The sequence below is a fragment of the Equus caballus genome, chromosome 24 (assembly GCF_041296265.1).
Source record: "Equus caballus isolate H_3958 breed thoroughbred chromosome 24, TB-T2T, whole genome shotgun sequence".
Lineage (NCBI taxonomy): Eukaryota > Metazoa > Chordata > Mammalia > Perissodactyla > Equidae > Equus > Equus caballus.
The window spans coordinates 33,732,450-33,861,379 of NC_091707.1; the positions used below are offsets into that span (position 1 = coordinate 33,732,450).

A 128,930-nucleotide genomic window follows, 5' to 3' on the forward strand; every position below is an offset into this window, starting at 1 on the left:
GTTGGATTTTGTGATATCATCCTGCCCTACACCTAAGAATTCTCTATGGCATTTTGTGTGCGTGTGTGAGGAAGACTAACCCTGAGCCCACATCCATGCCAATCTTCCTCTGTCTTGTATGTGGGACGCCTCCACAGCACAGCCCATGAGTGGAGTAGGTCTGCACACGGGATCTGAACCTGCAAACCCCAGGCCGCCGAAGCAGAGCGGGCAGGACTTTAACTACTCAGTCACGGGGCCGACTCATACAGCATTTTTTTTTTTTTAATTAGGAAATCAAAAAAACTCCTGTTTTTGAAAAATGTGTGATAACTCCAGCCATGTCCAAATCAGGCTCTGGAGAGGACTTGCTCTAAGCACACACGCTAATTATTAGTTCCCCACGCATAGATCCGTTTAGTCTTTTCAAAGTCCGAGACGAAGACACATAATGCAACATTGCACCAGTTCAGTGTTTTCTTCCAAATAAACGTCCAGACCTCATCTCATGGGGGAGACATCATAAGGCAGTTTCATAGGACCCAGCTTTGATCTTTATGATGTAGTAAAGGTGTAGTTGGCCTTTCTGGGGCTGAGAGTCATGTTCTTCCACAAGACTATCAAATTACTACTGATTTTCCGTTGTATATTCTTTCAGGGCCTTACTTTCTTTTTACTCGTTAACGTCAATGGTTTGAGGGAGAGGGCTGACAGTGAAGGTGAAAATGATGTCAATGTCACTGGGACTTGATGTGTCTTTCCTTCCATAGACCAGTCCTCTTATCCGGAAAGATGTCACTGCCGGGGGAGGACAGGGAGAGGAAAACCTCCCTGTGCGCACACTGAGGAGCCATGCTCGTTGGGCTTTGCTCCTTTGCTCCCATCTGTCTACAGTCGTGCTGTTTCTTTCACTCTGAGCATCTGCACTCCAAGAAGGCATGAACTTTTTCTTTCACTTCCTCTCTTCTATGGGTGATGACCTGACATCACTCAGAGGAGGCTGAAGGTCACTGAATATAAACAGTCACTCCCATCTGGCTTAGGCAGAAAGGTAGGGGGGTTGGCTAGGCGCGCAGGGGTCTGGAGGTAGGAGATGCCACCCACGGTGCCAAGGTCTCAGGGGCGACATGTGTGAGGGCTCTGGGTCTCTGCGCCTTTACAGACGGGAGGGCACGGTGAGGACACATTTCCTCTGGAGTCGCCCCTAACCATCACCACTCTAGGAGGATGGAGGGTGGGAGGAGAGTTGGCAGTGGCAGTTGTAATGGGGAAGAAGGACATTCGGGGTGGGCTGAGGGCTGGGTCTGCTCACCGGAGTGTCTGTGAGCAGAAAGGAGAAGCCAGGCTGCCGTGTGGCAAAAAGCCCAGGGGTCAAACTGTGCGGCCTTAGAGAAAGTGGCAGCGGGCTCAGGCCGCAGCCCCGGGAGAGGGCGGGCCTCCTGCAGGGACCGACCCCAGGGCTTCAGGGCGCCCGTAGTGGCCAGGCGGGCTAGTGGGCGGGCGTAGAGGCCCCCAGTGCCTTAATTCTCTGCCCATCCTTCTCCGCAGAAAAACGAAAGGGGCTTGCGAGATCATTTCCTCGCTCCCTCGGTCGTGAAGCGTCCAGGGATGCAAATGTGCCGGAATCCTCGCTCTCTCGGTTCGGGGAAAAAGCGCTCAGGACTGAGGAAGATGGTTCAGCACGGGCTCCGCGGGCTCGGGGGCCTTCGGCGCGGCCCCCGCCGCCGTGTCCGTGCCCCCGCGCGGCGGCTTCAGTGCCGGGCGGCAGCCGGCGGCGGGGCGCGGGGATGCTCTTACATAAGCGCCCGCCGCGTCCTCGCTCGCGCGCTCCTGCCCCGCGGGCCGGCAGAGCCGGGGGCCGCGGCTGCGGCCAGGGGAGCGCGCGGAGCCCCGGGAGGCGGGCGCGACCGGCGGCGGGGGCGGTGAAGGTCAGTGGGTGTGAAGCGCCGGATCCACACCCCCTCCTCCCCTGTCCCCTCCTTCCCTTCCTCTCCGTCCCCCTCTGACGTCTGGAGCTGGCAGCTCGGCAGGTTCCGCATTCCCGACCCCTCCCCGCCGCCCAGGGGCCGCTATATAGCCGGGGCTGATGCAACCCGTCCCGCCGCCCGCCACAGCCTGCGGGAGGGACGCTCGGCGGCCGCGACGGGGGGCGCTGGCGGCGGCGGCGGCGGCGGGGCTGGCGCCGCGGCGGCTCCGCGGCCGGCACGGGCCTGGGCACCGGGCGGAGCTCGGCGGCCGGGCGGCAGCGGCGCTGAGCGGGCACGGCGCCTGCAGCCGGGCCCCGGCCCCGGGGGCGCCGCCTCCGCCCGCGGCTTCTGCACGGTGGGTGCGAGGGCGCGCGGGGGGCGCCGGCAGGGCGGGCGGCGGGGCGGGCACCTGGGACCGCCGCCCCCGCGCGGGCGGAGCGCACCGAGCCCCGGAACCCGCGGCCCCGGGCCCCCGAGCCGGCGCGGCGCAGGGCGCTGCAGCCCGGGCCCCTCCCGCGAGGCGCCTGGGAGCCGGTGGCTTCCTCTTGGTTCCCGCCCTGGGACGGGAGGCTCCGTCCGCTGCTGGGGCAGCCGGGGCGCTCTCTCCGCCTCCCTCCCGCGCTCTCCTCCCCCGTCCGTTTGCAGGGAGGTGCTCTCCTCGCGCGGCGGGGAAGGCGGGTGAGTGGGGAGAAAACTGCCCAGGGGAGACGGGCCGTGGGGGTGGAGATGGAAGGGGAAAGGCCAGGGAGGTGCAGGGGCTGGTGGTGGAGGGATGACAGGGACCTGCTGGCAAGTCGTGCCCGCCCCCACCCCCCTCGCAGGGAGGAAGCGCGGCTCCCTGAGGACGTGGAGAAGGGTCCTGAGAAGGCTGGGCTCTCGAACCAGTGAGGAGGACTTCGCTTAAGGCCATTGCTTCCGGGGTCAGGGCTGGGACGGGGCTTCGGGGTGGTCTCGGTCCGCTGTAGGCTCCCGCTGCTCCCAGGCCAGGTTACATAAGGAGGCGAGCCGGCTCCTCTAGGTAACCAGCCCCTCCTCTCCTGCCCAGCGCAGTTTAGAAGGCTCTCTTCTGCCCCTCCCCTCAAAGGAGGCTGAGGGATCGGGCCTTTCTGCCTGGAGCCGGGACCCTAGGGGTGGCCGACTCAGGCTTTGCAGGGTCAGTGGGAGAAGGTGGGGAGACCAGGAGGCCTTGGCCCTTCTGCAGGAATGGAGAGGACAGCTATGCGGCTGGACCTGGAGAGGCTGGTGGAAGGGGAATCAGCCGACCCTTTGGGTCAGCTCTAATTGCAAGGTTGTCTGACCCTTGCCCAGGGCGCCGCCCTCCTTCCTGGCATCCAGGCCATTGAGCTACGGCCTGGCCACATGTGCTCAGGGCAGAGGTGCTCAGGTCTGTCTCTCAAAAAAGGACTTGCAGACGGTGGAGGTGTGCCTACCCAGGTTAAGTCTTGGTGGACTCTCCGTAGGGTCTTAGTTTGGGGAGCATCAGAAACTGAAGCTTTGAATCATGGTTGGGTGCCTGCTTGTCCTCTGAGGCCTTGCAATGAATTGTGTTCACATATTGTCTCCCTTCCCCCCAAACCTCCCTTCCCTGAGGGTTTTTAGAAACACCTCCCATTGCTGTCATCCTCCCCGCAAATCTGGCTGGAGCTGGCCGGAGGCCTTATCTCCCTTTGCAGGTTTCTAGGGGAGCGGTCCACCAGCGATCAGGTGTGAGCTTGGCTCTGATTTTATGTAACCCTGAGGAACAGGGAAGAGAAGCAGGATCTATTCTCATGCCTCTGGCCGGTTAAGGTTCTGCCTCTTCAAACAGGGAGGACGGTTTCTCAAAGAGTCTTCTGTTCCCCCTCTGCTTTGGCTTTGGTTCAGAGCTGCAGGAAGCTCCAGAATCTTCCTGAAGAGCTGGGTGCTGTGAGATCGGAAGGGCTGCTGACTTTTCTTCTCGGTTGGTTGCAGCCACCTCCAAGGAGATGTGTCAATAGGTGGTAACAGTGTCCACTGGGGAAGAATTTGGACAAGGATTCTTGCTCACTCGCTGCCTAGCTCTTGCAGCCACCAGCGTCTGTTGTCGTCTCCCTGACCTGCTTGCAGGTTGTGTGGGCATCTTTTCCAGCCCGCAGAACCCGTGGCGGGCTGAGAAGTCTAGGCCCTCCAGGCCCTTTTGTCGTGGGGCTGCTGGGCTGGCTCTCGCACCAGGGTCTCTGTTTCCAGCTCTGCTCTGGAAGACGGGGCCAGCGCAGACTCTAGGCTGGCCTGCTCTGTATTCATTCAGCCCCAGCTCAACTTGAGCAGCCAGAGCCAGGACTGAGGGCAAGCTACATTCTTTTCGGCTGCAGGATGCAGTTTGCTTTCTTTCCATGCGAATGAATTATGTTTGAAACTGAAATGGGAGGAAGAGAAAAATAGAGTGTGTGTGTACGGGTGTGCGTGTGTGCATACCTCTGTAGGCAGGGGGAGAGCAGCAGGCACATTATTTTTCCATTTTCCTTTAATTAAGGCTCTGTGGAGGTGTGTTTGAAAACAGAGGGTCTCCTATGCCTTTGAGGAGGGTGAGAACACTGTTTTGGCTGCGTCCCGGGCCATATGCAGCGTATGGTGGCCAATGAAACTGGGCCTGGCTCATTCTGTTGCTTGTCTTGGCAGTCGGTTCCGTGGCTTGTGTTACCAGCTCTGGAACTCACGGGCTGCCAAGCTCCGTGTGCCTGTGTGTGTGTGTGTGTGTGCGTGTGTGCACGCGCTCTTGTGCGTGTGTGTGGTTTGGCCTCTCGAAGCTCCGCAGAGACAAATGCCTCAATGACCCAGGGCTGGAATTTTCAGCCTGTGTTTCTTTATACTCATTGCTGGCTGTGGGAGGGCTGGCCAGAGCCCACCGATCTAGGCTTTTTTTAGTCTGTTTTCTCGCTGCAGCCTATGGGATTCCAGTGTGGAGCTCCATTTCCAAAGCTTTAGCTGGCCAGTGGCATTTTTTTTTAAAAGGCCAAAGGATTTGTCACACACTATGTGTATGTCTTGTGTTATGTATCATACTGTGAATCCTGACACCAAGGAACTGAGATGAGGTGAGGCGGGAAGAGAGGACGGATGGCTTGTGCGGTGGCCGTACCCTCCCAGCTTCTTCTCTGCTGTGTTTGCAGACAGGGCCTTGTCAAATGCATTTGTCTGGTCTCCAGGGAACACCCTTTCCTGGGAGAGGTTCCAGTTTCTTCTATGGCTGGGATGGCTATGCAGGGATCATGTGTGCCCGTGTACCCTGCTGGCGGCTTCCTGTGACCTCCTAGCACCCCTCATTTTCTTGTTATGAAGATCTGAGAAGTGACTCCTAAGCATGCAGGCATAGAGTGATTGAAGGACACAGAAGATGCTGGCCCTCGGCTTTTGGAGGCAGGGGAGGAAACCCAGCTGGTGGTGCCTTGTTGCCAGTGATGTGCGCGGCCGTGTTCTGGCCTGCAGGACAGAGGAGACCTTAGGAGAAACTGAGGCAAAGGGCAGGTGCCAGGCCTCAGATCTGCACCTTTGTCCCGAGCCCTGATCTGGCCCCCTTTGTTTCTGTTCTGCAGTGACTGCCTGGGTGCTGAATGGTCCTGCCCCCTTGGGGTTCAGAGCTGGAAAGTGGGGGAGAGCAGAGGATCCTCTGGCTGTAGGAAAGGGAGATCAGTGTTAGGTGGGAACGGTGCAAAAGGGACCTCCGGGGGTCACCTGGCACTGGTGTCCCTCCAGGAAGGAAGGGCCTCGTGTCTACGCTGCATTCATGTTCACTGGGTGCAGGCGCTGTTCCAGGTACTTTCCAAATATTCACTCATTTAATCCTTTCTACAGTCTTACAAGGCAAATAACATTATTATTCCCACTTTACAGCTGAGCAAAGTGAGGCACAGAGAGATTAGGGAACTTGCCCAAGGTCACACAGCTAGTAAGGGGTAGAGCTAGGATTCACACTCAGGCGATCTGGCTCTAAGGTCATCTCCTAACCGACTCCTAACCCCCCTCACTCCCTGCCTTCAGAGCTGGGACAACCCCCTGGAGAGGGACCTTAGCTGCTTGCCCTTCTTCTCAATCTTGGTGCTTTCTGCATCTGTTTGCTCCTCGCCTTCTTGGATCTCCTGGCCTTTTGGAAGCTGGTTAACCTACATCATTTCAGATTCCAGGAGAGAGAACATCCCAGAACACTGCTTACCTCCAAGGACAGATTTGGTGTTTAATTCTCCAGGATTCACGACAGTTAGTACGATGCTTGGTGATCACTGGCCTCACCCCTTTTTGCCCCCTGCTCCCCACTGTGTCCTCCGCCTTTCCTCCTGGGAATCCTCCCAGGCTCCCAAGACCCCCCGCCCCCTCATGCTGATGCTCAGGTGCCAGCTGCCTGCTCTTGACTTCCCACCGCACTGCTCCTGGGGCCTCACCCTGCCGACTCCCTTGCTCTCTGACCTGCCCTCGCTCACCTCCACTTGCTCTCAGCCCTGAGCCTCGCAGCCTTGGGCTGTGTGCACTCACATGCACACCCATCCCTGGCTCCTGATGCCGGCCCAGGCCTGCCGTTTGCCTGGAGGGGAGCCGCCTTCTCAAAGAGCCCCAGGAATGTTGGGGCTCCCGAACCTTTGGTTTCTGTGGACAGAAAGTTCGTGGTACGGATCCCAACCTTCTCTTAACCTGTCTTTTTTTTTTTTTTTTTTTAATTTATCTTTGCCATTCTAGATGAAGATGCACGTTATTGGGTACTTTCTGATAAGAGTAGCCCTTTACAAGTTTGTGCCATCAAAGCAAGCCTGGTTTTTTATTTATAGATACTCCCATTAAAAAAAATTAAAAATTATGGTATCTTACAAATTTATATACAGTAAACAAAAGAAGAAATGAGAGGGAAAAACTCAAGTCACCTTTTCTTCTTTCAGCTGAAAGGATTCTTCATGTTAATATCTCCCAATAGGGCCCATTTTCTGGACTTGAAGTGTCTTGTGGCTTTTCTTCTGCTGGGACAAGGCAGCGCCCCAAACTCTCTCCTACGAGTCCCTGAGGAAGTCAGAATAGAGAGACACAGATATCTTTTCTCTTCTTTTCTTTTTTTTTTTGGAGGAAGATTAGCCCTGAGCTAACTACTGCCAATCCTCCTCTTTTTGCTGAGGAAGACTGGCCCTGAGCTAACATCCATGCCCATCTTCCTCTATTTTATACCTGGGACGCCTACCACAGCATGGCTTTTGCCAAGCAGTGCCATGTCTGCACCTGTGATCGGAACTGGCGAATCGCGGGCCGATGAGAAGCGGAGCGTGCGAACTTACCCGCTGCACCACCAGGCCGGCCCCAGATCTTTTCTTTAGCTTCTTTCCCCTTGGATCCATCTGGTCCCTGTTTCTTTCAAGCCCACTTTTAGGAAGCTGCATCAGACCACCCAAAATGTTAGGCTCAACAACAGCTTAGGGTCCACTGTGACCTCCTGAACGCTTTCTATCTTATCCATTCCTTGCTTGTCAGTCTCATCTTGGATCTCTGCTTTACCCAGTTTTCCTTCCTTGGCTAGTTTCCAGGTTGTTCCTGGTCAGTGCCCCAAATTGCCAAAGTCTTTTTGGATTCTAGTCCTATCTTTTGAGGCACAAGCCTCATTTGCCATTTTGGTTTTCTGCCAATGTATAGAGCTTGCTCTTTATTTGTGCATCCTAGTTACTAATGGAGATATGGAGGGTGTTTATCTTCCTTTTGGACCTCCTGGTCCCTGAAGGGGAAAATCTCTGGGTTCTTCCCCTAAAGTTTTTAGCGTGTAGTTTTCCTTTTCCTACTAAATTGTTTCCATATGGAACAACCAGTCTGGGAGATGATTTCACCTCTTGTCATCTTTCCTATGTCCTCCTTGAAGTGGGTAAATTCCTCCTGGCTGTTATTGGTTTTCTGCCACTGCCCCCCCTCCGCTTTTTATAGATCCCTAAATCACTTGAAATTGTTTTGTTTTTCAAATCACCAAAGTTGCCTTTCAGTGGTCGATCATCAGCCAGCTCTTTGCAGTTAATGAGGATCCAATTAGGAAAGGCAGCCGCTCCAGCTCCTCCATCTTCGGCCCCCTGCCCCCAGAACGGTTTAGGATGACTTCTCGCTCGTGAATGTCAGCTGTTGTGGTTGTCTCCTAGGAATGGCATGTGTTAAGGACTTTGTGGTTTGTGTCTGAGCAGTTAGGGGCACCCTTGCAGGGGAAGGAAAGAGAGGGAGATTTTTTGCTCCTGCACAGAAAGCCTGGTGCCTGATCCCCTGAGTGAGGCTTGCCGTTGGAATGACATAGAACTCACGGGAGCAGGAATGGCAAGAATTTATGGGGCTGCTGCTCTCAGGGGGTGGTTACCCCTCTAGGGGCTTCCACAGTAGCGGGGAATTCATTATATTTTGGGATCATTTGTTAGTGTCTCATTTATACCATCTGTATGAAAATAAACAGAAGCTGCCAGCAGAGCCTATCATTCCCGGAACAGAGTGGGGTCTGGCTTCCATCTCTCAGAGATGGCTTAGGCAAGGAAACATACAGAAGCTTCTGGAATATTTTTCTTGGGGTCTACTGTGGGAACGATAGATAACGAGCATCTAAATTTCCAGAGAGAGGCCCTTACCTCACTCACTGAATTTTGTTCCACCATGAATTTATCATTTGTTCGTTCTTTCATTCATTCATTTATTAATTCAACAAGTATTTGGTGATTACCTTTCTGTGCCAGAAATGATGCTAGGCACTGGAGTCGCATGGAGCAACAACCAGCCTTTGAAATCACCCCTGCACCTGCTGAGTGGCTGTATGGCACATTTTGCCACACAGGAATGGGTCCTTATGGTACAGGGGCGTTCTGGGGCTTCTGGCCAAGGAGGGGATTTTGCTCTGTTTTTTGTTTTTTGTTTTTTTTTGAGGAAGATTAGCCCTAAGCTAACATCTGCTTCCAATCCTCCTCTTTCTGCTGAGGAACACTGGCCCTGAGCTAACATCCATGCCCATCTTCCTCTACTTTATATGTGGGACGCCTACCACAGCATGGCTTGCCAAGTGGTGCCATGTCCGCACCCGGGATCCAAACTGGCGAACCCCGGACCGCCGAAGCAGGATGTGTTGCACTTAACCGCTGTGCCACCGGGCCGGCCTCTTGCTCTGTATTTTTGCTTTGCTCCATACCTTGGGTGTGGGCCCCCATCCTCTGTGAGGGGTTTGTGTCCAGCTGAGCACCCAGCACAGAGCATTCTTCAGCCTCCCAGCTCCAATCTGTTTTGATTAGCTCAGTTGAGCATTCTTCTTGGGGTCACTGACTCCTGGTGACATCAGTTCAGGTCTAGAATAGGGGATGTTTTAGAGTTTCCTCCTCTTCTGAGAAGGAGACGTGAGTTTCCTTTGTCACTTTGGCTCAGGTAGCCTGAAATCAACCCCCTCTGCCTGCTGAGTGTCCACAGGGTTGGGCCCAGGCACCATTTTGCCGCACAGGAATGAGTCCTTACCCTGGGCCCTTTCTCGTTCTTTCTGGAGGAGGCCCCGGGAGACCTGCAGCTCATGCGCCGTGCCCCGGAGCAGCCTCCTGGTGTGCGGCCTGCGGCCCTGTCTGCGTTGCAGGCCTGGCTCCGGGGGACGGAGAGGGTGCTCTCTTGCTGACTGGACTCCAGTCCAGCTCGGGTTTAGGGAGGGTCACAGCGCATTGACCAACCACACGGGAGAGGTCTCGGGCCATTTCTATGTCTGGGCTCCCACCCAGGCTGCCGTGGGGTTATTCAGGGAACTTCCTCCTGTTGGAGGCAGGGTGGAGGGTCGCTGTGCAAGAGAATGATCCTCCACTCTGGGCTAGTGTCTGAAAGGCCACCGTTTGAGGGTGGACTTCATTCCTTCTGCATTGACATCTCTTGGACCCCAGGAGGGGAAACAAAAAGGGCAGGGTGAGAAAGCTTTGGTTCCAAAATCCAGGGACCCGGAATCCCGTCCTGGCTCTGGCCCTCTCTGGCTGTGTGAGCTTGGGCAAGTCTTTTACCTCTCTGAGCTTCAGTTTCCTCATGTGCAAAATGAGGATGTGGTTTAGATGAGTACAGGGACTTCTCCAGCTCTAAGACTATAACTTGATGTGAATGAGTCTCAGATCCTTTTCTGAGATGGCCCGGGGGACACAGCTTGCTAAAGATGGGGAGAAAGGATGTGAGTGGAAAGGAGGGGCTGAGGGGCCAGGTGTGGGAGGTGGAGCTGGTGGAACACAGATGAAAGAGCCTGGGGTACCAGTTGTAAACTTGAGTGCAAGGTAGGGAGCTATGGGCAATGGCTTCATGGGCAGATGCGGCCGGTGTGCTAAGGGTGAAATGGCAGATCCACGGTACGCTCCTGTGCACCTTTGTTTAAGGAAAGTGATGTCCCGTGGAAGTCTTTGTGGTTTGAGGGTGCAAGCCACTCACACGCTTTACCCTCAGAGTGCGGGGCCTGTTGGGAAAGAGACACAGGGCTGGCTAGAGAACCACATTCCACCTTTGAAAGTGAAACGGAGATGGACACTGTGGCTTGTGCTTATGGCCAAAATGGGCTCCCTAAAATGCCCCTCTCTTGAAATCTAGACCTGAGAGCCTGAATGGGGGGAGGAGGTTGTGGATCACTCTTCGGGGCCACTCTCATGGGAGGCAGAGCGCCAAGACAGTGTGGCCACATGGGTACATAAACTTGGCTCAACAGAAGCGTGGTCAGAGGATGTCCTGTCTCCCCTCTCTCGCCAAATACATCCCTCTCCATGGGAATAGAGGGGTGGAGAATGGAAGGATAGGCCAAAGCTTCTCCCCCGGGATTTCGAAGACAGTTGAGGTTCTGATTTATGGCCCTCTGCAGGCAGGTGGGAAGGGACAGAAATGATTTCCTTTACAGGACTGGAATCCAGGAGCAGCTTTGTACTAACGTGCTACTTACAAGGCTGCTTAGAAGCCAAGACTGTGCACATCTGAGCTCCAGATTCTCAGTGCCGTGGGCTCATAGTAGGTGGTCCACATCGGATGGATGGATGGATGGTAGGAGCCCTGCAAGGGACCAGATAAGTCTGGCTTTATTGGCAGACAAGCTTTCTTCCCTGCCATCTGTGCCTTGAAAGGACCATTTCTTACCCATGAGCTTCCCCCAGCAAAGAGAAGGAAGAAATAAGAATTCCCCTGCTGTTGACCTGTCTCATTTATGTCTTTCTTTCATGCCTGAATCTGTCTTCCCTTGCAAACCTTCAGGGTTTGACAGAGCCAGAATATGTGTTTGCTTTGAGAATGAAGAGACTGTGGGGGACTTTTCTGGTACTGGGCTCCACTGGGAAACACATGCTAATTAATTCCATCTCCTTTGCCTAAGTGTCTTCCTCATAGACGCACACACACTGTCACCTTTAACTTCGATTTGCTTCATTCGTATTCAGGGCGTCTTAACAAGTAGGCAGAATGGGATGCGTGATTGGAGGGGAGGCACCATGCCAGACCAAAAATAGCTCCCTCTCAAACAGGTGCAGAGGGGCCTGAGATTCCACCGTTGCAGTCTGTTCCCTTCCGAGGCAGTATGTTGCCGTGTAAATCCCAGCTCCTTCAGGTTTTACTGTGTACGTTCTTGAGCGATTTATCTTTCTTTCTTTTTTTTTTTGAGGAAGATCAGCCCTGAGCTAACATCTGCCAATCCTTCTCTTTTTTGCTGAGTAAGACTGGCCCTGAGCTAACATCCAGGCCCTTCTTCCTCTACTTTATATGTGGGACGCCTGCCATAGTATGGCTTGATGAGTGGGGCCATGTCCGCACCGGGGATCCGAACCGGTGAACCTCAGGCCGCCAGAAGCGGAACACTCGCACTTAACTGCTGTGCCACCAGGCTGGCCCCGCAAGTTATCTTTCAAAGCCTTGGCTGCTTCCTCTGCTGAATGGGCTCTGCCCCCATCTTAGTGTGCTAATAGAAGGATTATGGCAGTGCCGAGCAGAGAGCAAGTGCTCAATGGATGTGCCTATGGTTGGGTTAAGCATTGCCTTAAGGGCCAAGGATAACCTTGGTGGGAATTAGTTGATGGAGTTTCTCTCTATCACAGAATGGACTGAAGGGCAGGAAGAGCAGCTGCATGGGGAAAGGATTCGGGGGGGACATTAGCAAAAGAAAGGTTGAGGTCCTGGCAAGACACGGGGGCTTTAGCCGCTCATGGAACCTCTCAACCTGGCTGACCCCCTTGTCCTTCTTCTTTTGCCCACTCCAGGCTGGACCGCCGCTCCTCCTGCTATGATGCCTGGGCAGATTCCGGACCCTTCCGTGACTGCGGGCTCTCTGCCAGGGCTCGGCCCCCTGACTGGACTCCCCAGCTCAGCTCTGACGGTGGAGGAGCTGAAATACGCCGACATCCGCAACATCGGGGCCATGATAGCTCCCTTGCACTTCCTGGAGGTGAAACTGGGCAAGAGGCCCCAACCCGTGAAAAGTGAGGTGAGCGAGCCGTGTTCCCCCAGACAGAATCCAAGGGTAGGACGCCTGGGTAGAGCCCAGGTCTAGCCCTACACGCAGCGTGTGACCTCAGCGTTGCCATTCAACGTGGGGTCTGAGGACCAGCGGCATCCGTGACACCCTGCAGCTTGTTAGAAATGCAGAATCTCGGGCCCCACCCCAGAACTTCTGAATCAGAATGTGCATTTTAACAAGCTCCCCCAGGAATTCATGGACACGGTAAAGTTCTAGAAGCCCTGGGCTAGGGCAGGATGCTGCACCTGTCTCTGGGTCTTCAAGGAGCGAGGGAAGAGTGACTAATAATAACAATAATGAATAATAATATATTGGCAATCTCTCTGGGGTGTTGGGAGAATCAAGGGAGTTTGTGGAAATGTGCACATGCTTTGAAAGTATACAAGAGCATGCCAGTCCTGGGTTATCTTGAAAAATTATTGTCATTTGTCACATCATTGCCTCTACCCCTCTTGGCCCCAGGCTGGAGCTGAGCATGGCAACTTGGAGGAAGGGTGGTGTGGCCTCCTTTCGCAAGCAGCTGCCAGAGCTGGGCATGGCTCAGTCACCCAGCATCATCTGCCTTAGGTGATGCTTGCGGAGGACCCACATGGGACCACTCCCTGCTCAGGTCCTGCAACTGCAGCTCTCATGAGTCTTACTTGCAGAAGAGCAGCTTTTCCCTGGGGACTGGTGGGAAACACAAGTTCCCAGTGTGGGTGAGCATCAGTGCTGTGCATGCCCCCAGCCACTTCCCCAGCGCCGGTCATTTGTCCAAAGGCCTGCCCCAGTGAGGTCCCCAGCAGGGCCATTTTTTCAGAGGCCTAACAGAATAGCTGCCGCCCTGGAAGGGAGAAGGACAGGTGGTGAGAGGTGGAGAGGTGGCTGGGGGGTGGGGTTGGGGCCAGGACGTGGGAAGCAGCTGGGCTTCCTCTCATCATTTCATGAGAGGGAGCATTCATAGATGTGCCTCGACGTGGAGTCATCCTTTAGGATGGGACTTGGAGGGCTGGACTTTCCAGGGAGAGGGCCTCTTGGGTGGAGAGAGGTGTCTGGGTACTGACAGAGGAGAGTGGGTATATATGCAGCTCCTGCTCTTCCCTCACTCTCCCTGTGAGAATCGTAAAAACTGCGAAGAAGCGCTGGTGGGGCTTTGCCAGGGGTGGCAAACTGGCGGTTTGTGGGCTGGATCTGGCTCTCAGGTGTGTTTTGTTTGGTCTGCACAGTGTTTTAAAAGAAACTTGAACCAACATTTCACTGCAACATTTGGATTTCAATCTTTGATGAAAACACTGGAAGATCTGGTCACACTGTGCCCTGTTCTGGCATGGCCACAGCTGCATGGAATGGAGAGACCTCTGCACTCTCTCCTGGCTCCAGTTTGCCATAGGCCCTGCACGCCCTCTTATTCTTGATTTTGCTCACACTGTTGGTTTTGCTTTTGATACCCACAGCTGCCTTCATTTACTGTAACCGCTTGGCCCCTGCAGTAGACATTGGCTCTGGAAACACCTGGATTAGGTGCACGGCAGATGCCCACTAAAGACTGTTGATTACAAGATGAGAGTGGGCAGTAATTAGATTCCTCTGAATTGATTTTGTAAATCAACGTGCTGTTGATAGCAATTCCTGGCTTATTTCTTGTCCTGTTTTCTTTATGGAGGGCCTTGTCTTTGATCCTTTGCTATTCACCTTCCCAGACCTGTAACTTAAAAGCATCCATTTCTGGGTCGGTCCCCAGTGGCGCTGAGGCCGGGGGACTGATGAAGAGCGGGGTGCCTGGCCCAGCGGGGATTTGCCTAGGGGGTTGAGTTACCGCCTCTTCCCTCAGCAAAAGGTGCTGGAGGAGCTTGCTTTCTTTTTTTGGGGAAAAGGCATTTATTTGAGTGGAATATTTTTACATTTCACAGCCTCTCCCAAATTGGTGGCATATGCCCTGTACTTGACAGTGACGTTCTGTCTTCACAGGCACCCACAAACACGCACCATCCAGGCTGTGAAAATAACAAGCTGTTTTTAGGGCGCATTTGCATGTCGTCTCCCTCGCTGTCAGACTGCAGCGCTGTGGGGGCGATGAGGCAGAGGCAGCAGCGTAGGTTGCGCTGGCTTGGAGTAAGGTCAGCTCTGCCTGGGGAACTGACCTCCACAGGCTTCCTACGTCGAATTCAAGGTGGGAGGCAGGGGGCTTATTCTTAGAGCTACTAAAAATAAAACAGGTGGAGAGAAACTTGCAGCTGGAGAACCTTATGTCCTGAAGACTTATTTGCATATGGTGAACTGCCTTTGGTGGATTTTCACATCAGCATTTTAGACTAGTAAAAGTTTCTTGAATAATAATGATACTAGCTCACTTTTTTGGTGAGGTAGATTAGCCCTGAGCTAACATCTGTTGCTAATATTTTTTGCTTGAGGAAGACTGTCTCTGAGCTAACGTCTGAGCCAATCCTCCTCTGTTTTGTATGTGGGATGCCACCACAGCATGGCTTGATGAGTGGTGTGTAGGTTCACACCCAGGATCCAAACCCATGAATCCCCGGCCATGGAAGCGGAGAGTGCAAAGTTAACCACTGCGCCACTGGGCCGGGCCCTAGGTCACATTTAAGCATTTCAGTATGTACCAGGCCCTGTGCTAATAATTGCTTAACCATATGATCTCGTTTATTCCTTACCTGATCCTGGTGACCGGGTTCTCCCCATTTTAGAGGAGAGGAATTTGAGGTCCAGGGAGGAGGAGGTCAAGTCGATCAGGGTCACGCCGCTGGAATGTGGCAGAGGTCAGGCCTGCCTGGCGATGCCCCTGCTGCTGCTGTGACAGTGGTGTCCCAGTTGCCCTGGGCCACGCCTTAGGCTTTGTGCTGGGCGCTCTTTGTGAAGTATCTCATTGGACTTGTCCAAGAACCCTTTGGTGTAATTATTGTTACTGTTGTTTGTGTGCCCACATTATGGATGAGGTCAACAAGGCTTAGAGGGGTCCAAGGTCAGGCAGCTGGGAAGCAGCCCAGGCAGGCGGACTTTTGAGCTGAAACTTTAACCTTATGCTCTGTGGCCTCCTGTGCTCTTTCCGTCCCTTCCAGGCTTCTAATCAACACTCTGTCGGGCCAGGAGGCCAGATGAAGCTGGCCCGAGAACGCTCCATCATTTTGATGACCTGGCCCAGTTAGCCCTGAGCCCTGCAGTTCTGCAGCCTCGTTGTCTCCTGGGCCCCAGAGAGAGTGGGCTGAACCGCTGTGCAGGCAGGCCTGTCCCAGCTGGCTCTTGGGCTGTCCGCCTTGTAGAGGCCGGCAGTTTCCTGGGCCATGTCCAAACGCACGAAGCTGTTTGGTAAGAGAAAATTGGAGGAATTAAGTTAAATGACAGGTTTTGTAAATGATAAAGTGCTCTGTGCTGATGTTGTTATTATTATCTGGTTGACACATAATGTTACACTGTTTTGGTGCCAACTGCTTGCCTGCAGTCCGTTTGTCCAGCTGATATTTGCTAAGCACCTGCTGTGTGCCAGGCCCTGTGCCAGATGCGGGGAACTGACCCATAAACAAAGTAGACAAAGCCCCGCTTCTCTTGGGCCTATATATTGTAGTGGGGGCGTCCAGAAATAAAAATCAGCAAATTAATGGACAATGTGAAAGGTCAGATAGTGGTCAGTGTTGTGAGGGAAAATGAAGCAGACCGAGCGGATGGAGAGTGGCCAGACTGCTCGTGTTGCCGGTTGGCTAGGGAATCTGGGCCTGTTATGCTCGGGGTTAGAGCCCATGCTGCTTTCTTGCCTCTTTGTTCTTCTTTCTTCTGTAATGTTTCCCTTTGATAGCTTTGCTCTCTGGCTGTGTCCAGGGCTTCTCTTCCTTCCCCTTAAGCTGGACTCCTCCACCAACCAGTCCCTATTGGCCTGAAGATCTTGGCCATTCCGGGTGATCTCCCTCTGAGTGGGGTGCTGTGGCTGCAGTGGCCCCACGCTGCGTCTGGGCCCGGAACGCATTTCCACTAGGGGTGGGGGGCGGGGGTGGGAGGAGCAGAGCCCCTCCCTTGCGCACACATATACACGCACGCACACACACACACACCAAGCACTCACTTAACAACCTGTTAGATGAGACCCCTCACCCTCTGCTGCTCTTCAGGGCTCTAGAGGGACTCAGGAGTTCAAGGGAGGTTGGCCTGGATGACCTTTTAAGAAAGAGGTTGCAACTGTCATTCCAGGGGCTGGAGTCAGCCTCCAGATGAATCTCGTTTGGCCCTCACAGTGTGGTTTTCTTTTTTTTTTTTTTTTCTTTTTTTTTTAATTGAATGAGTTGCTATATTTAAAAGCCAGGAAATGTGGACTTTCTGGCTTCTTTGAAAAAACCAGAATATCTGGCCATTCTGGGCCCACACCCTTAGATGCAATGAGAAGCTGGAGCTGAGTGGCAGATGCTCGCTGGATGAGCCTGCAGTCTTTAGTCCACCAGGCCTCGGCTACTCCCGCTGCCTCACACCCCGCCGCCTCACACCCCGCCCCCTTCACGCTCTCTGTGTCACCAGCCTGCTTGTGAGTTTGCATCCTGTGTTCAGGTCCCAAGGACAGGGACTGCATCTTCCATGTCTTTTTACTTCCACTAGACCGTGTTCAGTGCCTTGCACAGACTGTATGTTTAACGTAGGCTGGTTGGTTTGAACATTAATTAGCTGTGTCAACTTGGCAAGTCACTTAAACCTTCTGTCCCTTCATTTCTCCAGCTCCTAATTCTTACCTCCAAACACTCTCCTTTTGTTGTTCTGTTTCTGAACTTAAGCGACTTCAGGCAGAAGAAAAGAGGACACAATGGAAATCAAACCAACCATTCCCAAACTTGGCTGATCATCAGAATGGCTTGGAAAAGTTCTTACAAATACAGATTTCCAGACCCAAGCTCGGGCCCGTGGCATCAGAATCTCTGATCTGTCTGTCTAGTAGGCTCAGAGGTAACTGGGCTGCATTTGGGACCCTGACTGTTTATATGGCTCCTTGGGCTCTTCTGATTGTTGTCAGGGAGCGTTTCCGAGGGCTCACCTTGCGGGATCCGTGTGTGCCTTCCATCCTGGACGGCCTTCCAGCACACATTCCACATGGTGACTGGCCTGTGTCCTCGTCATCTTCAGAGCAGGAGAGGAGACTTAGCTGTTTGTGGATTTCACCTTGCTTATTTCCCAGCCTCCCCAGGAACCCTGCAGAAGGTGTAGAGAGAGGATTTTCACCTTTCGATGAAGTGTGTGGATTTGAACGCATGGACTGTGGGGTGTCCTTGGAAGGTGTGCTCACTCGCAGCCATAGGTACTCACCCCCAAGTTTCTTCGCCAAAAAGACTAAAATGTTCACTCATGTCTAGCCTGAGCATAAAAAGTTGCCCCAAACCAGCTGTCAAGCGGGGTTAATGTTGGCGTAAGCACGCTTATGTTTTTAGTGATTTGAAACATAAAAGCAGCCCACTGACATTTTTTTGCGAGCCTTGCATAATTGGTTTTTAATTTGTGGCTCTTTGGAGTAGCGTTGGCCTTCTTCCCCCTGACTCAGACGCTCTTTCTGTCTCATTTTTGCTTGGCAGAGATATCCAATCTGTCCCTTCTTGGAACAGAATCTCCCAACTCATCTTTGAGATCCTGACTTTCCCCTGTAGTTCCGTCACTTTGTTAGCACATTTTCGAAAGCTGTTAGCTTTTGTCTTTAATAGTTTAATTTGAGGGAAATGAGTGATAGCTAAAAGCAGCTGTGCCTGTGTTTAACATTGGCCCCTGTAGTGTTGAGTCTCGTTTGATACCACACCCTGAGGCCTCACAAGCGTTCTGAGGTTCTTCTTTAACATCATTGGCTAGTTACATCCACTCTGTCCTACATGGAGTCCCTTGGAGAGGTGGTGGTGGGGACATGGCTGGATCTGTCTGTTCTTAGCGGAAATCAGACACTTCTGAAAAGTTCACAGAGTCCTGTGCTGTCTTCTTAGATTCTCCATCTTAAGATGGAGATGAGTGGGCCAGCCTGATGGTGCAGTGGTTAAGTTCACACTCCGTTTAGGTGGGCCGGGGTTTGCTGATTCGGATCCCGGGCACAGACCTACCCACTGCTTATCAAGCCATGCTGTGGCAGGTGTCCCACGTATAAAGTAGGGAGAGATGGGTCACAGATGTTAGCTCAGGGCCAGTCTTCCTCAGCAAAAGGAGGAGGATTGGCGGCGGATGTTAGCTCAGAGCTAATCTTCCTCAAAAAAAAAAAAAAGATGGAGATGAGTGTTGCTGTGCTAATTAAATGAACTAATGTAGGTAAAGTGCTTTACTTAGTAAGAGACACAACAAATGTAAGCTACGATGGTGATACTTTACAATGTGTCGATTATGCAGGTTAGTTCTTATGATTGATTAAAAAACTGTCCCTTGGGCTTTTATTTGCTTGAGAGTATTTTTCCCTGGGAGGTAGTGAGTGGCCTGAGTGTTTGAAGGTACTCAGGTGTGGTGTGAACAGTGTACCGTCCTGATCCTAAACAGACAGGCTGCTTCTGCGGCCGGGGAAGTTCTCTTAGCTTGGGTTCAAGCTTCTGGGTTCACATCTGGCTCCATCGCCCACTCCTTATGCGACATTGGCCAAGTCAGCTGGTCTTTTTGAGCATCAGTTTCCTCATCTATCAAAGGAGGAAACTAAACCTCGTATGATTTCATCATGAAGATTAAATGAGGCATTGTGTGTAAAGATGACTTGCATACAGTGCAATCTGTAAATTGTCTGTGTTAGGCACTGAGCCCATTTGTAGTGACCCACACTGCAAGTTCGGACAGCGCTGGCCTTTCCAGTGCATTGCACTCATGACCTGGGTTTCAGGGAAGCAAGCAGGCCTTCCTGTTTCTGGTTGTTTATGCAGTGTAGATGTAGCCAGAGTTTAGCTTCCATCACCGACTGTAAATGAGAAGGCTCTTCAACCCTGTTTTCCCCTAAGTTGCCTAACGTGACCCCTTATCTTGTTTCCTGTGGTGTGAAGGTCATTGTTGGATTCCCAGGAACCATCAGTTTTTTAGCAGCCCTATGAAGTGGCCTCTTCTAACAGTACCAGTCGTCTTATTTTGGTGTCCCCAGATTTACTGGCAACATGGACTCAGAGTTGGGAAACTGAGCCCTCTCACAGGTGAGGCCCCTCTGGCTGAACAACTCTGCGCCCAGCCAAGTCTGTCTCCTCTCTACTGTACCCAAAAGACGCCAGACAACTTGGCCTGAGGTTGGAGCTCAGAGACCTAGAAGGACATTCGAGCAGATTCGGGCAGGCTGTGGAGGTGCTGGGAGTGAAGTCCTGGGTCCCCTCTGGGTTTACTGCCCCCTCGAGGCTGTGCACCTCCTGCCCTATGCTGGGGCTCACTGACTGTGAATCTGCTCTTCGGCTGCAGGGTCCCCCTTTACTAAGCATAGTGCGTGTGCATGTTCTGAGTGACAAACTCCTCCATGATTTGCCTCCCTAGCCCTTCTCCCTCCAACCACCACCAATAAGAAACCGTGGCTGTTTGGAAGCCACATTGCAGAGCAGGACTGCTGTGCTGCAACGGATCAGCTCTGAAGAGGTTACTAGACGTTTGAGCTTCGATTTCCTCCCTTGTGAAATGAGGGGGATAGACCTTATCTTACAACATATACAAAAATTAACTAAAATGGATCAAAGACCTAATGTAAGAGCTAAAACTACAAAACTCTTAGAAGAAAACAGCTATAAATCTTTGTGACCTTGGATTAGATATGACACCAAAAACACAAGCAATAAAAAAAAAATAGATAAGGGTCTGGCCCCGTGGCCGAGTGGTTAAGTTTGTGTGCTCCGCTGCAGGCGGCCCCGTGTTTCATTGGTTCGAATCCTGGGCGTGGACATGGCACTGCTCATCAAACCACGCTGAGGCAGCATCCCACATACCACAACTAGAAGGACCCACAACGAAGAAGATACAACTATGTACCGGGGGGCTTTGGGGAGAAAAATGAAAAAATAAAATCTTTAAAAAAAAATAGATAAATTGGACATCATCAAAATTAAAAACTTTGTGCTTCCAGGGACACAAAGTAAAAAAAATCCACAGAATGAGAGAAAATTTTTGCAAATTATAGATCTCTTAAGAGATTTGTATCTAGAATATATAAAGCACTATTACCACTCAATAATAAAAAGGCAAATGGTCCAATTACAAATGGGCAAAGCATCTCAACGCATGTTTCTGCAAAGAAGGTATATGAATGGCTGATGAGCTCATGAAAAGATGCTCAGCATCATTAACCATCAAAGGAATGCAAATCAAAACCACAGTGAGATACCACTTCAAACCCACTGGGATAACTATCATAAAAAAGGCAGACGATAACAAGTGTTAGTGAGGATGTGGAGACGTAATTCTTGTAAACTGCTTGTAAATGTGAAATGGTTCGGACACTGTGGAAACAGCCTAGCAGCTCCTCAAAAGGTTAAAGAGAGAGTTACCATATGACCCAGCAATCCCACTCCTAGGTATGCACCCGACAGGAAGGAGAACATATCCACACAAGAACTTGTCCGTGAATGTTCATAGCAGTATTGTTTATAATATCTCAAAAGTGGAAAGTACCTATGTCCATTAGTGGATGAATGGAGAAATAAAATAAAATGTTTCCATACAATGGCATATTATTTGGCCATAAAAGGGAATGAAGTACTGATACTTGCTACTGCACGGTGAACCTTGAAAACATTATGTTAAGTGAAAGAAGCCAGTCACAAAGGACCACATATTGCATGATCCCATTGGTATAATCTGTCCAGAACAGGCACAGCCACAGAAACGGAAAGGAGAACCAGTTCCCTGGTGCCTAGGGCTGGGGGAGATGGGAGAAGCGGGGGGCGATGGCTGAGGGATATGAGATTTCTTTTAGGGGTGATGAAAATGCTCTAAAATTGATTGTGCTGATAGTTGCACAACTTCATGAATATACTAAAAAGCTGTTGAATTGTACACTTTAAGTGGGTAAATTCTATGGTATGTGTGAATTATATCTCGATAAAGCTGTTTTAAAAATGGGGAAGAATAATACCTACCTCACAGAGGCATGGGGAGGATTAAAAGGGATAATGTACATAAATCGCCCAGCATGCATCAGTGCTCCACAATTAGCAGGTATGGTTATCAAAACTCCATTTTAGACTAGCGGCAGTAGAAAAGCCTGGATCTGGTTAGGGGCATTTTCTCCTCTTTCCTTTTTAATGCTAGTGGCCTTCCAGAAGCAATGAGAGCAATCTGGCAGGATTTTGTATGGACCTTGGGAGGAAATATGGAGTAATCCTGGCTATTTATTAGAATCCCCTGGAGAGTGTTTGAAAGAATACTGACATGCAGCCCAGAGATTCTGATTCAGTTGGTTTGGGTGGGGCCGGCAGGTGGTTCTAGCCTGTAGCCATTGGCTAAAACCCATGGTACAGTACAAACCGGCCCAGGTCTTTGAAGGAGTGAGGACATCTGGATTCGGGACAGAAGGCTCACGTGAGCAATGCACTTTATGGTTTGCAAACTGCTTTTGTAGACATTCTTTCCTTTGATCTGTTCGACAACCCTGCATGGTAGGTGTTCTCAGTACCATTAGTCATTAGGAAACAGGCTCAAAGAGATGAAGTCACTTGACAGGGTCTCGTTTTTAAAGCATAATTTTATCTATTCTATTTTTTAAAAAAAGCAAGATGCACACACATGCTCATACCTGTTAGTTATCAAACCTGACACCTTGGTGAGCGCTGCCAAGGTGAAGTCTGGTGCCAGGTTAATCTATTTTGCATAGACTTCAGAACAAAGCTCTGCCTGCCGCTTCTGTTTAACTGATGAGCATCCTGAGGGTGCAAGGCAAGCTGATAAAACATTATTTACATCTATGTGTGTGTATGTATATACACACACACATGCACATACACACCGTTTGTAGCTACTGATCTATGTGTGCAAGAAAAACATAAACAGGAATAATTTGGATCCCAAGGCTGCGGAAACCTGCACCCACCCCCATAACCTCTGAGTTAAAGGTTTCGCATCAACCACAACACATCTTATTGTTCTCACTGAGTGACTATAAGAAGTATATGATACAATCGTGAGCCCCTTAATAAAATACCACCTTTGTCCATTTAGTATATTGTGGTTTCATTTGAACGAGAGACTTCTGCTGCTGAAACCAGTCTGAAATCTGCTGATTTACGTTGGTGCTACTCAGGTGGGGTCCACAGACCAGCAGCACCAACGTCCGAGAGCATCTTGGAAGTGCAGATGCTTGGGTCTCACCCTAACCCTGTAGACTAGACTCTGTAGAGGGTGGAGCCCGAAAATCTGTGATGTGATAAGCCCCCCAGGGGATCCTGATGCTCTCTGCGTGTTTAGATGACCTGAACGTCCCTTCCACCTCTGACTGGCAATGGTTTCTGTCTGAGAATGGCTACAAGGGTCTAAAACCACGTTTTTCTCCAAACCTATCTCAGGCTCCTGAAGCTACGCCACACGCCATCAGATGTTCATTCAAGTGTGTGGTACCTGAATCTGTGTAAGGCAGGGTTGCTCTCTGAGTCAGCAAACACCTTGGCATCTCCAAACCAGTCATTTTTAGGTTTTATGATCCGTCCTGCTGCCAGCCTTCACCCCTTAAGAGACTTCCCAATTGATTAAGCTACTGAGCTTGTCAGTATGCTGGCTCCTTAAAGTTTCAGAAGGGAGATCAGAAAAACTGTTCTGAAGCCAAAGGAGCGCTCATTTGCTGTATCTGGCCTGGAATTCTTAGCAGCTCTGGTCTGGGTCCTGGGATGGAGGGAGCTTACCCCGTCTGCCTGGGTGCTGCAAAGCCCCTCCTTACTCCCCCTCTGAACTCTAATTGCATCCATTTCCTTCCTTATATCACTCACGGTGAAACCCTTCCATCCTCTGGGCCAGGTGTCCCTGGTTGTGAGTTCTTTTGGCCATGTCACCTGGGTTGGATTTTTCTTCGCTGGCTTTCAGTCCCCTGGAAGGAAAAGTCGCCATTCTGCTCTGCGATTTGTCTGTTATCTGTGCCTTGTGCCTGAAAGAAATTGGCTGAAATCCATGTTTCAGCTGCACACCCTGCATACAGATGGAACAGAACTGCGTTGGTGGAGAATAATTAAGCCAGGGACCTTGTTTTTCACCTTCATGATGAAAGACAATGAGTTCCAAGGATTTAATAGGATGATGGCACTTGAAATCTTCTGCTTTGGCCGCCTTGGGACTTTCACAACAGCCCTGTTCATAAGTACTCCTTGCAACAACTACATTTTCATTTCATTGTAGGTAGCCATTTTGCAGGAGCTCCGTCTCTGTTTGGTTTTTTGCCCCAGTGTAATCAGGGTACAATACACTGCTTGCTGTTGTTAAAGTCTGTTTCAACCTTAGCATTAACTCTTTGTGAAAAGAAGAAAATGGATCTTTCCCTGACAGATATATTCTGCTTCTTCCCAGTCTTTTGTGGGTGGGGAGAGTCTCATGGGGGCCACTATTTCTCTCCTTTTTTTTTTGAGGACAGTTAGCCCTGAGCTAACATCTGCTGCCAATCCTCCTCTTTTTGCTGAGGAAGACTGGCCCTGAGCTAATATCTGTGCCCATCTTCCTCTACTTTATATGTGAGACACCTGCCACAGCATGGCTTGCCAAGCGGTGCCATGTCTGCACCCGGGATCCGAACCAGCCAACCCCCGGCCACCGAAGCAGAATGTGCGCACTTAACTGCTGTGCCATCCGGCCGGCCCTGTTTCTCTCCTTTTCTCATCTTTTGAAGTAGTCATCATATGGGCAAGAATATGGTTTGATTGCCTAGTATGAAACCAAACCTCATTAAACCATAAATATGAAACGGGCCTGGAATAGACATATTTCAACAAAAGCCATCATTCTTCAAATAGCTCTTCTCCAGCAAAAGGATTTCCCAGCAATCACCGTCCGTTTTCCTCTTCAATGTTAGGTTTTCTGCCCGCGCCAAGGTGATTTTTCTTGTCTCCTGGCCTCTATCTCACTTTTGTAGTAACAGTGCTTGCTGTTTCCTTAGCAGGACCGTCTGCAGATGGGTGTCACCCTGCCCAGCCAGCTTTTTCAGGCTTTGTTCCAAATACAATGCTGTCTTTTCTTAGCAGTGGAAATGGGCTGTTCTCCACGGCTTTCTGAGAGAAGAGCCCTTCCCTGCTCTGTTCCTATAACCCAGCCCCATGCCTCAGTGGCCTATTGTCTTATGCAGTCTCTTACCCCAGGAGAAGGTTTTTCCTGAGGATGGGGGTTTGGGAGGGCCGGGATCAGGGAAATGCTTTGTCTTGCTGAGATGTGAGGCGACAGAGAAGTCGGTTCTGGTGGATCTGCCTGTGGGCCCTGATGCCAATGATGAGAGCAGTGTCAGGCCTTCCCTGGTTCTTTCCAGAAAGCAGTGGTGTTCTGGTCAGCCCTGCCACCGTCTGACCCAGCGCCCTGGGCAGACTTCCTCTCCTTCCCTGAGCTGGAGTTTCCTGGCCTGCAAATGCAGTGGGGGTCTAGGATCTCTAGGTCTTCTCGGTTCCAGAACCTCAGGACGGAGCTTAGTTTGCAGCCCCACTGCTCCCCGCCATTTCCAGCGTATGCCAAGTGCGCTGAGCATCGCTTACCCGCCTGCACCCTCAGCCAGGAGAGCTGACTGCATCATCCTGGCAGGGGGAGCCGTGGCCTCTGCCAGCTCTTGTTCAGAGCCTTCACCTGATGGGTGACTGGGCCGGTTTGGTGCTTTGAGCGAGGACGGCATCGAGTGTGCAGGTCTGTTTGAGGTGAATGTGTTTGATCATAGCCTGGCGTGGCGGGTGGTTGGGGTGAAGTGGAAGGGGACCGGGACTGGGAGCCGGGAGTCCTGGGTTCTTATTCAGATTGCCAGCTCTGTGGATCAGGCCTTCCTTTAGCAAACATCTATTGAGTGTTCCTGATGGCTGCAAACCCTACAAGGTGCTGGGCACACAAAAGTCAACAAGACACGGACTTTGCCCCTGTGGAACTCCCAGTTTCATGGAGGCACAAACTGAGGAGAGAATACAGCACAATAGGGGCCAGGATACGCTCAAAGTCCTATGGGAGCCCAGAGCAGAGGGTACCTCCCCAGCCTGGAGGGGATGAGAATCAGGGAGGACTTCCTGTAGGAGGTGAGGCTTGAGCTGAATGTACAGAATGAGAGTAAGCCAAGGCGACAGCAGGAGCAAAGGCATGAGCCAGGGAAGCGTGGGGTATACAGAGGCTCAGTGTTGCAGGAACATGGAGAGGAGGGGAGGGAGAGACGGGAGGTGAGACCAGAGGAGTGGGGCCAAGTCCCAGGAAACCTTGCTTGACACATTAAGGGGCTTGGGCTTTATCCTGAAGGTAAGGAGGAGCCTCCTAAGGCCAGTAACTGTCATGTTTGCATTTTAGAAAGCTCTCTCGGACGGTTGGGATGGAGGATGGTCGTGCAGGGTTAGGAGGCCTCCTAGGAGGCGGTGCAGGAAAAGGGGCTGGAAAGTGGCAGGGGGATGGAGAGTGGGGCGCAAATCTCGGCAGGATTTAGGATGTCGAATGGGATGGTCTGGATGGTCAATATTGGAGCCAAGGAGAGCGACAGGTGGGGTAGGGCCTGAGTTTCTAACTCTAGTGAGTGGGCGGGCACCACGGGGAATAGAGATGAAGAAATTGATTGAGGATGAAGACTCTGAGGGGCTGGACATCCAGCTTGAATGTCCAGCCGGCAGTTGGGTGTTTTGGTCTGAAAATGAAGATTTGGCTGGCACTAGAGTATAGGTGGTGGTTGAAACCACATGAGTAGGTGAAACCGATGATCCACACATAGTGTGTATGGAGCAAGAGAAGCAGCAGGCCAAGGGTAGGGGCCCGGGAGACATCGGCCTGAAAAGGACAGGCAGGGGGCCCTGGACAAGAGGCAGAGGAGCAGAGGTCAGGGAAGTAGGAGGACAGACAAGGGCAGGGTGGTGCATCCAGGGCAGAGAGAAGTCCAAAGAGAGGGAGCTGTGCAGCCAGGTGGAGCCGGGAGGCCCCGGAGGGGGCCAGCCCAAGAGTGTCCTTTGGACTCGCTTGTGAGGACCCAGCCCCTCCCCTCAAGTGTGAGCCTGGCTGCAATCTGCTTCCTTCCTGGGCCTATTCCTCATCTGTAAAATCTAGGGATTGGCCTGGGCGCTTGTCAAGAGCCCCTTGCGTCTTGTGAGTGAGTCTGTGAAGTGATGTTTTCTGAAACTTCTTAAAAGCCAGGAGATGTCCTTCCCACAACCCCTCCTTCTCCCCTAAGTCAGGCCAACACTGCCCCTGAAGGTTGGGGGACTGAAAACCTGGGCAAGTCAGAGCTAGACGGGACTGTGGGGACATCTCAGTCCAGCCCACGTTTGGAATAGACTCGAATCCCTGTCTTTTCCCAACTTGGTGACCTTGGGCAGACACTTGACCTTGTTTGTCACCTGTAAAAGGAGGCCCCTGATACCCACCTTGAGGAGGTGTTTGAAGGTTAGAAAGAAGAGTGGGAGCTATTGTGTTCATTAAAGATGAGCCACTGGATGGGAGAGGAGACATGAACGGATTGACCTGAGGTCACAGAGTAGGGCATCGCCGGGAGTGGAACCAGGCGTCTGATGACCAACCCTGCTGGGGTCTGTCGCTTGCCAGAGGTCATAAATTAGCAACCCATGGGCCAGACCAGCCCACAGATGTGTTTTGTTTGGCTCACACAACGTTCTTTTCAAAATGGAATTTGTTGCCAACATTAAAAATTGGGAGATTTTACTTAAAAACTCTTTATTTTCAGCTCGTCTTGAAAAGTTGGGAGGTTTGGCAACACCGAACCTGCACAGCATTGGGTCTACTTGGGGTGTCACCTCTGGGGGCCACAGCCCCATCCAGCCCTCTCCCCTCACTAACGGTTCCTTGTTGGGCCCCTGGAGGTGACTTGAGTTTGCAACTCCAGCCTTGGACTGACCATTTGTCTTGAATTTTCTCTTACAGCCCTGCCCACTGTTCACTGAAACTGTGCAATACTTCACAGCTGAGGTCCAGACCTTGACCATTTGGAGTGAGAGGGCCTGGCTAGAGAAGATGGGAGAGAGAGGAGGGCAGAGTTTCCAAGAGCGAAGCCCCCAGGGGCAGATGCTAATAGGGGGGTCTGGCCCCTTCGGGGTGCAGGGGGTCAGCAAGGGTGTCGGGCGAGGGCCCCTGGGGTTTCCTCATTCCTCCCTGCGGGGGTGGGAGGAGGCAGAGGGCACCGTGGGCTCAGCCAGGCTGGCCAGCTGGCCGAGGTCTTGCCCTTGGACTGCCCTACTTTGTTGATGCTTAGGGGGGCAGGGGAGTGGGGAGGGACCGCAGCCCCTGGCTCAGTGTAGCCGTGTTTATGTGGGGGAATGTCTGGTATGTTTGGTATTTGGGTGTTTACTTCCCAGGGTGCTCGTGGGTCCCTGGTGTTGAAATGTGGCTCCTCCACGCAGGAGGGGAGAGACCCTAGTGGGCCGTCCGGGGCTAGATTCAGAGGCTGCAGGCTTTACTCTGTGCCTGCTCATTGACAGCTCGCATGCTCCCCCTCTCCCCAGGTCTCCTTTTGTGCCAGATTCTGCCCGTGCTGGAGGCTGGGTGTGCCCCGGAAAGCACTCACCTGGGAAGGCAGGCTGGGAAGCTGGCGTTTACAGAACCCTTCCTGCCTCCCAGCCTCGGTGCTGACTGGTCCTTATTACAACCCTTGCCGCAGGGCCCAACGTCTTCCTTGTACAAGTGAGGAATGGAGGCTCAGAGAGGCCGAGTGACTTGCCCAGGAGCACACAGCGGCTCCGTAGCAGAGCTGCTGGGGACCCAAGCCTCTTAGACCCCAAAGCCCACGCTGACAACTCTGATGCCATGAGTCTCACATAAGCCTGCTTCTTTCTGCCTGTGCCACAGTTCTTAGTAGAGACAAGCCTTTCAGACCGTCACTACTCTGGTTTATTTGGGGTTTTTTCCCTTTATTTCTGCCTGTTGACTGCCTTATTGCTCTTTTCTCTGTTGCTTTGTCCATGTGAGAGTTTCTAAATTTTCAGTGCCTCAGGTTAAAAAGTGTCATTGCTGGGGCCGGCTTGGTGGCGCAGCAGTTAAGTGCGCACATTCCCCTTCTCAGTGGCCTGAGGTTCGCAGGTTCGGATCCCGGGTGTGGACATGGCACTGCTTGGCAAAAGCCATGCTGTGGTAGGCATCCCATATATAAAGTAGAGAAAGATGGGCATGGATGTTAGCTCAGGGCTAGTCTTCCTCAGCAAAAAGAGGAGGATTGGCAGCAGTTAGCTCAGGGCTAATCTTCCTCAGAAAAAAAAAAAAGTGTCATTGCTCTGTCTCAGCCTATCTGTTTGTGGGTCCCACAAGATATATTTTTGGAAATGCTCGTGAAATGTCAGAATTCAAAATCACATCTGGGCGACTGTTGCCACCATATGAAAGCCACATGGCCTGCAGAGGGGCCTGAGAAACACGGCCAGGGTTCAGGCTGCGGACCTTTCCTTTAAACCGTGCAGCTTTCGTGTTACACATTGGTGTTAATTATGCAATAAATAGTTTTTATTTACAAAGACCTTAGTGAGAAAAAACAAAACGGTCGTCGCCCTGAGAGTCAGAAGCTTCTGCTGTGGCTTTACAGCCCCATCACTAGGATGGAGCCAAAAGGGCGGGGCCCTGTCACCACACGTAGGGGTGCACACGGACCACCTGCCCTTCATTGAGCTGGAGGGGCCGAAAGGCCTGGGTTTGAAGCTGCCACTGACCTTCCAGGCAGCCTTTTCATCTTTTGTTTCCTTGCCCGTAAAAGTGGGGAGGACAAGAAGACCGCCTGGATGGTTCACTGAGACCCTTTAACAGCCAGGACTCCTAATCCAGGGGACTTGATACTTACCAAGGTGACCCACTTCTGTTTGCTCCAGGGCCCTGCTGCATCCAGGCTCTGCCACTTTCCCAACTGTTCTAGAAGCATGGCTCCTGGCAGCAGTGATTCTCCCCTGAGTCACTGGGGACCACCTTCTGCTCCTTCATTCTCACCTGACATCGCCCAACTTCACGAGGTGGGACCCTGGTGTCCTGGGCATCTTTCAGTGGCAAGAGGCAGACACCTTCCCAAAGTCCCTCCAGGGCAGAGGAGGAATTTTCAGGATAGAGTCAGGGGTGTGCATCATGGACCCCAAGGACAGGAAGCATAGTCAGGCCCCTCCAGGGGTGGAATCTGGAGGACCGAGATTCTACCTCGGTAAGTGCTTTCTGTCTGTCCACTTGCTCTGTCTGTCCATTGGTCTCTGTCCGTGTCTCAATGCGTTTGTCTCTCTCCACCCATCTTTGTCTCTCCGTTTCTCTCTTCCTCTCTGTCTCTGTCTGGAGCTCCCTCTGTCTCTCAGGGCCTGGACAGGGTGAGGCAAGCCAGAGGCCCAGGGCATGGCATTTAAGGTGGCACTCCCTCTCGGGTGCCAGCCCTGCCCCTTCATGAGCCCCAGAGTGAGCGCCTCCTTAAATGTGTGTCCTGGGCACCTCTCTTGCTCCAGGCCCAGCTTTTCTCTCTGTCACCCGCTCCCTCTCTTTGTCTCTCTGACTCCCTCCTGTAGCTGAGTGTGTGTTTCTCTCTAGCCACATGGTCTCTGCTCATCTCTGCACATTGGCCGCCCGATCTTTCTGCTCCTCTGGGCACATGGCTGAAGCCGGTTACTCCCCGAGTCCAGCAGTCCAATTTCAAGTTTCGAGGAGGTGAATACAGCCCAGCTCTGGTCAGCCCTTCACACCAGAGGTTGGGGTCCCCCAGCCCTCAGCAGGGGCTTAAGAATAGGCTCCATGAGGAGGGACTGCGTGCGCAATGTGAGGGGCCTCTGGGCTGTGGCTCCCAGAGTCTGTCCCTCCCATGTGAAGTGTGGCACGGGGGTACCCCTCACTGCCAGAACACAGACAGCTTTGCCCAGGCCTCCCTGGGAATTTGGGAAAAACAGAACCAGAACTAAGTTTAAGAACAGGCCCCCATCTCATGGTTTTTTAAATATATGAAGCAAGCGTCAAGCTGCTTCCTCCTTACGCGTCCTGGTTCTCCCAGCTGTATCTGCAGAAAGGAACCATCATGTCCCGTTCTGGGGTCCGATTTCTGATGCCTGGACTGTGTGTGAGGAAGCAGCCTCCGCTGCCGCTCGCCCGCTGGGGGCCAAGTGTTTTAGGGATCTGGGGAGCATCGCGGAGGAGGAGCAACAGCCTTGACCTTGCGGATGAAAGAAGGGTTGGGGAGAGTCTCCAGTCGGTCTCAGTCAGGGGGCACAGCCCACGCAGGCACGGGCGGAAACTCCCAGAGTTAGCCCGCGGGGACAGAGAAGGCCGAGGGGCACCAGCCAGCTCCTGTCTGATTTCTGGCAGGACCTCAGCAGCTGCTTTCCGTGTCTCCTCTGGATGGCTCTTAAGTCACAGTAGGACCATTTGGGGGAAATGCAGCACAGTGTCGATGAGGAAGGCGTGGTGATGGGGCTTTGGGGCCATTTCTTGCCTTGTTGGGAGATGTCAGCCCAGGCGGGGCCTGGGTGCAGGAAAGGCCTGGGGACGGGCTTGGAGACTGGTGGTGGCTGCGGGATGGGGGGCGGGGGAAGGCGGGGGTGCTTTAGGTTAAGTGCACAGCCTGGATTCTTTCCGGCCCTGCGCAGGATTCCTGCAGACCTGCCACAGCCGTCGGGGGCCTGCGCCTGAGTCTAAGACTCTGTCTTTGGCCAGTGTGCTTCTGGGGAAGGCAGCACTCAATCCCCAAGCTTTGCTGGCTTCCTGCAGACAGAGAGAAGAGGCCATTCCTGGCGGAGAAGGCTCCTTGCGAGCACTGGGGAAAAGGTTATGCAGAACAAACGTAGGCGATAAATCACTTTTATGCTGTAATTATAGAATGCCAGCCTGTGGCATCTTTCTCCAGGATCTTTTGTTCCATTCATTCATTTGACTAACATTTGCCAAGCCCCTACTAAGTGCCATGTTCTATGCCAGGTGCTGAGGAATCTCAGGTCCCCTATCCTCCAGACTAGCAGGGAACACAGGTACCTACATAAACAGATAATTACGGTGGGATGTGACAGAGTGTCTTACAAAGTGCTGTAGCAGCACAGAAAAAGCACTTAATTCTATCTAGGGAGTCAAAGGAGGCTTCCTGGAGGAGGTGACATTGACTCTTGAAGCTCAAGTAATAGTTTAGCAAGTGGGAAAGGAAGGTCACGTCAGGAAGGCCTGGCTGGCTTGGACTAGGGTGAGGCGTTTGGAGGAGAGGGTGATGGTTGGAGGGGATGGACGTGGCTGGTGAGGGAGGGTGAGCAGCCTGACCCAGTTGATCTCTTACACTTCCAGCTTGAACCTCTTTGCATCTGCTGCTAGAGTGGCTTCCCTTTGCCCCCTGATTTTATGTAGGATGAGGCCCTGCGCAGGGCTCGGGGTGGGGCGCTGGGTCTTGGCGGACAGAGGTGTGTCTCCCAGGAAACAGCAGCTCTGCCAGAACCCCTGGGGCTGCTCCAGGGGAGGGGCTTGAGGCCCTGCGGGCCCGGCAGTGCCAGGTTGCACACATCACCTTGGCAGTTTGTGGGCAAACCCTCTTGGCCGAGGGGAGATTGCACTGCCAGCCACTTCCTCCAGTTCCTTCCCTCTGCCTGTCGTCACGGTTACCTCGGCCTTGTTGGGGGTGAGGTTGAGGTTGGGGGGAATCAATTTTGTCCAGGTTTCTATTTTCCCAGATGCGGGTCAGCCAGAGGAGCTGTCACTTCTGGTTCTGTTTCAAAGGAGGCCAAGGGGCAGGGAGGTGCTTGGGTGTGGCGGTGTTGACAAGGCACCTCTCCAGCCAGCCTCCCAGGCAGGGTGGGGGTGGGTCAGGGAGAAGCTCAGAGGTGGTGGGGAAGGAGAAAAGGCTGCCCTGCCAGGGCCTGTGCCGATGGCCGTGAGTGCTGGTCTCTGGCCAGGCCCTTGGTCCTGGGCTCCTAGAGCATGCTGGGAGTGCACAGAGAGGCTGTTTATTTTCCTGGCCCAAAGCCCTTTCGGCTGAGACCTTGTTCCAGGCCTCAGGCTGCCAGAATCAACCCCACTGGCTCAAGAAGTGAGAGAGTTGGCAAGCCCAGGGCAATCCAGCGACTTCTCTAGTGGCCTCTGACTCTAGGCTGCCCAGCCCAACTGGGCTTATGTGTCCTCCAGAGTCTCCTGGTAGGTAATGGACAGGGAGAGGCACCACATCAAAGAGGTCTGGTGGGCTGGGGCTATGTGAGCCAGTGGTCAAGAGCAGCAAGGTTGAATTCAGAGAAATCTGAGTTGGAATCCTGACTCCACCATTTCCTAGTTGGATAGCCTGGGGCATATTGAACTGTTGGGCTTCAGTCTCACCATCTGTAAAATGGGACAGTCATAGTACCTTCCTCGTCAGACATTGATTGTGAGGGTTACATGACCTGTGTTTAAAGCATTTAGCAAAGTGCACAGCAAACAGCAGCTCTGGTGGTTATTATTAATGAAACAATAATAACTGCAACTTTGATTGAAAGTGCAGTGTTGGGGGTGGTGAGTTTCCTCCTTAACCTTTAATGGGCCCTGTTTGATGCATGGTGAATTTCCTAATGTTTCCTGGGGGAGAAGCAAGCCCGGCGTTGCAGGAGGCAACCTCTGCTTGTGTCCTGTGCAGGGCACTTTGGGGAGCCCTGGGGTCCTGGGGGAAGAACGTGCAGAGGCAGGGAAAGGATTAAAACCAGGTGAGGAGGCTAGTTTAGTTGACAAAGAGAGAGATCTGAACCTTTGGAAGGACCAAGAAGGAGGGCGAAGTTACCTTAGGGAGGTGAAAGGGCTGGGGGCAGAATGTGACATCTGCTCACGCCCAAGGCGTTTTCAGAGGAAGTGCCTGGGAACCACTGGCCTGGAAAATAGTGCCCAGAGGACTTGGGCTGGGCAGGAGAACAGACCGGCACCACCCGCTGGGTGTCGCCTCTGTGTGAGTAGACTCACCAGGCTCTGGGCCTCCTGAACTCTGGCAGAACCCAGGTAGCCCTGCCCCTGCGGACGCTGACTCTTCTCAGGGATGCCCACCTGCTCCGAGAGGGTCCTTGGGCTGCCTGGGACACATTTCCATCTCATCAGCTGAAGGCCAGGCTGCTGGCAGACAGTGACCGCTCGCTCACTGCCAAGAGGTGGCTTAGGAAGGGGGATTGTCCATCTGTCTGTGTGTTGGGAGGGAAACCATACTCCAGGCCTGCCACAATGTCTGATCAGTGGCTCTTTGCCCTCACAGCTAGACGAGGAAGAGGAGCGAAGGAAAAGGCGCCGGGAGAAGAACAAAGTTGCGGCGGCCCGATGCCGGAACAAGAAGAAGGAGCGGACGGAGTTTCTGCAGCGGGTGAGTGGGGCTGCCGGCCAGGGCGGGGGCCTGCCTGTTCTCTGAAGTGGGCTTGTGCGCTGTGGACCAGGAGATGTCGTCAATCCTGCAGAACGGGGTGTACCTGCTGGCATCTGCCCAGGCGGCCTCGACCCCTCTGCTCTTCCCGGCCTCATATCTAACGCCCCTTCCGTGAACTGGGACAGCCCCGGGCAGCCTGCAGCAGCTCCTGCCCACGCAGAGCCCTGGAAGGCCAGAGAAGGTGGGAGGAGCCAAGTTCCCCTCCTCTAATTGAGGCTACACCCTTGGTGCTGATTGGCCCAGGTGGCTGGGTCTGGTACTACCCATTTTGGTGCCGTGGTGGCTGCCAAAGTTGTCCAGCATGGGTGTTAACGAAGAAGGTGATGACGCCATGCCCACGGGCTTCGGACGCAGCATCCGGGCAGAGAAAAGCTCCTTCCCTTGGCTGCAGCAGGCACTTCCAGCCCTGCCTCCCTGGCTGGCCGCAGCCCCACTGAAGCTGCCCCCAAGCTCTTTGCTGCTGCCCCTGGGACCAGAGGTCAGCTGTGTGTGCAAAGACCAGCGGAGGGTTGCCCTCCCCGGGTCCTGTCTCTTGGGCCTTCCCTGCTCCTCAGAAAGGTAGATGGCAGTGAAGGAACGTGACCAGAAAGCTAACTAGTCCAGGCCAGTGGTCACCAGCCTCCCCACCCCCAGTCTCTTGTTCATTTCCAAATAATAATAGTAACAATATATAATAATAACATGGGTCAGGCTCTGTTCTACAGGATGCGACAGTTCACAGTAGTTGCTAACATTCGTGAAGTTGGGCGCTGTGCAAAGTGCTGTGTGTACATTATCTCATTGTATTGGCGTATGAGGTGGGTGCCTGTATTATTTTCTGTCTACAGATGGGGAAACTAAGGCACGGTGAGGTTGAGGAACCTGCCCAGGATCCTCAGCACCTAAGTGATAGAACTGAGATTTGAGCCTGAGGCTGACTTCAAAATTTTGCTCTTAACCCTCTGCTCTACTGGCTCTGATTCATTCATTCGTTCATTCATTTGTCCATTCTTTTGCTCATTTGTTGATTTGTTGACAAGTGTGTTTAAACACTAAGTGCCCAGCACTGTGCCAGGTGCACTGGGGGACACCCGGGAAGGAGCAGACGTGGTCCCTGCTAGGGGAGATGGAGAGACAAGGCAGGGCTGGCCTTGGTTTTGTCTAACACTGGGGAATCTATGGGTCTCTTCTCATGCTGGCAACAAGTGGAGAGCAAATCTAAGGTCCTGGGTGTAGACAGTGTGGGGCCGTGTCTGCACCTCCAGACTGTGGGCGTCTGGGGCAGGGGAGGGTTATTATAGGCTGGACTTAGACTCCTGGAGCTGGGCCTCCCTGGAAAAGATGATGGACCCACGTTGGGCGGGAAGTCTTTAAGAAGTTTCTAAGACGCGGGTCTCCCATGGGCCTCTAAGACGGGTGGAGCGTCACATACCTCCTTCCCAGCCCTGGTGCTTGCAGAGCTGGGCAAGGCCCAGCAGGGGACAGAGAAGGCTCACATCAGATCCCTGCCTTCAAGGGCTTGTCAGCCGGTTAGCAGGCAAGATATGCCCAGTGAACGTGCACCGGTGACACACGAGTGCAGTGAACAGTCAGTGCCAAATGAACGGCGCTGGCCGCTCTTCACATAACAGGAACACTTGCACCAGCTGTGTGCCAGGCATTTCACCTGTCTCGTTTAATCTTACAACATTCCAGTGAGATAAATATTGATTATCCCCACTTTAGACATTGACTTGTAGCTCAGAGAGATCAAGTTACTTGCCCAGGGTCACACTACTAGCAAGGGGTGGAGCTGGGATTCATTCATTCATTTGCTGATCCATCCGTCCATCCAATAGTGTTCACTGAGTGCCCTCTGCACAGTGGACAGGCAAGTGATGTCTGCAGAGGGACGGCAGACGAGAAACGAGGAGTAGTAATAGGTGCTGAGCATTATGGTGGGCAAGCCCGGCGAGCTGTGAGAACATATGTGGGAGCCCTATCCTAGTCTAGGCTGAGGAAAGACTCTTATTGAGACATAAAAGAGGATTGGGAGCTAACGAGATAAAGGACAGGGACGGAGCAGTTACCAGGAACAGCACAAGCAAAGGCTAGAGGCAAGAGGTGTTTAAGGATGTGGTTAAGGAATTGAGAAGCATGTCATTGTGGCTGGAGTTTAGGGAACAAGGGGAGAATGGAGAGGCAGGCAGGCCCCAGATCCTTCATATGTCGGGGGATCCTCCATGCTGGTTGTCTGGGGCAACCTCAGTGTATGCCTGCTGTCCTCGCCTAATTACTAATAGCCCCTTCTTTCACTCTCAGGAGTGTCCCCATTAGGATGATGAAGTGCATGGTCATGGGGAGTCGTGGGAAGGTTTCAGGAGGAGAGAGACACCTTAAAAATATCCCTCTGGCTGCGGCGTGGGGCACAGATTGGGGCAGCGGAGAGCAGAGCAGGAAGATCAGTTACGTGGCTGTGGTGTTGTCCGGGTGAGAGAGGAAGGCAGCTGTGAGGACCCAGAGAAGTGCATGGTATCTAGGAGGGAGGTGTGGGCAGGTCTGTCTGGGCCCAGGCCCAATCCTCCCCCTCCCCCCGTGCTCCCCTCATCTCTTCTGGCCTTGGAAGTAGAGGCTGGTGTGAGGTTTAGGGCCCGAATGCCTGCAGACCTGGGGGATTTCCTTGTAACTTGTTTTTTAACAGGTAAAATATTTACAAGGCCCAGGGGTACAAAGGGATATGTGTGTGTGTGTGTGTGTGTGTGTGTGTGTGTATGTACACACATGTATATACACACATGCATACACATATATATGTATAATGTAAAAAGTCACCCTCCCATCCTTGACCCCTGGACACCCAGATCCACCCAGGAGAGTCTCGTAGCCTCTCAGAATTCTCCTGCCTGGACCAGCCAAGGTCCTGAAGGAGGCAGGAGGCAGGCTTTTGGGTGGGTCACATGGATGCCCTGTAGGCCCCAGGGCCAACCTCAGTACCCCCTCTGTCTGCATCAGGAGCAGCAGCCCCCAGGCTTCTCCCTTCTGTAGGAAGGCCTGACACGGGTTCCCCGGGTACTGGCACAATAGCACCATCTCATGCTGCCCTGGCGCTCTGTGCTCTTCGTAGCCGCTCTTGCCTCGATGGTCACAGTGACTCTGGGAGGAGGTGAGGCAGCCCCATTCCACTGAGATACTCCTGAGACTCCGGAGGGATTAACGTTTGCTCAGGGTCACACAGCGCTGAGTCAGCACTAGAACCTGGGGTCCTCTACTGCCCACCTATTCAGGTGACCCAGCTTCAGGGGGATTGGGGGTGCTGTTCACAGAGGCATAGCTAGCAAGTGGCAGAGTCAGGATTTTAATTCAGACAGGTCTTTGGGCTCAGAAGTCTGTACCAGACTTCTTCCCAATTCTTACAAAGAGTTGGGAGGTCAAATTCTATTTTAGGTGCATTAGGGTAACTTTTTAAAAAATAGAGTCAGAGAATCTTAATGCTTAAAGTCCCCTGGGCCAATCATTATCTTTTCTGAGAGGAAAGTGAGGCCCAGAGAAGGGAAGTGACTTGGCTAAGGTCACACAGCCAGGATGAAAGGCCAGGATGCCCAGCTCCTCACCCTGTGTTTTTTCCACTGCCTTTGCTGACCACAGTGGAGGAGACAGAATCTACACTTGCACTAATTGTATTCTAAAGCAACAAGTGCTTTCATTTTCTCCAGGGCAATAAATACCTACCAGAAGGCAAAACGGTAAACAGAAATGCAAGCCGGGTTATTCACCTCATAATTAGCTTGTGACGATCCTAGCCCACGTTCCTTCACTAATTAGGAAAACAGGCCAGGTAATTGCTGTTATAAAACCACAAACCACTTCTACAATCATGTTAAAAGAGATTCTTCTGAACTCAACTTACGCTTACACAATAAATGAATCTGTAGCCCCACCCAATAAAACCGAGGGAAATAAAACTAAAATCAGTTCCATTCTGACAGCCAGACAGGCAGAGTTCAGGATGTTCCAGGACATCCGCTAACACTTCAAAACCAACAGACTGCAGTGCCGTTCCTATGACAGGTGGAGCAGGTTGTCCCACGTCTGCGTGGTCTTTTGTGTGACACAGGTGTTCACGTATACGGCTGGTTGACATGCAGTCTTTTTAAGGAGATGGAGCTGCACAGTTACTAAACACTGCGTGTCGGCCACTGCCCCTTGCCTGTCCAGTTTTAACTTCCACTCACCATACTACCCACCTCCTTCCTGGCCACCTGCCCTCCAGAGCATCTCCCCCGCCGCCCTCCCCGCCCCCAGCCTTGGACCCATCCCCCCAGCTCACACGCAGCCCTCTGCCCTGTCTCCCATTCTCAGTTCCAGGCTGTGACTGCCAAGTGTTCTCTGCAAGCTTCCTCCTCTTGCTGCTTCTCCTCCTTCTCTCTCTCCGTGTTCTCTTGCTCATAGTTTAAAGTACAAATTCCTTAAACCTCTCTAACCCTGCAGTTTACAAAGTGCTTTTCCCGCAGGAGTTCATTTAATCCCCGTGATCATCATCTTTTTACGATGAGATAACCGAGGCTCAGAGAAGTTAAGAAACTTGCTCTAGACTCTGATTCCAAACCCGACCAGCACTTCCCAGTCTGGCTCTAAACCCACCTCCCCAGCTTTCTACCGCACTGCGTCCTGAAGCGACTGTGCTCTCAGTGGAGGAGTCTTAGCTCCTAAACGCCTCTGAAGCTTTCCCCTGTCCGTGTCCTTGTTCACTGGGGGCCCCCCGCCCCACCTCTACTCCACCCGCGTCAACCCATGTTTCAAACCCAAGGTCACACCCAGCCATTTAGCCGTGTCTACACCCTGGAAGGCTGATGGGCACATAGTCAGCTCTGCCCTGCTGTGTGGATCATTCTTCTCCTTAGAGTGGGAGCTGCACAAGAGCCATGCCAGGGGCTCCCGGGCCTCTGGATGCCCCAGGGCACTCAGTGTATCCAGCAAATGCTCACGAGTGAGTGGATTGAACTGAGATTCGTGAAGGCAGAGGCTCAGAGGATTCAAAGTTGGAGCCGAAACCTTGGCTGGGGAAAACCAGATGGTCAGTGGGTTTGTGAGAAGTCCCCAAGGTCACCAGCTCATCAGACCCAGTGGGCAGGCAGCTAAGATTAGCACCTAACGGCCCCAGACTGACAGGTCACAGACTCGTGGTTTCACGCGGGGTGTCTCCTGGCCCTCAGAGATGGACTTCTCTCGGAATTCTGAGAACAGTGGACCAGGCCAGCCTCCCTGTCGTGCCTCATCCTGTTGAAGCAAAACCCACCGTAGCTGGTTTTTAATATTTTCCTCCTGAGCGTTTCTTTCCTTTGTTGAGGCTGTTCTCCCTCAGCATCTGGTCACGAGGACTGCACATCTCAGCAGTTCTGAGGCCCCCAGGCGCCCGGGCTGCCGCCTCAGCCATGAGCATAAGGAACAGTTCAGTCAGACCAGCCGGTGTGAGGAAGACAGCAGCCCTGGGGTGTGCGCGAGCCCCACCGAGGGCCCTGGAGGCCCCAGAGGAAGCCTGGCCGTCACACACACGGTTGTTCTTTGTCTCACACAGGTTGCTCACCCTCGGCACGGTTGGCATTTTGGACTAGATATTCTGATCATGGGGTCGTCCTGTGCATTGCAGGATGGTTAGGAGCGTCTCTGACTTCTGCTCGATAGATGCCAGGAGCGCCCACCCTCCTCAGTTGTGACAACCAAAAATGTCCCCAGACATTATCAGATGTCTCCTGGGAGGCAAAACCATTCCTAGTTGACAATCACTGGTCTGAAACTTTGCTGGCCCTTGAGTAAATTCCAGCTCTCAAACTGGTTATAAGTTTTTATTTATTTATTTTTATTTATTTATTTTTTTTTTAAAGATTTTTATTTTTTTCCTTTTTCTCCCCAAAGCCCCCCGGTACATAGTTATATATTCTTCGTTGTGGGTCCTTCTAGTTGTGGCATGTGGGATGCTGCCTCAGCGTGGTTTGATGAGCAGTGCCATGTCCACGCCCAGGATTTGAACCAACGAAACACTGGGCCACCTGCCGTGGAGCGCACGAACTTAACCACTCGGCCACGGGGCCAGAACCCGGTTATAAGTTTTTAGACAGAGTCCAAGAGAAATCATTCAGATGCTTTTCTATGTTACTGGGTTTTTTGTGTGTATGTGTGAGGAACATTGTCGCTGAGCTAACATCTGTGCCAATCTTCCTCTATTTTATGTGGGATGCCACCACAGCATGGCTTGATGAGCGGTGCTGGGTCCATGCCTGGGATCTGAACCTGCAGACCCCAGGCTGCCAAAGTGGAGCATGCAAACTTAACCACTGTGCCACCGGGCTGGCCCCTATTTTGTCATTTTCACCCCCAAGGCTTGAATGGGGTGCCCATCACCCATCCACACTTTGAACATGTGAACACCCCCCAAATCATATCAACATTCTTTCCTTTCCCTGAGCTAGAAGTTCTTCAGAAATCTCACTTGAGGTCTATTTGAAACCTCATTTTGGATCTAGAAGTATGACTATTGGTTGTCTCCCAATGAGCAAAGCTTCTAGATAACAGGGGATAAGGAAAAGGCTGTTTAAATAATTATAGACTAATAACCAGGAAGCACATGTTTTAGGAGGAATTACATGACCACACTGGGCTGGTTGATCCCATAGGTCAAAATATCCTCCACATACATTTATCGTACATCAAAGCACTTTGCCATTGCTCTGCCCTCCGTGTGCCCCGTCTAACCCCTCCAGGGACCCTTCGTGCTCCTGCTTTAGATCCACTTGGCTTCCATTCTTCTGCCCCCCCCCCTTTGTTTCTTATGCAAAGGCCCTGAGGCAGGAGAGTGTTTGGCATAATTGAGCGACAGCAAGGAAGCCACCATGGCTGGAGTGAGTTGAATGAGGGAAGAGAAGTGGGACAGGAGCTGGGCTGGCCGCAGGCTATAAACTGGATTCATTCCACTGGTGACACAGGCCAGTGTCACAGATGTGATGGGCACTGCCTGACGAAAGTCAGTAACCCCAGGGGCTCCGTAGCAGATTCTGTGCTTCCTCCAATGGGAACCTGGCAGACAGAAAACAGGCAAATGCCAGCCTGGTGTGCCGTGTACTTACCCAGAGGGAGAGCCTCTGCGCAGAGCCGGTCCCCAGTGAAAGCTTAAAGCCGTGTCTCTGTGTTCGCGCGCAGGAATCTGAGCGGCTGGAACTCATGAATGCGGAGCTGAAGACCCAGATCGAGGAGCTGAAGCAGGAGCGGCAGCAGCTTATCCTGATGCTGAACCGGCATCGCCCCACCTGCATCGTCCGCACCGACAGCGTCAAGACCCCTGAGTCGGAAGGCAACCCGCTGCTTGAGCAGCTAGAGAAGAAGTGACCATGGGCTGGGAGGAGGCGGCGGAGGAGGAGATGGGAAGAGGGGGGAGGAGGCGGCGGCTCCCAGAGCGCCCTTCCTTCGTGCGTGAAAAACTTTACAGTGAGGTCAGCACAGCCAGCGTCGGCCACGCTTCTTTGTGGAACTCAGATCCGCCTCACAAGGGGAAGAACCGGCTGACGAAACCCAGAAGGACCAAGCGCTGAGACCAAAGTAAACCCGAGGTTGGGGCTGTCCTGCTGCGGCCCAGCTTGAAGGAGGCAGGACAGAGGCACCGGCCGGAGAGACACCCAACCAGGCAGCCTGGGGCGCTTCTCTGGCCTCTCCGCCAGGGCGCCCACCCGAGGGACCTCCGAGCAGCCAGGAAAACCCATGAGTTGCAACCAAAATTGGGCTGAGGATGGAACTGAGAGGGAAACTGCAACCTGCCTGCCCCCCGCCCCCTGCCCCCATGCGAGGCTGGAGAGGGGCGTGATGCGGGGGCCCTGCTGCACCCACCCACCCACCCACCCACCTCGGTCGGCGCGGCACTGCCGGGAGCAGCAGCCAGGCGCCCTCGCCGGCCCTGCTGGAGTTTGCTGTGGGCACGAGGCGCGGGCGCCCTTCCAAAGCACATACTCACTGAATGTTTACAGACTGGCTGTCCTGGCAGGGCTTTCAACTGCACATGTTTTTTATACTTTCTTTTTTTTTTTTTTTAATATTTTTTACCAAAAAAAAAGATTTTATACAAGCAATATATATGTGGATTTCTATAATCACTCGATGTGATACAGCATAGATATGCTACGGTTTGTTTGTTACGAACAGATATCCAGCAGTTATGGCCGTTTTGTTTAACTCTTAAGTACTGTAGTCTCCGGGTGTGGGGGTGGCCGGGGCGGGGGTGGGGCGCATTTCCATCCTGGTAAACCTTCATAGTACTCAGTCCTGTATCGCTCAGTAAACGTTACTCTTACTTACCCAGCTGCCTCTTGTGGTGTCTGCCTAGGGAATGGGGTGCGAGGCCTGTGCAGGGGGCCTCCTGGTGTGCCCTGTCGGAGAATGTTTGGAGCATCTGCTGTGGGCCCTTGGTTTTCACAACAGCCTGCTCAGGTAAGGATTTATATGCCCATTTGATGGATGAGGAAGTCGAGGCTCAGAGAAGTTAAAGAAATCTGCGGTACTTCTTTCATTTATTCACTCCACAAATGTTTCCTGAGTGCTTGCCATGGGTGTACCGGGCTCTTCACAAGGCGCTGAGTCGTCACTGGGGAATAAAACAAACCCAGGCCCTGCGCCCAGGGAGCCTACAGTCATGAGCCAGGTCCTGTGCTTGCTCCATACACAGTCTCGGTGCATCTTCACAGCAGCCTTGCCAGAGAGCAGCCATTGTCCCCAGTTCACAGATGAGGAATTAGAGGCCCAGGGAGATTCCACTTGGCAGCCACCGTTCATCGAGGACTCACTGTGTGACACGTGTATATAGTCTCATTCCTCTCCTGCAACAGTAAGAAATAGGCATCATCACCCCCCATTTTACAAACAACTTAACCGAGGCTCAGAGAAGATAAGTGACTTACCCAAGCTCACCCAGCTGGCGAGGGGCAGAGCTGATGTTTGACCTCTGCCTCCAAAGGCCCATGACTCTCCATCTGTCACTAGCTGACTGTGTGATCGTCCCCATGGTTGAATGTCTCCCCTGATGAGCACAGGAGGCCTATGAGGCCGCCGTGACAGATTTATCCAGGAGGGCTGGATAGAGTGCTGTGCTGTGATCACAGTGTGGACCAGTGGTCCGGGCAGATGTGTGGCTGCTCCAGGACGGAGGGCTTGGATGACAGGCACGCCCTCACCTCCGGAGCTGAGCACCTGACCTGAAGAGCAAGAACAGCTCAGTGTGACGCACACGACAGTCTACCAGGCACTTTCCTGCATGTTCTCTCATTTGGTATTACAGCCGGAGGAGGTAGGTGCCATAGGTGTTTTTAGCTTTGTTGTCCAGTTGTGCAAACCGAGGTTTACAAACATTAAAGTTCGCTCAGCTAGAAAGAGGCAGAACTAGGAGCTGAAGCCTCCTGCCCCATCTTCTAACTGTGTGTGCTCGCTGCTCCATCACTGGGCCGACGTAACTAGTTGTTAATGAGTCTTCATGTCAAGGATAGCAGTGACCTTCGGTTGCTTCCCAAATCCAGAACGAGGCCTTCTGGGATGGACAGGAACCGAGACTAGGTCATTAATATACCTATGGTTCCTTCCTTCCTTGTCTCAGGTCCTCTCCACCCAACACACCTGGTGTGGACCCACCTGAGCCCTGACTTGGAAGCCGGGGTTGGTCAGCCCACCGTCAGCTGTGGCAGCGCATGGTAAACCCTCAGCTATAATCCTTTGATGTGTTTCCAGCCATGAGAAAAATGAAGACGTGGACTTACAAGGGCCCCTCAAGGGACCTGGCAGACATTCCTGCGGGACGGCTGCCTGCCACTGGCCGTGGTTCCTCTGGTCCTGTGCTTGGGGCCACAGCCGGTACCTCCAGAACAGAGACCTCCTTAGCCTCTGCGGATGGGCTGTCTCCCAGAGTCAGTGATTGTGCTCTGCTGAGGCCTGTCCTTGGCGTTTCTTCCTCCCCAGGACCACCGCTGCCTCCTGTGGGCAGCCAGAACTCATGGTCGCTGTCTTCCTCCTAAGAGCCAATGTTCACGTGTTTTCTGTGTGCCTGACATGTCAGAAGTGTTACTGCGGCCAGTCCATGTGAACCTGCCGGGAGGTAGCTGCCATCATCCACATGTTACAGACGACACAACTGAGGCACAGAGAAGAATAACTTGCCCAAGGTCACAGTCCTGTTGGGTGGCAGAGCCAGGATATTCTTGCAGTGTGACTCCAGGTGTATAAAACCAGGCTGGGCCTCCCCTGGGGACAGGTGCTCCATGTTTGCAGTGTGACCTCCGTTGCCAGGACAACTTGTGCAGGTGGCTGGGAGAGATGGTACGTACTGAGAATTCCCAACTCGCAGACCCCTACCTCCAAGTGTATGCACAGAAGACGTACTTTATTTATTTATTTTGAGGAAGATTAGCCCTGAGCTAACTGCTGCCAATCCTCCTCTTTTTGCTGAACAAGACTGGCCCTGAGCTAACATCCGTGCCCATCTTCCTCTACTTTATACGTGGGACGCCTACCACAGCAAGGCTTTTGCCAAGCAGTGCCATGTCCACACCCTGGATCTGAACTGGCAAACCCCAGGCTGCCGAAGCGGAATGTGTGCACTTAACCACTGCGCCACCGGGCTGGCCCCACAAGACATACTTTAAAGACAAACAGATTCAAAAGCCAACCCTCCACTGACTAGCCGTGAGCCTCACTTTCCTTGTCTGTAAAGTGGGAACACTAATAAGCTGTCTTTCTTATGGGGTTGTTATCAGGGTCAAATCAGGAATGCATGTAAAAGTGTTCTGTGAAATAAAAAGCTCCATAAAATTATCTTGCCCTCTGTTCGCGTGGCTAGTTGTTATTTCCCACATAGTGCGAATTATTTAAAAAATATCTTTTATTCTCTAAAGGTGGCAGGAGAGTTCGTGTTCTGGCCATGTATCCAGTTCCCAGGGTGAAGAATGCCGGGGATCCAAGACTTCTGGGTTCGTTCAGCTCCTGAATGGCCACAGACAGCTGTGTTGGGCTCATCATCCCCTCCCTGGGCCTGCCTATTCTCTCGTGCCAGGTGCTCATGATAAGACCTGTGCCACCTCTGCCCAGGGTTGCTGTGAGAATCAGCTGTGCAGCTCGATAAGGACAAGACCTAATAGCCATCAGATAGGCAGAAACTAGTATGTGTTGGTCAGGATGCAGACTGAAGGGAATTTAAATATGCTGCCAGTTGGAAATTGGTGTGAGTACTATGTAAAGCCATTTAACAACAACTGGTGACACTAAACCTAAACACATCCTTTGACCCAGCAATTTCCCTCCTAGGTATATACCTGGGAGGAACTCTAGCCTAGGGGCCCGAGGAAATGTATAAGAGTGCTCACTGAAACTTTGTAATGAGACATTGGAAACAACCTAAATACCTATGAACAGAAGAACAGATAAACAAATTGTGTTTTCGTAAAATCGAAGATTCTTCAGTGGTTAAAAAGAATGACCCAGAGCTACAAGTATCACTGTGAATAAATCTCAGAAACATAATGTTGAGCTGCAGGATAGGGAGCAAATTGCAGAAGGATATGTGCAGTGTACCATTTATGTAATCTTTCTAAACAAGCGAACTGATATTTTATTGTTTACGGGCACACAGAGATCTGGGTGATAGAGGTAGAAACGCGTGCAGAGGAATGCTCTAAATATCAAAATCAGTAAGAGGGAATACCCCCGGGGGTGGGAACGAAGGGGATTGGGGAGGCCATCTGCAAGGGTAAGGACACTGGGTTTCAACTATACATGTGACATCTTGTTTATTTTTAAAAATCTGAATCAAATGTAGGATAATATTAGAATTTGTCAGAGGCGGGGTGATGTGCACAGACACGTGGGTCACATTCTTCTCCACACTTTGCTGTATGCTTGGTACATTTCATAATAAAAGACAAGCCACAACACAAATAGAAGGTATGTTTCTCCCTTCTGTCCTTAGCAAACTCAGGAAATAAAAACAAAATCTGAGGTTACAATGGAGTTGCGGCATATGCTCTTTGAATTTATGCAAATTTAATGATATGCCTGGAGGGAGTGGGAGACATTCAAAGCCTGTGATCTGTTTGGCTGGCCCTGCAGTCAGTAAGCCTGTGACCCAGGCAAGGATGCCCTGGGCGAGGGCACCTTGGGGAGTGTCCGTCTGCTCACTTCCATGGCTCCTGCTCGCTGCTCTCTACACAACGGGCAGTTGAAGCCTTGTGCATGCATGTCCAAGGTTAATTTGGACTCTACGTTTTCTCCTTACAGGCTGACTTTTCACCCCAAGCCTTATGTCAAATGCAACTCTGCTGCACCTCTGAGTGGAGCTGTGGGCGACAAGCCAAGCAAAGGGGCAGTGATTAAAAGACAAGAATCCAGTTTTCACAGCTACATTCATTTTCTGTTGCTGCCGGAACAAATTACCACAGATGTAAGGGCTTAAAACAACACAAATGTTATTATCTTAGCGTCCTGGAGGTCGGGAGTCCAAAACGGGTCTTACCGGGTTAAAATCAAGGTGCCAGCCAGCCTGCGTTCATCTTGCAAGCTCTAGGGGAGAATCTGTTTTCTTCTCTCTTCCAGTTTAAGGAGACTGCCCGCAGTCCTCGGCTCATGGCTGCTTCTATCTTCAAAGCTAGCAGTGGCTGGTTGAATCTTTTTACTTCATGTCACTGTGACACTGACTCTTCTGTCTCCCTTTTCCATCTTTTTTTTTTTCTTTTTGCTGAGGAAGATTAGCCCTGAACTAACATCTGTGCCAGTCTTCCTCCACTTTACATGTGGGTCACCAGCACAGCATGGCTGACGAGTGGTGTAAGTCCACACCTGGGATCCAAACCCATGAACCCAGGCCACTAAAGTGGAGTGTGCCAAACTTAACCACTACACCACAAGGCCGGCTCCTCCCTCTTCCATCTTTTAAGGACTCTTGCGATTGTATTGTGCCCACCTGGATAATTGAGGATACTCTTATTTTAAGGTCAACTGATTAGCAAACTTAATTCCGTCTGCAACCTTAATTCCCCCTTTCCACGTGACATAACACATTTGCAGGTTCCAGGGCTTAGGACATGGACATCTTTGGGAGGCCATCATTCTGCCTACCACAACAGGAAGTTAAGAGTTGGGGGTTCTTAACTGTAGCCCTCCTCACACTCTGGCAAGATAGGCTGTTTGCCATGTAAGTGCCATGAGGATGGAGTCCCTCCATGGGGCCTCCCCAGTGCCTGGCACAGTGCTGGGCACATAGCAGATGGTCAACACACACAATACACAAACACACAATACACAGAGACACACACACAAGCTCACAGATACATGATGCACTGTAGACGCAGACAAACACAGTTGCATAGACAACACACAGACATACACATAGATACACAGAAACACACATTTATTCATGTAAGGTATGAATAAGGTATGATTAAGCATAAAGTCATGAGATCGATGCCAGTCTTACTCCTTTATGTTACATTTCTGTAATTTTGAAATGAGCTAGTTCTCCAAACTGGCAAACCATCTTTCTTTGGTAAGAGCTAAGCTGAATTTTTCCTTTGGCTCTGAAACCGGCTCTGTGAGTGATTCCTAAAGAAATGACTTCTTTTTGTATGTGTGTGTGTGTGTGTGGAAGATTAGCCCTGAGCTAATATCTGCCAATCCTCCTCTTTTTTTTTTTTTTATCTGAGGAAGACTGGCCCTGAGCTAACATCCGTGCCCATCTTCCTCTACTTTATATGTTGGATGCCTACCACAATCTGGCTTGCCACGTGGTGCCATGTCCGTACCTGGGATCCAAACCGGCGAACCCTGGGCTGCTGAAGCAGAACGTGCACACTTAACCGCTGCGCCACCAGGCCGGCCCCTAAAGAAATGACTTCTAATGCTTTGGAACTTTTGCAGCAAAGTTAACATTTAAGCATCAGCTTCTGCCTCTCTGAAGGACAGTAATTACCTGGGTGGACCGTACTGGGCACCCGTTGTGCCCCATTTAAAATCCTGTGACGCCTGTTCTATCACGTGACCAGTTCTGAGCAGGCGTGAGCAATTTCGCACAGGTGCAGATTGATGGAGCCGCCCCACAGGTGCTTGCCCTGTGCCTCCCGCTTCCTGTCCTGGGGGCACATCCGTGGCCACCCCCTTGGCACTTACACATGTGCAACCTGGAAACTGGGGGGAGTCAATGACTGTAGGGTCTCCATTGACTAACTGGGGGGGAGGGGACAATGGGTAAATGCTCGTTCATCCTCCACGTGGAGAGTTCTGAGATGCATTTCCTAAACTTCCTCCAAAGGTCTTGCAGGATTCAGCAGTGACCTGGAGAGGTGACCTGTAGAGGTGGCCCAGCTCAATAGTGCGTCTTGTATTCTTGCCTCTCCTTCCTTGCTTCCTTCCCCTGCTCTCCGGCATCACTTCCCAAACAAACCGCCTGAGCACAAGCATTTGTCTCAGGCGCTGCTTTGGGGGGAACTCAAGCAAAAATAGGTGGTATCAGAAGTAGCCCTGGAAGTCAGCCCCTCTGAGTGGGCTACTTGGCGCTGAGTCACTTGCTGATCAGCTAAGTGGGGTGGGAATAAAGCCAGGCCTACTGTAGCATCACAGTTACTCAGACCGTCTCTGCGTGGACAGAGATGTGATACAGGTGGAAGGAGGAGTGACATCCATGGCACCTGAATGGTAGGTGGAAGGAGGAGTGACATCCATGGCACCTGAATGGTAGGTGGAAGGAGGAGTGACATCCATGGCACCTGAATGGTAGGTGGAAGGAGGAGTGACATCCATGGCACCTGAATGGTATAGGAGTCAGTTATACAGCTTGAGTGGGTTGCCTTTTGTTAACTGTTTTGGAGGCCTTGGGACCAGAAAATGAAAGACTTAGTGCAGCCAAGAATAAACTCAAGACGTGCTGTGAAAACCAGAAGGTGTCTCTGGTGATATTTAAGGAGACACTTGTCTCTTCCAGTCCCAGGGCACACGGCTGAGAACCAGGCCCAGAATCTAATTGTAATGTCCACCCTTGACAAATTTTCTGCATCAAAGCCAGGGCGCTAAAAGGGAAAAATGCAGGACCTTGAGACCTGAAATGGGGGCATTTGAAATGGGGGTGAGACTCTTGAACCCCTAGAATCTCTTGAACCCCCTGGACTGGCAGAAGCAGCCCCTACCCCTTACTAGAGGGGAGCAGATTCCCCTTGCTTAGAGACCCTGCGAAGGTGGCACCTGAAACAGGTACCTGGCGATGTGATATTTATCTGCAAGATGCGGCTCTGCCACACTCATTATCGCCAGGCGGATAAATAGGGACAGGTCTCACTACAACCCAAGCAGGGGAAATGCAGTCCCTGCTCCGGGAGGAAATAGCTATTTCTTGAAGGAACTGCAGGACCTGGCTGACATGTATTAGCAGGCGCCAGGGGAAGATATATGGGAATGATTGGATGCTGAGGGCATTGGAAAGGGCCCAGAATGTAAGTCTGGAGAGGGGAGAATTTTTTTACATGGGAGCCCTCGCCTGTGACTCAAGGTTCAAAACCATGGCATTGACACCTGGAATGTATCTTAAGATACTGCCGGTATTGCTCCTGGAAGCTTACACATGATATGAACCTATAGTAGATGAGGTGGAGGTGATGAGACTGCTGGGTAGAGAATTAAGAAAGGGGTCAGAAGGTCCAGGGAGGGGGCCATGTTCAAATGGGTTTGCCGTGTGAAACTGGAGGCCCCGTCACCTGACTATGCTCTTCAGGAGGGCCAGCAGGGCGTTCACTAAGGCAACGATGAGGTACTGGAGAGAGGCCACTAGCGTCTTGGAGAAACCCGGATCTGGCCAACTCCCCAGGCCAGGGTTGACAAGAGGAGATGCTGCCTTAGAACTAGGGCTCCTGGTAGCAATGGGGATTATGGAATCCCAGAATGGTAGAGGCCAGGCAAAGGCAATTACCTGGCATCATGGATAGCAAGGCCCTCATCCACCTTCTAGATCTTTCAGTTCACAGGCCCAGAGCCTCCTGATTAAAGGGTAGGCTGGGCCCCCTTGAGGAAAAACCCTGCATTACCATCACAAGTATTCAATAAACATTTCCCTGATGCTTCTCTAAAGGGTAACTATACAGTGCAGAAAGGGGAATTCTCATATCTTTTGAGGACCATTGAATCCCAATATCCCCATTAAAACTACGGGTATGAGATAACACTCATGCCAGGGCATCCGAAATGCTATCATGCTCCTCTGGCTGGAGATGGGTTTACGAAGGCCAGGAGATGGAAGGTGTTCTGGCCCCAGGCTGCCTCTCAGTGGGTGCAGTGGGCCCATAGACCCTCCCTGTAGCTCTTTCCCCAGCCCCTGGCTGATACGAAGGTTTGGATAGGAAGAGCTGAGTAGAAGTGCTTGAAACTACCCCAGACCCACCCAAGTTAGTAAATCGGAAATGATTTACTCCTACAGCCTAGGAGCGATTGCACAGAACAGTGCCACCATCAAAGACTTAAGGATGCAAGGTGGTGGTGGCGGCCCCTGTCATAGCCCTGCTGAATTCACTCATTTGGTCCCTGTGAAAATCAGATGGATCGTGGTGGGTGACGGTGGACTACCATCAACTTTACCAAGTGGTATTCCCTACCGCTGCCGTGTTGGGTGAGTTATGATGACCGGAGCAGACAATACAGCCTCTGGCATTTGGTAAGCAGCTATTAAATGGTAAATACATTCTTCTCATTCTCATCAGTAAGGAGTATCAAAAACAGCTGACTTTTACCTGAAAAGGGCAGAAGTGCCCTTTCACTGTCTATGGCTACACTGAGTCTCCTGCTCCCCATCAGAACGTAATCCTCAAGAGCTTTGATCCTGCCATTCCACAGAATCCAACTGCTCCCATTATATTGATGGCATGATGCTAATAAGACCTGCAGAGCAGGAAGTGGCCAGTAGTCTAGATGCCCTAGTAAGGTGCACAAGCACCAGATGATAGGAAAGAAACCCCAGGAGGATTCAGGAGGCTGCTGTGTGGATGGAGTTTTTAGTGGTCCTGTGGTCTGGCGCATTCTGAAGCATCTCCTTCAACATAAAGCATGTAGGGTGCAAATTGCACCTTGCCCCCCACCATTGAGGAAAAGGCACAGGGCCTAGTGGGCCTCTTTGGAGTTTGGAGGCAACATAGATATCTGATAAACAAATGGCAAGCAATAGGATATATTGGAGTAGATGTGGAAGCCATTTGCTATAAAACTAATTCGGCCTGACTTTGTTTTTCCAAAAGGCCCTAACGTGGCCATTGAGCATGGATTGTAGATCTGCTTTAAGCATTTGCTATGTCCCAAAGACAAGAACAAATGGCCTTCAGATACAAGTGCAACGTCCCCCACGTTGGCATTTCCTTAAGGATAAGCATTTCTCCCTAGGCTAGGGATAGATTGCTCCCCCCACCCTGTTGTGTCCATTGAGACAGCAGACCTGCTACCTGCTGTGTGAGTAGCTGTGCTGTGCCAGCTAGGCAGTCTTGTGACTGTTGTAAAAGGGATGTTCTTATCATATGGGATGTGTGCTTTTTGTTCCAAGACTCCGTACACTCCACTTCTTTGATGCCCTTCCTTCCCTGGGGAAGGAAGGCCCCGGGCTAGGCTAATCCTCAGATCTGGCTCATAATAAACTCACCCCAATTTTGATATATAGATTGCTTATGGATTATTTTTATTGATATACCTCACTTAGAAATAATGCTGTAACCCATTTCTCAGTGACTTGGCAAGCTGCCAGTCTTGAGTGGGGCCTAGGACGAACAAGGGCTCTGGAGCAGGTCCAGGCTGTCACACAATTTACTCTGCCACTGGTACCATATCATCTTATGCTCTGCCACCATACACCTGGCAGGCCCAGTGGGGCTGGAGGTATCCGCGGTACATAAGGCGCTGGCTATTTTGAATGCGCAACTCATGACAAATTAAAATACAACTTTATATGTTATCTCCCACGGTCCCTTTGAAATTTATCCAATGAGGACCATCTTTCCTTATCGGGGATGAAAATTCCAGCAGGCCTGGCACTTTTCTGCTCATTCTCGGATAAGATAGTCCTGTGCGGTTCTAAGTCTCAATTTGTTAATTAGAAGGCCCAGTCTAAGATAAAAATGGAAACCCCAAACTTTCTATGTCCAGATCATCTCCCCTTGCCAGCACAGGCCTGCTCCCAGCTGACAGCCTCCAGCAGGAGAGAGAACTGGGTGTCTCTTCTCCATCTCTCCCCTTGCCTGGCTCTCTTCCCACTCCGTCTATGCTGATTGGCCAGTTTTTGGCCCCTCCCAAGAATGGAGCAGGAGCTGTGATGTGGGGGTAGGAAGGGCCTCATGACCTTGAACTGTTAGGTTCTAAGCTGGCTTTGGGTTTGCTGGTCCTGGCAAATGTTTAAAGCTGAGTCTTTCTTTCATCGGTTCTTTTCTGGGTTCTTCTGAGATTTCTCTCTCCAGGAACCTCACCAGCACTTTCCTCCACCAGCAGATTAACTGCAGGAAGCGCTTTCCTCAGGCCCAGGAGACTGGCTCTCACCTCCATCCTCTACCAGGATGCTGATACATCCCGTACCTTCTAGATGGCCTTTTTGGACAAACGCAGGCCAGCCCACACCAGCCCACACCTGGGCCTGGGAAAGTCTTGGTCATCCCTTGTCCAGAGACACTTGGGGCCTATAGACCGGGCCCAGCACAACCGCTTCCTCAAGGGGCCCCATGGCAGCCTCTTCCTCGCTTGGCTTGAGGGAAAGCAGGCAGCAGCCCCTCCCTCCTGCCTCGTGGAGGGCAAGGGCTCAGCACCACCATTCTCTCCGAAGAGAGGGCTCCACAAATGCTTTTCCAATCTCTCCACGTCTGGAGCCCCTTTTGTATCCTCACACTGGGTAAGGGTCCAGCCATCTCAGAACTGGTCCTTTAAAATTTGTGCAGTCTGCTCTTAGTGATGTGGCTGCACACCTATTGTGCTCTGGTGCCTCCATCCAAACTTTAATTCTAATATCCTGAGTCGTTGTTTTCTGAGTTAAAGGGTAGATAATGATTGTACAGCTTCACAGGCTCATATTACCTGGCTGTGGGAAATTGCTGCACCGTCGCAGCAGACGCTGTGGCTCCCCGGTAAACTAAAGGACAGATACTAATTTTTATTGTGTGTCTACCTGATGCTAGGCTCTTGTGAGGTGGGTGTTATAATTTAAGTCCCATTTTATTGATGAGGAAACTGAGGCAGTTGGCACCACCGGATTCAATCCAGGCAATGTTTATTGAGCCAGGCTGGAAGACAAATATGGACCTGAGGAAATCCCTGCCTTCAGGGAGGTCACAGTCGGGGAGGCAGACCGGGCAGGTCAAGGGCAGCATGTAGGGAGTTCTTACCTCAGGTGGGGTGACCCCAAGCCTATGGTCTTTCCTTCTGAGGGAAAATAAAACCCCACTTTGGCTGGGCATACGCTGTGGTTGGTGACCATCTCACCATTTTGCTCCCCCAGAGGTAGTTCTCATGTCAATATTTTAATGTTTTGACAGCAGCCCTGGCCCCTCAGACCCCCAGTGGTCAGCCCACAGTGCACTGACCACCTTCCTGTCAGCCACCTCAGAGTGGCCTCTGTCAGGTGACCGAGCGGCTGCCCTGTGGTGGTAGCTGTGTCCTCCAGAGGCTTTTGTAGCTGGTGCCCATCACAGTTCTGCCATCCTTCCTGTGAGAGGAAACCCTGACAAACCAACCCCAGGCCTCGCAGCAGATTCAAGCTCCCGCAGGCCCCAAATCCTTCCCTTCCAGCCCTATTAACTGTGGTATTTATAGCCCAAATGTGAAGGGTATTATTATTCACCTTCTCTGCCTTTCTTTGTTGGAAAGAAAGACTCAGTCCACCCTTCTATTAAGCCAGATGTGCATCACACGGCCGGGGAAGAAAGGGACCAGAGCCTCTGAACTCTGTCTTCTTACGGGGTGGGGTGGGGGTTGTGTTTCTGAACGAGCTCTCTTCCTCTTTGAAGGCTCTGGAGAAACCAGGAGAGACTTCCCTCACATGCGTTCCCTTCAAGTACCTGAACCTTTGCATTTCTAAAGCAGCTCCCAGCCCGCCTCATGAGACGTCTCTTCCCTCTTTAGGAAGGGACAGGAGGGGTGTCCAAGGTCACCACTGTGCATCGTGAAATAGCTCGAGTGAAACATTCAGCTTCTCAGGGAACTGATTTTCAGGGCCTGTCAGGTACCCCACTCTGCCTCAGGTACGAGGAGGTCCAGGGAGCCCCCAGCAGGTGGCCTCCATCCCTGACAGAGCTCCCCACCGAGGAGAAGGTGACCCTCACAGGTCCCCTGAGTTCACAGTTTCTACCCCTCCCACATACTGGACTGCAGTTTGTCAACGAAAATAATCCATAACCAATCTATAAATGAAAATTTGGGTGAGTTTATTCTGAGCTTAAATCTTAGGATTATAACCCAGGAGAGTCTTTCCACAAAGGAACAGAGCACTCCAAAGAAGTGGGGGTATACAGGGTGGTTATATACCCTCAAAGAGGGTGTTTCACATATGATTGAAATGTCCCTCCCACAATAGTCACAAGATCGCCCTGTCAGCACAGTGCTTGATGGACACAGCAGGTAGTGGGTCTGCTATCTTGGTGGGCGTAGCAGGAGGCAAGTCTATTGTCTCCAGCTGGGTGGCCACAGGTGAGCGCAGCAATCAGTTTCTAGCCTAAGGAAAGATACTTAATCCTTAAGGAGATGCCAGCGTTGAGAGCGGGAGGGAAGTTGCACCTTTATCTCAAGGGCCTTTATTCTTGCCATAGGGAATCTCTAAAGCAGATATACAATGCATGCTCAACGGCCACGGTCAGGCCCTTTTGGAAAGACAAGGTCGGGCCAAATTAGGTTTACACCAAATGGCTTCCTCATATATTCCAATATATCCTATTACTTGCCATTTTTATTTGTCAAGTTCTTAGGCTTCGCAAAAAAGGGATTGTCTTTCATCATAAACTATAGGTAAATAATTAATGGGATTTACTAAATTAGTTAGATAAATATGAAAACTGTTTACAAGTATGACACATGGATGTGGATTTCACTTGGCCGCCAGCTCCTCCTCACCGGGAATTGGTCCTGGTGGTCTAGCCAGGCCGGGGGGGCTCCCCCAAGTCATTCCTGCTCACCTTCTTCTTCTTTACTTAAACATTTAATTGAAAAAATGAAAGTGTTAAAAATGACCTGTAATTAAGAGAATGAAAAGGCACAGACTGTGAGAAAGTATTTGCAAAACCCATATCTCAAAATGACTTGTATCCAAAATATACACAGAACTCTTGAAACTCAACGATAAGAAAACAACCCAATTAAAAAATGGGCAAAGGATGTGAACTGACACCTCATCAAAGAAGATCTCCAGATGGCAATAAGCATATGAAAAGATGCTCCACATCAGATGTCATTAGGGAATTACAAATTAAAACCACAATGAGACACCACTACACACCTAGGAGAATGGCCAAAATCCAAAGTACTGGCCACAGCGAATCCTGGCCAGGCTGTGGAGCAACAAGAGCCGTCGGGGGGAACGCACCGTGGTGTAGCCTCTTTGGAAGACAGTGGGGCGGTTTCTTGCAAAGCTAAACATACTGTTACCGTAAATCCAGCAATTTTGCTCCTTAGTATTTTCCCAGATGAGTTGAAAATGTATGTCCACCCAAAAAGCTTATAGCAGCTTCACTCACAATTACCAGAGATTGAAAGCAACCGAGATGTCCTTCAATGGGTGAATGGAAAAACAAACTGTGGTACATCCAGACAATGGGATGTTATTTCACAGTAAAGAGAAATGAGTTGTCCATCCATGAAAAGACATGGAGGAATCTTAAATGCATATGACTCAGTGAAGGAAGCCAGTGTGGAAATGCTACATGGTATACAGTTTCAGTTAATATGACGTTCTGGAAAAGGCACAAGTATAGAGACAGCAAAAAGTTCAGAGGTTGCCAGGGGTTCAGGGAGGAGAGAGGGAGGGAGGAACAGGTGGAGCACAGGAGATTATTTCGGTGGTGAAACTATTCTTTTTTTTTTTTTCTTGAGGAAGTTTAGTCCTGGGCTAACTACTGCCAATCTTCCTCTTTTTGCTGAGGAAGACTGGCCCTGAGCTAGCATCCGTGCCCATCTTCCTCTACTTTATATGTGGGATGCCTGCCACAGCAAGGCTTGCCAAGCGGTGCCATGTCTGCACCCGGGATCCGAACCAGCGAGTCCCAGGCCGCTGTGCCCACTTAATCCCTGCGCCACCGGGCTGGCCCCTGTGAAACTATTCTGTATGGTACTGTAATGGGGTATAATGGGGTATATATGACATTATACATTTGCCAAAACCCATAGTGCTGTGCCACAGAGTGAACCCTAACAAAAACTATGGACTTTAATTAATAAGAATGTATCAATATTGGTTCATGGATTGTAATAAATGTACACACTTATACAAGATATTAATAGTCAGGGAAACTGTTGCGGTGGGGGGGAAGGGAGTATACGGACACTCTCTGTACGTGGTGTTCAACTTTTACGTAAACCTAAAACAGCTCTTAAAAAAAATCTATTAGTTTAAAAACAGATCTATAATCTCATCTTTTTTTTATCACACAAAGTAAGTAGACATTTCAGCCCATTTCATTCCCCCACTCTATACATCCCCATCTACACACCCATTGTTTATAATTTGGTGTGCGTGCTTCCTCAGTTTCCCCCTAAGTTTCTATAAATATATGTATATATCTATATTTATATCTATCTATAGCATCACACATTAAAAAAAAGATGAAATGATGTTTTACATTTTAGTCTGCGGCCTGCATATTTCACTTCTGCGATGGACCTCTCTCTGGGCTGTGTGTGATCTCACCCTGTCTTGGGACCTGTGGCTGCTTCCCATCCCACGGCACTGACAGTGGTCATCAGACAGAGTCTGGTTGCTAAAGAAGATTCACAGAATCCAAATTAACAATGCTTGCAAATCTAAGATTTATTGCAGGAAAAGTATTAAAGTCAGACAGCAAGGGGTCTAGAGAGACCAGGCTCCAATCGAACCCCTGAGGCGGGCTCAGTGAGTCGAGGAGTCAAAAGAAAGATTTCTTGGACTCTCAAGGTCTGGCAGTCATGCTCTTTTATTCAGAGAATAGCATGGAGTAGCATGGGGACAGGACCCATAGTCAGTAAGAGCTGCAATGGGTTGAGGGCAGGGCTAAATTTATAAGGCATAGATATGTGAGTTATTTCTTTACAAGTCAAAGGAAAGATTATGTAAAAAAAAGTCATTAAAATTGTATCAATGTAGGTGGGGTCTGGTTATTTGTGGTCCTATAACTTTAGATAAGAATCAGAGCGGATCAGGCCAGGATGTCCTATGCTTCCCGGAGGATGATACAGATGGGTATGTAGGGCAGGACGCCTTGGGCTTCTCTCCTTGGGGCAGGGGCAGGCTTGATCCTCATCACCCCCTCTGTGGCTTCAATCCACATGGTCGCAGAGTGGCGCTCAGTGAGCTGGCTTCCTTCTATTTTGTGCCTCTCTCCTCCTCTAGGGCTTGAGTTCAGCCAGCAGAGGGGGAAAGAGAGAGAGGAACGCACAGGAGTCTCTCCGGCCAAGCCTGAATGTGTAGCAGATGGTGGTGGTTTTAAAATGTATCTACAAATTCTTTGACGTTCCTTCCTTCCAGGGGTGGAGCTTAATTCTCTTCTCCGTGAGTGTGGGCTGGACTTGGTGACTCGCTTCTAACAAATGGAATTCAGAAGGGATGGTCATTTTCAAGATTTGGTCATAGAAAGACTGTAGCTTCCGTCTCGGTGTTGTCACTCTCCTGGATCACACACTCTAGGGATCGCCATGTCTTGAGCGGCTGAGCAGTCGTACGGAGAAGGCCATGAGAGGAACGGAAGCCCCTGCCAACAGCCACATGAATTGTCCCGACTAAGGAATCTCCAGTCTCAATCAGATCTTCAGAGACTGCAGCCCTAGCCAATAGATTGACTACAACCTCATGGGAGACCCTGAGCCAGAACCATCCAGGGAAGCCATTCCCACATTCCTGACTCCCAGAAACTGTGTGAGATAATAATTTTGTTTTGTTTTGTTTTGTTTTTGAGGAAGATTAGCCCTGAGCTAACATCTGCTGCCAATCCTCCTTTTTTTGCTGAGGAAGACTGGCCCTGAGCTAACATCCATGCTCATCTTCCTCTACTTTATGTGTGGAACACCTGCCACAGCATGGCTTGACAAGTGGTGCCATGTCCGCACCTTGGATCCCAACCGGCAACCCCAGGCCGCTGAAGCGGAACGTGCGCATTTAACTGCTGCGCCACTGGGCTGGCCCCCTATTTATTGTTTTAAACTGCTAAGTTTGGGGATAATTTGTTACACAGCATTAGATCATACACGTTTTTCCTGCATTTCATTGGCCAGAATTCAGTCACTTGGTCACACCTGGCTGCAAGAGAAGCTGGGAAATAGCCTAGTTGTGTCCCTAGAAGGAAAGGGAAATGGGCTCAGTGAAGAGCTAACTAGTGTCTGTGACAAACGGAAGCTCTGAGATTCCTCTCCCATTTGGCAGAAAGATCAATTCCATCAATTTCTGAGACATGAAAAGAGCCAAAGGTCTCACTTTTGACCTTTTGTTGTCTGGTTTTTTTTTTGTTTGTTTGTTTTGGGTTTTTTTGCTGAGGAAGATTGGCCCTGAGCAAACATCCATCGCCAATCTTCCTCTTTTTTTTTTCTTGCTTGAGGAAGATTACCCCTGAGCTAAGATCTGTGCCAATCTTCCTTCACCTTATATGTGAGATGCCTCTACAGCATGGCTGATGAGTGGAGTAGGTCTGCACCTAGGATCCAAACCCATGAACCTAGGCCGCCAAAGTGGAGTTTGCGGAACTTTAACCACTTGGCCCTGGGGCCGGCCCCACTTGTTGCCTATTTTATGTGCACTACAACAGGCTTGGCTGTCTAGAAGAAAATAAGGAGTCCTCAACCCAAATTTACATTGTATTTCATATATTTTAATTATAATAATAATTCTAACTGTTTTGTTGATTCTTTTCCTTAAAGCTTCTACTAAATAGTTTACCAAAAAATTGTGTTATATATGATCTCAAAGTTGCAGGGGGAAATACGCATTCATATGCAATGAAAAAAGACTGGAAAGAAATATACCAAAATATTAAACAAGGCTATTCCTGTGCCATAAGATTAGGGATGATTTTCACTTTATTTTATGTGCATGTGTATTTGTAGTTTCCAATTTTTCTAAGATGATGATATGCGTGTTATTTTGTAACCAGAGAAGATAATTATAATAAAAAGACAGTTCAACTGGAGAAACAAAAGCCCAATTCCTCTGTAGCTGTGAGAGCTGCGCAAAGTAAGCAGGCAAGGAGGGTGGGTTGAGAAGCACCTCTTCTGTCCAGGTGGAGCCTGGACAACACTTGAACTCTGGGGCGCCCCCTGGGGCTAGTTAGTTCCCCTCCCTCAGGGAGAACCCAGCTGACCGGCTTCCCAGGGCGACTGAACCTTTGATCCACTGCAGGGAGAGTCACCATCATGCTTGATGTGGTCAGATCATTCCTCTACCTAAACTTTGGCCCCTTTGTGAATGGAAAACATTTGTCTGCTGGGAAGACTTCTCCCTCATGACGCCCCGCCTCCTCCATTTCACAGCCACCTACTCAGGAGCAAGTCTCCATTTCAGTTTATCAGAATTGCAGTGCCTGGTGGCTTCCTCTGGGCCGTGCACCCCTCAGGTACCTGCTTCTTTCTCCCTCTTGTCAGGTTCTGGGCTGAGCAACACAGCTAGAGGCTGTGGTTAAGGGCACAGGACCCGAGTTCAAACCCTGACACACACACACACACACACACATACACCCCCCCCCCATCGCCGCTTCCTACTGTGTGATTTCGATCACTTAACCGCTTAGCCTTAGTTTCTTCATCTGTAAAATGGGACTAAACCCCCTCATAACTGATGTCATGCATTTAAGGCATTTAGAACAACGCATGGCACAGAGTAAGAACACTAAAATTGTCACACGTAGGAATCATGAAATTGGGATTCCTGCTCTCATGAAGCTTACAGCTTATTGGGGAAAGACAGGCATCAAATACATAATTAGAGAAGTAATGAGTGATGAAAAAGGGGAGGGGAGAAGTCGATGACCTAGGAGGTAGGATTTATCAAATGACCCTTTCTTTAGGAAGGGAAACTACTGCTCAGGAAAACTAAGAACTTTTCTCTCATCACACTGTTAGCTAAGGGGTGGAGCTGGAATCCACGCCAGAACTGTCCCACTCCAAGCCCTTGCTCTCGGGCCACGTGGTGATTCTCCTGAGCCCAAGGCACTTTGCCTCTGTGGGCCCCTTCCTCCATTAAAAAAATATTAAAAATGATATTTTTACAGCTCCAGTGATATTAGGACAAATATAACCCAGCCTGGGTTATATTCATTTTTTTCCTTCTGATCTTAGAAGAAATTAAAACTTTTTCATGGATTCCTAAAAGTATCATTGGCCATAGCCACTGTGCACACTGCTTACCTCAGGAAGGTGGATATGATATGATTCTGGACCCCCCAAGGCACCCCCAGTCCAGTGGAAGAGATATAAAAACAAAACAACTAATGTTAGTAACAATAATTCTGGTGGAGATGTATTGAGTGCTTGTGTATCTCATTTAAGTCTCTCAATCACCTAGGAATTAGTAAATAATATTATTGTCTACTTGGCAGGCAAAGAAACTGAGGCCCAGAGAGTTTATATCACCTGCCCACAGGGATGAACGTGGCAGGGACGGGGCAGGATTCAGACCCGGGTCTGCGACCCACATGCCTGGATTCTTCCCTGTCTGTTGCGCTGCCTCCCAACCACAGTGGAGAAGGGAGAACGGAACACTGCTGCAGGAGAAGCAGCAGGAAAATGCTCTGACTTAATGACCCATGCTGCCAGAGCAGGGTGAGTGCACCAGGGGCTGAGCATACTTTGCCTCTGACCGTTGTCTCTCTACTCCGCGCCCAGATGTCCCCAACTCCTTTCCTCCCTCTGCCTTACCTCCCCTTCTGCCCCAGCGTGGCTAGGCTTGAGCGTGACTGAAAGAGATTGAGAAACACCATCTGTGGATGCGACCCCAGTGGATCTGAGAGGGCGGGAACCACACACACTGGAAGTGTTTTGTGGGCATGACTGGGATGGGGAGTCAGGGTGGGGAACCCTCCAGGCTGCATCTGGGAGCCAATAATGGTCACCCACATAGGAAAGAATGATGCCAGTGACGTACATTTCTAGTTTACAAAGCCCTTCCTCAAATGCGTTACAGTTTTTACAATAACCCTTGTAAGACTGGTAAAACAGATAATATATATTATGCCATGATTTACCTCTTACTTAAAATCTTGCCATAGCTCCTGGTGGCCTTGCCTGATGTGGCATTCCAGGCCATCCTCCCAGCTCCCTCCTGCCCTGGATCCCCTCAGCCTCTGCATCAGCCAGAATGAGCAGCGGATACTTCCCCCAAAACCGGTCCAAGATTTTTACTTGGCCCCCGCCTAGAATGCCCAGGGTTATGTGACTTGCCCAAGAACACACAGTTAGGAAGTGATGGAGTTGATTCAAACCCAGATTTGTCTCACTCCAAAGCACATGGCAAAGAGAATTCCCTTAGGGCATCAGTGGTGTCCCGTGTAGTCGTGTGAATTAGGCAAGTGTTGCTTATCAATCCAGGTGGTGGGAGGCCCCCTCCCTTCACCTGCAAACACCTGTGTCTCATTTAAGACTCAATTCAAGCACCACTGCACTTTCAGTGGGTTTTTTAGGTTCGGAGCTCATGTAACAATGATCAATGGGGTTGCAGAATAAGGATGCTGATGTTTTCCTTTGGGAAGAGATGGTCTCCTGTGAAGACCGAGAAATGGCTCGAGGCTTTGCTTCTGGAGAGAACAGGCATGCCCATGGGTGTCTCGAATTCCTGCCATTACGGCGCCTGTCTGGGGTACAGGATGATGTGCTGGTGTGGAACCAGGAAGTGGTAACTCCTTGAACCTCATCACTCCTTCACACCTTCCGTGTGACTCATTTTGATGAAATTCAACGAACTCCGAGCACCTGCTCACGGAGTAGAGTCTTTTTTAGCTAGAAAGCTCCACAGCTCCCCTCCCCCAAGATTCGGGAACCCAGGCCGTGAAGAGGCTCAGCAGAGTGACCAGTGGACCTCAGGGGACAGTGCCCCTTCCCGGCTACCCCTGACTGTGCCAGTGCCCTCATCCCTTTGCTGGGTGCAGTGGGGACTGGCCTTCCAGGGGCTCACAGGTGAGCAAATGAGAGACAGTTGGGCAAATGAATGCCAGATATTTATATGGCACTCATATTTTTGCTATAGTTGTTGAGTTTTTAAAAGTGGGCCACCAACGTGTACTTGCTGACATGTCAGTTTCATGGAGCCAAAAAATACATAAATGCATATCTATATGTCTTTCTTTATCTAAATCTTCATCTATTTTCACATCTATCCAGAAGGATATGCATTAAAATGTTAACTAACAGTGTTTTTCTCCAGGTAGTGGGATCGTAATGGTTTGATTGACATGTTTCTATATTTTCCAAATTTTCTACACTTACCATGCATTAGTCACATAATCTGAAGAACAAGTTCAAAGCCCATTCTTTTTTAAATGGCTGGGACCCCAAGTCTAGGGGATGCTCCTTGAGTGACCGAGGAGGGCCTCTCCTTTTTCCTGTCTGCCTCTAGTTCTTAGAGGGTAATTCTAAGAGCTGCCAGGGCCCCTGCCGTCTCTGACCAATGTCTTTGCTGCCCTCTAGTGGTCATTTGGGACCTCAGCAAGTCCAGTCACCAGTACCGCTTTCCCAGTGGCTAAGTTACCCTACTTTAGGTTTGCCCTCTAGAGTCCTATTTCTTAGAACTGGTTTTCTCTGTTTCTTTTTTCTGAGGTCGAGCATCCTTTTACACTCGACGAGGTTTGCTTCAGTGTAAGCTTTAAAGCTCTTGGGGAAATGTCATTCTTCTAGAAATCAAAGCCCCGCAGCCTTGATTTCCCATCCAGCAGGCTTGCGTTTCGGTAGTGGAAGGGCCCTGGGGCGCGTTGTACCGCTGCTTTCTCACGGGGAAAGCGGTGCTTGGTTTTGGTCAGCATTGTCACTGCCAAAGCCACCAGCACACCTGCTGAAACGCAAAAGGACGGTGCTTCTCACGGTCCGAGAACGCTGCTCCAGACTCCCGCAGAGTCACAGTAGGTATGGTGGGCTCTAGGGCCCCCAACCTGGGACACTTTGAAACTGTGGCTTTGAGCACATTGTGTCACCTCTTTGTTCCTTAGTCCATAAGGTGGGAATCGCAACCATGCTCGCCTGGAGTTAAACCCCAGCTCTACGACTTACGAGCTGTTAACCTTGGACTGTTACTTAACATTTCTGTGCCTCAGTTTCCTCATCTGTAAAATTGGGGGGAAATAGTACCTAATTCATAGGGCTGTGAGGATGGAATAAACTAATACAGGTGAATGATTAGATCGGTGCTGGGACAGAATTAGTTCTCACTAAATATTTATTATTACTGTTACTGTTACCAGTTACCAATTCATATTATTAGTTAAATGTCATTCTAAGGATGCATATAGTTAAGAGTAAGAGGTTTGTTGTTTGATAAGTCTTTTGTGTATTAGGAACCATTCTAGGTACTATTTATTTAATACTCACTGCAACCCTTCAAGGAAGGTGTTATTATCTTCTTTTACAAATGAGGAAACCAAGATTCAGAGAGGTTAAGTAACTCACCCAAGATCACACAGCTGGGAAATATGGAACCAGAGTTTGATCCCATTGATTAGGGTCTGGAGACTCTGTTCTTTCCTGTGTATTTGGTTGATGGCTACCTCTCAAGGTTAGGTTGTTTTTACTAATATATTTTTCTGGAATACTTTATCCCCAACCCCTACTTGGTTATCAGTTATGGCGATGCCAGTGGCTCTAACAGATAAACCCCAAATCTCCATGACTTTCCACAATAGAACTTCATTTCTCGTGTGTGCAATGACTCATGAGGGCATTCCGGCCTTGTGGGCAGGTCTTTCACATGGTGATTCAGAGACCCAGCTCCTTCCATCTTGTGGTTGCTGTCACCTGGGGCTTTGGAATCCTCTGCGTTTAGCCGATGAGTGAGCAAAGAACATGGACCAGGCCTGAAAGTGGCACTTATCAACTCTGTCCATATCTCATTAATTTAAAGCTCAGTCACACCGTCACTCCTAACTGCAAGGCAGGCTGGGAAACGTAGTCTTGCTTTGTGCCCAGGGGGCAGATGAACGGCGACCTGAGAGCCAGACTTTGCCACACTCGGCTTATGTCTTATACAACCGTGAGGTCTTGGTTTAAATTTTAAGTTCTCCCATAAGCAATCTTGACCCCTCAGGTGTGGATTGGGCGCCCCTCCTCCGGACGTCCTCTCTTGCGACATTCACTGCATGGAATTATAATTATTTACTCATCTGTCCCCCCATTATACTCATAGGGCAGGGGCTGTGTCAGTCTCGATCACTTCTGAATTCCCAGTTCTTACACGGAAACTGGCACACAGTAGGTGCTCAATAATTGTTGAATGGATGATGTCTGGGGCAGATGGCGGAGAGGGCAGAAGAAGCGGTAGGGAGTAGTCTCTCGGGGTTCCCCGGTGATGTGCTCCCCTCCCCCAGCATCTCTAGGTTTCAGAACCATGGACGGCTCATCCGGGAAGAGGGCTGGAAAGCCCTCTGAGGTTGAGGTTGGGGTGTCTGTTTCTCAAGAGTGGAACTGAGACGCCGAGTGTGGTCACAGGTTGTCTGATTCTCTGCACCTGCCCCCAAGGAGGACCCCATACAGACATCTCCTCTTTCAGTCTGTTCGAGTACACGTACCCAACAGGGCCTGGCTTCAAACTTAGGAAACAAACTGCAGCATAAGGATAAACCGGTGCGTCGCATTTATTAGTTTACGGTTTATATCCTATCCACTTCCCAAAAACCGTGCCGTAGCTTACCAAATGAACACCAGAGTAAGAAACTTGAATAGCAGAGAAAAACCAGTCAAGGTGTTATTAGATCATTGAGAATCTGACGGCTCTGGACTTAAGATGAGGGATTTTTCCTTACAGGCCAAGCCTTTTGGGGGGGGGGGGGACAATATTTAGCACTTTTTTATGTTGATCTCTTTTTGTCCTCCTTTCCCCCTCACTGTCCCTGGTATCTGGGATTCACGAGTCTTGGCCTGTAGCTGAGCTTGGAATGGGGGAGGGGTCTGTGATCAGCTCATGACCTCTGTTTTCAGGGTTCCAAGCCCCTTTTCAGCTCCAGCTCCTGGAGTTCACCCCTGCTCCTCTTCCTGGTCTACAAATCCCCTTCCACAGCCTCATGTTAAGATGAAGGTCGTATCCGTGAACAAAACCACAGGCCTGATGTAACATAACTGTCCTTGTATTATACAGTAAACCCACTTTTAACCAGACTGAAGGGGTGGTCCAGCATGGTGATGGGGCAAGAATCCCAGCCTGGTGCCTCCTCTCCGTGGCCTTGGCGAGTCACTTCATGCCTCTGAGCCTCCATCATTTCATCTATGAAATGGGATAGCTGAGCCCAGATACCCTAGAGTGGGTAGGAGAGTTGGCCTCAGAGGGGCAACACGCAATGTCAGGGACACCGTAACAGGGTGCGTGTATGAGGCTAGTGCTCCCAGCCCAAGCTGGGGGTGGGGGCCTCGAGCCTGGGGGAGGGTGGGGATGGGAGTGGACTTCAGGCTCACTTGGCTCAGGGCTCTCCCTGGAGAGGAGGCCGGGGTATGTCTCATGATGCCTCAGAGGAGGCTGAGTTTTGGGGGAGGAGGAGCACAGTGTCCCCACTGTCGTCTCCCTTCGTGAGGCATGGAGATCACGGGGACCCTCCAAGTCAGGCTGAAGCAAGCCCAGGCCAGTGAATCCGAGGGGGGAGGGAGAGTCTGCAGGCTGAGGAGCATTAGGTGCTCAGCAAGATTTCTATTCCAGAAGCTTCTCTGACCCACACAGGCCAATTCTGTGCTGATTCATAAAAGGGAAGGGAAAAAAAAACCCTAGGTTCCAAAGGAGCAAATTTGCAGTAAACATAAAAAAGAACTAAAGCCAATCTGAGCTGGAGAAGGGGTTTCCCCCAAACTCTCCCTCTACACACTCAGCAATCGACAAAGATGCTGAGAGAGTGCTAGGACGGGGCCCAGAGGGAAAGTGAGGGGAGGGGCAACTGGGGGATGGGGCGTTTATCACCAGGCTCAGACCGCCACCCCTTCCCCATAGGCTTCCCGGCTCTGTCACTCCTGGGGTGTTTGAAATCAACCTCTATCCCATTGTCCAGTGCTCTGCTGAGTGAAAACAACAGAAACATTTACCAAGGAGAAAAAATATCCCCGTCATCTTATCGCCCCATCAAATCAGCTCTTTTCATTCTTCTGGGCTTCCTTCCATCCCCATCTTCGTAGTTTAATCATAGCTCTACCGCCCTGACGATATGAACTTTTTTCTTCTTTCTGAACCCTGTGTGATGTTGGGCAAGTTTCGGTTTCCTCCTCTGTAGAGTGGGATCCTCATAGCGCCCCCCTCTCAGAGTGTGGGAGCCTTGAATGAGATCGTGACGGCCAAGTGCGTGGCACCTAGTAGGTGCTCAGGGAATGGTCGCTGCACCAATTATTTCTGGGAACCTCTCTGGTTTTCACTCTAAGTTCTTCTTCTGCATGATGAGGATTTTTCAACTCTCTATGTGTATGAATGTGATGAAGAAAATTGGAACTACTTATTTTAAAACAAGTCTGGTCACAGTGAACTATCTCATATGATTATTCTTTAAAGATTTGCATTGGCAGGTGTGCCTGTGCCCCACTCTTCTGCACCGAGGGGACCCGGGCCTGTTTAACGCTCATTTTGACCTGAGAAGACTTTGCCGGGGGTGCAGGTGGGTCTCATGACAGCTGAGGCCTTTTCTGGCCTCAGTGGATGGTAACAGGCAGGGCTGATGTTGCCTTCCTTCAGATGCAGACTCTACCACCCCGTCTTCCCATTCCTGTGACCATCTGGGAATGAAGACCCCAGGGCCCCTGGAATCTCAAGTCAGTTGCCCACGAACCACGTGCTCTTGAGGAGGTGACCTTTAGTCCTTGGTGCAGAGACATCAAAGTGCTGGGCTCTTTCTCTGTGACCCTCCAGAGAAGGGGCTGGTGTTGGGAGATTGTTAATTGGTGCGTCTCTGCACAGGCTGGGCTGGGGACATGGACTCTGCTGGGGATCTTTTGGATTTAAAGCGTGGTTTTGGTGAGCCTGAGTCTCCCAGGGTGACATCTATCTAGGTGTTTGTGCCGCATTTCGAGCCCACCTAAAGGTGAATGAGATCACGGGCAGATCTGGGAGGCTAAGGGAAAAAAGAAAACATAGATGTGGAATTTAAGACTCAAGATAGATTGTCAACCAGACAAGGTCCCTCTTCTCTTGGGGACTCGGTTCTCTCATCAGTGAAATGCAGTCTGCAAAAACGCCCAGTTGTGGAGTTAAATTATTCTTGGCTCTGGCGAGGGAACTGGCGAGGTCCCTGGGCAGTTGTTCTCAAGACTCATCACACTATGTAACACCCCTTACCCTCTCACACTCGAAGTCGGGGTCCCTCGGAGAGCAGGGCAGTTTGGTCCAGGGCTTCTGCGAATCAATGCATCGGATGAACGCTGTGTGCTTAGGGTGTGCTGGGCACTGCTGTGAACGCCAGTGACGATCATGACGGCATCCTGCCCTCGGCGGCACCCATCAGTTTGGGAGAAGAGACAGGATGTTGCCTATGGTCACATCAGCAGTGGCAATGGCTGCCATTCACCAAGTGCGCTGAATGCGAAATCTCACAGAAGCCTCCAAACAGCTCCATGATGTATACACCGGTATCTCCTTATTTCTTCAGGGGAGAAAACTAAGATGCTAAAACATGAGCTAATTTGCCCAAAGTCACATAGCTCGCAAGTGCTGGAGCTGTGACTCCATTCAGTCTTCCCGACTCTACATCTCCCCCTACAACCTCTTTTTTTTGTTTATTTTTGGTTGTAGTAAAACTTTCTTGATTTCGTTTAACGCATTACAAATTGTCTGAGCATAGATGGAAGAGATAGCTCAAATCTCAATGTAAAAGGGTTTCCCTTCCTATTATTCCTGAGTAAAATTTCTAGGCCCTTCCAATTTGCTGACATCTGATATTTACAACTTGAGATTTTATCTACAGACACAGAAAGTAGCAACATCATCAGTAGACAAAGACCCAAGTGGGGGAGGCTCATGGTTCTGCCTTCAGTCACCGCCTACTCCTGAGGGCTAATGATGGCTTTATTTCTCTGTCTCAAGTTTCAGTGCCCTTTCTCCTTCTTCCTTACCTCCCCCCCTCCTTTTCCTCCTTCTATTTCTTCTCTTCCTCCTTCTTCTCCTGCCCCATCTGCCTCCTCTTCCTCTTCTTCTATAAACTATCAAGATATTTGAAACTACTTAGGACCGCTGTTCTTATTTCTCTTTGTACATTAAAACAATGGAAGTTGGCAGCTTTCCAGCCCCACAACAGTCCAAACAGTCACATGATATCATTGATGGGATTTATTTAACATTATAATCCCAAGTTTGGCAACCACCCTGGTACCAGCAATAGAGGCTACATAGGCTAAATTTTCCAGAGTTGTAGAACTTTGTGCCATAATGCGATTCAAGATACCAGGTGGAGCTAGGACGACACAAATGTTACTTGGATCATCCAGGGCTGATACGCTCCCAGGTATGCAAAACCACTGGAAGTGGGAGGCCTTCTGCTTTCGATACTACAGGAAGCAGCCAGACCGTTGGTTCTCGATCATTCTGCAATGAGAAGATACTGCAGAGCACAGACAAGCCGCATCCTCAGACCCAGGCTCTTAACTAATGCACCATGGTGCATTTTCCTCCTTAAAACAATTACAAGACAGTTAGAAGAGAAATTGTGTTGCATAGATAAAGAAGTTCCAAGGAGCTGGAGATTAAACATTTCACAGACTCTTAAAGTTTTAAGGATCCACAAAGCCTTCCCTATAGTAGATCAAGCATCTTCAGCCTACAGATAAGGCAATTGAGGCTGGGCAAGTGGCTCCCTCCAGGCCACACAGCCTGTTAGTGGCAGAGGCAAGACCAGGCCCTGGTGGCTGATTCTCGGTTCTTGGCGCTCTCTGCCACACCACGCTATGCCTCTCTCTACACCAAAGCAGGTGTGGTGAGGCAAGCCTTCACCAAGGAGGATCCACCCCCTGAGGGATGGATGGGATACTGGTGGGCTTGGAGGAGGGGCCGGGCTTCCCAATGCCATTTTAGCCACCTTGGTGGCTTTTGCAATGGAACTGTTAGCTCCTTGAAGGTAAGCGTTTGTCTCCTCCACTTTCTGCCCCATTTCAGAATTCCTGGTGTGAGGCTGGCACAAAGGGACTGTTGGGAAAATAGATGAGACCCATTTCTCCACACTCTCTCCAGAGAGCTTGCTACTTGATTTAAGATAGTTTCAAAAACACCTGACACCAAGGAGGAACTCGGCTTCTCTTTCCTTTCTGCTTCCTTTGTTACTTCCTAGGGATGGCACTTTCGGAAGTTTGAGCCCCGCCTCAATCTCTGAGAATTATCCAGGCCTCCAACCCCCCCACACATAGAAAGGGGCCCTGGCAGCTATGTTTATGAGTCCAGGCCCTGACCCTCTGTGAGTGGCTGAGGAATACAGGGGTGGACCCCGACTCAGATCGAACCCATTAGGGTTTCTCTCCCATCTTGGAATTGTGACTTTTAGGGGCTCCTCAGGCTCCTCTGACAGTTGGAACTGGGGCGCTGTTAGCTCGGGAACTGTCTGGGAATGTCCGTCTTCAGACATGAAGAAGGCCAGAGCAGAGAAAAGGGGAGATTAAGCAGATGCGGAGGGGCAGCGGAGATGAGAGGCCCCAAGACTCCAGGGAGAAACTGTGAGAAGCTAAGCGCCCTGCGCCTGGGGAGGCCTCTGCCCAGAGGAGGCCTGCACTTCTTTTGAAGGCCTCCTTCCAGTTACACGAGAAGGACAGTCTACTGCCTGGAACCCTTACCATACTCTGATGTTATCGAGTTTCTGCAGAAGGAGCTCGCTCAACCGGGTCTCTGACAGAGCCAACAGGGGAAGTCCTTGGTTATGCTTTGTGCTGTAGGAACCACAGACCGGAAGAGGGGCATGCTGTTGAAGGGGAACTTTCTTCCCTTTCTTGAAGGGAGACCCTTGGCCTGGTGGTTGCAATTTGACCTGAGCTTCAGAAGGACTGGGACTCTGGAGAAGACATTAATTCTTGGTTCTGCAAAAGTTTTCAGTCAGCAGTCTTCACAGCGGCATGAGTGGGAAAGGAGAGACCCCAGTGGTCGCTTCAGCCCTTGTGCTGGCTACTGAGGAGCAGAGACAAAGTGAGACCTTCCTGCCTCAGAGTGCGTGCAATGGCCGTGTGGATGGGATTTCTTGGCAGTGAGATATAAATGCCACGATAAAGAAATGCACAGGCGGGGGTGGTTTCCCAAGAACGTCCAACCTGAGCAGTCAGAGAATGTTTCCTAGCAGACAGCTGAGCGGAGGCCTACAGGGTGAGTAGGAGTTGACCAGGCCAGAGTGGGTAAGGGACAATCCAGAGGAAACAGCAAGAATAGAAGAGCAGAGGCGAGAAAGAGAATGGTGGCTGCCGAGAAGTACGAGTGGCCGAAGCAGCTGGAGCGTGAAGTCTCCAGGGTCTGGCAAGACAGCTTGCCAGGAAGAAGACTGACCACGTTAGGGAGCTGGGGCTGTGCTCTCCAAGCCTCGTTGACTGTGTGTTCCATCTGTTACATTTTTTTTGAGCGTGCAAAAAATGTTTGTATATTTATAACATAAATATACAATATAACGTAAATATACAGTGTATGTATAATTGTTTACAAAGGAGAATATGTATATTTATTTACAAAATAGATATCTCCCTCTTGTACTAATATGTTAAATATTAACTTTTTTGAGATAATAAATATATGTAGAAATTTTAAAAGATTCTCCACACCCCATGGCTCATATAGAGAACTGCTCTGTAGGTTCTGTGATCAGAAGAGCCTGGAGGAAAAAAAAAAAGAAGACCCTGGAGAGTTTGGGGAATCAGCTCCCTCCTCAGAATGAGCTAGATGTGTTATACCTGTTGCTTGAGCTGACACAGTCACGTGCTGGGTGATTCAGATCAGAAAACCTCAGCAGCAGGCCCAGGTTCTGCATCCCTCAGTCTAGACCTCTAGAAAACCCTGTGCTTGGTGATTCCCGGCCTGAATTTCGGGATATGCAGACCACCGTGACAGTGCTTTTTTCTTTAAATTAACGGAAACCTGGACTTGATGGCGTGAGCGCTGTCCCCAGAAAAGTATAGAATTCACCTAGGCTGCTGTCTTCCTGTTGACCTGTTTTCTTTGCCTCTGGCCTGAGAGTAAGAACTTTTTGAGGTTGTGGGGTCTCATCTTGTCCTTGGGACTGAGCTCCTCGCAGACGAGATGCCTAATGAGGGCTGGCGGATGGCGTCCCCCTGAGCTTTTTCAGAGGAATCCAGGAACAGCTGTGACAACTAAATGGCAGCATGAGGACACCAATACAACAAACATTTATGGAGTGGTGACCGCGTGCTCTGTGTTAGGCTCTTCGTGGTCATCATGTCATCTAACTCTCCCAACAAACCCACAAGCGGCCACTCTTATTATCCCCACTCTGCAGACAGAAAATGAGGCTTGCTCACTTAAGGGACTCCGGGAGAGTCATAATGCCCCGTCCCAGGTTCCCTTGCTGTCCCCACAAGAGGAAGCTTGAAGGCCTGGACTTGGGACCCTCACCTTCTGTCGTCACATCAAGCTGCTACTGATTTAGGTTCCGCTAACCGAGCCAAGGCTAAACCAGGTCAGATGAGAAGAGAACTCACAAAAGGGCAGCCTGACGGTATTCACTCAAAACTGTAGGGCATAATGGTTCAATAAATAAACAAATAAAATGGTAAAAATTTAAAAATTTTGTATAGCTTTATTGGGATATAATTGATACAAAAAATTGCACATATTTAATGTATATGTTTTAATGAGTTTGGACATATGCATATATACACCCATGATAGCATCACCACAATCAAGGCAATAAACATATCCATCACCTCCAAAGGATTCCTTGTGTCCCTTTGCTGTGTGTGTGTGTGTGTCTACGACAATTAACATGAGCTATAACCTCTTAACAAGGTTTGAAGTGCGCGACACTGTATTGTAACTACAGACATTGGATGGCACAGCAGATCTCTAGCACTTATTCATCTTGTGCAGCTGTAACTTTATACCCAGTGAACAACAGCCCCCCATTCCTCGGCCCCTCAGCCCCTGGCGACAACCATTCTATTTTCTGCTTAAAAAAAAAAAGTTAAAAATAAAATTTAATAAAATTTTTTAAAACCGTAGGACACCTTGTAAGCCTAGTCATTGTGTGCTTCCCTGACAATACTCCCCAACCGAGAATGAGGTGGGAGAAGCCAGACGGGCTCAGTTCATCCGTTGGAAAGAGGTAAAAGGAGAAACGAAGGTGTTTTTGTTGTTGTCGCTATTGATTTAACCACTATAAAAATGGCTCGTGTACATGGGAATAAAATTTCAAACAATTACAAAAAGGATAAAGAACAATGTAAAAGATGTCCACATCTCCAGGCTTACTCCTAGACCTACTCTCTAGAGGTAAGCATTTTAAATCAGATCTGGGTTTTCTGGGTGCTTCTGATGGTTATATTGAGAATTCTAAAATATAGTTATACTTCTCTTTCTCAGTTTGTCTACGTTAAACATTATTTAAAGACCCCCCCATTTTGCATACTGAGGAATTTAATTCAATTATATTTCACCTCATTTTCCCCCTCCCAATTTTTACTTATATTTTTGTTTTAAGTCTATTGGTAATCTTTATCACTCTAAACAATTTACGTAAATCTGTATTTCTTGGTTTGTCACCTCTTACAGCGTCCTTTTCACGGTATCTCTTGCTCACACCATGTAAGTCATTTGAAAGTCATTTCAGTGGGATTTTCCTGCCAAGCACGTGGCCTCAGTCCATCTTGGACCAGAGGCATGAGGGAGATTTATTTTTATTTAAAAAATTTTTTTTTTGCTGAGGAAGACTGGCCCTGAGCTAACATCTGTGCCCATCTTCCTCTACTTTATACGTGGGACGCATACCACAGCATGGCTTTTGCCAAGTGGTGCCATGTCCGCACCCGGGATCTGAACCAGCGAACCCTGGGCTGCCGAGAAGCAGAAGGTGCACACTTAACTGCTGTCCCACCGGGGCGGGTCCAATGAGGGAGTTTTTAAAGTACCCTTTAGATAATAACAGAATTGGAAAGCTCACTGGTGCATCTATTTTCTCAGCCCTTCACCTCTAGTCCTACCAAGTGTCTACATGGATCCAAGAAGCTACACTGGCCAGTAGAATCAGAGGAATAATAGTTTTGTATCCTCTTACATATATCCTTGAGGGTGATAGTGAGCACACAGACAGGCTTTTGTATACTCTATCCCACCTACTTCCAGGGTGATAATACCAATAAAATGCCCCCTAAATTAATTCCACAGCTGATTCAGTATCAGCAGACTCTGTTACAAATACATTAATGAGAGATTTCTTATTTACGTGAATTCTTCTATATTTAAAAGAATGGCTCACAAGGAAAAGTAATTCCTCCATTCCTGAGTGGCACTTAATGAAGCTACATGGGACTGGCCATTACTGTGGTCACCTAGGTTCCCAAGGATGATTTCCTTCACTGTGGGGGAGACGAGACTGAAGGAAAGTTGAAAGATCACAGAGAAGGTGGGCAACGTGGGAACACGTACGTCCGAATATGGAGACTCTATGAGTCAAGACAAACCACATTGTGTTTGCTGAGGAACCAAAGTGATGAAAGAGTTTCTCGTGACCTTAACTGGGAAACTTGACAGATGGACACCTGAGACTGATGGAGAGGAAGAGGGGCCCATCTGGTACGAGTTCATCACAAGCTTTACTGAGCTATCCAAACCACCAATCTACATATACTGCCATCTCCTCCAAATGGGCACCGTCTTAGAAAAGTGTGGAGGTAGTCTCAATTCCCAGTCGCTTGTAGGCATGTGATAGTTTAAAGTCATTTCTATTATTATTACAGCATATGTGTTTATGAGGGAAACTAGTGAGATAGTCATGTCACCATTTTGGTGACAATTAAATACACGTGTACTTTCTTAAGAAAATAGGAACATACTAAACATATTGGGTTTTAACCTGCTTTTTAATTTAATATATTGTGAACATCTTTGTGCGTCATTAGATTTTTTAATTAAATATTCTTTTGCACCATTATTTTTAATGGCGGCCTAGTTCTATATTGTTCCATCGTCTCTCTAGTCAGTCTCCTTTCGTGTGCTAAATTACTCTTTTGCTCATCAGCTAAAGAATGCACATTTCTAACATTTTGTTTAGTCTTCCAGAAATGCATCAGGATCTCTGGTCTGTGGATGTGCTCTCATTCCATTGTCAGCCTTGCTCTGAGTCCATTTGTTACTGCACTTCTTTGCTGTCATTTCAGTGGGAATTGGGGGAGAGTGGGATATTTGGTGGTTCTCTCAGCTCAACAGCATGTTCAGTCTCAGCACCCTTGCCTCTCAAGATAGCAGTCTTTTTGTGCAATTATTTAACATTTTATTGTATGTCGCCTATGATGTTTAATATCGTGCATCAACTTGATTAGGTCCTGGGGGAGCCCAGTTATTTGGTCAGATATTATTCTGGGTGTTTCTGGATGAGTTTAACATTTAAAAGTTGATAGACTGAATAGAACAGATTGCCCTCCTGCTGAGAGCATACCTACGCTACTGCATGGTATCGCTGCCTTGGCATGCATTTCCTTCGGCCAAGTGGCCTGTGGGGGCTTTAAACTGACACTAGCCCCCTCATGCAAACACATGCTCTAGTTAATAGCCCGGAGAGTCACAAGCAAATGTAAGTTCCTGATATGACTCCCCCAACAGAACTTCTGATTAACAGCCTCCTCCAGCTCCCAGGGCCTTCCCCTTGTGTGCCCCTTAGGTGGGACCCCCATGGAGCTTACCAAAACCTTGCTCTTTTTGATTTAAATTGACCAATCTGGCTTTAGCCTGAGAACACCAAAGCACTTCACCCTGGACTCCAGTAAAGGCATGTGCCCCAGATTCTGTCACTCTCTCTGCCTACACCCTGCCTTGACCTCCCTGTGTGGCCCCTCAAGGCATGCCATGTACTTCCTCCAGGACCTGTGAGTTATAAACTTCTCTATTTCAACTTTTCTTGTGGTCTCTTGTTGAATTGGAACTCATTATCCCACACCCCACCCCATGCTTCACTTAACAAACATTAATTTGACAAAGTCATAACACCTCCCTAATATGGTGGGCCTCATCCAATTAGTTGATGGCCTGAATAGAACAAAAAGAATAACTCTCCCCCAAATATGAGGGACTGCCTCCTGCCTGACCGCCTTCGAACTAGGACACTGTTTTCTTCCTGCCTTCAGGCTCTAACTGAGACATCAGCTCTTCCCAGGTCTTGAGCCTGCTGGCCTTTGGACTGGAAGTGCACCATTAGCTCTCCTGGGTCTCAGGCCTTCCAACTTGGACTGGAGCTACATACTATCTCTCCTGGGTCTCCAGCTTGCCAGCTGCCAAGCTTGGAATCATTGGCCTCACAATTGTCTGAGCCAATTCCTCATAATAAATCTGTGTGTGTGTGTGTATGTGTGTGTGTATATATAAATGGATTTTTATATATATAAATGGATTTTTATATATATACACACACACATATATATATATATTCAGGGTTCTTCAGAGAAACAGAACAGATATATATATATATATATATGTGTATATATATATTTATATATACACATATAGATAGATCTCTCCCTTTCTCTTTCTGTGTGTGTGTGTATATGTATATATATACATATACACACACAGACATACATACATAGATATTGATAAAATACATCCTATTCTGTTTCTCTGAAGAATCCTAATGACTAATATCTTGCCTTTTTCCTTATTAAAAAAAAGACTAGAAAAGTGAAAGTGCTAATACTAATCACAAGACATATAGCTCTTCTAGCCTTACAGCAACTGAGACAAAAAGTGGAACTCACTGCGCATGCTGAGAGCACCAAGGCTGCACCCATCTGATGTAAGTCAGTTCACTGGATATTCAGTTGTAAAGGGGGAAAAAAAATAATTAAAGACAAGGATTGAAATGCTAGAAATATAGCCTCAAATATGTGCTAACAATCCCAAATTCCATCAACAACTGAATAGATAAATAAATTACAGTTTATTCATTCACTGGACTATCATTAGCAATTAAAAGGGATAAACTGCAACTACACTCAATAGACAAATAGGGAAAATGGGCAAAGGAGAGAGAAAATCAACGAACTTAAAAGATAGTTCTTTTAAAGGATCAATTACATCAATAAACAGGGGAATCTATAGAGACAGAAGGTAGATTAGTAGTTGCCAAGGGCTTGACAGGATGAGGCAGATGAGAGATTTGGGGAGCGATGGCTGAGAAGTACAAGGTTTCTTTTTTGGAGGACTGAAAATATTATAAAATTGATTGTGGAGATAGATGCACGACTCTGTGAATACACTAAATACCATTGCATTGTACAGTTTAAATTGGTGGATTGTATGGTATGTAAATTACATCTCAATAAAGTTGTTAAAAAATGAAGGAGAAATTAAGACATTCTCAGATAAACAGAAGCTGAGAGAATTCATTACCAGCAGATCTACCCTACAAGAAATACTAAAGGGAGTCCTTCAGGCTGAGATGAAAGAATGCTAGACAGTAATCTGAATCCACGTGAAGAAATAAAGAGCACTGGTAATGGTAACCACATAGGTTAAAAGGCAATATAAATATATATTTTGTCTATGACACTTTTTCCTTGTCTTATTTAAAAGATAACTGTATAAAGTGATAATTATAAATCTATGTTGGGGGCATATAATGTATAAAGTAGTAATTTGTATGACAATATTAGAACAAAGGAGAGAGGAATAGAGTTATTAGGATAATTTTTTTGTATATTATTGAAATTTTTTGTATTAACCCAAACCAGATTGTTATAAGATGGTAAAAAAGATGATAAGGGAATTAAAATGGTACACTAGAAAATATCTATGTAACACAGAAGCAGGCAGTAATGGAGGAATAGATGCACAAAAAAGACATGTAGAAAACAAGTAGCAAAATGGCAGACAAAAATCATACCTAATTGGCAATTATATTAAATGTAAATGGATTAAACACTCCAATCAAAGGCAGCGATTGGCAGAATGGATTAAAAAAATATGATCCAACCACACGCTGTCTATAAGAAACATCGATTAGATTCAAAGACACAAATAGGTTGAACGTAAAAAGATGGGAAAACATGCAAACAGCAGCCAAAAGAAAGCTGCAGTGGCTAATGTCATACAAAATAGACTTTAAGACAAATATTGCTACTGTTGCAAAGAAGGACATTTTACAAGAACAAAGGGTCAATTTATCAAGAAGACATAACAACTATAAACACATATGCATCTAACAACCAAGTCCCTAACATACGTGAAGCAAAAACTGGAGAAATAGACAATTCAACAATAATAGCTGAAGACTCCAATACCTCACTTTCCTTAATAGATAGAATAACTAGATATAAGATTAACAAGGAAATGGAAAAGTTGAACAACACTCTATACCAACTAAATCAAACATCAATAGAACGTTTCACCCAACAACAGCAGAACACACATTCTTCTCAAGTGTACCATGGAACAGTCTCTAGAATAGACAATTTGTTAGGCCATAAAACAAGTCTCAAGAAAGTTATAAGTGTTGAAATCACACAAAGTATGTTCTCCAACCACAATGGAATGAAATTACAGATTGGTGACAGAAAAAAAATTGGGAAATTCACAAATATGTGGGTACTACTAAATAACACACTCCTAAATAACAAATGGATCAAAGAAGAAATCACAAGGGAAATTAGAAAATACTCTGAGATGAATGAAAATAAAAACATAACAAACCAAAACTTATGGGAGGCAGCTAAAGCAGTACAGTAATTAGAGGAAAATTTATAGCTGTACATGCCTGTATTAGAAAAGAAGAAAGATCTCAAATCAACAACCCAGCCCTCCACCTTTAGAAACTAGAAGAAAAGAGCAAACTAACCTGAAGAAAGCAGAAGGAAAGGAATAATAAAAATTAGAGCAGAAGTGAATGAAATAGAGAATAGAAAAACAATAGAAAAAATCAGTGAAACCAAAAGTTGGTCCTTTGAAAAGATCAACATCGTTGAAAAACCTTTAGTTCATCTGAACAAGAAAAAAGAGAGAAGACTCAAATTACTAAAATCAGGAATGAAAAAGGGGACATTACTATTGATCTTACAGAAATAAAAAGGATTATAAGAGAATACTATTGTATGCAAACAAATTACATAACCTAGATGAAATAGAAAAATTTCTAAAAAGGTACAAGCTACTGAAACTTAATCAAGAAGAAATAGAAAATCTGAAGAGATTGAAAACAAAGACTAACTTAGTAGTCAAGAGCTTGCCACAAAGAAAAGCCTAGCACCAAAAGGCTTCACTGGTGAATTCTATCAAATGTTTAATGAAGTAACACCAATACTTCTCAAACTCTTCCAAAAATTAGAAGAAGGGAGATGACTTCTCAACTCATTCTATGAGGCCAGTATTACCCTGACACCTAAGCTAGAGAAAGAAATCACAAGAAAACTACAGACCAATATCCCTTATGAATATAGATGCAACAATCCTCGACAAGGTACTCACAAACTGAATCTAACAGCACATGAAAGGAACTATACATCATGACCAATGGACTTTATCCCAGGAATGCAAGATTGATTAAACATAAAAAAAATTAATCATTGTAATATGTCGCATTGATAGAATAAAGAACAAAACACACATGATCATCTCAATAGATGTAGAAAAAGCATTTGACAAAATCCAACAGCTTTTCATAAACTCAACAAACTAGAAGTAGAAGAGACCTTCCCTGACATAATAAAGAATGTCTACAAAAAACCCATAGCTAACATTATGCTTAATAAGTGAAAGACTGAAAGCTTTCCTACTAAGATCAAGAACAAGAAAAGGATATCCACTCTCACCACTTCTATTTAAGATTTCTAGCTAGGGAAATCAGGCAAGAGAAAGAAATAAAAAGCATCCAGACTGAAAAGAAAAAAATAAAACTATCTCTATCTACAGATGACATAATCAAATATAGAAAATCCTAAGGAATCCAAACACATACGCATAAAATTGTTAAAGCTGACAACCAAGTTCAGCAAGGTTGCAAGATACAAGATCCATATACAAAATCAATACAAAATCAGTTACATTGCTATACAGTAGCAATGAAGGATCCAAAAATTAAATTGAGAAGACAATTCTATTTATAGCAGCATCAAAAAGAATAAAATACTTAGGACTAAATTTAAGAACAACAAAAAAACCCTGCAAAGCTTATAGATCAAAAACTACAAAACGTCATTGAAAAACATTAAAGACCCAGATACGTGGGAAGACATCACGTGTTCATGGACCAGAAGACTTAGCATTAAGAAGGCAATGCTTTCCAAATTGATCTACAGCTTTGATGCAATCCATATCCTTTTCCAGCTGCCTTTTTTTGCAGAAATTGACAAGCTGATCCTAAAGTTCATATGATGTTACAAGGGTTCCAGAAGAGCCTAAACAATCTCAAAGAAAAGAATAAAGTTGGAGGGCTCATATTTCCCAATTTCAAAACTTACTGCAAGCTAGAGCGGTACTGGCATAAGGATAGACATATAAATCAACCAAAGAGATTTTAGATTCCAGAAATAAACTTTCATGTTTGTAATTAATCGATTTTTGACAAAGGTTCCAAGACCACTCAATGGGGAAAGAATAGTCTTTTCAACAAATGGTACTAGGACGATTGGATATCCGAATTCAAAAGAATGAATTTGGACCTCTACCACATACCATACATGAATGAACTTCAAATGGGTCAAAGACCTAAAACTATAAAACTCTTAGAAGAAAATAGAGGTGTAAATCTTTGTGACTTTGTGTTAGGCAATAGTTTCCTAGATATGACACCAAAAGCACAAACAACCAAAGGAAAAAAATACTTAACTCAGACTCATTAAAATTAAAAAAATTGTGCTTAAAAGGACACTATCAAGAAAGTGAAAGACACTATTTCAACAACAAAAAAGTAAGCCACCAATCTCAGGTTCAGCTTTAATTTCCGCAAGAGCACAGCAACAGTTATAATTAAACTTGAAAGAAGAGTGCACTTCATCTGCCTACAGATTTGCGATTAAAACCACTCATTCCAAATTTTATTCCGAAATCTTGTCTCAGCTATCATAAAATGATTATGCCATGTTCAACAACCCTCTAAACCTCACTAAAATCCAGGCTAGAGTATAGCATGCCAATCAGGTAAAATTCTCTATACCCCAAATTTGTAAAAGAATATAACATGAATTTTAAAAAAAAGTGAAAGACAACCCACAGAAAATATTTGTAGATCATATATCTAATACAGACCTAGTGTCCAGAATATATAAACTCACACAACTCAATAGTTTTAAAAATCCATTTTTTTAAATAAGCAAAGGATTAAAATAGACATTTCTCTGAAGAAGACACATAAATGACCAATAAGCATATGAAAAGATGCTCAGCTTCATTAGTCACAGGCATATGCAAATGAAAACCACAATGAGACACCACTTGACACCCACTAGGATGGCTCTAATAAAAAAGATGAATAACAAGTGTCGGTGAAGATGTGGTGCAATTGAAACCCTTCATAGATGGCTGGGGAATGCCAAATGGGACAACTGCTGTGGAAAACAGTCTGGTGGTTTTTCAAAACTTAAACACAGAATAACATATGACCCAGCAATCCTATTCCTAGGTATGTGCCCAAGAGAACTAAAGATATATCCACACAAAAACTTGTACACAGATGTTTATAGCAGTGTTATTCATAATAGCCAAAATGTAGACACAACCCAAATGTCCATAAACTGATGAATGGACAAACAAAATGTGGTCTGTCCAGACAATGGAATATTATTGGGCCACAGAAAGGAATGAAGTACTGACACACGCTACAACATGGATTAACCTTGAAAACGTGTTAAAGTGAAAGAAGCCAGTCACAAAAGACCACATATTTTATAATTCTATTTACATGAAATGTCCAGAATTGGCAAATCTACAGAGATAGAAAGTATATTAGTGATTGCCAGGGGCTGGAGGCCGGGAGGAGGGAATGGAGAGTAACTGCTAACAGGTACAGAGTTTCTTTTGCGGGTGATAAAAATGTGCTGAAAGTAGATAGTGGTGATAGTTGCACAACTCTGTGAATAAACAAAAAAACCACTGAATCGTGCACTTTAAAAGGGTAAATTTCATGAATTATATCTCAATTAAAAATATGCTAAGAAGTATGAGCAAGCTGAGTATATCCCAGGAATGCAATGTTGGCTTAACATTCAAAAATCAGTCAAGGTAATTCATCATCATAGTGGAATAAAGGGGAAAAACCATGGAGTTATATCAATAGATTCAGAAAAGGCATTTGACAAAATTCAAGACACATTCAAGATGAAGGCTCTCAACAAATTAGAAATAGAAGGGCATTTCCACAACCTGATAACAGAGAATCTATATAAAAACCCTAAAACTTACATTATACTTAATGATAAAAGACTGAATGCTTATCTCTTAAGATTAGAAATAAGGCAAGGATGTCTACTCTCAACACCTTTATCCAACACTAAACTGTACAAAAAGACAAATGCAAAAAAGGCAAATGGATTGGAAAGAAAAGAGGAAAACTGTCTTTATTCACAGACAACACAATCATCTAAGAAAATCCTAAGGAACATACATGAAAGCTACTAGAACCAATAAATGACTATAGCAAGATTGCTGGTGTTCCCTTCTAGGTATTCACCCAAGAGAAATGAAAGTGTAAGTCCCAAAAAAAGACTTATACATGTGTATGTGTAGCCCCTTTATTCATAATGGTCAAAAACTGAAGACAACACAAATGTCCAACAAGAAGCCAATAGGTAACAAGTTGCCCTGGGAGGAGGCATCTTTGTTCCAGCTCGCTCAGTAGCTACTGAACCTTTGCCCTGTGGAGCCAGGAGAGGCTGGACAGGAAGACAGTGGGACAAAAGGGTAAGTGACACTAACCTGGCCTGGAAATGTCCAGCTGAGGAACAAAGAACTCTTGGTTAGAGGTAGAGACTAGAGTTGCTCAGCAAGAAAGGATCGAAGGTCACAGACATGGCTGTGAGATTTGGGAAGCGGGAACAGAGAAAGACCTCAGAAGAGAAAGTACAATAGCCATGAGGACGGTGACTTTGGGGGCAAAAAAATGTGTAAAGAGGATTTTCAGAAAGTTGGTATGTGATGGGATTCCCTGTTCTCGGTGTTTCTTTGGATGAGACACCATACTGGGATAAGCCCAATTCTATTTGGGTGATGTAAAATAAATATAAATACAGTCATAGCTATAGGCACCATACGCTTCCTGGGCACAAGTGCTAAGCGATTTAAATGGGTTCAGTACTATGAGGTGGGAACAGTAACGCTCGTTACAGAGATGAGGAACCTGAGGCACAGAGCTTTACGCGCTCTGCCCAAGATCATGTGGTTACTAAGGGGCTGAGCCAGAATGTTCCAAAGCTAAGAAACCATTTCCCTTTTTCACCCCCTTCCCTGACCAAGGCTCTCTCCACATCCTTTCCAGGTTGGCTGGATGAGGGAGCGGTGCCAAACGTGGGCTGGTTCAGGCCTCACATTCCCAAAGCGCCGTCTCTCTCAATGAGGTCACCTACCCAGCCAGAGATACTCAACCGACCACTCAACCGACCGAGCGAGGAGGGAATTCACTGGGCTGTAAAGTTACCTCCCTCTCCCTGACAGTACCACCTCCAGCGAGCCATGAATTAACCATTATACGAATCCCCAAATCACCTAATTCTAGCACAACTATGTTGCTTTGAAAATAGACTGTAATATTTACCTCATTTTGACATACCTTCATTTCTTAATCCAGTGGGAAACCGAAAATGGAGTGACCTCTCTTGATCTTGAGAGGCCGCGTTTCCTTCCCGCCTGTCTGAAAGGGACAGGTAAGAGGGGAAGCTGGCGGAAGCACCTCTGACGCCTACTCTGGGAGCTGCAGGTGGCTCTGTTCTCAGCATGGCTGTACCTGCAGGCTGAAGGAGGTCAACAATCTGGGAGCACAAAAGCTGCAGGGAGCAGAGTGCATCCCTCCAGAAGCTTCCTGAGCTTTGAGGGGATTTGTCAGGTAGCCACCAGGTCCAGACTGACCAGGGGAACAGCTGCTTTTGCGTGCGTGGTCTTTAACTCAGTAGTTCTCACCTGGGGCCATTTTGGCCCCCTCCCCAGGGGACAACTGGCAAGGTCTGGAAACAGTTTTGATTTTCACAGCTGCAAGTTTTACTGGCATCTAGCTGGGTAGAGACCAAAGATGCTCCTAAACGTCCTAATGCACAGGCCAGCCCTCCACACCAAAGAATCGTCCACCCAAGGTGTCAGAAGGGCTGCAGTTGAGAAGCCCTGCTTTAATCCTTTGGGGCCCAGCCACATGCAGGGCTGCCGCGCCCTCCTAGGAGCTTCCTACCAGTCTTTATCTGGGCTTTACGCCAAGAGAGTTGGACGATAGGCCATGCCCACAGGGGGAATTTCCCTGCCATCACCTGGCCACCCCCTCAGGCCCCTTTACTGGAGAGCTCTGCCCTCAGGTAAATGTTTTCCCTACTTATTTGGGAAACTTTGAGAAAAATCCCCTTTAGCCATCTTGTAAGCAATAAAGATGTACCATACTGCTTTTTCCACCAAAAATAAAAAATAAGGCGGCTAGGGGATTTCTATTATTTTAGCTCAAATAACTAAAAAGTGGCAGTCAACTGTTAAGATTTCAAAGGTGGTACATCCACCAATTGGACCAAAAGGGCGCTCAGATGGAGCTCAGAGAGAGAGCCGGGCTTAGCATCCACGAATTCATGGTCTAGACGAGGGGGAGGGTGATAACCCAGGAACTCGGAAGGGGTGCGGGGCAGCCTGGAGGGGTGGGCAGCAGCTTCCCGGAACGGCCTCCTCCCTCCGCCACCGTGGTGCCCTTGGGGAACCTGGGGACATTTGCCTGCCCTCTCAGGAGATTCTTCTCTGCTCTTCTTTCTTCTGCCTGGGTTTCATCTTTACTAATTAGAGAATGCACTATTAGGGAATATAAGGCAAAATGCTCCAGGAAAGTAAAACTGCTTCTCAGAGCAAAAGGCAGAGGGGGCCTAAGACACAGCCACGGTCCCACGCAGCAGCCGAATGCACCGGTGCGAGCCTGCGAGGAGACCTGCTGACACTTCCGGACCCTGAGTCCTCTTGAGGGCCCCACTCTTGCTTGGGTGCTTTAGTGGACTGGACTCTGGGCTTAACCCAGACAGGTCAAGTACCACTCCAAGCAGGTGATGGGAATAGATCTGGAGCCAGTTAATCCCAGGGCGCTGGAATCTGGCTGGGGCCTTTGTGTCCCAGGCAGGTGAGAGAGAGTGAAGGGACAGGAAAGAGCAGGGAGGCGTCTAGTCCTCCTGGGCCAGGAAGCGTCCCTCGACTCTGAGGGCGAAAACTACCCCCTCCTGGAGAAATGTGCTCCAAGGTTTCCCTACCTCGAATGGCTGCCTTTTAGAACCGCCCCCCCCCCCCCCCCCCGGGGAGCTTGTAAAAAGTACCCCTGCTCAGACCAATTAAATCAGAATCTCTGAGGGTGGGTCCCAAGCGAGTATTTCCTTCCTTCTTTTTGGCCTTGGGAGATTCTGCACCTATTTGCAGGCAGGGAGGCCTCATTTCTGAAATGACCCTCCTGAAGGAGAAGTACCTAGCTATGTAGTCAGCACACCCCCCGTCCCCCAAGAGTGGGGAGCACACCACAGATACTCAGGAGGTTTCTGCTCCGCTTGGATCCTGCATTTCAACCCCTTTCCTTCCCGAGACGGTCAGAGCACCCCTGCTCTTGTCAAACACGGGTCAGTTAGATCTCAAAGTCTTGGAGATGAGCTGAGTCAGCTGACGATGGGCTGCGGTATATATTTGTCCTGGCACTGAAAACATCAGAGGAATAGGAGAGCTGAACTGGCATGAATATAGCAGGTTTGTGGCGGGCTACAGAACACCATCTATTTTCAATTACCTTAATGAGCCCATTCACCTACAATGGATCCTGCTAATTGTAGAGGAGGCAGATGTAATAGGCACTCGTGTTAAAATACTGGTTATTAAAACACTGAAATACAGATTAGCAAAGAGCTGCTGCCCTAAATTCTCGGAGATCCCCCTCCTTCCACGTCTCTCTTTCTCTCCTGGACTGAGAGCCTCGCTTCTAACGAAGAGAATAAAAGCAGAAGTGATGGGAGACTAGGTCATAAAAGGCACTGTGACTCCTCCTCCCTCTCACTCTCAGACTGATCACTCTGGGGGATGGCAGCTGCCATGTGTGACCTTGAAAAGGTTACTTAACCTCTCTGTGCCTCAGCATTCCACATCCTTAGAATGGGGAGAAAAGAGTACTTACCTCCTATGACTGTTGTGAGAATTAAATGAGTCAATTCATATACCTGGCACCTAGTAAGTGATACATACCAAGGATGCTGGGTACAGTTGTACAAATTGTTCGCTATTCAAGGGCCCCCACCTTGAAAGTCAAATCGGGGCTCACTGGTCCAAGCCTCTGGCCTGGGATTGCCCACCAAGAGGTGGCGCTGTTTTCTTTTTGTACCAGGGCCATTGATGACCCAACAACTGTCCTGATGTGTTAGTTGTCAGCACAAAGGATTTCAGGGTCTAACAAAAGCTGCCTTAGCTTTTCCTTAGGCTGCAGGCTGATATTAACTGAGCTGATGCTAGCTGTATTATAACAGTTACTTGGTGGCTTTGTGGAGTTCTCCAGAATAACCTCGGCAGGATGCTTATATCGCAAGCCTTGCTACAACCATTCAGATACTGTGTAATAAAAAATAAAAACTAAATGCAAAACTATTGACAATGTAAAAAGTTTAAAATCATGTGTGGCAATACTATGTATTGCTCAGGTATACGTAAATATGGTTTAAGTATAGAGAAAGGCATAAGAAAGACAAAGGCCACATTCTGGAAAACGTTTACCTGGGTGGGGAGGAAGTGGGATTAGGAAGGGACATACAGGATATATAGATGTATATTATATCGCAATTTATTTATTAAGCTTACTGGTGGATACTCAAGTATTTATTATTCTTTAAAGATTTAAAAATAATTTATAATTAATACTATTGAAAGAGATCCATCTTTCTGTGTAAGAGCTGGGTTTTCATTTCTCTCTTCCTTCATCTCTGTTAAATACTAAAGCAGTGTATTGATTTGGAACACAGAATCCAGCAATCATTCATTCAACAAGTATTTCCTGTTGAATGATAGAATGTTCCAAGAGTTAAGAACTTCATCTGAACGTTATAACACTTATAATAACCTGTTTGATTAAATGACTACTTCCTCTTCTTTCTATGAGGGCAGGATCTCTGTCTTAGTCAGTCTTATGATTTCTGCTACATAGTAGGTATTAATAAATGTTAACTTAAGCTGAACAAAACATAAATATGACAGTTTTTATCCTTACAGAGCTTCTAATATACTAAGGGTGAGGAAAGATAGAGGACAATCCAGTTTACGATAAGTGCCATAAGTTATGAGCAAAGTTCTATGGGAATTCATTCATACATTTATTCACTTGACAACTATTTATTAGGCAGCTACTAGGCACTGGGCACATCATTATAAACAAGACAGACGTGGTCTTTGGTTTTTCCACAGCCCACTTATCACCCTCGTCATCACTACTTCGCTCGTCTACGCCAACAACATCTTTTACTTGGATTATTGCAATAATCCAATGGCATAATCCTAACTAGTCTCTGTACTTTCACTTTGCTCCTCTATAGTAAAATCTCCACTGCATCCAGAGAGATTCTGTGAAAATCTAAGTTAGAGCTCAACACTCCACTGCTCTGAAACCTCCGATGGCTTCTCCTCTGTGGGAGATTGCACAAATGGCCACAATTCTTTAAATTCCTCCTATCAAGAGGTGAAGTCTATTTCTCAACCCACTGAGTCTGGACTGGCCTTGTGACTTTCTTTGTCCAACAGAATATTGCAGAAGGAACGTTGTGCATAGACTGGGTCTCAAGAGGTGTTGAATGCTTCTGCCCTTACTCGGAATCCTACAACTGCTGTGTAGCCAAGACCAGGCAAGCCTGTGGAAGGATGGGAGACCACATAGAGCAAGACCAGCCTACAGGAACCAATTATCAGCCCACCTATCAGCTATCTGTCGACACATGACGGAGCCCAGCTAAGACCAGCCTAGCACAGCTTCTACCAAAAGAACCTTCCAAATGACTTGCAGACTCAGGCTTAACTAAATGGTGGTTGTTTTAAGCCATTGAGCTTTTTTGTGGTTTGTTAGGCAGCAAAACTAACCGATACACCATCTCATTCAGAGAAAAAGTCAAAGGACTAACTGTCTCCAGTACTTAAGAACATTGTCTGGTATATGGTAGGTGCTCAATAAACATGTGTTGAATGAAATTTATAAATGGAATTAACGTTCTAATGAGGGAAACAGGAGAAACTAAGTAAATAAACTAGTAAAATAGTTACAAAATGTGCTAAGTGCTATGAAGGGAAGAAATAGTGGCTGAGGGAAAGCATCACAGAGGGGAAGTGGGAGGGTGGGTCCTTCAAGAGCTCCCCATTTCTTCTAGAATAAAAGCCAAGATCCTCATAGTGGCCCCAAGACCCTACATGACCTCGCCCCCTGACACCTCGCTGACTTCATCTTTTGCCACTCACCACCTGTCTGCTCCAGCCACACTGGCCTCCCTGCAGCTCCTTTAATAAACTGAACACACTCCCACCTCAGCTCCTTGCTGACTCCAGTGCCTGGAATGCTCTCCCACTAGACACCCACACTGCGCACTCCTTCCCTTCTTCTGTGTCTCTGCTCAGATGTCCCCCTTCAGTAAGGCCCTCCTGACCACCCCGTAGAAACAGCACCCGCTGACCCTGGAATTCCCGACCCCCCAGCTGCTTTCGTTTCCTCCATGGCACTTGCACCATCTGCTGTCTTACGTCTTCCATGTTAACTTTTTTGCTTACTGTCTGCCTCTCCCACTCAGACGTCACTTCCATGAGAGAAGGAATTTCGTTTTGCTCAGTTTACCCTTAGGACAATATTGTCTTAGGGCAGAAATTCAGCCAGTGGATACAAACCCTTTTGGGGGCCATACTTCCTGTCAATCCTAAGGCTAAGAAGGCGAGAGTTTGCCTTTGAGCCATGCGGGGAAGGCAAGTTCTTTTGAAAAGGCCAGAAGGCCAGGTGAGGGTCGGGTGGCTTACTGAGAATGCCATAAATGTGCTCCTGGCAGGGCTAGTCGGGGGGCAGGGAACTGCCATCCTCATGGCACATTTCACACTCTGCTAGGGGCATGCTAATGCATGCTGTTATTTGCTTCTCGAAACAGCCCTGAGAGGCAGGCAAGGCAGGTTTTATCATCCTCCATGCACAGATGGAGACAGTGAGAGGCATAGAGCTCAAGTGAGCTACCCCAGGCGACAATACAATAAGTGGTAGTCAGAATTCAAATCCTGGTTGGTTTGGCTCTGAATACAGTGCTCACACAACTATTTTTTACTGTTTCTCCATTCTGGGCTCCGACTTCGCGACCTTCGCAAGATTCCAGGCCAGTCCGACAGCCGGATGCTTCAACATGGGAGGCATCTTTTCTCTAAAGACAGCACCCTGCCAAGAGGCATAGTGATGCATAAACTTTTAGAACATCAGTTCCAGAGCCTCCTAGGTGGCTTTTGGATCTTCCACAGCCTCTTGTGTTTGATAGACAGGAAAGGACCATGCCCTTGGGCCCCTTCATCCCTAGCCCACCGCAAGGCAGGCTGATGGCAAGGGCTATGAGGAAGGCCTACCTTAAGACAGGATGGACAGCTGCCTTCAGTTGAAAACCAGAAAGAAATCTCAGTCCCATTGCTTTATTTTGGTTTAAAAATCAAGTCGGGTGACAATGGAAACTGTTTCCCTGCTGTCCCGTCCTTTCTGCCCATGTTGACAGAAGACAAACTTGCTAATTCTGGCTGGGGTTTTTCCCTCCCTGGGCTGTTTTTCTCTTTTATCTTCATCAATTGAAGAGAGCTGTTCTGTGTTTCAAACTGTCGGAAGGTATCTGGGGTTTTGTGTATTTTTTTTTCTTTCTTTCACATAATTCTGTAGGTCTTTTCCCAGATATGTATTTTCTCTCAAATTAACTTCTAACTTTAAGTTTCCGCCCATGTGACTTCCAGCGTGAGTTACCAGAAACCACAAGAGAGAGCGCGCGCGAGCCCCAAAGCGAGCGACATGTCCCTGCGGGGAGCAGTGTTTCTGCACCCCAGAGTGAGGAGGACGCAGGGGTCAGAGGTGGCTGCAGGGCGGGCAGAGGAGGGACCTGTGGAGTGGGGTGGGCTGGTGGCCTGGGAGCAGTCAAGCAGGGAGGCCAGCTGGTGACAAGAGAACCCAGAGGCACCTGGGGCTGTGTGGAGAGCCCGGAAGATTGCAGCCATGCCTCACAGCTCCGACAGCAGCGACTCCAGCTTCAGCCGCTCTCCTCCCCCTGGCAAACAGGTAGAGTCTTCCTTTCCCTCCCTCCTACCTTCTGATTCTCCTGGGGGGGCAGGAAGAGGGCAGGTTTCCTTGTCTTGCCCAGGGAGCTGAGGAGCGAGGAAGTGGCTGGTGGCAGGAGCACTCTTAGACTCAAGACACAGTCTTTGCAATCAGGCTGTGCATACTGGAGGAGACCCTCATCCTCCCACCCTTTCTGCCAAAGCTCCTTTTCCTCTCCGTTCCCCGACGGTGCCCATTGCCTCCGCCTCACCTGGGGTCCCACCCCATGAAGCTTTCTAGGAAGCCAAGAGGAGAGTGAGCATCAAAGAACTCTGATCTCTCAGAGCAAAGGGTCTACCTCTCTCCAAGACAGTAGGACAGTGCGCGGAGGAGGATTAGAGTGGGCTGCTGGCATGTACAACCCACATGCTAGAGATGCGGTTTCCCAGGAGACAGCCATCAGGGCAAGAGAAAAGGGATCAGGGAAAACTAAAGAAGAAAACAAGCAGGTTAGAAGGAGGAGGAACCTGGGCCAGCACGGAAGGAGCTCTCTCTATCTACGAGGGCACAGCCCCTGTTGCTAGCACAGCCAGTGGAGAGGGATGCTGGAGTCGCGAAGGATAGCTGTTTCCCCTGTGGCTTCTGGACGGTGGAAGAAAATAAATCAGCAGGTGGCTTTGGAGATTTGTTGGGGACATTCACTAGCAGCTCAGCTCAGCTCTGGGGAAACCAGAGAAATTGAGGTAGAGATTCTGGGAACATTTGGAGTCTAGATTGTGACTTCCAAGTCGTAAGTTTTTGACTTGAGGATTGCCAAAAAATGGGACATCCTACCTGCCTTCCAGCTTCTGGGGCTTCTGTTCACCACATTCCTTGACATCCCTCGCTGTAGGAAGGCCTCTTCTTTCTCATCCAACACATCAATGGATTAAAATTTCTTCTCCAACTTTGTGGTTTTAAAACTGCATTCTTTCCTTAGCTCAGATATCCAAGAGTGTTTTCAACATTCTGCAGCCAAAATAAAAGCATAAAAATACGTAAAATAGCATCAGTCATAAAGATCTAACAGAGCCACAGGTGGGATGAAGTCCTAGCGGAGGCCTCTAGAGGGCTCAGGATCCAGGCCTCTGCTCAAGATGGTATCGGAGTGGCTCAGACTGCCTGGAAGTCTGTATTCTTCTTAGGAAGGAAATTACTCACGGCTTCCATGGTAACCTGGTTCCCCATCCCCCTAAGAGGAAGAGCACTTCCTTCCTATCTAACCCAACACCTTCCTACTGCCACAACCTGGAAGTGTTGGGCACTTTGGTGAGACAGAACACTTGGTGAGCACAGTCTTGCCCTAGGAACTGTGCCCCTCCAGCCTGCGGGGATGTGAGAGGGAACAGGGCAGGAGCTGCAGAAGGGTTTCACCCAGACTCCTACACTTACCCTGCAGCATCTGGGGGAAAGCTGGAGCCAACCTCCCTGCCCAAGTAGAGGACCTGCCCATCCATGGGGGCTGCTTAGAGAACACCCAGAGTTCCCCTTGTCCTCCTAAGCACCCATCACTACCTGCCATGTCCAGGTAATCTCCACCATTAAGGCCACTCTTGGCCTCTGGTTTGTACCAGGCGCTGTGCTCAGGGTCATGGAGAATGTCAAGGTCACTGAGCGTAATGAAGGGAATGCAGGGGAAAGAGGAGGCAGATCTGGGATGGGGACCTCAGCCCAGGGATGCAGCAGAAGACGCATAGGGTGCAAACCAGCGGGTGGTGGTGACAGGAGGGGGCTTGGAAAGGCATCAGGTTTCACATCGGCAGACATAACTCGCAGATTACTGTGAGCCCTCGAGCAAGCTCTTTGAGCCTCAGTTTCCTCACTTATTGTAAGATGGAAATAATAATATTAACATCACGAAAATGATGAACTAAGAGCATCTCGGAAAAAGCACTTGCACAAAACCTGGCACATAGTAGATGCTCAACAAAGTTTAAAAAAAATAGCAAGAAGGTTCTGGGCCAAAAAGTGAGAGAATTAAGGGTGGAGCAGCCCTGAAGAGGAGGAGAAGTGACAAAACACACTTCATCGCCTTAACCATTTTTTTCCAAAGACAGCCCTATTGAGGCCTCAAGGTCTTTTGCTCTCTTCCTGTATCTTTTGACCCCAAAATTTATAGACCTAAGGGAGCATAACAGAGTGTGGGGAAGAGTTCTCTTTTGGGTTCAGCCTTTTGGTAAATAGGGGCTGGATGTGCAAATGAAAAGGTGAAGGAATGGAAGGAAGGGTAGACGGATACCAAACACCATGAGAGCCTGTTTTAAGTCAGAAGAGAGGAGCAGACTCGCCTAATTATCATCTCTGCTTCCCAGGACTCATCCGATGATGTGAGAAAAGTTCAGAGAAGGGAGAAAAATCGCATCGCTGCCCAGAAAAGCCGACAGAGGCAGACACAGAAAGCCGACACCCTGCACTTGGTGAGTGTTCAGACTTTTCTTCATCCTCTTGAACCTTTGACTTTGCTCCCCAACCGCCCATGGACACTTGGACCAGAGTTTTGAGTCTGCCTGCGTGGGGACGTGTATACAGGGGGAGTTAGTGGAGGGGTGAGGACTGTGGGGTGAGCTGGGGGCGAGGCTGTCTTATGAGTGTGTTGAGAAGATTTTGTAGCACGGAATGGGCTAGAAGGCTGACAGAGAAATGAGCCCTTCTTCCTGAATGACCCCTGAGAGGGCAAGAGGGGTAAATGAGTTGAGTGTAAGAAGCTCAGAGGCTGGGTGGAGAGCAGAACCACCTTCTCAGAGATGCATAGCCAGAGGGAGCTCCATCCCTCATGAGCTTAGAGAGCAGAAGGCAGGACTGTCTTTGGGAGGAATTTGGAAGGCACTAAGTGCTTTGGGGGAGCCCATTATCCTGCGGTGCTAGGATCACACAGAGGTTTAGTTGGGCAGCCACCCTGGGCCCTGCATTCAGGGCAAGGAGGTCCACAGGGTGCTGCAACTTACTGCTCTTTTCTGAACATCACTAAGGTTTTATTTTGAAATTTCTGTCTTTAATGATATCCCAAGGGGTCTGTGAAAGATGCAGTTTCAAGTGAACCTATCTGGAATGGTCACCATCTTGGTTGAGTTGTCTCCAGTCTCAAACTTTCTAGAGAAGGCTCTGACCACTGGCTTGAGCAGGGGCCTTGAACTGCAATTCCACCCGCGGCCCAAGGCCCTACTCAGGGTTTCTAAATTCTGGCTGTGTGCTTCATAGAGCAATGCTTCCTCCCTGTCTCCCGCATCACCGCCTTAGCTGTCTTCACTCTGCCTCTTAATTTGGTCCTCGTTCAATCAACTCTTACTCCGCTGGCTCCTTCCTCTTCCATCCCCTCATCCTTTCTTCTAGCAACTCTGCCTTCCTGTCCTTCCTCCTGAACCATTCCTGAACCTCTAGCATCCTGGTAATTCATCTCAATGGTAAAAAGAGCAATTGGCACCAAAAATGAAAACACTTGTGTTTATTTGAAAGATTAACATGGCAACCAGTCAGCTAGGATAGTTGTTTTAATCTTACCAAAAAAAAAGGAAGATGTAGTTTTAGAAAAAACCATGCTTCTTTTAGCTTTATAAGGAAGGAGAGCAGGCTACACCACCTCTGATTGGATGCTTGTGTTTCATTTGAAATGTATTCAGCATATTCTCCATTGCACACTAACATAGTTTTAAGTTCATAAATATTTGTTGAACTGAAAAAAAGGAATGAATGAACACCGAGTTTGTTCTTCTCTTTGGTAACTCTGATCAAATGCTAAGTTGTTAGTGGCCCTGCTGCTTACGTTCCCCATGATTTCATTATGGCGTAGCGTCTGCAAACTCCAGTTTACTGTTTTAAGCTTAAAAATCTATGATCACCCACTTTGTCTCTATCAGAGCCTGATTCTAATTCAGTATTCTTTAGAGCAAGTAAACAAACAAAGAAATAAAAATTGGAAAGGATAAAACCTTCCTTTTTGTACAAGTAGACAATGTTCTGAGACTGGAAAAAAGCTATAAGCTTTATAAGTTTGTAATATTCTTTTTAATGCAGAATCTAAAAATAGCTCAGCAGCTCCACAGCCAAAAGGACAGGTTTTGAATCCCAGCTCTGCTGCTTGCTATCTGTGTGACCGACTTTAGAGATGTTCTTAACCTTCCTTAGACTCGGTTTTCTTATCTATAAAATGAGAAGTGACAGTAACTACCTCATAGAGATAGTGCATGTAAAGAGCTCAACCCAGTGCCTAGTATATAATAAATACTCAAAAAATATAAGTATAATAAGAGTAACATTAATAGTAGTTGATATTATAAGAAGCAAGATAATCACAACTGAGATTATATATATATACATATAGGTATATATTTCAGAATTTCAGGGCTAAAAGATTTCTTAAAGGCTGGAAAGTTCAGACACACTTTTGATGATTGAGAGTCATGTACAACACCCCCCAGAATGGTCCCCAGTGTATGCCTGATTCCTTTTAGTGATGGAGAGCTCTCTCCCTCCTAGCATGAGCAGAAGAGTCTTGCTATCTTGAGCTGCACTAACTGTCTCCATGTAAATTCAACCCACTGGTCTGCGTTCAACCCCTTGGGGGCATATCAATGAGGGTGACATATATGTCTCTTTGCTGTGGCAAGGTTTTCAACTCTGACTCAGCTGTCTCTCTGTAAGACGAGAGTTAGAACCAGAAGACTGAGCCCATCGGATGATACTAGTCATGACTACATTGGGATAATCTCTGGGGCTTGGGGTCTATGGAGCCCCTAGTCACATAGTCACCACATCCACACTCACATCCCCAGCCTCAGTCTCTAGAATGTTCCTGTCTTCCCCACACCTGGACACAAACTCCTCCTCTCTCTTTGTGAGCACCACAACGTTGGTCTTCACTCTCTGCCCAGTGAGTAGGTCACATCAGAGTTTACACAGCAAGCAGTCAATGCAACTTAACGTTTCCTGGCTTCAGGCAGAAGCTTTTGGCAGCAACATATAAATCTACCACCATCAAAAAGGGTTTGGCTGTGGTCTGACGTGTTCATTTCCTCTCAGACGATAATTAACCATCCATTATCCTCTTAATTATGTTTGTGATTTGGATAGAAATCTTCTGGTTTACCAATAGCATTCTGAGAGTTGAGTGCTTGGTTTGCCTTTGACTCCTTTCCATGCTTGGCTCCACTTGCTGAGGTTCTGGAACCATCCTCTGGCCCTCAGACACAACCATAGAACTCATCTACCAAAACTTTAAAGACCAGGGTTTAGAAGCTACTGAGAGTACAGTATCAAATAAGGACCATGTTTATACTAGTGTATAGCCTATATATGCTGGGGTAATATCAATTTCTCAGTTTCAACTTTGTCACTATTATCTCTCTCAAAATACCAAAAGAATTATTTTGTTTCTCCAGTGAGAGTATTGGACACTTACTATTTAACATTTTCAGTATTTATCTTATAAATGGTTTACACCAAAAGACTGTATATTGATTGCTTTTAAAATAGGAGAGTAAGGAAGGAGCCTCTTTTGATAATTGTGTTTAATCTCATGGCAGTGTGATAACATCCCTGGCATTGACTACTCCTCACATAAACTGGATCAAGTACTTCTTTTCATAATTGTGATATCAACAACGAGAGTCCACATTCAGTTTTAATTCTCCTTTGGTTGGGCCTCTCACACAAACACGCTTCACACTTTGCTCCTTTTTTCCCACAGACAACTGGAGAGTCTGTTAGGCATAGTAAAAGGAGAATTAAAAAAGGAGAAAGGCATATCTTGACCTGTTCATCTCCAAAAGATGTCAATAACTAATAAGTGGATCCAAGATAATCAGCTGAAAAATTATTAGAAATAATAAGAGAATGCAGTCAGCTTTCAAAATTAACACAAAAAGTAACAACTTTCCTATAAGCAAACCATAACCAATTAGAAAATTTAATAAAAGGAAAGATTCCATTTATAATACCAACAACCACAAATGGAAGGAAGGAATAAAATTTAACAAAAAATATGCATGGCTTATTATTTTTAACTTTAAGATTATTCTAAGTGACTTCAAAAAACACTCAAATAAATGGAAAGATACGCCTTATCTTACAAGATAGCAATTTTCCTTAAACTAATCTATAAATTTTATTTAACTTCATGTGATCCCAATAAAAACCCAATAGGATTTCCTGGGAGTCGGAGGAGAACTAGATTAGCTGTTCTAAGTTCCCAGTGAAAAATAACCATGTGAGAATTGTCAGGAAAATTTTAAAGAAGGAGGGTAATAAGAGAAGATTCGCTGAACTAGATATTAAAATGAATTACAAATATAGAAATCAAAACAATGTGGAAAAGGCAGAGCATTGGACAGAACAGAATACAGAAATAAACCCCCAAACAAACTGGAATTTAAGAACCAAATGTCAATCTGTAAAACGCAAGAACAAACGCAAAATGACTAGGATGGCATTTCAACCCAGTAAGAGAAAGTTAAACTATTCAATAAATAGAATTGGGACAACTAGCTAGCCATTTGTGGGGGAAAAAGCTAGAGTCTTCATTTCTTGTACAATACACATGGATTAAATGCAAAAAAAAAAAAAAAAGAAAACTAAAGAAATCTGAAAAAAAAATGAGCATTAAAAAATGTATTTTGGAGTGAAGTCTTTTCCAGATAAAATACAAAACCCTGAAACCATAAAGGAAAAGATTGATATACATTACCTTTAGATAGAAAAAGTGAAAATTTCTATAGAGCTCAAAATATTGTATGCAGAATCAAAGGCAAATGACAGACTGGAAAAAAGATTTGCAATACACCTGACCAAACAAGGATATCTTTACTTAATATATGAGCAATCTTATGAATAAGAAAATGACTAACAACCCAAAAGATAAATGAGTAATGATTATGTATAAGCAGTTTATAGAAAGACATAAATAAATGGCAAATAAATATGGAAAAGATGCTAGACTTCACTTAGGAGAATGGGAAAGCGACAGTGAGATTCCCTTGACAGATTGGCAAAGACGAAAAAATGTTGCTAATGTATGGTATTACCAAGGCGATGGAGAGGCAGGTACCATCACACAGTACTAGTAGGAGTATAAGTTGGTACAACTCCATTAGAGGATAATTTGACCATGTTCATCCAAATTATAAGTGCATATACTCTGTAACTCGGCAATTTTATATCTAGGAATTTATTTACAAACATACCCACAGATTATATATTATGTATATGTAGAGATAATCATTGCTGCATTGTTTGTTATAGCAAAGACTGGAAACAAGCTAAATATCCATCAGTAAAGGACTAAATAAACCATCGTTTGTCCATTCAGTGGAATACCACGAAGCTGGTAAAATAACGAGTTACATCGGAATGTGCTCATCTGAAAAGATGATCAAGTTTCTATACTCTTAAGTGAAAGAGATATGAATACAGTACATAGTTTGCCCCATGTGTGTTTTTAATAAAAAGAAACATAGATGTGCTTATGTGTATGAACTTAAAATTTCTCAAATAGGTTGCCAAAAAAATTGTTAAAGATATTTATTTCTGAAAAGTAGGAATAAAGTTCTAAAGCAGGAGAGAGATACTATGCATTTTTTTACCTTTTTTTATAGTTTGGATGTTTTTATCATATGCTTTTATTTTTAAAATATAGGTATTTAAATTCTCAACATCGATCATTACTCAACATAAGATGATTACTACATAGGATTTCTTTTCTAATTGTGGTTTCAAACATTGAATACTCTTCCATTGTGACGTTTTATCGCTTGAACATCTTACGCAAATATCTCAGTCTTTTGGGAGAACCAATTGTGGGCTGGGATTTGAGTAATCCTAGAGTCTGCAGCACTAGACGAGCCACCATAAGGGATGGAAATCGGTTCCATTGTGTGGCCATCCTGGTTGACCACAGTGGCCCTCAGTGCCTTACAGCAGGAAGGATTTTGAGTCACTGTCCCAGGTTAGTGGGAAAGAGAGTCGAGATTAATTGAGAAGCTTTCATGAAAAGGCCAAAAGTAGAGGAGAGGGTGGGCAGACAGTAACATTAGTCCAGATCTGTGCTGTTGACAAGTCAGATCTGGCCTCGAGGATGGACCGGGAAGCCAGGTAGAGTAACAGGGCCAAATAGGAAAGCCAGAACTGTCGGTACGCCCTTGGATGGGAGTGAGACAGGTGCTTGCCTGGGGCTGGCTCCTGAAGGAGTCCCACACTAGTTTAAAAAAAGAGGAACCTTTATAGGTCCGAGGGTACACCCTTAATGCCATATACAATAAACATCATGAGTGTAAATTATGCATCTACAACTGGAAGAAAACCGAGTAATGGAGGAAAAGTAGCTCAGCAAAGACAACCTCCCGGGCCTCCTTAGACTGACACTGTTGTTCTTGGTCTTCTGGAAAGGCCTGGAGGAGAAGGCTGCTTATGGTCCTTTTTCACTCCTGGAGTTCTTTTTCTCTCTCTGGGAGACCATGCCATAAGGTTTACTGGCAGAGAGAAGTCATAGGTCAAAAAAAAAAAAAACCAAAAACACAGAAGGAATGTTCTGGCTAGTTCCACCCTAAAAAATGTCAGTGTAAAATTGGTGACTCATCTGTGGAAAAGAGACATTTCTCTTGGGCCTCTATTGCTATGAATTTCTTTTATGAAAAACGTGTTAATTGAACACATGATTATGTACCAGGCACTGAGGGCTCTACCTGCAGTATCCCACTTAATCTGCACAAAAGCTCATTTTATAATTCCTGGATTAGGTTGAGTAACTTGTCCAAGGTCACACAGCTTATAACCAGGTCTGTCTGACTTTAGAACCCATCTTCCTAACCACTAGGCTACACTGCCTCTTCCTATGGATTCTCATGAAGATGTACTCATCTTCCCTAACTGATATCTCCCTTAAATCTCTTCCTGAATTTATTCTTTTGTTCTTTAAGCAACATCCTCCAAAATTCACTTTTCCTCTTCCATTATTAGGCCTGGTCAAGAAAGTAAAGACATCCCTTATGCAATATGTCAATAAATCCATTGAAACCATTTTTAAAGAAAGCTGTGTAGCAATAAATATTAACATCTTACATGAGAAGACCCTCTGGCACAGCAATTCCACTTACAAGAGTTTGAAGAAAAGATGATGCACAAAGATGCTCAATTCATCATTATTTGTGAACAGTAAACATTTTATCAATACCATAAGATTGGACAGATGCCCAGCACCAGGGAATTAAGTGTATTATGATACATTCATACAATAGAATTTATGCTGGCACTAAAAATGACTAGTAGATCTATGGTATCAACACAGACATAGTATTTAGTGGAAAGAGCCAGTTACAAAGAGTGTAGCCCTGTTGATGTAAAATTTGTGGGTTCGGGCACGTTTGCATGCATAAAGAGATGTCTGGAAGGACAGTCTCTGAAATGTGAACAGTGGTTATTTATGAGTGGGTGAGTTTTGAGTAACTTACTCTAGTCCCAGTACTTTTCGGTAATTTTTTTTTTTTGAGGAAGATTAACCCTGAGTGAACATCCGCCACCAATTCTCCTCTTTTTGCTAAGGAAGATTGGCCCTGAGCTAACATTCATGCCCATCTTCCTCTATTTTATATGTGGGACGCTGCCACAGCATGGCTTGATGAGCAGTGTGTGTGTCTGCACCTGAGATCTGAACTAGCGAACCCCGGACCACTGAAGCGGAATGCACAAACTTAACCACTACGCCACCAGGCCAGCCTCTCGTAATTTTTTTATTATGATGCATGTGTACCATTTTTAACATCAGAGTAAAAAATTAGACTATTTTCTTTGGGAAGGAAGAACACGTCAAGGCAATCTACCACCCCTAACGGCTTGCCCCACTGACGATGGGTCAGTGTGGGTAAGTTTGGGAGGCACTTTTGAAAAGAGGCCAGCTCCACACTGGTCTTGACGTTATAAAGAATTTCCGTCCAAACAGGATTGTAGGTCCCAGGTCACAAATTGACAGCACCCATTCAGCAGACATCTTCATGAAGCCGCTCTCGGCAGTACCAGACTTCTTTCTCTTGAAAAGAATGGAAGAGTCTCACCAAAGAGCTGGGCCCATGCTGCTTGGGGCTTGTCTTCCTCTCCTCTGTAGGACTCAGTCTGGCCCACTGCTTCCTGGGGACATAGATTGGTTCCACAGGACAAAATCCCCTTCAGATTGTGGACTATCTGGAGAGGGTCCCGTCAGGAGTCCACATGGTAGCTTGTGGAGGGAGTAACAGTAATTATGGTCATACTCTCTTGTTTATAGAATCACAGAATTAAAAGGAAACTTGGAGATGCTCTAGGACAACTTGCCGTGCTATGACGAGGACACTGATGTCTTCCTCAAGGACACCCCAGAAAACAAACCTCTTGTCCTCCCACCATTTGCTTTTGTTTTGTGCCACTTTGCTGAACAGGACTTTGCTGTGCAGATAAGGTTGCTCTCGCCTGCCCTTTTGCAAAGGATAAACCAAGAAGTAGGCCAGTAACCCGAACACCTGCACGACCTAGACGGTCTGCAGCAACAGAACCCAAGCAGACAGCGAGAGACCAGAGAGAGTCCGAGGTTGAGACGGGCTGAAGTTTAAATGTTCCTTTATTTAAAAAGGTCTTAAAGTTGTAATCCAAAATTAAAGGGACAGTGACATATTGGGGAAAATATTTGCACCAAACTAAATAAATGCAGCTTTAATATTTATACTATAGAAAGGACATCCTTTTTTAAGAAAAACATCAAGACTCCAATAGATAAGCGGGCAGAGGCTATGAACTGAAAGCTTACATAACATTTTTCCTTCCAAAATGAAAATAACCTAATTTTCTATGCTGATTGTGCAAACAATACACACTAAGGTTTTCTCAATCTTGACACCATTGACATTCTTGGTTGTGTGTGTGGGTGGGTGTCCCAGGCGTTGTGAGACGTGCAGTTTACTCACTAGATACCAGTAGCACCGCCTCACCCCCCAGGTTGTGACAATCAAAAATATTTCCAAACCTTGCCAAATGCCTCCAAAATTGTCCCTGGTTGAGAATGCTGTCCTAGGGAACAGACACATAGAAAGTTCTTCCTCCTTAGTAATTGGCAACTTGTGACATTAAAACGAAATTAAGAAACCTTCAAAAAGGTAGTTGGCAAAATAAAATTGTTTAAAAGTATAACACCTAACTGCCGACGAGGTGTAGTAAAATTGATACAGGCGTTCACCGCTGGTGAAGTTGTGCACCTTACAGAACCCTGCTACAGCCACGCTCACCCGAGACTGGAAGGCTGACTGTGCCCTTTGCTCCAGTCTCACTCCTAGGAATTTATCCCAGGAAATAACTGAACAGCAGCAAAACCCGGCATGGATCAAGATGTCCACTGTCCATAATTTATAATAGCAACATTTTGATACCAACCAAAACGTCCAATGTTGGAAAGCCGTTTTAAGTAAATCGTAGATCATCCATTTGATAATGTGTCCATTAAAAATAACAATCAGGGGCCAGCCCAGTGGCGTAGTGGTTAAGTTTTCACACTCTGCTTTGGCGGCCCTAGGTTCACGGGTTCGGATCCTGGGTGGAGACCTAGCACTGCTCATTAAGCCACTCTGAGGCGGCGTCCCATGTAGCACAACCAGAAGGACCCACAGCTGGAACACACAATTATGTACTGGGGGGCTTTGGGGAGAAGAAGAAGAAAATCAATCAATCAATCAATCAATAAGAAGATTGGCAACAAATGCTAACTCAGGTGCCCATCTTTAAAAAAAAAAATTTTTTTAATTACACCAAGATAATAGGTATGAACTGGGACTGTCCCAGTAGACGTCTGATTGCCCTAGATTTAGGGGAACCAGGGAGGGCAACCTGGAGCTCTTACGAAAATTCAAGAGTAGTGATAAAGTTCAGAGCCAAGCAGAGGGGACTAGATTCCTGGGGCCACGATGCACCTGAGGACCCTGTAACTCAAATATTTTCTGGGTACTCAGCTGGCACAAGAATATGCCTTATTGCTCAGGGGGTGGGGTGGTCCAGAACATTAGAAAAGCAAAGGCCATATTCCCAGTACTAGAGCTAATGTCAGCAGAAATGATCCATTCAGCTGGACAAGGAGATAGCAGCCTCCTGTGTGCCTGACAGAGTGAGGAGGACCTCAGGAGTAGAGGCTGCTGTGCTGCAGAGAGCAGGAGCCAGATGAGGAGTCCACAAAACGAATTCAGAACCTGCCTGGGGGATGTGTCTGAACCTAAATTCCGATCTACAAAAGGGGACGCAACAACACCTCGCTGGGCTGTTTGAGAGTTAGGTGAGGGAGCCAGTGTAAAACAAAGCAATATTGCATTTTTTGCTTTGTATTAAGGAGAAGATTATATTTATTCATTTGTTTAATGCAGGGAGCCTGGCATTCCCCATAACCCCATCAGATGGAGATATCTGATGTATTATCATAATGGAAGCATATGCCCTTCCTTCCAGTTGTTTATAAAAACTTTAAGAACACTAACTAACTGTTCAACTTGGCTTTCACCACAGCTGTTCAAGTCTCCTTTGCTTGGTGGGAATGGGGAAGGTCGGGTCCCCGCCGGCGAAATTACATGCAGAGTTCCTAGAGCGGCGTCATTCTGCGGCTCCCGCTCCATAGCTTCAGTTTAGGGAACAACAGTGTCGCTAAGCAGGGGTTGGACCTGGGCCTTTTTTAGAAAACGAATCTCTTGCCCTCGTTTGTCACTACCCTGGAGTTAAAAAGGAGAGGCTGTTAAGGTACTGAAATAGTGCCTCGGAAGTTTCCTGGAAACCACAAATTTACGTAGGTAACTCTTCAGAATCGGAGACCCCAATGCAGGTCTCCGATTCTGGTCAATTATCACAGATCCCAAGCTGGCAGTCAAGCAACGTGACTTTATTGGACTTACTATGTGTCAGGCCCAGTTCTAGTCACTGAGGCCAGAACAGTGAAGACAATGACAGCCTCACCCTCACGGAGCTCAGCCATCTAGAGGGTAACTAATCTGGTAAAGTTATTAGCAATAAGGTCCAAGAGGCGCCCTCCCTCTCGCCTTTCCATCATAAGAAGGAGCTGTTCTGGGCTACTTGAAACTGTTTTCACCAAAGATGATACTAATGTAATGGTAAGGCTCTTTGCCTTAAGCATTTACTTTTAGAAAATTTTTTTGACTTAGAAATGTTCTCCCACCTCTTTAAAGTCCTTTATATTATATTTATATTATTTATATTATGTATTATAAAATAAAATATATTTAATAAAACAAAAATATACATATATAAAATATAATAAAATATATTAATAAAATCAAACATTGAATACACTTATATTATTTTAATATTATTAAATATTACCTATATTTTATATTATTTGTATGATTACTATATTTTTAATTTTCAATGTTATTAAATATTGTTTATATTTAATAATATAATTTATATTATTTACATTTTGAAATATTTAAAATATTTATTTATTTTTAATATAATTTATATTATCATACTAATTTTATTGTATTTATATAATAATATAATATTATTTTATGTTCGGCTATGAACATGATTCTCCAGCTCCTTGCTCATTAAGCTCACCTGGGAATTATTTTTTTAAATCTTGATGCCCGAGACCCACTCTGGAACAATTAAAGTGGAACCTCTCAGGGGTGAAGTCTAAGAATTAAGATGTTTTAAAGCTCTTTAGGTAGCTGCAGTGGGCAGCCCGTGTTGAGAACTGGGGAGTAGTGACGTTTGAAGCCTGTCGGGTCATTTGGTAGAATGTGTGGAGTGAGTTTGGGGTAATTAGGTGGGTATTTACCCACTCTGTCCCAGAGGCCCGGCAGCTTAAAAAAAGACTGAACAAACAGTTCAAACCTTCGTGTTGATGGCAATTATTGGCTGTTCATTTTTCAGAACTGGGCTTGCCAGTGATAACCTTTCCAACTTGAGTTAGCAGTCAGGATTGCATTCGGTTACAAGAAATAGAAAAACTGTCAGACATAGGCATCAATAAGTCATGGTTTATTTCTCTCATATAATAAGAAGTTCAGAAGTGGACAGACAAGGCTAGTGTCAGGATGTTGGCAAAGAACCAAGCTCCTTCTCTCTCTCTCTCTGTGCAGACAACCTCAGTAGGTGTCTTTCATCCTCAAGGCTGCAAAATGGCTGCTGAACATCAGTCTGTGTTGAGGGAGAATGACCTTTGTCCTGGTGAGGCTTTGCCTTTTTAGTTGGGAAGGGCACCTCTGTGCTTACATCTCATTGGTCAGAATCTGTCACATGGTCCCCCCTAGCTGCAAGGGAAGCTCGGCATTTGAGACATTCTTTTTCCAGTCTCTCTAGAGGAAAGTAAGGGGAAGGAATTTAGGACAGAGGCTGTGTGAGCCAACCTATAGTGTTTCTCACATAGGAGGTCGATGAAATCATAGTCCTGAAAGCCAAGGAACGGGCGACAGGACTCCAGACAGGGCCCTGAGGCATGGCTGATGCGGCTAAGCATCGGCTGATGATGAGGGCACTCAGGCCTTAGAGCTTCAGCTTGCAGGCATGAAAGTGAAGACTTCTCCAGAATCAGACACGTACATTACTCAGTGCAAAGACCTGTGGCTTAGTGATTGTTCTTCTCTCCTTATCCAGTGAGGAGCAGGAGTTGGGGCTGATTTCCCCGGGATGGGTGGCAGAGGCAGGAAGGCATAGATCCTCCTCTGGCTTGGGCAGTGTCCTACCTCGCAGTTCTCAGACTTCTCCAGGAAAGGTGGGCTCCACCTGTATCTGCATCTGCTGGCCCGGGCTTGGTAACTGCTGGAGACTGAACATGTAGCTGGGTGTGAGGGATATACAGCAAGCGTCACACACAGCTCTCATATTTAAGTGTGGGTGGGAGCTAAAAGGTCACTGTACCAATAAATGACTGTGTGTTCTGTTGAGGAGGAAACACACAGGGACTATTTTCACCCTTCTGGAAATTTCGATTAGAAAATTCAAGGAGAAGGTCAAGACACTAAACCAGAGCTAGCAGGAAGGAGGACCAAGTTCTGCTCAGAATGCCTGGGGAGTCCCTGCCACAGCCTTGGGTAAAATGCCTGTCCTTGGCCTTGTAGTCCCAGCTGGCTTCCCTGTGGGTAAGGGACCTGTCTGGGGATTCCCCATCATTCAAGAGCTCTTTGAGTGACCCCCTTCTCGCCCCTCCAGTAGGGAATTTCCCAGAATGTTCCCACACCCCCATGAAGCCTCTTGCTTAGCCACCCCCAAGCTGTTTGTGGTTCATGATAGGAGTGGCATCAAGTAATAAGCCCACAGATGAGGGCGAATTGTTAACGTTAGCATCTGGATTCACATGAAGCAGCAAAGAGGGAAGATGAAATTGGAAAGCCAGCAGGGCTGAGGCCTCACAGGGGATAATTACCAAATATCATAAGATTTAAACAGACTTCAAAGGCAAGACAGGATGGTGGGTGCAGACTCTGAAGCCAGACTGCCTCAATTCGAGCACGGGTGCTGCAACTTACAAGCTGTGTGACCTTGAACAAGTCACTTAACTTCTCTGTGCCTTAGTCTTTCCTCCTCTGTAAAATGTGGATAATAATATATCTACCACATAGGGTTGTTGCAAAGATTAAATATCATGATAACTGAAAAATACTTAAAAGAGTGACTGGCACATGGTAGCATTCAGTAAATGCTTGTTATTATTAAGTCAAGCTAGATTATTTTAGCTACATTATTTTATTTTAAAAATTTGGCTTCTACTAATATTTCTCATATAAATTGAGCGTACATCCTCTGCCCCAAACACACACACACACACACACACAACCTTCCCAATAGGTGGAGGTTAGAGGTTCTAGTTTGCTAATACACTCTGATAGTCAGTTTGGAATCTGAAATAGCTGAGAGCTGGAGAGGGCTTGGAGATCTTCTAAGCCTGTGGTTTTCAACACACGCTGCACGTTAGAATCCCCTGGGGAGCCTTCAACAACCCAATGCCCAGGCTGCACCCCAGATGGATTAAATCAGAATCAGGCATTAGTGTTGTTAAAGCTCCTCAGCGCATCCTACTGACCCCAGTGTGTGGCAGAGGTTGAGAATCATTGTTTGGTCCAGTCTTCCTGTTTGAAAGGGAGGCAACTGGGGCTCAGAGAGGGAAAGCAAGTCACTGAGGGTCACCCAGCCAGGACCAGGACCCAGGACCCCTGACCCCAGTTACTGCTGATTATGCCCACCGTTGTCATGTATTCTCGCTCTGCATCTGGAGGAAGGTCTGGCCGAGTTAGCCCGCTAACAGAGCGGCTGGACAGGAGATCCTCGCCCCTCTCAGGGCAGGGGGCAGATGATCCGCTCTCTGGTTGGAAGAATATGACCGACTCAGGGCTCTTGTGCCGTGTTGTGTTGAGGGATCACCCAAACCAAGACCCAGCTGTCCCTTGGGAGACCGCAGGGCAGCCGAGGACTTCTTAGTGAGCTCTGGAGACCTTTGGTCACCTGCGTGGCCAGTCCCCCAGGAGAAGCAGTTGGGTGTGCTGGACGCAGCACAGGGCAGAGAACGGGGAAGCCCCAAGCCAAGCCCTGCTCGGGCCCCTACGTGGTTATGGGGCTTCAGACCAATCACTCACTCACTCAGAGTTTCTGGACCTCTGAGAAAATAAGTGTCTGGAGGAGAATCCTATTGCCCTTTCTCCCTGCAGCTGCTGCCACCAGCCTGTGGTCATTTGGGGGAATATGCGGAGTAGGTTTGTCCCAGGTCTCAGTTGGCTTGATCTGTAAAGTGGGGGTAATGAGAACAGCTGGCCTTCTGTATCCACCCCAGCGGGCTCTTGTGGGGAGCCTGAAGGCCCTCGATGAATTCTAAAAAGTAGAAGGCAGATCACGTGGGAGCCCGAAGGCAGGCTCACCCCTCCCCCACCGTCGCATGCGTGTTAGAAGCTGAAACGTACACGTCCCAAACATTCCTTTCCTCTTCGCTCTCACTGAGTTCTAGGTTTCCAGCCCCCACTGGAAAGTTAGGGGGAAGTTAGAGGACGTGATCGTTGTACCTCTGGGTAGACAGCAGCTCCCGTGGCTGCCCTTGCCACGTGTCCCTGTGAGCCCTTCCCAGGGCGTGACTGCACAGGGAGGTTCAGAGCGGACCGAGCAGCGGCAGGTGGGGATGTGGAGGGATGAGGCCCCAGATCAGCCACTTCCTCCTGCAAGGGAAGTCGAACTCTTCCTCCTGCATGCGTCTGGCGGGCTGCAGGCCCCTGGGCTGGCAGGGCTGCTTTCTCTGGGGCCCTCGCAGGAAGCAGTCTTGCTTCCCAAGGTACAGACAAGTTTCTTGTCACAAGTGGTGGCTTTCTGATTAGAGGCGGCCGCGGTTATGAACCGCCTCCTAGAGCTCTGGGATCTGCAGGCAGGGGGGCGGACGCAGGGAGACGAGAAAGCAGCCAGCGAGCGCTCAGCGCAGCTTGCGCCGGGAGGAGGAACCTGCTGTCACTTCCCGAAAGCTGGGCCTGCCTCTGGGCGGGGAGAAGGTCAGAGCAGTTCGTCCCTGCAGCCCGCCCACCCTGCCCCTCCCTGAGCCTCGGGGTTTGCCCAGGCTCTTCGGAGCACAAAATTTACGGTAAATGTTGTCACCAGTGGAAACTCTCAGAGGGGGCGAGGAAAAGAGCTAGAGGAAGGGGCCAGGACTCCCGGTCCCCAGTTCCCGTCTTACCGACACCCCCCGGCTCATGTGTGGCTTTATCTCACCTTTCGGTAAAGAGGGGATGCCCTCCCTCTGGGATGTGCCCGGAAACAACCAATGGTAAGATCAATGAGCCAGCCACCCTTTGCAGAAGCAGCAGCCAGGGGCTCCGACTCCACCAGCATGGCTCTTGGTGTCCCACACGCAGCAGCCCATTTTAGAGATCGGGCTTTCCTTCGCACAGACCTAGGCACATTTTCTAGCTTGGAGCCTCATGCAGGAAGTGCCAGGCTGAGGCTGAGCATGCTGGCATCTGTCCTTCAGAAATGGATGGAAACGGGCTCGATGGGTTCATAGCTCCTCTTTTTTAAGAGGACCCCCATTGGTGCCGGCCTGGTGGCGTAGTTGTTAAGTTGCGCACTCCACTCCAGCAGCCCGGGGTTCGGGGGTTTGGATCCCGAGTGCGGACTTACATACCATTCATCACACCATGCTGCAGCAGCATCCCACATACAAAATAGAGGAAGACTGGCACAGATGTTAGCTCAGTAACAATCTTCCTCACCAAAAAAAGAGAGAAAAGAACCCGCATTGTATATATATATACACCACATCTTCTTTATCCATTCAAAAAGACAAAAGTGTGCCATTTATGACAACATATACTCAACAATACTTGAGGGTATTATGCTGAGTGAAATAAGTCAGACAGAGAAAAACAAACTCTGTATGATTTCACTCATATGTGGAAGATAAACAAACACATAGAAAAGGAGAACAGATTGGTGGTTACCAGAGGGGGAGGGGGTGCAGGGAGGGCAAAAGGGGTAAAGGGGCATGTGTGTACGGTGATGGATAAAAATTGGACTGCTGATGATGAACATGATGCAGTCTATACAGAAACTGAAATACAGTCATGTGCACCTGAAATTTACACACTGTTATAAGCCAAGATGACCTCAATAAAATAATTTAAAAAAAAAGAACATCCCAGGTGCATTTGTTAGGGTAATTAGCAGTGTAACTAGCTCTTTCATTAGCCTGCAGCTCATGTTCCTGATGGACGACTTAAGGCAAATTTTAAATGTCTAGTTATCTTATATCTGCTCACTGCCCCCCATAATTTTGAGTCAACTTCTAGCCCAGCCGTTGATGTCATCAACTAGTCAATCAACAAACATTTGAGTTCCTACTATGTGCCAGGCACTTAATAAGTCCTTGAATGATTAAAATAAATTTAATATCCTATTTAACTAGTGTTTTCAAACTTGCCTGATCATTAGAATGACCTGGGGCACTTGGTGAAAATTCAGATTCCTAGAATTCACCCCAAATCCCAAACCCACTGAGTTCAAACCTCTAGATTTCAGCAACAGCCTGAAACTATATTTGTAATAAGCCCTCAAATTAATACAAATGATATGGCAAGTTTTGGAAATGCTGACCTAAATCAAACAGAACTAGAAAAGGAAGACCTGGACTCCAAATATCAGGTTGCTTTTTGGACTGAAAGGTGATTTATTTGCATCTCCAGGGCCATTTCCCCTTCCTCTCTGGGCACTAACTTGTATCGGAGAAAGTCAGTTTGATTGAGTCAAGGAATGTGAACCTTAAAATGCAATTCCCCCAGGGTTTTCTGAAGGCGCAATTGTTTTCCGGTATATGTTAATTGCTGGAGGGTAACTGGTGATTAATTAATGATGTGATCAGTACCCAGCACTCTTTGCCCTCAGTTTTCCTGATCAGCAGGTATCTGATGGTTCCCTTAAGCAATTGGGGGAAGATGTTTCTGGAAAAAAGGAAGCACATGTGATTGGGACACGCCCAGAGTACAGTAAAACAGGCAGAATGGAGTGGAGTCGGACACTGGGGTGGATTTTGACCGTTTAATATTTATCAAGACCCTAAAGTGTTTTAGAATCTGGGTGAAGTAGACAATTACAATAAGCATGGCCTCTGTCTGTAAGACTAAGTGCAAAGCTTGGGGAGACCTGGAGAGCACCTGTGACAGAGTGGAAATCAGCGTGAGATGTTCTCCCTCACCGGTTCCCATTTTCTCAGGCTCCAGCCTGCCCGCCAATTGCCCTTGACATACGCCTGCCCCTCTCAGCCTACCTACACCCTCTCGGGGACCCCTGTACATGTGCACACACAGAAGGGCACACGCACACACAGATTCACACATACACTTCTGTTAGATGGAACCATATGAAACTGCCATTCTTATAGGTCAAAATAGGCAGATATCAGCAATTTCATTTGGCTCAACCTAATATCTATGCACATATATGTTCATATATACATGTGCTTATTTAGATGCCCCCATACACACACGTGACGCTGACAAATATATATGCACACGTGCACACACTCACATGCGCGGAAAAATTCACCCATGCCGTTCTGCATGGCTGTGTTAGTGAAAACCTAATATGGACTCCTCCTGCTCCCCCACCCCCAATCTTGCTGTCTTCCCTGAACTTAATGTCCAATGCCGGTCCCCCCCACAGGAGAGCGAAGACCTGGAGAAACAGAACGCGGCCCTGCGCAAAGAGATCAAGCAGCTCACAGAGGAGATGAAGTACTTCACATCAGTGCTGAGCAGCCACGAGCCCCTGTGCTCAGTGCTGGCCACGGGCACGCCCTCACCCCCCGAGGTGGTGTACAGCACCCATGCCTTCCACCAGCCTCACGTCAGCTCCCCGCGCTTCCAGCCCTGAGCTCCCAGAGGTGGGGGAGAGCGGAGCCCCCCACCCCCAGCTGCTCCGGCAGGCCTCAGGAGGGGCACACAGACTGTGGCCAGGCTGCCCTCGTCCCTCGGAGCCCTCTCTCCAGCTGGAGACCGGAGGCAGAGGCCTGGACAAGGATTGAGCACAGGACCGTAGCAGCTGGAAGAGTGTGAGACCTCCCAGCAGTGAGGCAGCCCGTCGGTGTGTGCTGGACCCTATGTGGGTGGGAGGCCCCATCCAGAGTTGTACCAAGCATAATGCCCGAGTCCCGTGGCAGAGGGAGGAGGGCAGGAAAGTGTTATTTTTCTAAATAAATGTCTTAAAAAGAAGCCAATTTCCTCTTTTACACTGTCCCTTGAAACCCTAAACTCTGTGGGGTTGGGCCTTCTTTCATTATTGGCCTCAAGAGCCCTTAAACCTCTAACAGCTCTGCTTTTCCAGAGTTTGTTATCAGCTTGGGAAGCTGGGTATATTCACAGCATCTTCAGTCATCCCTCTAGGCATCTTCTTGATTTTCCTCCCAAATCCTCTCTCCATGACCTCCCACCTTCCAGTCCTCTTTGCCTGGTGCTCTCTGGACTGTCAGCGGGTCATTTTCTGACAGGGCGAAGGACCAGGGCAAGATGTGTTCAGGGGAATGGGCATTCAGGTTGACACCGCCATCTCGCACTTACACAACCACACTTACTCAGCTCCACACAGACAGCCTGCTCTGTGCTGCCGTGTGCCAGGCCCTGAGCAAGGTGATCTAGGAATACAGGGTGACACCACACAGGTAAGGCAGCCCTTTCCTCGTGCTCTCATGGGGCAGCACGAGCCTTCGGGACACGGGGACTTTCCAGCCAAAGCGTCTCCATGTCCGACTGAGGACGCCACCTCCCCTCGGGAAGCTGTGATAAAGGTTGCCTGTCTCCATGAGGCTCTGCAGGCTGCCATCCTGGGCACAGCTGGAGGGCAGCAGTGGCTCAGGTGGCACAGAGTTGTCTTCAGGACTTCAAGTTCATCAGTTTGGGCAGAGCCTGAAACCAGCATGTTCTGGTTCCCCCACTCCGATGTCCACCTGTTCATCAGAGATCCGCAGGCCGAGTGCCTACTGACCTGCACGCACAGCCACACCACCGCCCAAGAGCAACGGCAGGTCCTGCCCACACACACAGCCCCTGCTGAGCCAGCTGGGGACAAAAGCGATAGACATCTGATTTAGCTCCTTCGGCAGCCACCCTCAGTCTCATCTGTTGGTCCTTCGGAGGGACTACCACTGCCCGCTGGCCCCCAGCTGGCAGCCATCTTGGGATGTGGTGACCACAGGGGAAAGAGAGGCGCAGGCCTGTTCCCCGGTGCCAGCACCTCCTCCACCTGTGGCTACCAGCCATGCTTAGTTGAGGCAAGGTCTCAATTCTGGTGCTCCCCACCCAAGTCTCTCCCACTCCGCTGGGGTTATGCCAGTCGGGTTAGCATGATTACTAAACCCTGCAGAGTCTGGGAAAGCTGGGTCCTAGCGTGTGGTCACCTGGCCTCCTAGAGACCTGTCTGTGGGAAGAGTCCAACCCAAGGGCTTCTGAAGGCACACGGTCGCCGCCACGCCCCTCACTCCTGAAGCCAGTGCATGTGGATGCCCAGAGTGTGGGAACTGGGCTCAGAGCCTGTTGGAGGCAGCCCAGAAGACCTTCCCCGAGCGTCAGCATCGCTTCCAGTGCAGAACGCAGCATTTCACCTTTGGTCTCCCAAGAGAACTGGGTGAATGGGGCTCCTCGGCCGGTGCGTGGACTCAGTGTAGACCAGGCTGTGTGACGAGGGGCTGCAGCAAGGAGGCGCTCCCTCATCAGTTTCCCTCAGCGCCTGGTCTCTGGTAGCTAAGGCTCTGGGTGGCCTTGTCCCAGAGCAAAGAAGACAATCAACGTTTCAGATGTTGCAAGCATTGAATAGAACTGGCTTTTCTTTCTCAGTCTTGGGAAGCAGAACGTTAGGCCCTGCTTGCTTTACAGCCACCTCTGCCACGGCCTGGCCTCTCCTGGGAGGCTGGGGCAGGCTTCTTTCCAATCAGAGATTTTTCTCCCCACCCCTGCTCTAGCTCTGTGATTTCCCCCCAGAAACCCCCGCAGAAGGCACATGACCTGTGCTGGACATCTTCTGAATGGCATTCAGGGCGAGAACTAGAAATGCGGAGCTCACGTGCGCTGTCGCATCTCTCGGCAAGGACTTCTCTTCCTCTTTCATTCTGCACTTTCTAATGACCCCGGCCAGTTCCACTTCTCCTTTCTGATCAGGCCGGTGGAGGCAGCAGGAGGCTGAGCCTCAGACGAGTGCCAGCACTGACTCTCGCCACACCGGGAAATTGGAGGGGCAGCCACGAAGAGATTTGAACTTCCAGAGCTTTGACCGTGGATTCCCACCAACCAGGCTCTGTCCCAGCCTCCTACCCATGACAGACATGGCTCCCTCAGGCTGGTGGGCCATTGACCCACACTCCAATACCTCCAGGGCCCAGGCAGGCACTGTAAATACATGAAGCTCACTGGATGTAGAACAATGGGGAGTGGTGGGGAGTGTGGCAAACTGAGGAGTGAGTGCTTACCTGCCTAAAGCAGGCAGCTGCCCCTTGGTTCTATCCCACGTTGCCATATCTTCCAATTTGTCAAGAAAAGCCCAAATCAGAATTTCTACAAGAAATGTCCTTATTTTTAAAACACTCTGCATATCAAACAAACTATGTGGAGCAGGTTTGCCCCTAACATTTGCAAGGCCAGGGGCAGGAGTACCAACAGAGGACGCATACCGTAAGTCTAAATATTTACACATTATAAATCAAGCTTATAAAATACCTTAGCCAGCCCTGGTGGTGTAGTGGTTAAGATTTGGTGCTCTCGCTGCCACGGCCTGGGTTCATTTCCTGGTCAGGGAACCACCACTCGTCTGTCAGTTGTCATACTATGGCGGCTGCATGTTGCTGTGATGCTGAAAGCTATGCCACTGGTATTTCAAATACCAGCAGCGTCACCCATGGTGGACAGGTTTCAGTGGAGCTTCCAGACTAAGGCAGACTAGGAAGAAGGACCTGGCCACCCACTTCTGAAAAAACTGGCCATGAAAACCCTGCGAACAGCATCAGAGCATTGTCTGCTAGAGCACACGAAGGTGAGAGAATGGCGCAGAAAGACCGGGCAGGGTTCCGCTCTGCTGTCCATGGGTCGCTAGGAGTGGGATCAACTCAACAGCACTAACAACAAAATAAAATATGTTAAACAAAAAATGTTCTTTTCTCCTACCTTGACAAATACATCTTCATAACAACCTGGAAGGCAAGGTTTGGATTTAGAATCCTTAGACGCTCGGAACTTGGCATTAGCACAGGGCGGTACAGAGAGAAACAGCCCTCAGGCTGCAGCCTGTCCTCGTCTTGTCACTCCCCTAGCTCTGTCTCAGCAGCCTTGCGTCATGTTGGTGGACACACCACCTGCAAGCCAGGGGTCCATCCCACACAGACAGCCATCCCTTGGCCACCCCTCGGGCCTAGGGGTGCACGTACCGGTTGTCTGGTCCACCCTGGAGAAGACATATCTGGGGCAGAGGGCTACGCTTCCTGGAAGCCAGCTCAGGGCCACACAGGCATGATCCTGGTGTCCTGGGTATGTGAGGCATGGTCTAACACGGGACAGAGGGCTGTGGGTAGGCATGTCCCCTGGGTCCTAAGGACTCCTTGCCCCATGGGAAGGGATGTAGCAGGACGAGGGCCAGTGCCGGTCCCTGTAATGTGGGGAGTACAGAGCTCGGTCCTCTTTTGCCTGGGTCTGAGGGTGGCACTGCAGAGGTATGCCAGTCTGTAACTCTGACCTAGGTCACCGAGGTCTCCCTGGAGAGCCCAGGCCAGGGGAAGGTTCTGTGCACCAAGGAAGGGGTGCAGGACAGTGTCATCGTCATCTGTCACTTTGACTCGAGGGGTCCTGGGGAATCTCCGTTTCACCACCTGCCGTCCTTGGTGTTGATCTCTTACTAGCAGTGTTATTCCCTGAGACAGTGTCACAGCAAATTACAGGAAGGCCAGACTTTCAGTCTGCAGGTCGAAAAGTGTGGGTGGGGAGAGACGGGTGGCAAAGTCAACTTGAAGGTCACAGGGTTGCCATCTGCTGGACCCAAACTTACCAGCAGTGTTTATTAATACCTCCAGCCAACGTCCCAGTTGTGGCTGCGGCTTCACAGTGAAGGCGCTGAGCCAGCTGGGCACCCCACTGCTTTTCGGGACAAACAGGCCGTCGCTCTCTGCTGCCCCGGCCTCCTTCTCCCTTACAGGTTTCAGGGCCCCAGAGCTGCTCAGGAATTGCAACGGGGGAAAACGGCTAGAGAACTGAGACCAGCACTAAGGTGGTAAAGACTTCATAATCTTTCGTCTCTGGCAGAGGGGACTGGCATTTTAAGAGGCACCTGGGGAGAGTGTTGCCTGACCAAAGGAATGGTGGCTAAGGGTGGCATTTCAGGCTGAGTAGCAAGTACGGAGAGGAGACTGTTAATGTATGTCCTGCCATATGGATGACCAGCTACTGCGCTGGCCTTGTGTGGGTACCTGGGGAATGGCATATGGGGCGAGAAGGGAACAGAGATGTATTCCTCCTAAAATCTTGTTTGGCAACTGCTTGATGTGTGATCTGACTTAATCCACTTCCAGGAAGATAGACTCAAAACTTGATCCTGGTGTAAAGAATCTACCAGCAGACAGAGATCAGGAGCCCCTTCTTGGAGGAATTCACTAGGAAAATTTGCACAGACACATTCCGTGGCTGCTGAGGAGGTTTGTCTGGCTCCTTCTGGAAGATTCCTGGTAAGAGACTGCTGAGCTTGTCACTGAACCTAGAAACCAAGGTTAGAAGCAGTGGCAGAGACTGACAATTGACTTCTCAAAGCCGTTCTCCCCTTTTCCTTCTCTACAGAACCCTCATTTTGTCTAGGATGGCAACGTGCCCATCTAAAAGATTACATTTCCCAGACTCCCTCGCAGCTAGGGATAGCCATGTGACACAGGGCAATGACATATAAGCAGAAATTACTGGGTAGAGCTTATAAGAAAGCTCTTTAAAAGGTGGAGCCATCTCAGTTGGCACTTTCTCCTCCTTTCTGTCTAGAAGGCAGATGCAATGTAGGAGGTAGGCAACCATTTTAGGACCATGGGACAACCACGTGTATGAAGGAGGAAAAGAGATTCTGGGTCCCTGGTAACAACACAGAAATGTGATGATACATGTTCCGGAAGGCTTGCCTCTGGGTTTCTTTTAAGTGAAAGTAGGAAAGAGTTTATTTGGTTAAGACACTATGAGTAGCACTATTATGGGCTGTTTACCAAATTCTCTCTAACGCAGGAGCCAAGAGAACAAACAACCAAACAAGGAATTTAAACCATTGCCCCAACTCGGTGGTTCTCAACTGGGGGTGATGGTGTCCCTCAAGGGACAATTGACAATGTCTGGAGACATTTTTGGTTGTTACAACTTGGGAGACAGGTGCTGCTGGTATCTAGTGAATAGAAGCCAGGGATGCTGCTAACATCCTGCAATGCACAGGACAGACTCCATGGCAGAGAGTTCTCCAGCCCCAGTGTCAGCAGGGCAGAGGGTGAGAAACCACGCAGCCAGCCCTAGTGCTTCCAGAGCACTAGCCCTTAGCCCACTCCCCTGCCCTGGCCCCCTATCCATCCCTCCACTCACGGAAACAAACCCTGGTACTGGCCAGGCTGAAAAACTCAGGCCCTTGAGCACAGTTTGCACTTTCCGTATGCTACGCCTTTGCTCGTGTCTCTTTCCTCTGCCTAGAATCGTGTCATCTTCTCAGTGGTTCTTTAGAGGGGGCCCAGGAATCTTCATTTTTAATAAGGATGCTGGTGATTCTGATCTAAGCGGAATGAGATGCATAACTTTATCACGCCACATTAGTTTTTCTGAAATTCTTCCCGTTTTTCAAAATCCAACTCAGTCACCACAGTGCCTGCCTGGAATGCGGGATGGTTTTAGGTGATACTTGGTTAGAACTTACTTACTTTAACCAGTATATATTTATTCTAATAAGTCTAGTAGTTTTCCGTTTATTGTAATGATATACAGGATCCTTTACAAATAAATTTACTTTCATAAAAAAGTGAATCGATTTAAACAAGCTTGAGCTAAAAACTCCAGTTGTTTAGGAAACATCATTCTCGTTAATGGACAGTATGTAAATATTTGTTTTGTTTTCCATGTTGTTGCTTTCTGATGTGCACAGAAGACAAACAGGAAGGAGGCAAAAGCGAGATGTTGGCCAAAACCAAGATCAGTTACATTCTTCTTTTGTTTAAAAATACATACATTTAGATTGTTAAAGCCTAGCAAATATAGGGTATAAGACTAAAATTTAAAAGCCCAGAAGCATCCCTGAAATTTCCCCTTTTTATTTTCTCTAGAGAACATCCAGGTCTGAAAAGTGAAAAGCATCATATCTCATTTCCTCATCTCGCGGCATTTTAAGATAGACACTGAATTTTCCAAACCATCTTGCAACGTGCAGTCACAGACATAGGTCCCCATTCCTGGAGATGCGCTCTTCACAGGGGTGCCATTGGAGCAGTGAAATTAGGCTGAGTCACAGCAGCACCATGTCCCGCCCCGTCCCCATAAGCACCTCTTCTCTAAGTGAAGTCAGCATCATTCACCTCAAATGCTTATCAACCGCCTGCCGGCACATGGCGTGACTGGGGTTTAAGAGCTACTCAAGGTGACTGTTAAGCTGAAGACCCAAATCCTTGATGGGGCCCCCAAGGCCTTATATCCTCTGCCCTCGGCTCATCTCACACACCCTCATTTCCTCTCACTGGCCCTGTGCCTTTCTCCAGTTCACTACACTCCCTCCTGCTTCAGAATCTCACTCATGCTGTTCAGTCTCAACTAACGCTCTTTACCCCGTACTCCCCCTCCATCTGGTTAACTCCTACCTTTTCTTCAAACATCAGTTTAGGGAAGTTTCACCCAATTCTCAGATGAGATCAGATGCCCACTATCACACGGTTTCATAGCAACACATACCCTTCCTTCATAGTCACTAATAGACTGAAATTTCACACGTATCTGTGTGGTTATTTGGTTAACGTTTGTCTATTCCTAGACGATAAGGTTCTATGATGGCAGAACCTTGCAAAGCTTTGGCTCACCTTTGTATTCTCAGCTCTCTGCCCAGTAGCAAATAGCCTGTCACACAGTAGGAACTCAATAAATACTTGTTGATTGAATGAATGAAAGAATAAATGAATGAATGAAGCACAGCGCCTGCCTTCTAGGAATGTATAATCCAGGAAAATTCTTATTCTGACAATGAATACAAGTAACAACACAAACATTTGACCTACATACAGACGGCAAGTCTCAATCAGATCTTTAAAGAGCAGGAATGGAGGGAGGGACTCATTCCCGTGAAGACGGTAGAGATTGCGGACAGGAGCCCCACGTGGGGCCGAGGAGGCTAAGGTGGTGAGCTGTGTCTCCTGAGTCACACTGTCATCCAGCTTTTAGTCTTGTATCTAGATGTCACCAGTCAGACAGAGGCAAGGACCAGGATCAAAGCAGAAGCAGGCTGGAGTCCCGAACAGGGCTCGTAAAAGGACATTCACCTCTGTCTGCCCTCATCAGCCTCTGCTCTATTCCTCCAAGTCCTGCTTCCATGATAATGTACAATGGAAGGTGGCCTGTCTGCCTGCCCAACTGGCTCTCCATGCCCCTTCCTACACACACACACACACACACACACACAGACACTCCGTAAACCCATCCTCTGACCCAGACAGGACAGATGAAGATGATAAAAACAGGACATTCACTCATATCATGACAAAGCCACCAGTGGTGACTAATGGTGGACAGTCACATGACTCTCTAAATAGGCCATTCACTAACCCACGAGAAAAGGTAGAGACCATCTCTGTCTTGGATACTTCTGTACCCCTAGTAGCACAGGGATACAGCAGGCACCTAAGATTTGCTGGTTTGATAAACGAGTGAAGGAAAAAAGGACCTCTTACATTCTCAAGGCTTGTCTACTTCAGGTTAAATTTACCCACGGCTCCCTCACATGTTTGTGTCCCATTGTTTATCTCCAGGGGGTAGGAGGAACAAGGCTGTAGGAGCCCCAAATCCTGAGCAAGCAAGGCTGACTGGGTTGGCCTGGTGGCCTCTAGGAAGTTTCTGGTACCACTAGGATAGGCATCTACTTCTGTCTGGGTCTAACCCCTGGGGATCGAAGACAGGGTGTCATGAACTGTGACCTAGAACTGGGATGCAGGTGATGGGAGGGGTCATTTTTTGCCACCCAGAATCCATTCCTCCTTCTTTTGGTAAAACACCCTACTTTCCTTTTCAAGAACTGCCTCTTGAGCCAGTCCTGATGGCCTAGTGGTTAAAGTTTGGTGCTTTCATTGCTTCAGCAGCCAGGGTTTGGTTCCTGGTTGGGGAACCACACCACCTGTCTGTCAGTAGCCATGCTGTGGTGGTGGCGCACACAGGAGAACTAGAAGCACTTACGACTACAATATACAACTATGTACTGGGGCTTTGGGGAGGGGAAAAAAAAAGGAATTGCCTCTTTCCCACATGTAGAGCTGTCAGTCAGGTGCCTGGCCATATTGGGAGAAAGTGCAATCATGTGACCCAGTTTGGGCCAGACTCTTTCCTGGAATTTCACTCTTGAGCAGAGCAAAGGAAAGAGCCAAAAGACAGTGGGAGCCCCCACTCCAGCTGCAAAGGCCTGAGCAGAGAACTCCTGTGGTGGAGCACTGCCCTGGGCCTGTCTTATTCTGAGCCTTGTTTCCAGCCTTCCTTTGGATTCTGGGAGCCACACAATATCCTTCCAACAAATTCCCTTCCTCCTTAAGTCAGCCAGAGTGAGCTTCTATTAAGAAACCCAGCACTCAGGAATGAAGCATTAGTCACACCTGGGTTACCCAGGAAGTGGGGCGGGCACTGGATCCTAATTCTCAGAGGCCATCAGGAGCAGGCTGCTTTCTGAGAGGGTTCCTGGGTGCCCTGTGCTCCAGAGAAACCGGGACTTCAGCCAGCCCTGCACCAGCCTCTGGCGACCCGACCCGGGTAAGACCCTTTACTACTTCTGGCAAGAACCCCAGGTTCTAATTTGAAAACCACCCCTGGGAATTTGCAACTCAGCCTCCAGGCTGCACTCTTCATCCCCTTTCCTTCCTTCCTGCAAAGACCAGCCAACCTGCCCAGGGGCAATATTTGAAAGTCTGGGCCAGCGTTGGCCAATCAGAATGTGCGGGGGAGCTGGAGCAGGGGTAAGGCAGGCCCAGCACTGCAGCATGGAGGGCGCTAGGGCGGGGCTACCGGCTAGCCAGAACGTAAATACTTCAGTCTTGTAACAACCGGCTGCACTAGGCACCCACGCGTGGGGAACAGCTCCACGCCTATAGGATGGGAGCGCCTCTGAGGGAGGGGCGCTCTACAGTGGGCGTGACCCTGCTCTCCCCAGCCTTCGCTCCCCACCTGTCCCTGCCTAGACAAGGGCTCCGCACAGAGCAGGTGGTTAACACACATTGGCAAATAAAACTCCCCGGATAGAGAAAGAAGTGAAGAGTTAGAGAAGGGGTAGAAGGAGGCAAGGAAGGGGGAAAGTGGATCTCTTCCAGAAAAATCAGACTGCGGACCTTCCCCCTGCGTTCACACTCCCCATGGGGGCTGTCTTGAAAGAGGAAAAAAGGTGCAGAATAGGGAGATGCATGCAAGTGTAAGAGGGGGAGAGGGTGGGGGAGGGGTGGCCCGCAGCCCCATGGCCCAGTGGTTAAGTTCGTGAGCTCCGCCTCAGTGGCTGAGGGCTTCACTGGTTTGGATCCTGGGAGCGGACATGGCACCACTCATAAGGCCATGCTGAGCCTGCGTCCCACATAGCACAACCAGAAGGACCTACAACTATGAAGTGGGGGGGCTTCCGGGACAAAGAAAAGAAAAGAAAAATATATTGGCAACAGATGTTAGCTCAGGTGCCAATCTTTAAGAAAAACAAAAGAGCAGGCTGTGCTGCCCTTCTCCTTGCTGGGGCAGAGGGGAGAGCGGCTGCCACTTATCAAACATTTGCCTCATTGTTCACTGGATTATTTTAGGAACCATTCCTTTCCCCATTTTGCAGATAAAGGAACAGACTCAAGAGGTTACATGGTTTGCCCAAAGTCACACAGTGGAGTGCAGAGATGGGGCTCAAACTCACCTTCGTTCCCTCCAAAGCTGGAGCTATAGCTGACGGTTGAGCGCCCTGGGGGAATTTCTGAGTCCCAGCTAACAGCCAGGACGGGGGGGGGGGGGGGGGGGGGGGCAGCAGTCTTGAGTTGTGCTGCCACCTAGTGACAAGACAGAGAACTGCGACCCAAACCTTCCCCTCCTTCCTTCCCTCCCCAGGCTCCAACCCCGCCCCTGGCTTGAGAGGCCCGCAGGGCTGAGCGCCCCCTCTGGCAGCCAACCACTGGGCGTTTAGGCGGAGGCCGCCTGGGTGCAGAGAGCTGAGCTCTAGAGTGAGCAGGTGCCTCCTCAGGCCTCCTCACTGTCTCCCAGCGCGCGGCTCTGAAGAAACAGTTGTTGAGTAAATGACCAGGGACGCAAATCTCCACAGGCCTGGGGACCCCGCTGGTCTCCACAGACAACCTGTGAGGACACTCCACTGTGAGGGTCAGGGATGAGCACGTCCCGGGCTGGGCCAGCCTCTGCCTCAGTGCGGGGTCCTGCACGATCCCTTCCACGGAGCACAGACTGGCGCCCTGTGCCGTGTTAAGCAGCTTGTCTTGCATTATCTAATTTCATCCGAGACCCAAAGAGCTCATCGTGGCCTGCCCGAGTTCTCAGCAGGGACTCGAACCCGGAGCCTCAGACTCCAAGGGCAGGGTTCTGCTTCATCACTCTGCCCTGCCACCCCACGTCCGCCCATTTGACTCACCCCACGAAACCTCGTTTTTATCAGCCTAGTCATCCAGATGTGATGACTCAAGAGTCGCCGTGGGGCAGACTGCCAGGGGGAGAAAGGCCTGTGTCAGCACGGTGGCTCTCCTGACCTTTAAGGGCAGCGAGGAGTTAGCTCAATCTGAAACATGTGGCTGCCGACGGACTTCAGTCTCAGCTGGAACAGGACAGAACAGCTGGGCAGAGAAGCAGAGGGGAGTCCCGCTTCCTGTGCCTCCCTGCTCTTTCTGGGTCTTCTCCCAATCCCAGGGTCGCCTGAAACGTGGAAGGCAGAAGCCACATTCTCCTTTTAGACCTGGTTCTTGGAATCTGGTTGCAAATGGAGAGAGGATAAAGGGTCACCTTCTAGAAGGCAGGACATTCTCACCAAACCTGTGCTTCACTCGGCCCCAAAGTAATTCAGTAACTTCTCTGTTTAGTCCTCAAAGCTTGCCTCCAAAGTGCGTCATTTGTGTCAGGAAACCCACTTTCGATTCGGGGCTACATAAACCGGTTGCCCATAGTAACAAAACAAACATCACTGAACAGTCAGCTCTGCCCCTAACAGCGTCTCTGGTGAGGGCAGATGCTAAGTGGCATGCTCCCAAATAGGTGGTTTTTACCTGAAATATCTGGATTACTCATGTAAACCAGTCATTTCCTACATTTGGTGGTCATCACACTGCTCTGAAGATCTGATGAAAACTCTAGACTCCCCCTGCCCTTTACAAAGTATATATGTACTCATCAAATTTGGGTTATATCATTTCAGGGGCTCGTAGACTCCTGAAACCCATTTGTAGAACCCCAAGGTAAAAACCTGTCCTCGGTCAACACAGCAAGCACCCAGTACTCAAGAAACACAGCTGCTGGCAGAGAGTGTGGTCCAGGGCGTGTGGTATTGAACTGGGAGTCAGAAGTTCTGATGAGGGGCTGGCTGGCGGAGCAGTGGTTAAGTTTGTGCGCTCCACTTCGGCGGCCCCAGGTTCACAGGTTCAGATCCAGGGAGCGGACCTAGCACCACTCATCAAGCCACACTGAGGTGGCATCACACATAAAATAGAGGAAGAGTGGCACAGATGTTAGCTCAGTGACAATCTTCCTCAAGCAAAAAGAGGAAAATTGGGAACGGATGTTAGCTCAGGGCCAATTGTCCTCACAAAAAAAAAAAAGTTCTCATGAGTTGTCACAATTTAGTGAGGTGGGAGGGCATCCTACTTGCAAGAAGGAGACCCACTCGACATGAAGCAGAATGTTTGACTCAAGGACAGTTGTGATCTGGCAGCTCTGATACAGTGTCATCAGTGGTGAGGAGGAAGGAGTGGGGATGAGGACGGGATGGAATGAAGATGTATGTTAGGTCCATTACTTGATAATTTTTTAATGGTTTGAAGCCTAATGGTTTTTCAAAATGATACATGAAACGGTCCCTTTGGCAAAAGAGTCTTGTGCTAAAACAGCCATGTCAAGTGCCTTCCAGTGAACGGAAGGTTAGGACAACCTGTGAGACAGGTGGCTGTCTGTAGAATACAATCACGAGGGCACAAGGACCCCAAACGTTGTTGCTGTGGCTTAAGGTGTTTATTACAAAGTGCAAGTGTTCCTGGAAAGAGCAATACTTTGTCCTATCAGCCATCTACACTATAGACAGAATTTTTGTCTGCTCCTTCTCGGAAGGTCTTCTTTTGATTCCAAGGAGTTCAGAGAAGGCATAAAAATGCTCGAGATTGGAGGAGGGGGATGGGAGAGGACTTGGATGGGAGCTAGAGGCATTGAAACCAAACTGATCATGTCATGATTTCTCTCACTATTGATCCTGCTTTCAGTTGAGCTGAGTTGCAAATCGACTGAGTTGATTGAGCCATTTGCCTCAAGATCAAATTCTGGCCAAAATATTAGCGCCTGTTCCTCCTCCAACTTCAGGATGTATCCTGAGGTAGAGATTTAATGTTACCAACCTATCTTTATGCTTCATATTGGGAGGTACTGCTGTTACTGCCATGCATGTGTATATGTGTGTATGTGTGCGTGCAAATCTGTGGGCATGTGCTCTTACTGCAGTGTGTGTACATGTGTGCGTGTGTGCATGCAAATCTGTGGGTGTGTCTGCAAGGCTGGGTGTGTCCACAAGTCGAGGACAGGATCCTAATGCTTTCCACACTAGGTGCCTGTGAACCCTTTGGTTTCTAAGTTCAGACACGCTCTGTTCCTGTTTGCATCTCTCCTTTCAGAACCAGCTTCCCTCCCCTGCAGCATCTCTGGCACCTGCTCTACTGTCCCTTCTTTATTGATTCATCCATTCAACACAAATGTACTGAGCAGCCACCTGTGTCAGACACACCGCTAGGCACTGAGGATGGAGGAGTGGACAAGGAGGACCCATCCCTGGCTGCCGGGAGCCTATAGTCTAGTGGAGGAAATAGACACCAGAGAACTAACCATACTGACTAATGAATGACGACTGTGGTAAGTGCCTTGGAAGAGAAGCAGAGAGAACTAGGGCTGTGCAACGGGAAGCCGAGGGAGAGGGAGAGGGTGCTGACCCTGAGGTGCCGTCAGTGTCGGGGTTTGGGTGAGGTTGAACGGGCAGGACAGAGTGCGGAGGCTAAGTGGAGGGCCTGAGGAGGGCATGTGGGAGAGGACACGTGGGAAGGGGGTGCTGAGGAACTGGGCACAAGGCGAGTGGGCCCCAAAGAGTCAGGGGGAGGAAAGCTGGGGGGATGCAGAGGGGAAAGCTGAGATTTGGGGGGGTGGGGGCTATTGAGGAGGGATCACAATGGGGTGACCTGGAAGTGACTTGGAGGGAAGGGCAGTGCTGGGTGTGTGCCCCCTACCCAGAAGGGCCAGGCTGTCCTCCTGGGACTGCACAGTGAGTGTGTTGGCCTCAGCCGGGCAGGGACCCCTGGGTGGCTCCCATAGCATCTGAAATCATCTCAGGTATTGCTGGTCTGAGTGCCCCTGTTATAAAGCAAGGAGTGTCAGTGCGGACTCTGCAGCCAGAAAGCCAGAAATGTGCTCCCCTGTTGGGGAGATAAAAGAGCTCTCGGGAGCACCGGGGATGAAGAAGCTTGTTAAGGAATGAGAATAAGGCGGAGAAGACCAGAAAGGTAAGCTGTCGCACAGCAATCTGTCCCAGCAGGAAATACCGACTGTGAAGATACAGAGCTGCCTTCGGATTCTAGTCGTCTCCAGAACCACACAAACAACTGTGCACCAGAGATTCAATGGGCACAGGCAGCCTTTGACTGAGGCTGGACTCCTGCTTGTTACCCCGGCAACTGTGATGGTCCTTATTAAGACAACAGGGATGCTTCCAAGCACCAAGAGGGTAGGGAACTAGGTGGTGGTTGTTAGTGCTATGGAGTGGCTTCTGATTCCTAGTGACCCTGTGGACAGCAGAGCGGAACCCTGCCTGGGATTTTTGCCCCATCCTCTCACCTCTGACGCTCTATCAGACAGTGTGCCGCTCCTATTCACAAGGTTTCCATGGCTAGCTTTTTCATAAGTGGGCGGCCAGGTCCTTCCTCCTAGTATGTGTTAGTCCGGAAGCTCTGCTGAAAGCTGTCCACCGTGGGGAACCCTGCTGGTATTTGAAATACTGGTGGCATAGTTTTCACATCACAGCAACACAGCCGCCATGGTATGACAACAGATGATTGCTGTGGTTCCCTGACAGGGAAAAGAACCCAGGCAGTGGCAGTGAGAGCGCTGAATCGTACCTAATTCCTAAAGGTATGTGATTCTCAATTCCTATGAACTAATGGTCGTGGAAGGCACTGGTCGATCTTATCTACCTGGTTAATTGCCCCTGTCTTCCTGGGGACTGAGCCTCCTCCACCTCCATATGGCAGCTGCACCCTTGCCCCCATGGTCACAGTCAGTGGGTCCAGGAATGGGCATCTGGGAGTTTGTATTTAGGACAGAAAATCAGGCAGCCTCTCTCAGGCAGCTGAAGCTGTGAAGAAGTAAAACTCCAGTGTGGAGAAAATTAGTCTTGAGAAAGAGAGAAAAACAAAGTGGACACGCAGGGTGCGATGGACAGTTTGTGTCCCCCCAAATTCTATGTTAAAATCTAACCTGTAGATACTAATGTTGGGAGGTGGGCCTTTGGGAGGTGATGGGGTCCTGAGGGCGGAGCCCTCATGAATGGGATCAGTGCCCTTATAAAGGAGACTTCAGAGAGCTCGCTGGCCCCTTCCACCACAGGAGGACTCAGGGAGAAGACGCCGTCTATGAACCAGGAAGGGGACTCACCAGACACAGAATCTGCCAGAATCTGGGTAGTCAGCCTCCCAGCCGCTAGAACTGTGAGCAGTAAATTTCTGTCGTTTATAAGGGGTTTTTGTTATAGCAGCCCCAAAAGACTGAGACACAAGGACAACCAGAGAAGGGAAAAGTCCTGAGGGGTTCTAGTCCCTGGTTCTGGCAGTTCCCGAGGCTGCAGCCACACTCTCAGAGCCCTTTCTGCCACTGGACTGGTCCCCACCTCCCTGACGTCTGTGAGCAGCCCCAGTGTTCTCGAAACACGTTCTCTTTGGCTTAAGCTGGTTCGGGTTGCATATGTGTCACTTGGAATCAAAGCAACAGTGAAGAGAAATGACTATTGAGAGCACTGCATCCAGCCAGCACCCTTGCTTTGCCCAGCTGAGACACCAGGCAGTGCTCCCTGGACGACTCAGGGCTCAGGGCAGCTGATGGCACGCAGCGCGGGGGTTTCACACCACTGTGGACTTGGGAAGGCTTGAAGGGAATCCATGAAGACTCGGGTTTCATTTGGCACTTGTTTGTTTCTTTCTAATTATTCTATTTATTCACAGAATTAGAGAGACCTGAGCCAGTGTCCTGCCCTGCACCTGGAGGGTGTGTGATGGCAAAAGGGAAAGAGGAGAGCAGAAATTCGGGACTGGGTAGTTTCCGTAAAATTCAATCACTGGACTTTCGTGGGAATTCATACTCTGAATTGAAAGCAGCTTCTCTGGCCTCTTGACCTCGCCATGCCTGAGGCAGCTGTAGGAAGGGGTGGAGGGCAAGTAAAGGAAGAGAGAGGAACCAGAGGCAAGAGTGCGCTTTTCCTTCAGAACTTCGCTTCTCTCTCTGCACTATTCACAGGTTGAAGCTGTCACCATGCTGACTCCTCCCTCCGTCCCTCCTAGTCCTCCATCCCATCCAGTACACCCCCACCGCTCCCCTGCCCACCCATCCCCACCCTTCTGCACTGCCCGAGTTCAGCTGTAAAACTCCATTCTCCCCTGGGTGTCCCATGCTCACCCGATGCCAACTGAGTTCTCCACGAAGCAGCCAGAGTATCCTGTCCAGGTGACAAATGTGACTATGCCCTCACCTGCTTAAAACGTCTCAGTGGCTCCCCTTCACTCTTAGGATAAAGTACAAAACCCTTCAGTATGCCTGCACCATGCAGCAGCTGCCTCTCTCTCTTGCCTTGTACTCCTCTGCACTCTGCTCCAGCCACAATGACTTGGTTCAACTCCTGGAAGGGCCGTGCTCCCTCCTGGTTCAGGGACTTTGCACCAACTGTTCTCTCTGCCTGGATGCCCTTCCCCTCTCTTTCATCCAGTTAGTTCCCACTCTTTCTTAGGATCTAGCTCATCTGTCCTTCTTTACAAATTCTTACAAATAACCCTCACGGCCCTTATCACAGTTTAACTTACCCCTGTGGGAGCGTTTGATTGACAGTTGTCCTCCCAACTAGACTGCAAGCTCCATGAGGGCAGGGAGGGACCACGTCTGTTTCCCTCAACACTGAAACCCCAGCACCGGCCACAGGGCCTGGCTGAGTCTCACCTCCTCCTCCAGACCCCGTTCAAACATGTCTGAGAGGCCCTCTTGGGCTCCCTGCTTTGTCAGTCCATGAAGCAGAGTGGACCTCTACCACGCATTTATGGTGCTATGCTACAACAATTTGCTCATGTGTCTCTCTCAGCTGCAGAGTGTGGACTCCGGGAGGGCTAGGACCACTGCCTTTGTTGTGTTTGTTTCCCCGACACCCAGCACAGTGCTTGGCCTGCAGGGGCTGCCTTGGTGAATAAATGCGTCATGGTAAAGACAGCTCCATGGGCCCGGGTGTCATCCTTCGTAAACCGAGCGGCTGGACCACAGGATTCTGCGTGTCCTTTCTCTCACACTCTGGCTCCAACATCACATAACCCTGCTCGTCAGCGCTTCTCTGCTTTGTCACCCATGTGCTTTAACTGTTGCCCTGGCAATCAGCAAACCTCCCGCCACCACAGGTCCTCTGTTTCGCTATGCAAAGAAAGCCTCACACCTCGGGCTTTCTATAGATTATGCAAAAATAAGCCGTTTTAATAGCTCCTTCCTCTTTGACACATGTTTTTTAGTTAGGTCTTTCTCATGTTTATGCAGCATCTTTCTTTGTATTCTACTTATTAAGAATCATTTAAAATACATAAAAAGGTATGAAGAATAACATAGTGGACACCCATGAACACACCCAAGTGCAGAGAGCTGAGGACGTGGACCCGTGGACGTGGGTCTTTTCTTTAGAGAAGAACGAATGCCGTCCGAGGCCTCTCTGGATACAGCCGTGTGTTTCCAGGGAACTGAGACAGCGATTTCCAGCACTGCGTCCGGGACAGAGCCCACGTCTCCATGTCCAGGCGGGGGCTCTCCTCCTGTGCTCCCTTCTAAGGAGAGCGAGGCTCCTTCTCCCCAAGGCCTCGGCACAGCCTGACCACAGTCCCTTCCAGGACAGACCCCGAGACCCTCTCAACTGAGGGGACCCCAGAGGGGAAGGCATCCAGAATCCCGCTCAGCACAGGAATGCCCTCCCCACCGTCCTGCCCTGTGGGCTCCGGGAGATGTGGCCCTGGGCTCCAAACCCATGGGGGAGGCACCTCAGAAAAGAACAAGGCAAACCTAAGAAACGAAGGAGACAGCAGCATTCAGAACAAGCTGCAAGTGTTTTCCCTCAGGTTGAGGCCTTCTGGAGGTGGGACTCATCCTGGAGTTGCATCCCAGAGCTCAGGGCAACCATGCCTTCGTGTCCCTTCTGTGGGCCACATGTCGAGCCAGAGGCTGGGCTTTGAATGTGAGTAGGACACTGTCCACAGGCTGGAGGAACTCACGGTAAGTGGATGACTTGAAGAGGTTAAGAAACACTCATGATGTAGTGTGCCAGGAGCCACTGTGAAGGGGTACGGGCAAGGTGTGAATGAAGCCTCTGAATCACACTTAGGGCATCTGGGAAAGCTTCCTGGAGGAGGTGATGCTTGTCCCGCATTGTGAAGGATGACAAGTGCAGGGCATGATGTATTCACAAAGCTTGTGGGGAGCTGCAGGTGGTTCCAGCTGCCTGGCGTGAAGGTGGGAGTGGGCAGTGGTGGGAGAGGTGGCCAGAGAGACATCACAAAGGCCTTGTGTGCTCCTCTGAGGAGTGTGAACTTCTGCAAGCTAGGGGCGGCCACTGGAGGAGTGGAGGCAGGGCAGAGGCCTGAAGGGAATTGGGAAGCCCTGGAAAGTGGTGTGGTCGTGAACTGGAGGAGGAAGAACAAGGAGGAGGGGGTCACAGGACCAAGGGGAGATGCCACGAGAGTCTGCACAAGGTGATGTCGAAGGAAAAGGAGAGGAGGGAAGATGGTGAGGAGATCAACGCCCAGGGGACACTGAGAAGGAGGGAAGGGAGGTTCTGGGGAGTTCTTGGCGTTTGGGTTTGGCTGACCCGGAGCTGGCAGTGCCATTCCCTGACAGAGAGGATTCCAGAAGAGGAGACCTTGCTGTGGTCTTTGGATGATGGCTCAGAGGTGACGCCTCAGTAGAAGGGATAAGACCTCCACATAATCTCCAAGAGAGAAAGTCACTAGAAGCAGAAAGAAGGTCAGAGAAGGACAAGCAAGACCAGGATGTGGGTAAAAGGGCCTCTGACCACACACCCGGTTCCCCGAGGCGACACCCTGG

The 128,930-nt window shown here is 48.7% G+C and overlaps 2 protein-coding genes and 1 long non-coding RNA gene across 7 annotated transcripts; 2 read left to right on the forward strand and 1 right to left on the reverse strand.

Moving 5' to 3' along the window:
• The first annotated feature begins 947 nt into the window (after window positions 1-947).
• On the forward strand, window positions 948-44,557 carry JDP2 (Jun dimerization protein 2). Of its 5 annotated transcripts, none has more exons than XM_070250182.1 (4): window positions 948-1,030; window positions 12,128-12,351; window positions 33,596-33,700; window positions 40,913-44,557. In XM_070250182.1, the coding sequence occupies exons 2-4, from the start codon at window positions 12,151-12,153 to the stop codon at window positions 41,096-41,098; spliced, it is 492 nt and encodes a 163-aa protein (XP_070106283.1). In that variant the 5' UTR covers window positions 948-1,030; window positions 12,128-12,150; the 3' UTR covers window positions 41,099-44,557. The 5 variants fall into 5 exon arrangements, with proteins under 5 accessions (XP_070106283.1, XP_070106282.1, XP_070106281.1 ...); XM_070250181.1 differs by having other exon boundaries at window positions 992-1,154; XM_070250180.1 differs by lacking the exon at window positions 948-1,030 and adding an exon at window positions 1,796-1,907.
• Window positions 39,555-120,365, reverse strand: LOC138920666 (uncharacterized). The gene is made up of 4 exons (XR_011432238.1): window positions 120,277-120,365; window positions 90,499-90,672; window positions 42,059-42,576; window positions 39,555-40,789 (listed from the first exon to the last, which is right to left on the reverse strand). It is a non-coding gene; the product is annotated as an uncharacterized lncRNA (long non-coding RNA).
• BATF (basic leucine zipper ATF-like transcription factor) lies at window positions 89,370-110,384 on the forward strand. Its single transcript, XM_001492166.4, has 3 exons — window positions 89,370-89,685; window positions 92,016-92,120; window positions 109,837-110,384. Exons 1-3 carry the CDS (start codon window positions 89,623-89,625, stop codon window positions 110,044-110,046), a joined length of 378 nt encoding a protein of 125 aa, XP_001492216.1. The 5' UTR covers window positions 89,370-89,622; the 3' UTR covers window positions 110,047-110,384.
• Window positions 120,366-128,930: the final 8,565 nt, after the last annotated feature.

What these genes read in the sequence shown, in the direction of transcription:
- BATF (XM_001492166.4), top strand. Translation starts at nt 89,623, where the DNA reads ATGCCTCACAGCTCCGACAGCAGCGACTCCAGCTTCAGCCGCTCTCCT. An exon ending in CTCCTCCCCCTGGCAAACAG is followed by an intron (nt 89,686 to 92,015) that starts GTAGAGTCTTCC and finishes TCTGCTTCCCAG; the next exon opens with GACTCATCCGATGATGTGAG. An exon ending in AAGCCGACACCCTGCACTTG is followed by an intron (nt 92,121 to 109,836) that starts GTGAGTGTTCAG and finishes TCCCCCCCACAG; the next exon opens with GAGAGCGAAGACCTGGAGAA.
- JDP2 (XM_070250182.1), top strand. Translation starts at nt 12,151, where the DNA reads ATGATGCCTGGGCAGATTCCGGACCCTTCCGTGACTGCGGGCTCTCTG. An exon ending in CCCAACCCGTGAAAAGTGAG is followed by an intron (nt 12,352 to 33,595) that starts GTGAGCGAGCCG and finishes TTGCCCTCACAG; the next exon opens with CTAGACGAGGAAGAGGAGCG. An exon ending in GGACGGAGTTTCTGCAGCGG is followed by an intron (nt 33,701 to 40,912) that starts GTGAGTGGGGCT and finishes GTTCGCGCGCAG; the next exon opens with GAATCTGAGCGGCTGGAACT.